This window comes from Chironomus tepperi, unplaced genomic scaffold, assembly GCF_022539635.2.
Source record: "Chironomus tepperi strain 1889 unplaced genomic scaffold, CSIRO-AGI_Ctep_v1 contig_8, whole genome shotgun sequence".
NCBI lineage: Eukaryota > Metazoa > Arthropoda > Insecta > Diptera > Chironomidae > Chironomus > Chironomus tepperi.
The window spans coordinates 1,549,417-1,692,608 of NW_027226130.1; the positions used below are offsets into that span (position 1 = coordinate 1,549,417).

General features: G+C 34.0%; 8 protein-coding genes across 13 annotated transcripts; 4 read left to right on the plus strand and 4 right to left on the minus strand.

The window, feature by feature from the left end:
- Nucleotides 1–21,116: 21,116 nt before the first annotated feature.
- Nucleotides 21,117–67,581, minus strand: sNPF-R (short neuropeptide F receptor). Of its 6 annotated transcripts, none has more exons than XM_070653857.1 (4): nucleotides 66,959–67,581; nucleotides 63,857–65,561; nucleotides 60,860–61,356; nucleotides 21,117–21,702 (listed from the first exon to the last, which is right to left on the minus strand). In XM_070653857.1, exons 2-3 carry the CDS (start codon nucleotides 64,882–64,884, stop codon nucleotides 60,945–60,947), a joined length of 1,440 nt encoding a protein of 479 aa, XP_070509958.1. In that variant the 5' UTR covers nucleotides 64,885–65,561; nucleotides 66,959–67,581; the 3' UTR covers nucleotides 21,117–21,702; nucleotides 60,860–60,944. The 6 variants fall into 6 exon arrangements, with proteins under 6 accessions (XP_070509958.1, XP_070509950.1, XP_070509940.1 ...); XM_070653849.1 differs by lacking the exon at nucleotides 21,117–21,702 and adding an exon at nucleotides 28,410–28,680 and having other exon boundaries at nucleotides 67,062–67,581; XM_070653839.1 differs by lacking the exon at nucleotides 21,117–21,702 and adding an exon at nucleotides 28,410–28,680 and having other exon boundaries at nucleotides 66,987–67,581.
- LOC139100362 (uncharacterized) lies at nucleotides 55,275–55,580 on the plus strand. The gene has a single exon (XM_070652982.1). The coding sequence runs from the start codon at nucleotides 55,275–55,277 to the stop codon at nucleotides 55,578–55,580; it is 306 nt and encodes a 101-aa protein (XP_070509083.1).
- Nucleotides 67,582–93,040: 25,459 nt separating the features above from the next.
- Nucleotides 93,041–95,440, minus strand: LOC139100785 (heat shock 70 kDa protein cognate 2-like). Its single transcript, XM_070653524.1, has one exon. It carries the CDS (start codon nucleotides 95,295–95,297, stop codon nucleotides 93,360–93,362), a length of 1,938 nt encoding a protein of 645 aa, XP_070509625.1. The 5' UTR covers nucleotides 95,298–95,440; the 3' UTR covers nucleotides 93,041–93,359.
- A 287-nt stretch (nucleotides 95,441–95,727) lies between these two features.
- On the minus strand, nucleotides 95,728–98,238 carry LOC139100924 (uncharacterized). Its single transcript, XM_070653707.1, has 5 exons — nucleotides 98,025–98,238; nucleotides 97,830–97,963; nucleotides 96,898–97,258; nucleotides 96,670–96,837; nucleotides 95,728–96,142 (listed from the first exon to the last, which is right to left on the minus strand). The coding sequence occupies exons 1-5, from the start codon at nucleotides 98,181–98,183 to the stop codon at nucleotides 95,744–95,746; spliced, it is 1,221 nt and encodes a 406-aa protein (XP_070509808.1). The 5' UTR covers nucleotides 98,184–98,238; the 3' UTR covers nucleotides 95,728–95,743.
- A 468-nt stretch (nucleotides 98,239–98,706) lies between these two features.
- LOC139100630 (heat shock 70 kDa protein cognate 2-like) lies at nucleotides 98,707–101,137 on the plus strand. Its single transcript, XM_070653317.1, has one exon. It carries the CDS (start codon nucleotides 98,887–98,889, stop codon nucleotides 100,822–100,824), a length of 1,938 nt encoding a protein of 645 aa, XP_070509418.1. The 5' UTR covers nucleotides 98,707–98,886; the 3' UTR covers nucleotides 100,825–101,137.
- Nucleotides 101,138–103,462: 2,325 nt separating this feature from the next.
- Nucleotides 103,463–107,744, minus strand: LOC139100384 (glutamate receptor ionotropic, NMDA 2B-like). Its single transcript, XM_070653003.1, has 8 exons — nucleotides 107,488–107,744; nucleotides 106,452–107,179; nucleotides 106,215–106,387; nucleotides 106,132–106,149; nucleotides 105,837–106,074; nucleotides 104,225–105,560; nucleotides 103,881–104,169; nucleotides 103,463–103,825 (listed from the first exon to the last, which is right to left on the minus strand). Exons 1-8 carry the CDS (start codon nucleotides 107,633–107,635, stop codon nucleotides 103,684–103,686), a joined length of 3,072 nt encoding a protein of 1,023 aa, XP_070509104.1. The 5' UTR covers nucleotides 107,636–107,744; the 3' UTR covers nucleotides 103,463–103,683.
- Nucleotides 107,745–108,910: 1,166 nt separating this feature from the next.
- On the plus strand, nucleotides 108,911–110,505 carry LOC139100949 (pachytene checkpoint protein 2 homolog). Its single transcript, XM_070653738.1, has 2 exons — nucleotides 108,911–109,267; nucleotides 109,320–110,505. Exons 1-2 carry the CDS (start codon nucleotides 108,963–108,965, stop codon nucleotides 110,269–110,271), a joined length of 1,257 nt encoding a protein of 418 aa, XP_070509839.1. The 5' UTR covers nucleotides 108,911–108,962; the 3' UTR covers nucleotides 110,272–110,505.
- Nucleotides 110,506–127,533: 17,028 nt separating this feature from the next.
- LOC139100373 (putative fatty acyl-CoA reductase CG5065) lies at nucleotides 127,534–130,650 on the plus strand. The gene is made up of 8 exons (XM_070652992.1): nucleotides 127,534–127,980; nucleotides 128,206–128,340; nucleotides 128,849–128,966; nucleotides 129,443–129,492; nucleotides 129,554–129,652; nucleotides 129,832–130,000; nucleotides 130,109–130,241; nucleotides 130,638–130,650. Exons 1-8 carry the CDS (start codon nucleotides 127,534–127,536, stop codon nucleotides 130,648–130,650), a joined length of 1,164 nt encoding a protein of 387 aa, XP_070509093.1.
- Nucleotides 130,651–143,192: the final 12,542 nt, after the last annotated feature.

Consider the following 143,192-nt stretch of genomic DNA (forward strand, 5'->3'; position numbering starts at 1 on the left):
ACAAATCAATTCACTTTAATACTCTAAAAATCAATATTTACACGACCTGATTCTTCATATTTCTGAGAATATTTTAATGCTTAAATCATCTTCTTCTTCTTATTTTAGAAAGTATGAAGAACTTTACTGACAATAATATCAATACCCTAAAGCAGTCACAATAAATGTTCAAAAAAAAAATTGTCAATAAATCATCAAAAGCTACGAGCCAAAAATTTATCAAAAATAGAATGAATGCCAAAAAGCCAATTGAAGAATGGCAAAAAGAATGGGAAAAAAGAAGGTGTCGTTCTGTTGTGATGTCCACTGTTTAGTGCTGATGTAGCTCTATTGTGAGTCTAGCAATTTATGTGTTCATGTGGACCTTTGGAAGCAATCACATTCTGTTGAAAACTGGAATTCCCGAATAGCACAAATTTGTTAATCGACCAAAAATCCATCAGGCTTGGCTCTGAATTTGTGTAGAATTCGGTTTAAATCCGGGATGTCGTCCTGATACTGGGACTTGTTTCGATTACCCGACTTGTGCTATTCAGGTCTTTATACAGTCAACTTTACAACCTTCGCTGATATGACAAGAAGAGTTAAAGTAAGCAGGTTCCGATGGGCTAGACATGTTATTAGAAGACTTGTAGAAGCTCCACTCAATAAGATCGATCTTTAAATCAGACTTTGTGGATGGCAAGAGAGCTCGTAGTAGACCGAAGAACTCCTGGAAGAAAGCTGTCGATAGAGACAGCATTGCATTTGGTATTGGCAATTGACAAGCGGAAGCCGGCGATATAACCAGCTTTAGGCGACATCTGAGGGAGGCAATGGATCACAGTTGATCTGTACGGCCAGCGAAGTAAGTAAGTATACAGTCAACTTCTGTCAGGTCAGCACGTCTCTGACTTGATGATTACTGGTCTGACAGTCCGGCCAGAATAAAATCGACATAGAGCCAACTTTTTGGGGATTTCTACGTTATGTACCGTCCGGGAATGTTCAGCACTTTTGAATCTATGTGAATCATACACCCAAAAGTCATAAGGCTTACAAAAAATGAAATAAACAGTGTTCCAGACTAGAGTGACTCTTTTATGAGACTGAATTTGACGTAGAGTCGGCAGAGACAGTTCCAAGTTGGCTTTGCAACAATTGTGGTTGTGCCTCTCAGGATATTTGCATCTTAAGATCTCTTTGAGATCTCCTATAAATTGACAATGACTGTCTACCTCAACTACACATAGACATCATTTACGAACGACACTAAAAACTGAAATGAAAATCATAAATTCTAATTTGATATTTTTTTCCACTTGTCAGGCTTAAATCCTGCACATTTATCTCAATAACAATAAATGCCCGTACGAATTACTTTAAGGACACATTATTATGATACGAAATTAAAGTGATGAGATAAATGACGCCTTTTTTTCCTTCCATTCACACCTAACAAAAAGAAATTGACATCATTAATTAATTACACGTTCTATTGTTGTCTAAGCTGCTGAGTATCATGCACCGTCACATTTTCTTTTATTTATTGTAATTATTTCCAATTTTTGCTTCTTTTTTTGTCATCTCTATTATTGTCAAATGACACACGATTTTCATCATTTTCTGGCTGAGTCATTAAATTATCAGAACCAATGATCCATAAGATGTACATGACTGTCATACAAATGTGCTGAATAAACTCAAATGCTCGTTAATAAAATATGCTTCAATTTACTTTAGATGATGATGATAGTTAACATCGTTAGTATGATTGTCATACATTTAGAATTAGACAGTTATTAAGATAGAGTTTATTGGATGGATATTGAGAAGGATTATTAGTGTAGACGAGGGATTAATTTTTGATCGTCTTGATGGAGTAAGTAATTGGTTTGATCATCAATGATGTATGGTGTGATATAGAAGATGAGTTAGTATCCATAATTAAGCTGTAGTACCGAACAGACACGGAGCATTCTCATTGTCTCTTAGGTACTCAAGCTAGAACTGATTATAGATTTCCATGGATTATAAGTCTTAAATTTAACGTATTCAAAGCTGGCTTTCTGGTATCAGAAATTGGCAATTGGAAGCTAGCGAATGAGCCAGCTTCTGGCGACTCCTGTGGGAGGTCATGGATCACAACTGATCTGTATGACCAGCAAAGTAAATTAGTAAGTATAAGTCTTAAATTGCCACGATTCTGAAAAAATGAGACTTCCTTACAACATAGCCTTAGTGGGACTCGAACCCACATCCATTAAATTTCAATTGCAGACTCTTCCTACTGAGCTATCGGAAAGCTATTAGACAGCATGGCACACAGCTCATTAAAACCTTCTTTCTATATCCAGTGCTCATTTAACAGCTCTTACCGTTGCATAGGACCACAGCATAAATTACTTACTTCTTTTGCTGATCGTACAGATCAGCTGTGCTCCATGACCACCTACAGGAGTAGCTTGAAGCTGACTCTACCGCTGGCTTCCACTTGCCAATTTCTAATATCAGAAAGTCAGTTTTGAAGACCTTAATTTTAAACCCGACAGTATTTCATAACTCCTGGCTGCACTTTTGCCCAAATTCCATCCAAGTCTGTCCAAATCTCCATGCAATCAAACATCACAATTGAACAAACCATCAAGACAACATCAAGAAAACCTTAAATGCTTGTAAGAAATAGAAGAAAAAATATTACGTAAAACAAAGGTCGAGACAATTTTCATGTACATTGAGATGCAGACATGAAATTTTATTAACTCTTGTATTATGAAACAAGCATAAACTTCATGAAAATTTAATTACTATGTAGACAGAGAAATTGCAGGTTTTTTATGCTTGAAGGTCTTCTTGATTTCATGATAAAGATTTGAAATTGAGACTTTTTTTGGGGGCTGTTGATGTTATAAAGATGTTAAAAATTCAAAGAGTTTGGCGCTAAGTTTTGAACCTTTTAATCTGACACCATGCTGGCGTGACTCAGACTTGACGCTTTGATTTAAAACTGGAACTATGCAGGTATCATGTCTGCTTGGTGCTGGATTTGATTTAAATCCGATATAATGTCAGAATCATGATAGCCTGATGCTGAATACGATTTATATTGAGAATTTAGTCATAGTCAAGCTTTTCTGGTGCTGGATTCGATGTAAATCCGGTACTTTATCAGAGTCAACTCTTCTTTGTCCTGGATTCAATGAAAATCCGGCACCAAGTCAAAGTCACGGCCTGGTATTGGATTCAATTTAAAATCAGCCCGTTGTCACATTTGTCAGTTTTATGACTCAATTTAAATCCGGTACTATATCAGAGTCACGGCTGTCTGGTGCTGGATTCGATTCAAAATCCAGCTTTTTGATTTAAAAACCGACACCACTTCAGAGTCCAACCTGCCAGATGCTGGGCTAGATTTTAATCCGGTACTATGTCAGATTCACGCATTTCTAGTGCTAGATTCGATTTAAATTTGACATTATGCAAGGGGCATGCCTGCCTGGTGCTGAATTCGATTTTAAATCCGGCACCGCGTCAGAATCACGTCTGTCTGGAGCTGGATTAAATTTAAATCTAGCATCAAGTCAGAGTTACGCCTGCTAAGTGCTGGATTCGATTTAAAATCAGACACTATGTCGAGAGTCACGCCAGCTTAGTGCTGGATTCGATTTAAATCCAGAACCATGTCAGAGTTGCTTTTGTCTGATTCTGGATTTTGAACCAATTAACCTGTACCATCCGTAAGCAATCACGTAAACATCACAATTTATGACTCATTACAACCTAATTACGCTAAAATTCTTATGCCAGACAATTAAATTTCATCCCAAATCCTGGTATTCACATCCTATAGATGAGAAATTTTCCAGCTTTTAATTTTTCTTGTTATTTTTACACCCAAATAATTACGGTATAAGGAAAACAGTCGTTAATGAAATCCTCAGTTAAATATCAAGTTAAACAAAACTTTTTTAAAAGCACGAAGCCTCGAAAAAAAAAAATTTTTCCCACGAAAAAAAGGAAAAGAAAAACAGACAAGAATTTTTTTTTTTGTGTGTGCATGCACAGAAACATCCAAAAATTTATTTTACGTCTGAAAGTTCCGCCATGGCTTTAAATGCGGGTATACAATTAATAACGTGGGTGAAAATTGCTGTAAATTATTAAATTTACTGAGGTTTAATGTCTACGAGAAATTTCTTATTTGTCAAGTGTTTTGAACAACATTTTTTTTTGTGTGCCTTATTTGTAAACGCACTTATATGGTATATTAAGTATCAAAACAATTGTCAGAATTTTCAGGTGTTATTCATTTTGTGTTGAAGGTTTGAAGCTTTTTCTTAGAATTTTATACAAAAGATAAGTAAACAAGAATGACTTTTTGACGATGTAAATCCTTTAGAATTTGAATTGAATTGTGTAAGACTTCATGATGCACGTGGAAATTTTAAAATACCTAAAATTAAATAATCGTGACTTTGAGACAAACATTAAGATGGAGAGGATTGTAAACAAAAATATCAATTTCTAGAACATGACTTCAAACAGATATCCCGAAAAGCACACAGACTAGAAAATGCTGAAAATCTGACTAACGTGACTCTGGAATCAGGCCAGATTGAATGAAAATTGACATAAGGTCAAAGTCAAGCCAGCTTTAAAAACTTAATTTTCCGGTAATTTTTCTTCCCGATATGATGATTTGTTTTTACTTCAAGCTCAAGAAAGTCCAAAATGGAGTTTAAACCCAGCAAGAATAAGTTTTGTGAAATCAATTATTCTGGCACTTTCTCAAAATTCAAATGAGATTCTTCGAGCGCATCGTAATTAAAATTTTTGATAAAAAGCTTTTAGCAATTGCTATTTGCATTCTTACATTAATCTTGTAAGGAGTCAGTTGATCGGTCCGTCGCTGACGTGATGTTAATTGAGTTATGACATCTCTGGATTCTGGATCTGCGACTAGAAAGAAGTCGCAAATCTGGAAGTCAAATGAAGGGTCCCAAAAAGAGTCAGCATGAGACTAGAAAACAGCATCGTTCCAAAATGGTGCCTAGTGCCTAGTGTTAGCCGAATCGGGTTTTACATGGACTTGAATTCTTCTTGATACCGGATATAATTGAACAATGTACTGAGGCCAAAATTCATCAAATTTTGATTGGAACCAGAAGGCTTTAGGCTGTTCTGGTACCAGATTTTTGGCAATTTTCACGTCGTGTGCTTTCTGAAAAGCACAATTGAAACAAATCCGCTGCCAGGTCGACTTCATCTCTTCGTAAAGCCAGATTTGACCAACACCAGGCAGTAGGCATCATTTTTTAGCGATGCTGTATCCTTTTCACTCTTTTCTAAGATCCGTCGTGCGATTTCCAGGCTTGTAGCTTCTTTTTTTGATTCCGAGAACTTAAGACTCAATTAATCAATCTGGGATGCTTATAGTGATGAGAATTTGATGTTAAAGCATCTCACCCACACAAAAATCAATTCCGGGAACCTTTCGATTTACCTTAATATGTCTATTAATACAGGTACTTTTAGTACGTCAAATGCTTTAGCTTTATAATTCAATTTAATATAACACCACAAACATATATCCACAAATTTCCAAGAATAAAAGCTTGAATATTCCTCGAAAATTCTTCAAAAGACCTCAAACGCTTCCGCATCATAATGACATTCATTATAACGTAATCTGATATCGTCATGCAGATTTGATTTTTATTTTTGTCTTAGTCAATTTCCTGTATTCCGAGACTGTAACAGTAATCCTTCGACATAAATTTACATCTTGCGAAAAAAAAATGATAAATTGATCACTTTATATCGTCATATCAGCTTGACGTATATTTTGTGTACATGAATAGCCTCGCGTTTATTAGAAAAAAAATTATTCATCACCAAGAAGACGTCGTCTATTGGAAAGTCATGTTACGTAACGAGAAATATGACACACTAATAAATTTTATGTAAATTTCATTTTATTCATCAAATTTATTTATAAAAAGTTCATCAAAAACAAAAGGAAAAACTTTTTCGTGCTGAAATTTTGCTCATTTTGGTGGAATTTGAAACTTCCTTCATATCATCTCATAATTTTATCACGAGATAAGTACTGTGAGGATGATAAAGTTTGTGGAAAATAATTTTCTTGATTCGACAAAAGTTTTGGAATTTTAAAAATTTTTGAATGAATAAAAAAATTGTTTGAAATTCCTTTGAAGCATAAGATCGAGTACAAAAGACTTTTTTGCAGTTCCTTTGTTGTCCAACACTCGAAATCGACCCAATTCTTGTATGGAGTTGAGTTGAATCTTCCATGCAAAAGTTGAGTCGACATCGAGCTTTACTCAATAAATTACCAAAAAATGGGAAGTTTTTTTCAATTTAAACTCCGGAGCCTCACCACAACCTTATCTTATTTTCTTGAAAAATCCTCAATGCTTCACGTTAGTGCTCATTTGATCAGCAATTGATATAAAAGTGCTCTCTTTGCTTAGAAGTATGTCATCAGTTTTCTTAACAAATAATTTATAAATCGCGGCCAGAATTTCACAATCAGTGATTAAAGTGTCGGCTAACCGATTCTAATGACTCTAGTTCAATTTTAAGGAATATCAATCAAATCGAAATTTGGTTGCTCTTTCGCTATTTTAACCATTTATACTCGATTTTTGTGATTTGCGATAAACAAATTTTGACTTCTTACATTACATTGGAGCTGACGAGCAATATCTAGTGATTCTAGTTAAATTTAGCTAGTTTCAGGATAAATTTATGTGAGATCATGAATCACAATTGTTTTTTAAGGTCAGGGATGCAAAATTAGTAAATAAACTGAATTCAGAAGAACCCAAGTCATTGCAAGGATGCAAAGTCGCATCATCCTTCATTTTTATAGCACATAAATGATAACTAATAATCTATTCCTGAACACCCGACAACCTCAACAATTACAATCCTCAAACATGTACAACAATTGAAAGTCAAACTAAAACCAATGAAAAAATATTTGATTTAAAAAGCATTTCCATTACACAAAAGTTTCACATCGCGGTAAAATGGTAGAAAAATCATAAAGTTACATGGAGTGGAATAAAAGTATTTTCTCCAACAGTTGTTGCTACAATGAAAGAGGTTTTTATTCAAAAGTGCATTCAATGCACTCATATTAATGTACATATTGTGGTAAAACAAATGTTGAGTATATTGAGGATGGGAATTCAATGATAAGTTCACAAGTTTTTGAATAGTTTTTGAATATGAATTTTTCAAAAGTCATGCTGTAAAATTGCAATTGTTTGTCGATGAAGTGGAATAACTTGCTGATGCACTGTCTTAATGGTTTTGAAATTTTAGAGAAAATTAAGCATGCAGCTCTAGAATGTAATGTAGATGGTTGTAATGTCATCAGCTGAGTTGTCAGCACTTTGGAAGTCCTGGAGGAGCTTCCACATTGGGATGCATCCATCCACGAGCATTAGTACATCGGTGACGACTACATACTTAGCAATTACTAAGGGTGATGTTGGGTTCGAAGAATAGGGTTCGAAGCAGAGCTCGAAATCGGTCGCTTCGGATTTCGGAATGACAAATTGACTTGAGTTGAGTTGATTCCATGTCCAATTCAAGACGGATTAGAGTCTCACTTGAGTATACATTTACTTCTTCACCTGCTCTTGGTGCATATACTAGGATTTGCTCTCGAAAGGAGCAAGCATAGGTGCAGGCCAAGTTAATTTATAGTTCGATCCAAACCACTTACAAGCTCTGCACATTGGAAAGATACGAGTACGCCATAAGACCTGATGTACCCTGTAATATACCTATTTACAATTCGTGTGCGCACGATTTCGTAAAGAAAGTCATGCAAATACTAGTATATCCTTGTATACCTAACAGTGGAGACACATAAGATGCCAAAAACCTCAAAACTCCACAAAAACGCGAAGCGAGCTTTATGATTACTTACTTACTTACTTCGCTGGCCGTACAGATCAAGTGTGATCCATGGCCTCCCTCAGTCGGTTCCTGAAGCTGGCTCTATCGCTGGCTACCGCTTGCCAATTTCCAATTCCAAGTGTGACACTATCTCTATCGACAGCTTCCTTCCAGGAGTTCTTTGGCCTGCCACGCGATCTCTTGCCTTCTAAAAAGTTGGATTTAAATACCTTTACCAATGGAGCATCAACAGGCCTTCTGATAACGTGTCCAGCCCACCTAAGTCTATTCACTTTAATGCGTCTCACAATATCAGCTTCATGGAAAAGCCGATACAATTCTTCATTGCTCCTGCTCCGGAAAAGGTCACCCACTCTTTTTGGTCCAAATATTGATCTAAGCACCTTTCTCTCAAAAACGCCTATTGCATTTTCGTCAGCTGTGGTCATGTTCCATGACTCAGCACCATACAGCGCTACAGGGCGGATAAGCGTCTTATAAATGGTCAATTTAGCGATTCTGGAGATTCTCTTCGATGTTAGTAGGCTTCTTAACGAGAAGTATGCACGTTGCGCTGCCAGTATCCTCCGTCTCACCTCGATGGAAATGTCGTGATTGTTGCTTATGATAGAGCCGAGGTATACAAATTCATTGACCACCTCAAAACTTTTATTACCAATCACAAGGTGCGTGCCGACATGACTCTTTGTCCTCTCTGATGCAGAAACCATGAGTAACTTTGTCTTGTCCTCATTCACCTGCAATCCGATCTTGTTTGCTTCTCTTTCCATCTTGGAGTATGCGTCCGTAATCGACCTGATGTTCCTTCCTATTATATCAATATCGTCTGCAAAACCGAGTAGCTGAATTGACTTGGTGAAGATTGTGCCACTTAACTCCAGATTTGCTCTTCTAAACACTCCTTCTAGTGCAATATTGAATAACTTCGTAGAGAGCTCATCACCTTGCCTCAAGCCAGTTTTACACTCAAAAAGTCCAGATGTATGTCCTTGTACTTTGACTCCACACATGACTTTCGACAGCGTTGCCTTAATAAGCCTTATCAGCTTATGAGGGAAGTTGAATTCCGCCATTATGTTCCAAAGTCCCTCTCTGTCGATGGTGTCATACGCTGAACGAAAGTCTATGAATAGGTGAAGAGTTTCCACATTCATCTCATAGCTTTTCTGCACTATTTGCCTAATACTGAATATCTGATCAGCTGTGGAGCGTTGTCTTCTAAATCCTGCCTGATATTGACTAAGGAAAGATTCCGCAAAAGGCTCCAATCGTTGGGATAGAATCTTCGAGAGCACCTTGTATGCCGATGGAAGAAGGGCAATTCCGCGGTAGTTGCTGCAAGTTATTTTGCATCCCTTTTTATGGATTGGGCAGATTATTCCAATCATCCATTCATTTGGTAGCCGCTCTTCTGCCCATACACGCCTAATCAGCTGGTGGAGTACAGAAATTAACTCCTCACATCCCGTTTTAAAAAGTTCAGCTGGTAAACCGTCCATGCCGGGAGCCTTGTTATTCTTAAGACCGCTGATGGCTGCTGCTACCTCATCTAATGAAGGGGGATCGAAAGCCTTACCATCCTCTGTTTCGTATGGTCGTCTAACTTGTCTCATACTGCCATCAACTCCAGCATTCAGAAGTTCACTGAAATGTTCTTTCCAGCGTTCTAATACTCCATTTCTGTCACACACCAGACTGCCATCTAGTCTTTTGCATACTGATACTCTTGCATGGAAAGATTTCTTAGTGTTGTTAATGGCCTTGTAGAACTTCCTAGATTCGTTCATGCTGTGTGCTTCTTGTACATCCGAGATCAGTTTTAAGTCATACGATCTCTTCTTCCTTTGCAGTAAACTCTTCTTCTCTCTCTGGAGCCTCCTAATCTCATCTGTCTTTGCTCTAGTGATTCTTTCTTTCCTCGCATCAATGACTCGTTGGACTGCCTCCTCACACTCTTTATCAAACCACGCATTCTTGACGAACTGTTTGTGTCCCAGACATTTCTCTGCACTAGCCTGCATGGCCGTACAGCATTGTTGCCATGTAATCTCCTCATGCTCATGCTCGTCAAGCCGTTCTCTCACGTCCTTGTTAAACGACTCTTTGCATTCCCTGCTACTGAGCTTAGCTACATCATAACGCTTGCACTTTACGCCTTTCTCCTTATTGATGTTACTGATCCGTGCCCTGATCCTAGCTCCCAGCAGCAGGTGGTCAGAATAATGATGCTCGATGTCTGACTCTAAACATCTATAGCTTCGGACGTCCATTATATTCGATGCGTGTCTCCTATCGATAACTACATGGTCAACTACATGGAGCTTTATGATTAGAACGGTGAAATAGAAAAAGAGTTTCGAAAAATGGATATGACCTTGGATTGAACCCAGGACCTTTGGCACGTAACGCTCCACCATTTTGGCCTCTGATGCCATTTCACCAATAATTAAAAACCAAACTAATTTCATCCAAATCAAGTCACAATGACAATTCTATGTAAGTAACTATCATAACACAAATCAATTAATCGATCAATAATCCATTCCAAGGCCAACATGTTAATTTGATCCCGAATCCGAAACCAAATTACAGTCAAGACAGTCTGGAGCCTGATTTTGGATCAATTGACTAATTTTTTCTATTCGGTTAAGAACTCAATAATGTACTTCCTCATTTATTCGTCTACTATCTTCTCTAGTTCTATCAAATGTCATCAACATGATACGTGACATGGAATATCTAATGAGTCAGTGCATATCAGCCATACATAACAAAGATTAAATAAAAATCTCTTTCTATTTTTCGATTAATAGTTTCTCATCCCTAACCAAGCTACATTTATTGAATGCAAAAAATATAATTGCGATATGAAGTTGAATAGCTTTTGATATATTCAGTACAAAACACAAAACTAAAGCACGAAAAGCTTCTCATTTCAATTGTAAATTGTATTTATTCGATATTCAACATCCAACCGTACCTTATGGAACAAAAAAAATGTTTTTCTTTCATGAAAAAGCACTTTTGTGTTGTCAATGGATATATCCTTGTGTCTTATATGTAAATAGATGCTTGTGTTGATCCACTTATGGATGAGCATGTGTGATAATATTCATTTTACCTCCGTTTATTAAGAAGAAAACTTCATTATGGATATGGAAAAAAATATTACTAGGAACTCCTTTACTTGAACTTACTTGCCACATGTCTTTGAGATAAACAACCTAAAATATCGTTAAAAACACAAGATTCTTTTTCTTATGCTTTACATGCTCTCAATACATATAATTAAAATATTTTTTCTCACTTCATTCAATTAATGATGTCATCCATAAATATATGAGATGTAAAGTGCTGTGATTGCTCGAGAAGATGTCATAAAATATTAATAAAAACTTTAATGATTATGCAGAAATTCATATTTGTTCATGTATGGATAATTATTTGCATAGACGCATAATTTGTTACAGGGGTGGAGTTTTCATGATGATTGTGACTTTAGGTTATGGACAAAGGACTTTGAATTCTAAAATTACTCTCCTGATCTCTTAAAGTTTCATCCTTACTTTCTTACGGTGGAAACCGTCATTTCAAGACTCTTAGTATGGCGGAGTCAAACGAAGCTCTGGTTAATACGCACCCTGTTGGAGTAGCACGCTGCAATCACTAAATACAAGCTAAGAAAACCAAGGATATAGCTGAATTGGAACATAACTCTCCTATTTTAACAATGTAACCTTTATCCATTCAGGTTATTGAGATCCAGAGGTGCGCTACGGGGTTTTGTGGCTAATGATTGTTTAGGGTTTGAGGGTGCATCTGACTTCCGCACTTAGTAGACCAAGAGTTTACATTAGCATCAAAACTCCTCCATTGATACCAGAATTGCCTGTAGCTTAAGAAGGAGGTTATTTGAAGCCTTTTCATTGGAGTATCACTGCGGAGTATCGAATCCAGAATCGCAGGGTTGCTGCAATAATTAGATATCAAAGTACTAAATCATGCCGGTCTCGAGCCACTTAGTATTGCTTGTATAGATGATCAAAATTCAAGTAAAGTACAAAATTCAAGGGTAAGTACCCTAAAATTCCAAAGGGATCTAGTTCGGATATAAGTTGATGAATTGTCAGCTATAGAATTCCAAAGATTGGGATCTAAATTCAGATGATTGTGAATTCGCGAATAATGAGTTTAAAAAGGACCAGAATATTTCAGATAGAATTTCTAAAAGTAGGGATGGGCAAATATTCGAATATATTTGCATATGAACAAAAAAATATTCGAATATATTCAAATACCATTCTGCCCGACCCTATCTAAGAGTCGATGATTTTATTACAATTGTTCAAGATTTTTACACAATCTAAACAAGAAATTCACGCATCTATGCTGCATTCTTAACAGTTCCATAACAAATTTCCCCATTCTAAAAATCAAAATCCTGCAATTTACTCACAAATCTCTTCTCTGCCGCATTCCAAGCATCTCATATGCAATCGCATAAGCATATAATCATTTTAAGGTTTCGTGTCAACAACACGATTATCATGACTTGTTTTCTAGCAATTCTTGATGACGATAAAATGCTGCTTACAAGCAATTCGATGTCATAGTACGACACATATTTCACTATAGAATGTACAACAATAATCATCACTTGATGCACCTGTATTTATGTTAATGAATTTTGTGATGTTGAATAATTTAAGAAAATTGTGAAGCAAAGTGAATAAATTGTGAATTTTGAGATTTAATTAGAGGTTATGAATTATGGAACATATGACATGGGTGGGGTTCTTGGGGTCGGGAACATGATTTGTCGGGGTTGGTCTCGGGATTCGGGATATGGGGGCTCTGGGTCGGTTTAGAACCTGCCTCCGAGATTTGGAGCAATCTTATTGGCAGCTGAGCATTCACTACATCCAGAATCAATGGAATATCAAGAGTTTATCATCCTACATCAAATGACACAATGCTGACTCCATCTGTCAGCTATCGGTGGCTTCCATCTGTCAATTACCGATACTAAATGCAATTCAATCCCTTCCAATAATTTCCAACAATTCACAAAAAAATCAATAAACTCAACCTGCTGTTACGATATGTAATAAATGAATGACACAAAGAAGTTATGACGTAAAATATCCGAAAAGGTTGATGAACATGAGCATCTATGTTACCAGGTTATGATATATGCATCCTCATATCTGCATTTTCTGTTGAAATAAAATTCATTAAAATTTCAAATGAAGTGATGAAATTAATATAAAAAAAAAATGTTATTCATCTTTTTTGAGTGAATGCTGATGACGTACAGCATGGAAATGGCAAAACTATCGTAGATATTGCTGCAATCATAATTTTTTATGTTAGATTTTCCATGTAAAAAATTCTGAATTTTAAAATAGTTCATTGTAGAGAATTTTAGAATTGAGATGATTAAGGACATGCCATGCTATAAATAGTTCGTGTTATAAATTTGTAATGCATTTAACAAACAATTTTGTGGATGTAATTTATAGAAAAAATTCTTGTCATGAAAATATGTATTTCTTTTTTCAAGTATCTTGCATATTTTTGAACTTTATTGCATGGATTTAGTTCCATATTTATATATTTATATGACCATGACTACGACAATGATGAATTTTTATAGGATTAAGTGGTTTTTGGGTGAATTATGTGGGAGATTTTTGAGGAAAATTCTTGAATTTTGTTTTGGGATTTTCATATTGTTTTATAGGAAAATGGACAGGATGACACAGGATGTGATTTAATACTATTGACAGGGTTACTTACTTACTTCGCTGGTTGTACAGATCAATTGTGATCCATGACCTCTTACAGGTGTAGCCAACGGTCAAAGAACTCTAGGTGAGAGGCTGCTCGAAAGAGACAGTGAACCATTTGGTATTGATGATTGGCTAAGAACAGCCAGCCATAGAGGCAGTTTAAGACACCAACTTAGAGAAACCATGATGATCACAAATGATCTGTTCGGCCATCGAATTAAGGAAGTAAGTTTGTCATGCTTCTTTCACAATTCCTTACAAAAATTAGTATTCTGCAAAGCATGCATCTCCGTACTAAGTCTTTATCATCACAAATCCACCAACTTCTTATATGTCTGTCAAGTCTATTCCTCCATAAGCGTCCACAAACAAAAGATTCTTACTCATTATAGTATTTCTACACCATCATGCTTACTAGCAACTCCATTGTATAACCGTCCATCAATAAGAGATATCGTAGCATTGTGCTTAATATACTGCAATGTCTTTATTCGGAAATAAATTTATGAATGGATATCAGACTAATGTAATAAAATGCCAAAGGTCGAAAAAAAAAATCCAATAAAAGAACAAAAAAAAAAGCAATGACGATTGTCTGTTGTATAAAAGGATTTCATTTCCGGGTAAACGGAAACTCGTGGATATGAAAAAAAAAATATTTCATTAGAATCTTTAATGTGAAGCATCATGAAAATGTTTTTTGTATATTAAATTCCATAAAAGCACGAGAGAAGCAAAAAGGAGAATTTGAAATGAAACAGGAAAGGATTTAGAAAGCAACATGAAACTGGTTATGATGCCACTTGCTATGAATTTTGCTGCCATGCTTCTGAATGAGAACGATTTGAATCTGGTATAGTGTTTGTAATAAAATGTAATGTACTTTACGTTATTTAGAATAAATTTTACTGCTTATTGCAGGGTTTGGTTAAGGACCGTATGCTTGCATATCCTGCATTTTGGATGCGTTGCACTGCAGTTTTGGGTTGTTTTTTATTGTTTGACCATGGCTTCAGACCTTGCATAAACGGAAAATTTTGTACAATCTTTGTGATAAGGACAGCAATAGAGTCAGATGGAAGGTCTTTTGGAGAAACCTAGGCTCCACATTGGAGCATGGTTCCAGTAAGGAGGTTAGTAAATAAGGCTTCAGATCTTATAGGTTTATCAAGACACTACACTTGCGATTTATGTCACGAACCCTAGTTTATTAAGCTCTAAAAGCACAGCAAGGTTAATCTATCCAAAATCTCGTACCAGGCTGTCGTGGCTCTGGTGTGGTGCTTTAGAATTCCCAATTTTATCCACAAATATCAACTGGAACTGGAAAAACTGTAAAAACAAATTGCCATTTATCAGCAACATCAGCATAATCCATCCTTCCTACATCACCTAATTTATCAACCACTCCAATGAAACTCTGAAACAAAATTAATCCACAATCCACACACAAAAAAGAAAAATTCCTAAATCATAGTTGATATAATAAATAATTCCATCCGAGTCACGATCGCAAAAATGTCTGCCATACTTGTTGACTTCTTCTTACTTCGACCATACACAAGTATAACCCACAAATATGTATAATACTAGGTATCTACATGATAATAACAAAAAGGAAGAGAGAATAAAGTAAGCAGAAGGGAAGGAGCTGAAAAAGACAGAATAAAAAGAAATTGATGACAATCTTCATATTTCATGACACATATCTCTTCTTCCTTCATGTCCTTGAGCATTTTGGCACTCATTTTTCATCCTGTAAAGTAAAACTTATCATGGAATATATAAGTAAGCATATGAGGGAACCAGAAGTATGTTTATCTGTGTCCGTTTTAATTTCAGCTCATTTTTATTTAATTTTTCAAAATTTCATGTCCATTGACATTGCGGAACCGGTCAGAACAGGTAAGTTCCTCTGTCATGGACAGGTTTATTAACAGAAAAAATATAATTTTTTATTAATTGTTTTAACATATTACAACAATTTTCCATAATTTTATTTAAGTCCTTAAAGCTATCGCATATCTTCTACTAATTAAGTATGGGCCTTAAAGTTAGTTCCTTAACAAAAAAATTACTTTTTTTCATTCGTTATTAATGTATTCATCTGCTCTTGATATTCTTACAGCAATAATAATGATGATGTTAATGATGTCGAGTATTTAAGGAGGTTGGAAGTAAAAAAATGTAAAAAAACAATTTTTGTCACGCCACCAAACACGAATAAGACCAAAAGAACATTGATGGAAGAAGCAAAATGTGACAAGAAAATTTACTTAATTTCATCTTTTGTGTGACGAAACAATTTATTTATTTATTTAAAAAAAGTTAATGAGATCCACAGCTATAATAAAAATTAAGGAATAAGAAAAAGTGAAATTTTTTGAAAGGATTTTTTTGATGAATGGAGCTGAATTAATTGATTGTAAAGCTTGTACGATGATGATAAGGAATTTTTTGGGAAAAAAAATTCTTCTTTTTGAGCTAATGGCTGTTTATTGAGCAGTTATGAAGGGAGTTTATTGTTGAATTAATTGAAAAGTTTTTTTGTAATTTGGAAAATGTTTAAATTTTTATTATAGAAAAAAGACGAAAAAATTAAAGTTCTATTTTTAAGCTTTCAACAGCTTGCCAGGGAAACTATAGAATATTTTGGCTAGATTCAATTTGTCAGTCGATATTATGAAAATCGTAAAAATTGTGAATTTTTATAACTTTTTTCAGGTTACCCGAGTTACCCAGTCTCAGAACCCGGAAAACAGACTGTGTAGAAATGGCTGAAAAGACTGAAAAACAAGCCCCAGACAGACTTGACTCTGAATATTCTGAGGTCAGAAGATGAGATGGTACTAAAAAGCAGTCTCTTTGCACTTAAGTTAGGGAATCTATTGAATTGGACCTAGGGGTAGACAAGTTATGTCACGGTACACATCAGCAGACTTATTTAATAAATGTGTACAATATTATATTTATTGTACAAAAACCTCAAAATCTAGCCCCATTTTAAAAATCTAACTCTAGACTTGACATTTTAGCGTTTATTTTGAAATCAAACTAAATATAAAAATTTGCAAAAAATCATCTATTTTTGGAGTATTTGAATTTTTTTGCAGTACACTTGAGAATTTTCTCGGTCCACAAGTGGTGAACTGCCGTGGAACAAGGGTTCCCTAAACTTGGCTTGAGTAACGATAGGCTGGTCCACGACTTTTGGCTATTTCTATGACATGCTATTTCTAGGCTAGCCGACAATACTTTTTATTGCATACCAATTAGGGGACTTTCACTTATTACGTTCGATTTTCAGATAGAAGTGGGAGATGGTCAGCTTAAAAAAAGAACTGCTTAAAGAACAGCTCAAAAATCAAACAAAATATTAGCGTATGGGGGAGGAGACGTCTAAAAATTCGTTTTTTTGCGTAACACAATAAGTGAACGGTCTAATTTTCATCAAGTTATTTGAAAATTTTAAAATATTTTTTATTACACAGCATAGCGTATTATGTCGCCGTATCAACGACTAGGTAAGACGTTAAGTTACCATAATTCCACCGTCATGACAAATTTCAATCAATTCTTACCGCAAAAATGATTAAAAACAATTCCGTTTATTCGTTTTTAGCAAATAATCTAACAATTTTGATTAATTTGCACAGAACATGTCACAAAAACCAAGAAGATAAAGAACATAAAAATCTACTTAAATCAAAGCCAGTCCACTTCATTAACAGAAAAATCCATTTCAACTTCCTTCAAACAATAAGTGTTCAAATTAATAAAGTCTCTCTTTTTTGTCCTGTGGTTCTCATTTACCTTTCCATTCAACTCCACCTCTTTCTTGTCCCATTGTCGCTTCCATTGCTTGCGGCTGCTACGTTAATAAAAGAACTTTTTTTTTTCATGGGGCTCTATAAAAAAATTTCCTTTTTTTTTGTCTAAGATTTTCCTTCTTATTTTTATGTATAATACAATTTTTTTTTATTATGTTCGTTTATAACTGCAATGTCAATCCTTTGAAATTATTTGATTGGTGGCGCAAGATGTTGTTCCGGGGAGGTTTAATGTAATTTCCTTTCTTTTTTGCTTTTTCAATGATGCGATGTGCCATAAACGACAGAAGGGCCATTTCATTATAGATCAGAGGTGGACAACATGTGTGCTGTGGCACAATAATGTGCTGTAATACAATTTTTTTGGGAAATGCCTTAAACCGTATGTCGTGTGCGATTTCAGTCGAGGCTATTCATCAGCATGTGCAACGTAAAATTAAAGGTTGCGCACCTCTGTTCTAGATAAAAAAAAATTTTTTTTTTCCTTAACATCAAAAAGGAAAGAAGGTGGAAAATTTATCAGTGATGGAAATCAGAAGGGTCGTGTATTTGATAAAGTTGTTGCTTAAAATTGACCTTTTTTCTTGCTTTAAAAAAATCTTGTTTTTGTTGCAGAAAATTTGTAATAAAATTCACTTATCTGCTTTCGGGTACGGTACTGCTTTCATTGAATACAAATTAAGGAGCTGGTAGATTTCTTCTGGACTATATTTATTGAATCAATGTTTTTCTCACTTAATTCTAGTACATACAGTGATTTGCCAATCTATTTAATTGAATTTTGATAAAAGAAATATAGAATTAAATTTAATTTTAATAAATTTGATCGGAAGGAATTTGGATCCTACTTTAGATCCTTAAATATTGAAGATTTTTAACATTTGAAATCAAGTTTATTGCCTTTGTTAAAGTTTTAGTATTTAACTTAATATAAATCGATGAGTTTCATATTGTGTTCATCTTTGTGAACTCAAAGTATTTTTGAATTTTTTTAAAATATTTTTTAAATTTGAATAAAAAGTTAAGTAACAAAAAAATTCAAAACAACTTTTGAAAATGAAATGTCATTAACTTTTGAAAAAATCTTAAGAACTCAGATTTTAACAAATATTATAATTTCAAAAATCGAAAAGTATCAAATTTTTACAATTTTCAGTCCTTGAAATCTTAAAAATTCAATTGATTTCAGTTTTAATGATCTTGAAAAAATTCCGAAAATTGAAGAAAAAAACTTAAACAAAACTTTCGATTAAGAGATTTTTAAAATATTTCATCAAAAATTTCAAAATTTCTGAATTCTTCAAATTTCAGCAAATTTTTCACTTAAACAAACTTCAAAATTCAAGTTTTTAAATCATTTACACTCACTTTTTTGAGATAAAAATCAACTTTTAAAATTGCAAAAACTCAAGTTTAATTCAAAATTAACAATTTTCAATAAATGGAATTTTAACAATTTTAAAATTTCCGAATTTGCCAAAAAACAAACTTTTCAATTTTGAAAATCATATAAACTCAAATTTTACAATTTTTAACTTTAGAAAAAAACTTAAAAATTTCTTTTTCAATTTAAAAATCTTAAAATTTCACATTTCATCCATTTTTTCATAAAACTTTAAATTTTGCAATTCATAATCGCAAAAATTATATTTTTTAAATTTCTAAGACCATTGCGATTATAACTTTTTTTTTTGAAATTTTGAGATTTTTCGACAGATTCTGGTCCTTGCTATGATATTGACAGGCAAAGCTTAAAGACAACTTAGATTTTGTATATAAAAGTCAACAAAAATCAACTCAATCTCACATTAAATTTGAATTTATAACAGAGTTTAAAAGTAAAAAAAAATCTTTTTAATAATTCTGTTAAATTTCATATAAAAATGTTTTTTATTAACCCGTTCTAACCGAACTCCTGAGCAATCATCTTGCTAGTGTGATCCTTATTATTTCGAAAATTTAGCAAAAAAGATTTATCAAAAATTTGAATTATCAACCAGAGTTGGCAGGACTTTGGAGTCCGGACTTTAAAAGTCCGAAAAGTCCCAAAAGTCCGGACTTTGAAAGTCCGGACTCCACTAAAGTCCGGACTTTGAAAGTCCGGACTCCACTAAAGTCCGGACTATGAAAGTCCGGACTTTTGGGACTTTGAGACTTTGACTTTGGGACTTTGGGAATTTTTGGACATTTTTTTTCGGTTACACTGCGTAACCCGAGCTAAAAAATTGAATTTTTTGACATTTTTTTCGGTTACACTGCGTAACCCGAGCTAAAAAATTGAATTTTTTGACATCTTTTTCGGTTACACTGCGTAACATGACTTGAAAAAGTGGTTTTTTGGACTTTGTTACGCGACGGGTTGGACTTTGGACTTTGGACTTTGGACTTTGGACTTTGGACTTTGGACTTTGGACTTTGGACTTTGGACTTTGGACTTTGGACTTTAGACTTTGGACTTTGGACTTTGGACTTTGGACTTTGGACTTTGGACTTTGGACTTTGGACTTTGGACTTTGGACTTTGGACTTTGGACTTTGGACTTTGGACTTTGGACTTTGGACTTTGGACTTTGGACTTTGGACTTTGGACTTTGGACTTTTTACTTTGGACTTTGGACTTTGGACTTTGGACTTTGGACTTTGGACTTTGGACTTTGGACTTTGGACTTTGGACTTTGGACTTTGGACTTTGGACTTTAGACTTTGGACTTTGGACTTTGGACTTTGGACTTTGGACTTTGGACTTTGGACTTTAGACTTTGGACTTTGGACTTTGGACTTTGGACTTTGGACTTTGGACTTTGGACTTTGGACTTTGGACTTTGGACTTTAGACTTTGGACTTTGGACTTTGGACTTTGGACTTTGGACTTTGGACTTTGGACTTTGGACTTTGGACTTTGGACTTTGGACTTTGGACTTTGGACTTTGGACTTTGGACTTTGGACTTTGGACTTTGGACTTTGGACTTTGGACTTTGGACTTTGGACTTTGGACTTTGTTGCGACGGGTTACGCAGTTTAACCGAAAAAATGTCAAAAAATTCACTTTTTTAGCTCGGGTTACGCAGTGTAACCGAAAAAAATGTCAAAAAATTCACTTTTTTAGCTCGGATTACGCAGTGTAACCGAAAAAAATGTCAAAAAATTCACTTTTTTAGCTCGGGTTACGCAGTGTAACCGAAAAAAATGTCAAAAAATTCACTTTTTTAGCTCGGGTTACGCAGTGTAACCGAAAAAAATGTCAAAAAATTCACTTTTTTAGCTCGGGTTACGCAGTGTAACCGAAAAAAATGTCAAAAAATTCAATTTTTTAGCTCGGGTTACGCAGTGTAATCGAAAAAAAAATATTAAAATACTTTAAAAAAAAAAAAAAAAAATTTGTATGGGACTTTTCGGACTCCCAAAGTCCCAAAGTCCGGACTTTCAAAGTCCGGACTATTCTAAAGTCCGGACTCCACTAAAGTCCGGACTTTGAAAGTCCGGACTCCACTTTTTTTTTTCAAAGTCCGGACTTTGAAAGTCCGGACTTTCAAAGTCCGGACTCCACTTTAAAGTCCTGCCAACTCTGTTATCAACATCAAGATTTTTCGGAATAAAAACAAATTTTTAAATTGATTCAAAATAATTTCCATCACTGACAAACTCACCCCAGCTTCATATTAATCTGTATCGATTCTCATTACATATATGGCCATGAGTCGGAAACTAACAAAAGTTTAGAGGACGAAAACAAAAAGGTCGTGGACAATATTGAATTTATCTTAGTGACATAATTTCTCATTACTTGTTCCTTCCAATAAAGCAGCTCCTATTATTTTATTACGGCTAAGAAATTGTCCACTTTCATATCCAATTGTGGTCGATGTTCACATTGAATTTGTGACAATAAGCTTCATTAAATTTGTGGATATTATTGAGCTTATGACTAAAATTAATTAATTTAAACACTTTTTTTACACCTAGATTCCATCATGGACAATATTTCTTGTTCCTACAATTTTTTTTGGTACTTAAATTAATTTTTATTACTAATTTTATTTTATTTTATTAACGTTGCAGATGTTTCTCGTTGAAATGATGAATCGGTTCCATTTTTATGATACTATAAAAAAAATCTTCAATTTTATGTTGCGCGTGCAGACACCCTAAATGATAAAGTTTAGAGACAATAACTCATCAGACTCTCTTTTTTTTTGGTTCAACCATTAAAATCATAAATTTTTCACGTAAATGAGTGTAATGCACAGTGAAATTAAATTAAAAATTAGCGAGAATGAGGACAAATATCGTTGTTGTTTTAATTATGAATCATAATTAGAATATAAGGTCAAAGTCATTTATGCTTATCATTTTAGTGATGCATTTGGATGTTGGGAGGTGACTGTTAAAGCTGTGTGTGGCTATTAAACTAATTAGTCGTATAATTATTCTTCGTATGGTCAATTTCACTAGAATCTGTTATTGGTGTCATAAAACTAGGGACTGAGCATATGTTATGCTACAGAATAAGGGGATGTTAACTACAAAGGAGCTGGGAATTAGAAACTGGCAGAATTTATCTAAAAAAAGATCCAATTCAGATCCAGAATAGGGATTTTTGGTCATTTTTGGTCATTTTGAATTATTTTGATCACTTCTGATCCATTGTTTTGTAATTTTTGGTCATTTTTATTCATTTCTGATAGATTTTTAATCATTTTTGACCACATTATGACGATTTATGAAGAGAATCACTTAGGGGTCACTTGGCATGATCAGGAGAGGTATGGAAGTGAGTTAAAGAGCTTATGCGGGTAAATGCGATCTAAACTATAGAAACAATGTGAAGAACTAAGTGAACTTTCCAAAATTCCTTCCATCTCGACTGTTTAAATCAGAAAAATAATTGTAATTGGCAAGCGGTAGCAAACGATAGAGCCAGCTTCAGACACCAACTGATGGTGGCCATGGATCACTCTTGGTCTATACTACCAGCAAAGTACAGTCAGAACTCGTAGTCGACTTAGATTTCATACAGAAAATCCAATTCTACTCGACTCGACTCACTTTTATTCAAGTAAATTCTACAAAAAAGAAGGAAGCCTTTACCATAAAGTCACATAAACAGTACACAAATGACCTCGAGTAATCCTCAAAGCATTAAAGCCACACAACAAACAAAAAAAACCGAGAGTAAAATCCTTATTTATGTAATCAATTTAAAGCAACTTTTCAAGCTTACGTAAACTTAATGGCATTGAACTAAAAGCATCCACAATCCTCAGCAACTTTAAAGACTACAGACATTTTAGTAAATATCCCTAAATTGGGACGTTCATATACCCGTAATAAATTCAAATTATGTGTCGCTTGCTCTGCTTTATAAAGACCAAAAGGCATCGCTTTCATGAACCATTGTTTCTCTGTCTTATGTCATGGAAATGTAAGAATGTTGGTAAACATCTATTGACAAATAAAAGCACACTAAGTGCTGTGCTCTATTCAAATTCATCATACTTAAATACACGATGAACATTCACACATTTAGGAACTAATAAAAGAAAATTTCATTTTCAACAATTTTTGTGGGAATTCAGCGATAAAAAAAAATGTATAACTGCTGGGTGAAAAACTGTTCAAAATTATTGCTTTATGATAGAGAGAGAAATAGTGAGAATAAGGAGGATAGAATGTTGCTTGAGAAGCGCATTTGGAACTTGACTTGATTATTAGCAATATCATGAATGTAATCTGTGATAATTATTAATTGTGATATTAAGATGCAATCAGATATATTAATAGGTAATAAGAGTGGAAATTTCAAGAAGATTGAGCAATTTAAGATGATTGCCGAATATTAGACGATTAATTGGAGTAATCGATCAAATATTCGACCTCAGGCTAGCGGAGATGTGACTTGTTGTCGGATTCGGTTTAAATTCAGCGGCATGTCAGATTCAACATGCTAGAGTCGAATCTTGGATCGATCAATTGTATGAATGACTATTTGAAAAAATGACACAGAACGCTTGAAGTGTGCCTTAAGACGGCCTCGTTTTGACTTTACGCCAATCTTACATTAAATCTGATCTTACATAGATCCGTTGCCGAATATTCCCAATCGTGACTTTTAAGATATTGACAGTGCCTTAGCGAGGTTTTTTCGCAAACTGCTAGTTTCTGTAACATACGATCCAAACCTCACCCCTCCTGCCTCTTTCTTCCTTTCTTTCGTTTAAAAGTAAGTTTTCAGCTAGCTTTAACTGTAAATATACTGAAAACTAGCACATTAATGAGCTAGTTACAAGCTCTTAGTCAGTGTGGCGTTGACATGGTTCGTATTCATAATGTATTTAGCACAAATCAATCTCTATGTATACAGTTCTCAAAATGTATTATTTGCTTGTTCAGTGCAATGTCCCTTACACAAGTGTGCGGTTTGACAAAGAGTTGATTCAACAGTTGTGACTTGACAGAGTTGATGAAACTTAGAGAGTCTGGACTACAGAAGTCCAAAAAGGCGCCTCCATTAGCGTTATTACTAATCCATGGCCCTGTCTTAGATGACGCTTAAAACTGGATCTTTTTTGGCTTCCTTCTGCAAATTACCAATTCCATGATGTCCCTTTGTACCATTGGGAGCCTTGACTTCAAAACACAGACTCTGAATCTCAACAAATTTCCCATCATTTCCTCAAAAAACCATCCCAAAACACCCAAACTGCTCACCAAAACAACTCCTCCCCAAAATAAAACAGCTCCAACTTTTACTAACTGTAAACTTGTGGTAAAGTAAACGATTATTTTTTTTACATATTAAGGAGGTTCTGAGATATCTCAATCGTTGCAATATATAATAAGATACTTACTAGAACATGAAACAGCTTCATGTTGCTTTAGTAAATATCTCTTTAATGCATAAATATGAAGAGCTTCTCCTTCACGTTTATTACTAGGTGTAGTTAGGAAGTGGTGTGTGATAGCTTGGAATTTTAGGGTGTTGTAGATGAAATTGGGGTTTGATAGGTGGGATTGGGGTCTGAAAGGTGGAATTGGGGGTCTGTTAGGTGAGATTGGGGTCTGATAGCTGTGATTAAGGTCTGATAGCTTGGATTGGGGTCTGATAGCTGGGATTGGGGTCTTGGAGCTGTCTTAAGTACCAGAGCTCGACTTGGATTTTGTATAGGAAAATCGACTCAAGTCTCCTCGACTTCATTCGCTCTGTTCGGAGTGCTAAGTACCATTAAGTGGGGGTAGGGACCAGAATGTAGATTCTAAATGTTACGTAAAATACGTACGTCCCCTTATTTCTATATCATGCTTCATGAATTTTGTTTATGCCAAAGTATATTCTCATTTAGTATTTATCATGAGAGTAAAATTACATGCAAAGCATTATGCTTTAGATCTTGTAGAAAATGAAAATGTTTACATACTTTTTTTTTGTTATCTTGAGTAAATTTAACGATATAAAAAAACACCAGAAGAGTTAATTTACTAAATTGAAAAGAAAAACTTCCGCATAAATAACATGAAAAATGAAGGAAGAAAGAAAATCTCGTTGGACTTATGTTTTAGACATTCTGACAAGGCTTGATGGATAATCAAATTATGCATCAAGGATAAATTGAATCAATTAATCATTATGGAAAGTTGAAAGGTATGATATTGATGATAATGGAAAATTAATGTCAGGTATTATACACTGGGGAGTGTTTATTGATTATTGTTGCTAATTTTTTTTATTCAGATCAATAGGTTTCATGACTGGATATTAATTTTTTAATGGTTTGATTTTTGATGACTTTAAATAGATTGTTTTGGATCAATGAGTGATTATTGGAGGTCAATTGGGGTAATATTTTTAAAATTGATGATTAAATGATGGATCGGGGTTGGATGATTTTTGGATTAAAATTAGTAGCATGCTTCTTAATGATCTTTGAGCTTTTTTGCTGTCGCAAATGTAACAGAATTCATGTTATTCTGTTTTGTACTTAAAAAATCATTTGTTATTAGTAGAATCAGACACTAGCGACATAAAAGGAAGAATAACAATCCATATACGGTGTCCCGAAGCAGAGTTGGTAGGAATGTTAGAGTCGGACTATAAAATGATGTTCTGTCTTGTCTTTCCCAAACTTTCAGTCTTGACGAATTCTCAAAACAGAGACCAGGAAGCCTTAGTCTCAGCATTGGGAGCCCTAATGTCAATATGGAGTCCATACCAAGTTCATACAGATTCTAAATATATTTAGAACAATATGTGTCTATCCTTGTACCACCTGGAAGCTGTTTTAGACACCTGGAGTCCATAACAAGTCTAATATGGTCTAAAGAAGTCCATACAAATTCTAAATGAATTTTAAACAAAATATGGCTAGCCTTGTTCCACCTGGAAGTTTTTTTTAGACATATGGAGTCCATACCAAGTCTAACCTAATCTAATGAAGTCCATACCAAGACCATACAGATTAGAAATTAATTCAGAGTACCATGTGACTAGCCTTGAGCAACCTAGAAGTTCTGTTGACATATGTAGTCAATGTAAAGTCCATACAAATTCTAAATGAACTCCGATTAACATGTGACTAATCTTGTGTCACCTGGAAGCTCTTTTCGACATGTAAAGCCCATACCAAGTCCATACATATTCGTAATAAATTACGATAAACATGTAGCTAGCCTTGTGCAACCTGGAAGTTCTTCTGACATCTCTTCTATTGAAGTTTGATCGAAAAATGTTCAATAAATTCTCCCTAGCCTAGCAACTTACACAAACCACACCAGAATCCCATCTCTCTAACCTCAGGGCTACCTTTGACTTGTTGAGAGTTAAATTTAGATTTTCATTCATAACTAGCAACAGATGCAATTCATTACTCTTTGATGAATTCATTCAGCATTAAAATCAGGTCAACATTTGTCTTACTTTCATCTATCAAACGATAAATGCAGCATGTTCCAATAATAAACAAAAATAATTTTTGACCCAGATAAAATCTGGTAAATTAAAATTCAGTCAATAAGTTCTAAGTAAGGAACGAAAAAGTTTCAAATTTCATCCGATATTTCGTAAAGGAAATAAATCTTATTTTCAAAGTAAATAAATTTTATGAAACCGTGCAAGATGTAAATCCTCTTTATCCTTAGGAGATAAAGGTATAGTCGACTGAAATGGAGGGAAATCACTGTATGCGATATCCCAAAATTGAATAACTGACTTTTGAAATTTTATTTATAAATGGAAAAAAAATCTTTAGGCTTTAAATTGTTTTTTTGAATTTTTTTTTAAGGATGGAGGTTTTAATGGGATGAAAATCTGTTGGGGATTTAAATTACATTTTTTGTGTATAATTTATTTTCTATAAGCAGTTAGCTTTTTGAAGGTGGAAACAGGAAAGGAGAATAATGAAGTTTTAGATCGATCTGGATTATGGAAGCAAATATGAAGTCGACGAAAAGTGCCTATGGCTAGGAGCATTTTAATATTTGACCTCAATAAAAATTGTGAAAAGAACGTTCATAATCTAGCATGAAGGCTCATTAAAGATTCTGAAGACCGATACCAAAAGACTGGGCTGTCTTCACATATCGAAACATCGAAGAAGTCCTTTACAATCTAGGGTTTTGGTTCCGATTTTAGTCTCTAGAACTCCTAAAAACCAAGACTTAGAGAAACCTTAGATCCACTCACATGCTGTACATTATCTGGGCTATCTTAATGTCATGCAACTCCCAAGCTAATTTTCCTAGTTTTTTTGTCATTCGAAGAAGCATTAACAACTACTTTTCAGGTATTTGCTACCCCTGTAATGTAGTTAGGCATTGTGTAAATTCATGTGATATCGACAACATTCAATTTAATGATTGAGAAATCCAATTCCTGATGGGAATCGAACCCATGGAAAGTGAGTAACAATTGAGTCTTGAGAATTATAGCTTGACAATCGAAATATATTGACGAATAAAGTCAATTTAAGTTTAGAAAGTAAAGCGTGTAACCTCAATGTATCCATGGAATGTGATTGAGAAACCAAGTCTGTTGCCTAAGCACTTAGTCATAGAGTCCTTATGTTTGAACTGGCATAATGGGTTATAAATGATTCGATGCCTCAGATTAGACATCACGTAGAATTCTCAATCTTTTAGCTATGCTCTTGCTTGATTTTACCTTATATCAACCAGATTATGTCCTAAAGCATGTTTAAAAATAGATATCGTCCTAAACTTCAGGTCTAAATGCAGAAAAACTGTATTTCTGCAGTTTAAGACGAGCTATAAGGTGTAGCCAAAATCTGCAGGCCTACAGCCTTGGACGAACGATAAGGTACCGTCAAAATATACAAGTCTGTGTAGCTAAAACTCAGGAGATTCAGCTTTGTGGTTCTTGGTCGACCTCTAATGAAAAAGTATCAATTTTTTATCAGTTAATTCCAATTTAATTCATCAACAACATTCTCATTCTCTCTTCAAAATCATTAAAGGAACTAAAGCTTTAAAATTCATAAAATAAAGTTGTTTGCACGCATATAAATTGAAGATTTTTTTTTTGCACGTCTTTCATCTTAAATCTGTTAATTCCCTTCATAAATTTTAGTAATTTTTCTTTCATTTTCTTCTTAAAATTTTTTTTTTTCACATCGTACAAAAGAGAAAAATTTTCTTTTAAGCTTCTACAGCACATGATACATTATAATTCGTTTTCTTTTTCTTAAAAATTATTAAAATAAGCAATTTTTTTTGTTGAAATATTCTACATTTTATGTAATCATTAAATTGTATTAATCTATCATTATTTAACTACATTTTACTTACAGACCTAACGAGGAGATTTATTTATTACTTATTAATTTATTTTTATCGCCCCACATCCAATCCAATCAGCTTAAATTATTTTTTTTAAATATTTTTATTTATTTTTGTTCAATTTTTAATTCAATTTGCATTGAAATTCAACGCATGCTGGAACCAATCTGCGTTTTATTTGATATATATTTTGTTGTTGTTGTTGCTTGCTGTCGCTGTAGTCATCGAGTACCATTCACAGATTTTATTTATTTATTTTTTTTTGTTGTGTGTAATTCAGTCTTCATTTTAACGATTTTTATTTTTACAAATTAAAGGAAAATGCATTTAACGATCTGGAATGAGAGCAGATAAGAAGAAATTAATATTGAATTATTGGTAAATTGTTATTTTAAGCTGAAATAATAAAATCAATTGATGAATGTTTGTTGGATTTAATTTGGGCATGGATGATGTAAAATGATAATAAAGCAGAGCTCGAAGCTAAATTGAGTCGACTTAAAACATGTTGACTTCCCTTGAATGCACCTGGTGGCGTGATGAATGTAGCATATTGACCACGTATCGTCCGAGAAACCCAAGTTGAATAGGGCACGAGTGGAACTGGCCCAATTCATTAATACGGTCCACTAGTCCAAACACGTCAGGAAGTGTGTGTATAAAAAAATTGAAACTCACTGTTCTAGACCAAATGAAACTTAAATTTAATTTTGATCAGACCAGCTTAATTGAGCTTAGTATTCATATTCATATCGTAAGTCACTTTTCATAAAATCCATAAAAATGACAGAAAATCCTTCCTTGATATGACTTTACAAGGGTTTCTGATTAACCGCGTTTTTTCATAACCGCTGTTATGCTGTTATGAAAAAACTCAAAACAGCTGTTAACGCGGTTAACAGCGGTTATTGTGAATTTTTAATAATATCACAATTTTACTATGTTAATGAGCTTTTCATTGATATATTTTCTTTTTATTTGCCTCGTATGGTCAAATTAGGTTGCTTAAACCTACAAAAGTAAAGAAATTAATCAAAATCAAAGAAAAAGAATAATTTTTAATGATTAAACTCCAAAATTATTTTTTTCTATTGAAAATCCATAAACATAAAGGCGTTTGATGATATATTTGAATGCAATGCTGTTAATTTTGTACAAAAATGTGCAAAACGTAAGAACACTCTTTTCGCCACAACTAGACCGAAATTTTCCTGAATTTTTCAAGGCAAGCTGGACAGAAGTTGCACGTAACTCTAAGACAATAGCAATATTTTGAAGAAAAAAAATTCCGAAATCTTTTAAGTTTTTTTAAAGGAATTCTAGCCTAAAATTTTCATCCAAAACTCGCATTTTCTTACAAAAGAAGAAAGATCTCAGAAGGAAATTAATTTTTTTTATTAAAAGTCTTCAAAATTTTCTTTTTTAAAGCCTTTCCATATAAAAGTGCTGTTAACTGCGGTTAATTTTCAATAACCGCTGTTTTGCGTTAACCGCATTTTCAGGTAAAAAATCGCTGTTATGCTGTTAACGGTTAACCGCTGTCAGAAACCCTAGACTTTACAAATGTTAGATTGACGCCCCTTTTGAATTAAATCCAAATCCTTTTCTTAAAAATTTAATTTTTTCATTTTTTGAGGATACCATCCGATAAAGACTTTCTAAAGCCTTCGCAAATAAATGAAAAATCAACATCCTGAGGAGCTTTTCAATTTTAAATCTGTAATAAAATGATGAATATTTTCTCGCATAAATCAAAATTCACTCTTTTATGTAAGAAAGTGGAGCCTTTGAATATCAAATTACGTAAGGCTATATTTTCAACCCCAATTTTTGAAACCAGATACATTTTTGCTCAACCACATCTAGGTCAATAAACCAAGAAGTATCTAAGATACAGAAATGTATATTTGAGGACCTGAGACATTTGACAATTCAGTCAAGAATTTGACATCAATAAAACTGAAGTATATCGAAAATCAGCAAGATTTAACCCTATCCCGGGTGCCAGTTTATGTATTGGATAAGAAATATGCTTTCATGGTGCAAGTAATACCACCACGGTACCTAAAAATGGCCTCTTTGCCGGTTAGGGTAACAAATTTCAAATGGTCTCTTGCGAGAATCGAACCCACTTCCTCTCAGATATCAGACCTGATGTCGAGTACCCCGGCTGGCTACTCGATAACACAAGTAGGCATAAGTCTTACTCGCACTGACAAATTCACCTATATAAAGCTCAATACCCAAAATTCCACCCTATTAAGACACAACATCACCCAAAAATCAAGTCATGCAATTACATTTCAATATTCTTCCTCACTTACTATCCATAAATAACCCACAAAAAAAGTGTGACATGTGTCTAACAAGCACAAAAAACTTAAAAAAATAATAATAAGGAAGGTTGTAAGGCAAAACGACCGAAGCTTCCCCTCATTTGTATCACTTTTTATGTGCACAGTAAATAACATTATACAACAACAAGCAAGCATTAACGTATCAACTTTCATAGAGAAGTAAATTTTCCTATATCGACAATAAATTGTGAAATGAAATGCAAATATTTTCCACAAATGACACTAAAAATAGCTTTTTTTTTTTGTTGGTGCTTGTTTGCTATGGATTTTGTTTCTATTCGAATAGATTCCTTATGCTGAATAAAATATTATTGGTTTCTACGGCAGTTGAACTTTTGATGGCAAATATGATTGTAATAAAATTTGACACGTGTTGAATAAGAAGCTTGCAGCATAAATGTCAAAACCATAAAAAAAATTTTAATCACATGGGTATTGTTTGTAGGAATTTCGGAAGCCATTTGATTTGATGAATTTCGCGAATTTGTACTGGAATGGTGGAAAAAATGTCAAAAGCGTGAGGAAATGTTCAGGCTCCACGTGATCTTAAGATACATAATTTCACGTTTATGAATTTTTTGTGAATTTATTGTTGCTTACGTAAGTCATCATGTGGCTATTTTGAGGTTGTAAGAAAGATTGTAGGAATTGTTATGACTGCATACAGATCTTGGGAATTGTGTCATATGAAAATGGGGTGATTAAGGGGAATTTTGAGGTGTGTTTAATCATAGAGTGGGATTTAAGCTATAGAATATAAAATATAATGTAAGGTGTGCGCAACCTTTTGTTTTTCGCGTTCCAACTAGTTTGAAAGACTCGACCGAAACCGCACACCCGAGTAGACAATAAATATGCTTAAGAAATTGAGCATGTCCAGTTATATTGATTCAGTATACTTATGAGCACGCTCTGGGAAAGTACGCTCATTTAAGTGAGTACGCTCATTGCTTGTTAGGTCCCTCCACACATAGATAACCAACCATTTCATTAGATATAACAATAATAATGCAAATAAAAATTAAAAACACCGCATAAAATTTAATTTAAAAATGCTATGTTACAGCGACTTACCACTCATGACAGATCGCAATGAATCAAGTCAACAAGAAATGAGAAATGTGAAAAGATGTCATAATGGTGCAGAAAATTTATTAAATAAATTAACTTTTTTTTCTCCTTTCATTCGCATTGCACTCATGAGAAATATATATATGGATACTGAGAGTAAGCTGTGAAGAAAGCTTTGATGAATATCTAGATTAATTGAAGTAGATTGTTGTGGACAGGGGTGTGTTTTTGGTTGAGGATGGTTGAGGATGTATGTACAGCTTCTTATATATCCAATGAGTGACACAACTAAGTGTCAGACAATCCAAAAGTACAGTAAGTACAGGACTGTGAAGATTTTGTATGAAAAGTACAGTAAGTACAGGTAGTGCAGTACTGTACAATGGAGTGTCTGACCCTTGGGTGCAACATAGTTGCTAGGATCTATCAATGATACTTTATTGAAGGAATAATAAGCTTGGCAACTCGGAAAAGGTTGTCAGAAAGGCAGAATATGAAATTTTCTGCAGTTTATCACTCTAGCTTGTCACTATAAAGTGTCAAAGCAGTAATTTAAGCCTATCATCTATCAAACTTCAATTAACATCCAATTTCAACATTTTGATGACTTTTGGAATCGTAAAAGGATTTAATCCGATATACCTCAATTCTATATACGCAAATAGCGCTAGACTGAACAGCATTGAATTCATCAAGGACATAGGCATTCTATAGAAGCTTTGGGATGGATTAACAGATCATTGATCACAGTGCCGAGTTGCTTTTAGCAATCCTAATACCTCAATACTAGCATACGCATCCCAACTCATTACATACAGCAACAACTGATGGAAATTCCATCAAATCCCATCAAATTCCATCAAAACTCTCATCACCCTTTGATGACATCCGCTCTGGATGACTTTTTAAAAGTAAAAAAGCTCATCGATGCGATTGAATGAGCACACAAATTAGTATCAGCCGTGAAGCACTAATCAGAACCAATTCATTGAGCAGAGATCATTAGTGAATGAGACTCAATCTCATAGAGCTCGAGAATATTAATCATAAAAATTGCTTTTTAACTCAACATCCAAGGAAGTAAAGTCACACATCAAATAGAACAAAATATCAAGTATTTTTTGATACGTGCCTGAATACATGACACAAATATCCTTTTTTACTCATTTCCTTTTGTCGACGGAAAATGTCATCACGCATTACACGTGTTAATATGCAGTCATAACAAAATATTTTATTCATTTTAACAACAAGAGCTTTTTATGTTGTTTCATAAGTGAACTCATACTAGAATTCAGGCATTTTTATTGTTGTTGATATTAATGGAAAATTTATGTTCACAAGCGCTTGCAATATGTTACTATATCTCTTGAGGAGTATATGTAATATGAGAATGTATATCCCATCCTATTTAGTTGAATCGATAAACATGCTTTCGTTTCTATGCTGGATGGATAAAATTCTCTTGTGTTGCAGGGTTGGCATTTGTAATGCATTTTTAAACATTGTGTCTTAATAAAGTGTATGGGGAGTTTTTGTATTGACTATTGACTAGAAGTTAAGAGGCGAGGATTGATACATTGATGCACTGAGCTAGAAATGTGAGTTACTATACATCTTCGATTTAGATATACCAAGGAATCCAATTGTCGATAGAAACAGTATTGCATTTGGTATTGGCAATTGGCAGCCAGAAGTCGGCAATAGAACCAGTTATAGAAAACATCTGAGGGAGGCCATGGATCACGGAAAGCGAAGTAAGTAAGTAAGTAAGAAGTCCAAGGACTTCGAAGAGACTAAAATGCCGTTGAACAAGGAAACTGGACATTCATTTGCCATCAACTTTAACTTGGGATAAGTTGACGATTCTACTGCTAAGGTAAAGACCTGATCTCGAAAGTCACAAACATGAAAATTGCCGAAAATCCGATCACAATGCAGTGTGACCCCAAACTCAAACCAGATTTGATGATATCCGGCTTCAGACGAGAGTCAAGCTGGCCATTTCCACTTTGTGTACCTTCCAGGGAAAAGCACAAGTAGGCTAATCGATCCAATATCCAAAACCACGATTGTGACTTTTGCACAGTGCCGGATGTATATCGAATCCAGCACCAAATCAGAGTCACTTCACCCTGAGCCCAAATTTTTGATCAATTAACCGACTCGAGCTGTTCAGGTAGAATAATTCCATCTGCAAACTCTCATTACTAGCTTCCTTATATAGACTCAATAATTGCTCCTGTAAATGATATCAAATTTCACAAATATACATCATTAAAATACATCTTCCAAATTATGAACCATATCTATAAGCAAAACTATGTTAAACAATAATTTTGCCAATTATCTTAAATCAACTCTGAATCTACAAACTCGATAATATTCATAAATTGAATAACATATTTACTGATGATTATTGCTATTGATTTTTAAGTGTTTGTTAATTTTTGAGATCAATGATATGGCACATTTTGAGGATAGTTGATGCAAATTTAGTTATGTATTGTAGTGATGCAGTGCTATTGCATTTGGTAATGGTGAATTGGTAAGCGGTGGCTAGGAGACGTTGAAAGAAGCTGTTAATATAGACAGTGTAGCTTTCGACGCTCTAACTACTTGACCATTGCCGCTTATTCGCTGCTTAGAGAGTGTAGCATTTGTTATTAGAATTTTAAAGCGGAAGCCAGCGATAGGGCTAGTTTCAGGCAGGATCTGAGGGAAGCTATGTTTCACAATTGATCTGTTTGGTTACTGAAGTAAGAAAGTCAGTAATCTAGTAATTTAGTCAGTTTAAAACGGAAATTATCGAAGATTATGGATTGCACGAAAAAGACCCAAGAACTGAAGGATAGAAGCTGTCGATAGAGAATGTATAGCAAATTGAATAGCCAGCGATAGAGCCAGCATTAGGAGACGTCTTATGAAGGTCAACAATGTCAGTTGATCTGTCCTACCAGCAAAGTAAGTAAGTAAATATGCATCGCAATTGATATTTCCAACCAGAAATAGTTTCGGTTGCATTCAAACTCTATTCAATCTTATTGCTCTTATCCGCTCTTATCCACTCTTATCGCAGATCTTAAAAAGCTCCATAAATACCATAAAATACTTTCCATATTTCCTCCTTTTCAATATTTCCTCAAAACCAGCAATCTGTCACCACATAATCAGCTTTCCTTTAATCTTATGCAATTTTCTCTTTAAATACATTCAACAACTTCCATTGCATCACAAGTTACATTGAATGAACTACGACCGAATAAATGTATTCACATGTTTAATTTCAACGTGAACAGCACCACTTGCCTTTTGCTCGTTTCATCATTTTTTCTGTTCAAGACATTTCAAAAAGCATTTAAGAAAAATCTGAGGATGAAGTGCTTAAATTCCCATACCTTAATACCTTTATCGCATACAAAAAAACCACAAATTTCCATTTAATTTACAGGCAAAAGAATCAGCAGCTTTACTGAGAAGAACAAGAAAATTTTTGACGGATGAGAAAATTAATTTCACACATAGCACATCCGTCTACAAAAATTTGTTGCCGTGCTTCCAACAAAAATAAAAAAAATTCGTGTACAAAATGCTGTTGAACTTCTTTCTCATTTCTCATCTTTATGCTGTGTTAAACAATGTTTCAGTCAATTTTCTTTCCGTTATTTTATGAGATTCAATCTAACGTTCACAACAATTGATTAAAATAGAAAGCTGAAGCTTTGAATTGGTTTGCAAAGTTGTGGAACAATAAAAAAGTTTTTAAGATCAAAATAGTTGATGGAATGATTCATTCTTGTTTAAGTTGTCCCTCAAGGGGAATCAAACTTTAAAGTGCTTTACAGAAAAGTTGTAATATGGGACTGTATAGCTGTTACGTGACATTCTCAGCCTTTTGAGCATCCTGAGCTCTCTGAGGGACGCACTTGAAACGATTCAAGGACTTTGATACGAATCACCCTGGTCAGTGCTCGAGGTGCTTCAATGGCCGTACAGATCAACTGTGATCTGTCGCTGGCTACCGCCTGACAATTGCCAATGCCAAATACAATACTGTCTCTATCGACAGCTTCCTTCCAGGAGGTCTTTGGTCTACTACGAATGGACGAGTCAATGGTCAAAAAATCAATTCCCCACGTTACCTAACAAGTGAACAGCCCACACACCAACTTTCCAACTTGTTGAGTTCTACGATTTGTTTAGAAGATTTATTGATATCTATAAAAAAAAGTAGGAAGAATATTTTAAGGAGATTGAATGGAAGAATTATAGTAAATATAACTTGTGGGATGGCATTTGATTGCTATGCAACTAAAGTTAATGATGCAGAAAATAAAGTCCATCCTTGAAATGTAAGAAGCAATCTTTGAAAGGATGAAGGATATTTCCCGAACAGTACAGAGAGTGTTCGGTAGGGAATCGCTAAATAAACATTTGGATATCCAGATCATCCCCTAAAAGACAGAGAGCATGATTTCATGGTACAGAGGGACCTCTACGGTGTCTAAAAGTGGTCTCTTTGCCTGTTAAGGATCTCAAGCTGCGCTTGGGCGTTTCGTGTCTAATGATTGATTGCTTAGCAAGTGGAGTGTGTCAGATTACTGCACTCAGCAGACATTCAGTTTATAGTGCGATTAGAACCTCTCCTTTGATGACACTTTTCTCAGCTTATTGTCTTTAGCTTACAAAAGGAGGCTGTGAGACGCGTTCCAACTGCTTTTGATTAAAAAACAGGTAAAAACTGTTTCTACTGCCGAGTCTCGATCACATGACTTCTTGGTCGGTATATTACAACAATTAGATACCGAAGTACAAAACCATTGCGCCACTGAGACACCTCGATCCACATTGTTATTGAGTATACTCACAAAATTGTGCATGCTCAACTATATTGATTGAGTATTCCTCATTAGCTTGCTCATTTTGGTCAATTTAGGTCAACTAAGTCAATTTAGGTCAACTTAGGTACGATAAGAATGTTAATGCAGCTTGCCCTACTGTGCAGCTCGGATTCAACTACAAAACCTTCTATCAGCTGTAAACAATCCACAGAAGTTCAATCAATTACTGTATAAAATTGCTAACAAGAAATGAAATCCGAGAGCTTTAAACAAAACTTTTGAAATTTAAGTCCTCGTCAAAGTCGCAACACTGTAGCTACATAAAAATAACAAAAGCGTGAAAAATTGCCATTTTCAACAAGATTCTTTGTGTCACAAAAAACAAAACCAGCACAAAACCATTATCAACAGTCATCTTAAATTTCATTCAATATAACAAGCACATGTGCTTAAAATAAAACCTGTCATTTCTGAATATAAAGCATGAAAATCTCGTCACGGCCAAAGAATCGATTGCTATCGAGCAATTTATTTATTTTCACAAGCCATACGTCATGGCTGGTAAATATATACACAAAAAATTAAACGAGCGTTCGTGGATCTTAATTTAAAAAATATTTAATCATCATCATATCGCGATATGTATAAAGACTTCACTTACATCATACCATACAGCCATTGACTGTTAACCACATCATCAACATCCAACATCAATTTAGAAAAGAAATCGATTTTGCATTAAATTTCGTCTCTCATCACTCATATGAACTAAACAAGTGTATGTATATGTGTGTTTACACTTTCATTCCATTATTTTTCAATCGATGTGCTTATTTATTGTTGCCTTTTTTTTGAAATAAATTAGATGTTTGGGTGGAGCATCGATGAGTGGGAAGTTGAAGAAGTGGAGGGAGATTGGTAAATGGTTTGGATGTTGGTTTAGGATTGGATACTGAGTTTGTTGTTGTAGCTTTAAGGTAATGATTGGAAAATGAGTCAAATTGAGTATGAAAGTGAGCTGAGGTAAGTCATCCTTACAGATAATGAGCATATTCTCGTAAATGAGGGTACTCATGAGTATACTCAATCAATACAGCTCAATATAAGCATTAAAGGTTCTCGATGTTGAAATTGAGACTGAGACGATCAAACTGACTATCCGGGAAGTCTCGGTCTCGTTCCTGGTTTCGGAAATATGTCGATACCAAGAATTCGGGAAACCCTACTAAGCATGCTCAATTTTGCGAGCATATTCATAAGAATACTCATTGTATGTTTGAGTCAGGATAGACTAGTGCTGCTCAACTGTTGTTACTACAGAGCTGGAAGTCTAGCAGCATATTATCAGCAGCTAAGTCGTCTGAAGTCCGATTTTCCGTCCAAAATCTGAGCTTACTTTGAGACTCAGGTTGTCAAATAGTGACAAAATAGCTAATCAAGGATTTGTGATCGAAGACCTTGATGAAATTGAAAACAGATCGCGAACTCAACTTGTATTTTCCATAGAAGAAGTCGACTTGACTCTACATTAAATTAAAATCGATTTCAAGCCAGAATGGGCAGGATTTTGATAGTTTAAACTCTAATCAATGCGCATCCACTTTAAAATCCAGCCAGCTATGTTCCAAACTCTATTTGACAACAATCTCATCCTCATCTCAACCTACATCATCCAACAAAGTTCCCAACCCTTGACATCGCCCACTTTTTTTGTTGATATAAAAGTAAATTTTTTTTCCATTAAATTGTTTAATATTTTTTTACTCATTATAAGGTAAACTTTTTCATTATGAGAATCAATGAACAATTTTTATGGTTTTGTTCCAGTTTTGTTCTTCTGAGTATGTGCTCATAAATAAAATCTGATACGTGAAAAATATATCATGAATGTAGGATGTATTTTTGAAAGAGTTGTTTTTAGTATATTTATGTACTTGAAGCCTTAAAATTCTGATGTTGTGTAATTTGAAGCAGCTCATTAAAGAATACTTTAAATACTGTTTAAGGAGTATTGTTGGAATTATTCCGAGTAAGGGAGGATCGAAGACGAGTTTTTGAGGAATTTCCTTGTAGACTCAATCTCGATCTTGAAATTACATGGAAGCTGTGACTCTGAGATGTCCTAAAATCGCTATTGATGATTACAAGATCGATATAGACTTCAACATAAATCCCAGAAGACACACGGCGCTCAAATGACTAAAAATCCAGGTCCAGTTCAACCAGATTCCGATTCCAAGCTAGATTCGATGAAGTCTGTCTTCAAACCTGGGTCCAGTTGGCTTTGAGATGGATTGTTGGTCACTTTTTCGACGTCTGCTATTCAGGATGTAACCTTAACCTTGCAATTCACCTAATACCCCTTATTAAACACCTCCTATTTTGAGACAACACCGAAAAGCTTCAATCAATTTAAATGCAAAAACCCCCAAAAGCAATTGCGTCAAAAATTTAATTCAAAACACATCCGGACCCTTCGAACAATATTTTTTAATCCCCAACAATCTGTTCAGATTCACATGGTGTCGATTAGATCCAAAAAAATATTGAGTATCATGGATATTTATAGACATCAGCACTGGTCCGAATATTTTGATAAGCTAAAAATAAAAGCTCGCCTCGAGATACTCGAGATTAAAATGCTTTTGTGTAAATGTAGATTTACAGCCAAAAAAAGGTTCAAAAGAATTTTCTGATCAAATTTTATTTGACACTGTGAGCTATTGAGTTTTTAAAGACATCTCTGATTTATTTTTTGTTTATCATGAGGATTATATTGGATATTGAAGATCAAGAAGTATGAAATCATTTTTCATTGAGACAGGAGGATTAAGTGGTTGACTGGAAGTGGTCGTTGGCTTTAGAGAAAAAGCAAAAATTGTGGAATTAATGAGAAAGTTCAGTGTAAATGACAAGCGATTGGTAAAAATAGTTAAATTTGGCAATTGACTGTAACTTAGTTTTGAGGATATTGCTCATTCGCTGTCGTGGTGGAAGCAGTTCAATGTGTACCGATTAGGAAACACAAGCTTGGGTCTAACAGATCTCTGATAGACAGGGCATGCTTTCATGTTATTGAACACTTGCCTGTTAGGACGGACTGTATATTGATAATTGGTGTCAAAACTATCCTACAAACCTAAAGTAGCGTTCAATGATACTCAGCAGCAGTCAGAGGCTGTTAGAATGCAAATTTGGTGAATGGAGATCATGTTAAGTAAACAAAATGTTAAAAATAATCTCAAGCAATACAATGTGGTCACTAAGGAACAGCTACGACCCTAAATTGACTCTTTGACATAATGTCTAATCAATAACTAGATCTACGGCCGTCTAATGACATTTTCTTAGGAATTACCTGTACAAAATGGAATTACTTGACGGAAAATCTAGTTATTGCCTTGATATTATGTCAAATTCCCTAACAGGCAAAGAGTATGCTTTCCTATTACAGATAGACCACGCCAATATTTGTTAGGGAACACTTGAGGATGGTGACAAGACGTGGAACAGCTATAAAGTCATCATGAAGGATGTTTTGATGCCCATTTTGACAGCCAAAAGAAAAATTTACCACAGCGTGCTTCTTAGAAATTCAATATAGTTGCACAATTAAAAGATCATTAACTAAATCGTCAGCTTAAATCAAGCCAGACTTCTTAACAACTTTCCGATTCCCATGCATCTATCCCACACTTGTCAATCCACATAAATCACTTACCATCAATTATTTCAACCAATATAATGCGCAATAACATCCTACATCATTTAATGTGATTGTGACTTTGTTCACTTGTCCTACATGCCATAAATCTTAGGGACTAAAAAATTGTATTTTCTTCAATTTTATTGCAAAATCGAAACAAAATTTCGTCGGCATCAAATACATTTACATTCACAAATGCCATATTTTATTCATATCAAAAAAGAGGAAAACCGCAAACCGAAACATCAATAAATGTAAAAATCAGCATTTATTTTCCTTTAATTTCGTGCATCATTGCTTTATGGACTTTATGTATATGCACGCGAAACATGTATGCGTGTGTAAAATATTTTTCTGAATGAGAAGCTTAAAATAGGCCACTCGACACTCATCATGATGATATGTTACGGGGAGTTTGTGTTTTGTAACAAGCATTAAAGCTTGTTGCTGTCTGCCTCAATTTTCATTCAACTTTTTACAACTTCAGATTGAATGGAAGCAAAAAAGGGACTATTTTATGCCACTTATGGATGAATGAAGGAATCAATAAATGGATGGCAAAATGAAAGCACAGCAACAGCAAATGGAAGAAGATGACTCTTGATATTTGAAGAGCCTTTTCCTGATTCTTCTCATGATGAGGCACGATGAACATAAAGTGAGATTTTTTATGAGTATCAATATTTTTGCTTGTGTGTCCTTTTTTGTTATTTTCTGGTTTGTTGGGTTTTTGAGAGGATTTTCTTGTGAGATTTGTGGATGTTTAAAGGAATTTGGGATGGATAATTTGGTGAGATTATTTAAATCTTTATTGGAAGATGAAGTCATGGTTTGAATCAGGGAAATTTGATTGCATTTATGTCTTGATTCTTGGGTAAACTCCTAGAATATTCGAAGCAGTGAAAAAGCTACTGAGGCTTAATTTTTAGAGTGATGTTGGGCAATATTTTATTGTTCGCGGAACAACTTTGTTGATAATCGCGACTGACACATAAAGGCTTCCTGCAAGTTTCCTGCCACTGGATTCTAGCTCCATTTTCCTGCTTTAACAATTCGGATTCATACTCTGTCAATGCTTAGTTAGATTCGGCTGCTTTTCGCTGTTTGAGCCATGCAGATAAATTTGTTTCACACATTTTGTAACTAGATATGCAAATAGCATTGATAAACCCATTCAAATCATATCAAATGGATGTTAACAGGATCCGACTTTAAATTGCATAACAAATCATCAACTGAATTTTAATATTAACCACAAAAAGTATCAAATACATGTCAGATAATGAGTATATACTCAAATGGTTGTGTAAATAGTGTGTCTAAATAGTTCAATAAAAAGCAATGTGTAACCCAAATTTCGGCAAATTTTGCCTCTTCTTTTGAAAAAATTCTTCATTTTCTTGTAAATGTTTCAACATGTGTAAAATGATCATCTGATTTTTATAAACTCTAACAGGGAAATAGCATTATCTCGAGAATTTTACTTCGCTGGTCGTACAAATTAAGTGTGTCTGGAGAATCTGCTAATCATAAATGCACTTGATGAGCATGCTCGTGAGTGTTGCTCTCAGCTTAATCTGCTCTTGAAAGCATGCTCTTTGCTTCCTTTGGATAGCATCGAGACACGTTTGTAAAAATTGAAAAATTCTCAATTTAGTCATTAAAGAAGTCTTTTTAAACACAATAGGATGAGAGAAAAGTAAAGTAGCTTCCCGGAGAAAACAGAACAGATGGCCACCCTAAGCATTTCATTCACTATCAAACTACCGCACACCTTCTTGTACATTTCAACAGAAAAAGGTTTAAAAGTGCCAAAAAAACCCAAAAGATCATAAAAATTATTTTAAGAAGGTTTAAAAGAGGCATAATAAAAATTCATATCCATCCAAAAAGAAAGGATTTACGAAACAATTTCTGTGTTCTTCATGCTTGCATCCCATTCAATTTTCAACCTAATTTACAGTTTGTCGTGATGACTGTTTTTGTACGTATGGACGTTTTACTTTCCCCAATTCTGCACGTTGCATGACCCAGAGGATATATCAATGCAACGTACCTAGCCACAAGTTGTATGTTGCGAATACACAAACCGAGTTAGTGTGACTAGAACAGTGAAAAACACGCGAATGCAACTAGACTTTCCCTGGGATCGAACTCGGGTCGTTTGAACGGTAGTCCGACGCTCTAACCACTTGATCATTCCCACTTTTTTGCTCCCAACCTATCCTTACAGATCAGCTACAATGAAAATGTTTCTGGTAATTTCCTGTCTATAAATCTCATCAACAAAACCAAATAAAAAAGTTTTTTTTCATCATAATGAGATAATTTTCTATTTTTTTTTCCAGTCTATGACTATGTCTGTAAAACAATCAAGTGCTCGTACAAGCGTTAAAAAAAATGCTCATTAGTGACTGTCACCACCATAAATGAACAATCAAATGAAATGCTCATTAAAAAGTTTAATTCATGTTATGTTCAGTTTGGCTTTTTTATGCTGTGTGCTTTTGAACATAATTAATGAGCTCATGCAAATTAATTCAAATGTAAAAAATGAAAAAGTTATCAATTTAATTTTCCAAAAAAAAATTGTAAATCTGATTATGCTTGTTAAATGGATTGGTCGGTGTCGAATAAAATATAAAAATAATGCAATTTAATTTTAGATGAGATAATATTGAAAATAAATGAGGTATCATTAGCGATAACCACAGCTTTATTGGAGCTTCAATTATTTATCATTCGGACTAAATGGATGAATAATCGGTTAGTGGAATTTACATATGCTGCATTTGGTTTTAATTAAATAGAATTGATATTGAACATATTTTCTGATTAATTAATCATGATTATGCATCAGTTGATTGGGATATTTAATATTTGGGACATTCGCGAGCCATTTGTCATTGTCATTTGTTTAAAAATAGAATTGTTGTAACTTTCAAGGGAGGGGTCGTGCACTTATTGCGTAACGCAAAATTGTCACTCGCTCCTTGAATTTTCAACAATCCCTTCTTTAAGAGCTTTACTTAATAATTGAACGACTTCTGAGGAATTCTCATAAAATTCTTCAGAAGCCATTAAAAACCGGATTAACTTGGGATTACCTGCCCCAACATACAAATGAGCATGCTCACAAAAGTGAATATACTCAGACTATGCTCTTAGTCTGTTAGGGTTGTATATCATGAAAACCCACAAAATATAGATCAGAAGCCATGACACACAAATTGTGGCTATGTACAATGCATTTATATATCCTGGGTCATGCAGCGAGCAAAGTTGACGAAAGCAAAGAAAGCAATGATTAGAAGCCATGATAATCAGCTTAATTCCATGAAAAAATTCCAATTTTCCTTAAAATCCTCAAAATATTTCATTCATTCATTCAATTTAACCCCAAATCTAATGCATAAGTTCCACATTCAATTACATAATATTCATAATTTACCACCCACTCCTAATCCTTCAATATAACAACGATCAGGTGGAATTAAATTTAATCTAACATGAAAAAATCTAAAAGTGTCAATTCATGGTCAAAATGATCTAATTAACTTCGGCAATTTTCAACCCTTTTTTATTCGTCGTACCTTTCCTGAATTATTTATGCAATTATTTGAATGAGTCAGCATGGAAAGTTTTTTACGATGGATAAAGAAAAACTTTTGCTGCTTTTTGAATGTAAAAAAGATAAGAAAATTGGGATTTTTTTTAGAATATTGCTGGTTGTTAAGTTTTGTATAACGAAATTCCTGAGAATATTGCTTAAAATAATCAGATTCAGGGAGCTTATTGTTGTAAATTATTGTGTCCAAGACAGAGTTGGCAAAAGCTTAGGTTTTTCTGTCAATGGAAGCCTGGAGAATGGGCCATTGGTGAAAGATGGCAGCTTGGTGAAGGAACCATCGGAGAAGCACGACAGCCTGCAGAAGGAACCATCGAAGCAGCCCACAGCCTGCAGAAGGAACCATCAAAGAAACACGACAGTCTGCAGAAAGGACCTTTAAAGGAACATGACTGACTTCAGAAAGGGCCATCGGAGGAAGGTTGCAGAAAGCACAAGGGGCCATTGAAGGAATCTGGCAGCCTGTGAAAGGGCCATTGGAGGAAGGTCGAAGCCTGCAGAAGGAATCATGGAAGAAAGATGGCAACCTGGAGAAGAAGCCATGTGATAAAGATGTCAGTCTGTAGAAGGGGTCATTGGCAGAAGGTGGAAACCTGCGAAAGGGGTCATCAGAGGAAGATGGCAGCCTAAAGATAGGACAATCACAGAAAGATGACAGTCTTCAGAGTAGGTCATCAGTGTAAGAGATCAGCATGTAGAAGGGGCCATCCGAGGAAGATGGCAACCTGCAGAAGAAGCTATTGGAGGAATATGACAGCCTGCTGAAGGAAACATTGGAGGAATATGACCGTTAAAGAGACCATCGGAGGAAGATGACAGCTTGTAGAAGTTACCATAGCGGGAACACGAAAGCATGCAGAAGGAACCATCCAAGGAAGATGACAGCCTGCACAAAGGTTCATCGGCGGGAGATGACAACCTGCAGAAGGGGCTATCAACATGCCAACTCTGTTCCAAATAATCGGAAATCTAACGTGCGGACACAAAATGTTGTAAAATTTTTATATGCCTACTTTCCCTAAAGCTTAACTAGCTATCTATGCAGATTTTCCTCCAAATATCCTCAACACAAACTATTCTCAGCACTAAAACTCTCCCGAACTCTCATATCCTCATCGTCCTCCGCCACACAAAATTCTTTATCGCTTTGTAACCAACAAAAGAGTGTCATAAATAAGAAGAATGTGCTGTAAATATCCGAAAGCATTATGTTATGTCTGAACAACAAAAAAATGTCATTTGAAATTTGTTGAATCGTAAATAATGTAGAGGCAAACTCAAATCATCTGATTATGTTTGAAATGCCGTCACGTAACAGCACAAACAATCTTTTGATCTGTTACATAAAAAGCTGTTTATGTCTTAAATAAATCATAATTATAATGCAGTTACGACGAAAAAGACAATTTTATAGTCAGCATGAGATGTCGCACAGCAATAAAATTTACACTTATGGCATGGCACATCCAACGCTGGTGGGGATTGCAGACGAATTTGCAGTCATGACAAAAAGGACTCAGTTTTGTGGACGAAAAGGCATAAGCTTTACTATCTTGTATATATAGTAAATTCTTTTGAGAATAAAATCGTAAAACGTGAAGATTTTTTGGAAATTAGCAGCTATAAATTCCTTTTTTGTTGTTGTGTTATCTTGAAAGGATATGTATAGGTATGGAAGGAAGGATCATAATGCTTCTTAGTTTTTTTTTGTGAATTTTTATGGCCTTCGACAGTGAAATTTATGGGTAGTATTGTAATTTTTTTTTTTCTGGTGATAAATGTAAGTATCGTGGGATATGAAGACAACGAATGAGAAATGTGTACAATTTTTTATGATTTGATGCTTGTTTGGTGTCCTTAGAATGGATGCGAAGTTGAATTTTTGATGATTTACCTGACTGAGGTTAATCCCTCACGTGGAATTGTACAGAACCCATTTGAATGCTCGATAAAGTGCCCTATGGTACCCATTTGGATGACCCACGTGGATGTCATATGACAACCATTAGGATACTCCGTGTGAATCCCATCTGATTCCCATTAGGACACCCCGTATAAGTGCCATATGACAGCCATTTGGATGCACCTTGTGAATGCCATATGACACCATATGGTGTTATTAATCTTCCATTTGGTGTTGATAATATAGTTGTAGTGGAACCTTAGAAGCTCTTAACCTTCATTTTGCCCCCACCACATCAATATATCCTCAAAATAATCATTTCCTAACCTTTCCATCCATTTTCTTAATCACAATCACACTAAACCCAAATTTACAGCCACTATAAAAACCAAAATTATTTCCTCTACAACCCCAAAAAAAGGCACATAAATTACCAATGATGATCAATAAAGTATTGACAAATTTACGGTTATACAATATGAAATTGCCAAATGACCTTTGAAAATTGTCGATTCTAGCGTGCAAAAAAAAAAGTTTTCTATTTAATTATCGTCATCATCATCTGGCTCATTTCATAAAAGCTCAAATTTTTGAAGCCTCATTTCATCTGAAAATTTTTTCATTTTTTTTGTTTGAGTGGTTCCTGTGTGGTGTAATTTGGAAGAATAGTGTGACTTTTTACGGAAATGTTATGGACAAATGGTGGTTTTTGGGAAGTATCGAGGGTTGTTTTTGAAAGGAAATTTCGAATTGGATCCGAGAGGCACAAGGTGGTCTTGGTGTGGTCACAGTTGAACTGCAAAATTACCTTGCCCAAGGGAAAAAGCCAGAACCAGCACCATGACAGCTCTTTTGATGACAAAAACTGAGAAAACTGTTGATATTAATTGACTTATTTGACAAGTACAGACCTAAAAATGGCTATCAAAATGACTTAGACGCAATAAATGTAACGTAGTCGCTAGAATATCACTATGACGACCTTTTCGAATGGGAAAAGCCAGAAACAATAACATAACAGCTAAAATGATGATAAAAACTGATTTAACTGTTGATTCTTAGTAGATCCTTGACATAACTGATTGGTACACACTTAAAAATGGCTGTCAATATGACCTAAACTTGATAGATACAGCATAGTTGCTAGGACATCGCAATAACGACATGTTCCAATGGTAAAAGTCAGTTACAGCAGCATAATAGATTTTTTGATAATAAAAACTTGGAACACTGAAGGTTCATAGTGGAATTTTGACTTATTTGACTTGGACAAACTTAAAAATGGTTGTCAGAATGACTGAGGCTCGATAAATCCAACGTGGTCACTAGGAAATCGCTATGACGACGTATTGACGGTAAATTGAACAGGAGTTACTCTGATGGCTATCTGTGTCCAATTTTGATGACAAAAATTGAAATTTATCTCAATTTACTTCATCATCCTCCTCAAAAAAGCTCCCAAACATCAAAATGCCACCAATTACAGCCACCCTAAGCCACAAAATCAATCAATTACGCCTCAAAATTTCAAATAATTTTGAATAATTTCACTCCAAGGACTCTATTTATAACCATATTGTGAGCAAAATTCATTCATCATTTTTGTTATCTGTCGACGAAAAAAAAAAAGAAAGAAAAAACCTTTTCAGTCCACGAAAATGAAAATCGACATGAAGAAAACTTAAATAAATAATAAAAAGAGAGAGCCTTCCTTTCATCATCATCATGATCATTTTAAGCCAACAACAAAAAAAACAAGCCCCAACAATTCAACCAGCCATATCATTAGACAGTGATAAATTTAAAGCACTCAAGTGTACGAATCGAGATGAAAACAAACTTCGCATGCAGCTATTGAATTGATGGTCGCTAAAGGCGCTTACTCTCGTGTACAGGCACTCAATCATTGAATAATAAATTGTATTTAGCCAGCATTGAAATGGGAGATGGATTCTGATGACCCGATCGGGATTCATTATGACTTCCTCATGACTTTAACAAATATTTTCATTTAGCCGTGCTGGAAAAGTGCTTTAATAATTCAAGTAACACACTTTGTTGACCTAAGCATTAATCATTTTACTTATTTCAGCTCACGACGTTGAACACAAAGAAAAAATAACGGAAATTTCTCTTCATCGAGTGCGGAAAACAATCAATTTTATCCATTCGACCGTTCCAATCAAAATCAATTTATAAACAAAAAAAAATCAAATAATCGATGGACTGTGTTGTTCTTACGGAATTATTATTAAATTATGTTTGGTAGCGTGACATTGCTTAAATATTGTATTTTTGTGAATGGGGTGTCAGTAAAAAGTATTGACAGATGTCAACTTCTCATGCAATTTGAGGTTTAATTGACTTTTTTTGTTGAATTATTATAAGTTGATTTTAATTATAAGTCATGATAAATATTTTTTATTTAATGAGGGTAGCTATTTGCTTAATTTATTTATATTTGTCGAATTGAGTTGAATTTGAATGAGACTTAATGAGTTGGGACTGATTTGACAAAAACACAACCGGTGTTGAATTGAGCTTGACATAAATATAAATAATAACTGAGCGAGACTCAATAAAGTCGAGCTGAGTGAGACTCAATCAAGTCGAGCTGAGCGAGACTCAATCAAGTCGAGCTGAGCGAGACTCAATCAAGTCGAGCTGAGCGAGACTCAATCAAGTCGAGCTGAGCGAGACTCAATCAAGTCGACCTGAGCGAGACTCAATCAAGTCGAGCTGAGTGAGATTCAATCAAGTCGAGCTGAGTCAGACTCAATCAAGTCGAGCTGAGTGAGACTCAAACAAGTCGAACTGAGTGAGTCTCAATCAAGTCGAGCTGAGCTAGATTCAATCAAGTCGAGCTGAGTCAGACTCAATCAAGTCGAGCTGAGTGAGACTCAATCAAGACGAGCTGAGCGAGACTCAATAAAGTCGAGTTAAGAGGCTCAATCAAATTGAGCTGAGCGAATCCATATCAAGTCGAGCTGAGCGAACTTCAGTCAAGTCGAGCTGAGCGAACTTCAGTCAAGTCGAGCTGAATGAAACTAAATCAAGTCTCAAAACACCTTTAAAGCTAATAAATAACACATAATGTCATCTGAATTCTAATCTGTCTTATTATACTCCTCAAAATCAATATATTTAATAAAAAAATTCCCTCTCACTCACTTTAAACGACATAAATGTTCCAAGAATATTTAATTTTCTAAATGAAATTTTTTATTACAACATCTTTATTATGGACATTTCCCTTCATAAACCTTAATTAAATTGAAGCAAAAAAAGAGAGCATCACGAATTTTCACATCATCTTCATCACGACTGTTAAGAATCTAGCAGAATTCCTCACGAAAATTCAAATTAATTCAAAATAGCCGAGAGCTGTCCAAAAAGTTTTTTAAGCCCAAAAAACACTCTAATAAATTACAAATTTTCTTATGGGACATTAAAGGCATCGCTTCGACTACTTATTTTGACAAAAAAAAAACTTCATTTGCCATATTTGCATAAAAATTTTCTGTAATTTTCCATTTTCCTAATTCATTCATAAATTTTCCGTCCGAAACTGACTTAAAGCTTTTTTTCCAGACATTAAAGCATTGAGAAAGTTTCTCAAAAAAAGACGATGAATTGTTAACGTCGTCGTTGAAGATTATCGAGCTTCCAAAAAAAGTATTCTTCTACTTCCATTTATCTTAATGCCTTCCTTTAAAATTCAACTGCCTGTTTTTCTTATTTTTAAATAAATTTATATCCTGAGAAATATATCTTGAAGGAAGGAAGTTAATTTTTAGAATTTCATTTGTCCATCTAGCAACATTTTTTGATAAATTTATCGCCTACGGAGGAATGACAACTCGACAGTTGCTAATGGTTGGGCGGATGGACATGTTAAAGCATTTGTGGGCTTGTTTTCATGATTTTACTGAAATTTTAGATTGATTCAGACAAGCTTTCTTTGTAGGCTACAGGATGTAATGCCAATCTTAGTCGTCAAATGTTGATTAGACGTAAATTGCCTTATTTCAGCTCTAAATTTTTATGATCTGAATAGTTTTAGGTTTGTTTAAGATGTGAATTATTAAGACTATGGATTTCTGCATCGTAGCTTTATTCCCATAGTGCACAAACTGGATAATCAATCAAAAATAAGATCCCATTCCTCTATGACTCTGAGTTTGTGTCGGAATCGGTTTATATCCGCACAACATGTCGAATTCAGTTTAAATTTGGCAACATGTCGAATTCACACAGGCCTGATGCCAAATTATGGATCGATTAACTGACTTATGCTATTCGGCATAGTATTGCAGATGTTTTTTAGAAATTGGCAAGTGGTGGCAGGCAATAAAACCAACTTCAAGTGTCATAAAAGGAAAGACAAGGCTCACAATTGATCTGATTGGAAAAGTGAATTAGGTAAGTAAGTACCGAAGCAGCAACTACGGCAAGGTTACTTCATTATAAATTTTGCAACAGATGTGTCTAAAATGACTATTTTATAAGATTGTGCTAAGAATCACAGTGCTGCATTTGATGCATTTTTTATGCACAGAATTGTATTTCCTGCATTTTACATGGAGCAAGAATCACGGAAAAATGACTATTCTGTAGCGTTCGTCCAAGAATCACGAACCAGCATTTGATGAATTTTAGATTCACAGGCTTGCATTTTCTGCATTTTACATGAAAAATCCTGCATTTCTTTCATTTTGGATGAACAGTCCTTTATTTCCTGAATTTTGGATACTCAAGCTTGTAGATTTCGACTGTATCTTATAGTTCGTCAAATACTCCAGGGCTGAACATGTTAATAGAAGACCTGAGAAGCTCCACTAAATAAGGATGTTTATTCATCACAGTTGATCTGTACGGCCATCGAAGTAAGTAAGTAAGACTCCAGGCTTACAACTTAGGATGAGCCCTCTATGTATTTTAACATTGTATAGTATCCAATTGAATGATCAATAATTAAAAATTCAATTCAATTCTACTCAAGCTCTAATCAATCTTTGTCAAATCTAATTAATTTAATAAAAAATCTCAATTAACAAAATTATCCAATTCAATTAAATGCTCTACAAATTGACCCCATTATTCTTCAGTGTCAAAGCAATTCCAATTCAAAAAGTGCCAAAGGAAATCCAAATCAAATAAGAATATAAAACATAAATCGAGCTTTTGAACCCCTTTATTACCCTTTTAAGTAAATTCCTCAAAAGCAACTCAATGAAATGCTATTCACATCAACATAAAAGCTTTTATACCGTTAAAGATAATGAAATAAATGGAATTATTCTGAAGAAAAGGAGCTTAACAAGCTTAAAAATTTTGATCATTTTAAATGATGCTGAGTAGCATGTGCTATTCATTTTTATTGAAGTATTGAGAAGCTTCGCAGTCGAAATTTAATGGACTTGTTATCGAAAGAAAAGGAAGTGAAGCTTTGAAGAGACATAAGTTATGAATTTTAAGTGCTATATTCATGCTGACCTGGGTCACTATTTTCTGCATTTTCTACGTCGTTTTGTCTTTTGGGGATGCAGCTAGATTGCATTTTAGACTTATGCTTACAGTCACTTTGAGATTCTAGAACTTGAAGTCAATTTGACTCAATTTGACTCAAATCATGATGACTTTGAACCGGCTTGAGTTGATTCGACTCTATTTTGAGCTATCTAGGTCCAAGTTCTTCTAATTTGATATTCTTTTGACTCTATTCCAGATAATTTGACCATTAGTCGTCCTAAATACACTTCTGAGTAGACCAGAATAGCTCAAGTCAGTTAATACATCCGAAATTCAAGTCAGAGTCAAGCCGGCCTCTGTTCGGATTCGATTTGCATCCAGCACGAAGCCAGAGTCATGCCTGTCTGGAGCTAGCTTCTGTCCGGATTCGATTTGTATCCACCATGAACCCAGACTCACGACGGTCTTGAGCCTGAAATTTGATCAACTTGTGCTAGTCGGGACTTACTCTAAGATTCATAATTTCAAAAATTCCCAAAAATTCATCAAAATCACTTTTCAATCATCACAAAAGTCTTTTTCAAGTCATTTTCCATCTAGCTGCTGTAAATCTATTTAAATTAAAACATCTACAGCACATAAATTAACAAAGCAACTTTAATTTAATTATCCGATTAGAGTAATTTCCTCATTGCTCCGAAAAGTATCATGAATGAATTCGTCTCGTATTTCTCAATTCTGTCTATATTTAGGTACGCAAGAAGAAGAAGAGAAACAACTTAATGTAATTTACGCAACTAAATTTAGACAATTTAATTTCGTGAATGAAAAAAATAAATTATAGGAACAAAATGTTAATTGATATGAAAATTGAAATGAGTAGATGCTACTTTATATTGGACGTGAAGGAATTGATGTTTTGATGCGATTCGATTTTTAAAGCATTTTGACTGTACCCGAAGAGCACAGCGCGATCGCTAAGGCTCAAGTATGTCGGTAATATGCAAAGTTGTTCTGTCGTCACCGTGATGGCTGATTTCGACCCTGCAGTAACTCAAATTGAACAAAACCAGCAAAAATCCAACATCAATCCACGTACCTCCGTTCCTCTCATAAATCCACTTCCATTCACAAATCACTAAGATATTCATCAAATACAACGTCTACCTCCTTTTTTTCATCAACTTTTTCCTAAGCAAATAAATAAAATATTCTTATGTGCAGCACGTGCTTGATTTTTATCCGTCCATATGCCAAATTTCCGAGAGGAAAGGTCAACTTTCACCATGAATGAATCGACACTCAAATATCAGAATGAAAATGGTTTGAAAAATTTCGGTCACGAGTCATAAGCTTCTTACTGCTGACAGATTCAAAAGTGAGAAGCACATGCCAGGTGGTAAGAAGTGAAGAGATGGAAATTTTTTAAGGTTGTGGGATATATTGATGGATATTTTGAATAAAGGCTTGGTATGTCTTGTTCGATTTTGCATCTTGATGTCGCCGTGTATTTTTGCCGGGACGCTGCTGTACTTTTCAGTCTTGCTGCTGTGTCCCGACAAGGCCTCAAAATGTCCCGATTTTTTAACAAGCCGAAAACTCCATTAAATTTTTGGAATTTTTGACAAATTTTGAACATTTTCGTTTTGGAGGTACGGGTTCAAGCCCAGGACTGAAGGAGTCGCCTTTTCTAACTTGATTCACTGAAAATTGAAAAAAAATTCTAGAAAACATCAGAAACTCTAATAACAGCCCTCAATAACTCATAATCCTCAAAAATACCCTTGAAATTAATTTCTTGTCATTTCCTTTAATGATAATGAAAATTATTAATAATTCCTATCGATTTTCAATAAAATTATCATCAACAATGAAAAGAGCACTTAAGACCATCCACGACAGCAATCAATAAAATCGAGCTAAAAAGTAATTCATTAATGACATCGCATCTTTAATCTTCATAAAACTTTCATGTGTCAAAATCTATCAGGAAGAAAAGGAAAAAGCAGCAGTAGTTGAGTCATGAATTACGACACTCATTCTCGACCTAACTCACAATTTTGATATTTTTTCTACAAGATTTGATATTTTTTGATGGCATCATAAAGAACGAAATTCATTACCGGATGATGATGATGCTGTGTTATTTATGTCGGGAGGGTAAAAAAAAATCCAAAGAAATAAAATTCATTCAATGTCTTTTTCGTGTTGCTTTTATATTCATGCTGGTAAAAATTTTGTGCTGTTTTTATTGTTCCTGTTAGTGGATATAAATGTGAATCTAAATTACGAATTTTGGTTGAAATTCAGAAAATTGCCAAATGCGATGGATTAGGAAAAGATCACGAATGTCTTCATTTTGGGGGAAGCTTTTGAAGGATGAGGAAGATAGTAAATCAATATTGAGGTTTAGAACAAGCTTAGAAAGAACAAAAGTGAGAAGTTTTGAGGATTTTAAGGTTGGAGTAATATGAATTTCAATTTAAAAGGTAAGCTTGGGAGTGACATTGTTAGTTTTCAAGACAGGATCAAGATTTTTTGGTGTTGTTTCGGTTTTGAGACTTTGTGGAAGTTACTGGAAATGGCAGTCACTTGTTATCCGTTTGAAACTTACTTAATTACTTTGCTGGCTGGACAGATAAAGCAGTAATCAATAGATTCCCTCAATTGACGTCTAAAAATGTCTCAATGCAGCCTGCCCTTTGCCAATTGCCAATACCAAGTGCTATGCTGTCTCTATTAACAATTTTCTTCCAAGAATATGCTTGAAAACGATAGCTAATTGAAAGATGCTTAGTATTAGTTAAACTGTCTTCTTGGCAGCATTTTACGTCATTTGGACAGAATTTCAATATGTCCCAATCGGGTTTTGCTTGAAAAATACATGAGTAAGCCATCAAATCAACCCGAGAGGCACACAGCTTAGAAATGGTTGAAAATCAGGGCCTAGATCAGTATGACACTGACTTGAAGTCGAACTCGATTTTAAATGACAGTTAGCTGAGGACAATTGGTGAAAACTCGGTTATTAAAATCTTTCAATGGCAACCAACTGCCGCCTGTTGAGAGTATCATTGACTGCCGATTAAAGAAGACCAAAAAATGGCCGAAGACAGCCAATTGCCAATCCAGACTCGATTAACTCCGGCCTCAGGTCAGAGTCAAGTCGCAATAGAATCAGATTCACTTCCATTTCTACTTCGTATGCTTTCCAGCCTATGTGACAATCCACCAAGTTAAGACATCATCACCCATTACTTCTTAAATTCAAACCCATTCAAATAAAACAGCACAAAAGTGTCAAAGTTTTAATCCCACACCAAGTTCAATAAAAAAACGAAGAAAACTTTTCAGCCTAGAATTACTTTTTATTCCTTCATTCCACAACAAATGAAAATGTTTTTGCATGTGATGGAAAGGTTGATGTCTTGGCATTTCTTACTCTTTAACAAAACTTATTTCCCCATTTTATTTCTCTCGGTTTCCCTTCTCTTAGCAAATGAAATTTGTGTGCCGCATTTCCTCTATAAATACATTAACGCTGAGAAGAGGGTTTCATTAAATGCCACATATTTTCATGCTTTAATGATTAGATTAAGTTTTAATAAAATTAAAGCTGGATTCGTTAGATTAGGATAGGGTGATGTGAATTTGGGGCGAAATTGGCTTGTAATGGATGATATTTATGAGGGTGTTAAGGGAGAGGGTCTGAAGCTGGATGATAATCTATAGAAAGTTAAAAAAAGTTAGAAAAGGTGATTCAAATATTGAAAATTTAAGTTTGGGGAGGAGGTTGTTGAGAATCAGTTGCTTGCGGATATCCATGAGGTTGTGACTGAACTGTTAGTCTATGAAGTTCTGGTGTTTGTATCAGGGGTTGCTTTAGTATTGATGAATCGATGAATCTTGATTGTTGGTGCTGCTGCTGGCTTAGCTACTGTGGTTGACTCAATGACTGCTGCTGCTGATCAAAAGACTGTTGTGGTTGAACTAGTGACTACAATTGACTCAATGACTTATACTGCTGACTCAGTGACTGTTGTATTTGATCGGGTGACTGCTGTTGTTGACCAAACGACTACGACTGACCCAGTTAGTGCTGTGGTTGACTCAATGACTGCTACTGCTGATCTAGAGACTGTAGTTGCTGATCAAGTGACTATGGTTGATCCAGTAACTGTTGTGAGTGACTCAATGACTCAAGCAACTGATCCAGAGACTTTTGTTGCTGATATTGTAACTACTGCTGACCAATGACTGCTGAGATTGACCTAGAGCTGCGGTTGACTCAATGACTGCTGCTGTTAATCTAGAGAATGTTGTTGCTGATCTAGTGACTTCTGCTGACACAGTGACTGCTGTGATTGACGTTGTGACTGTGTTTGATCCAGTGATTGCTGCTATTGATCTAAAGATTGCTGTTATTGACCTACTGATTGCTATTGCAGACTTTGAGGTTGATGTTGTTAATCAAGTGACTGTTGGTGAACGAGTGACTGCAGCATTTGTCTAGTACCAAGATTAACGTAGCCAGAATGTTGTTTACTTTGATTTCATGGATTCATTTGAATCTTAGGATACTCCAATTGTTGGTAGCATCATTTCTAAGAGGCTATGTCTCCAATTCAAATCTTGCAACCAAAACGAAGAACAGATCATAATTCCACACCTCACAAAGCATCAAAACACCCAACTTAACTTCAAAAGTCTTCAACAATGGATCAAATTCTCATCGAAATACTTTGGGCAGCCTCAAAGTTTCTAATTGCTTCCATTTAATTAAAATCAGGATCATCAAGTAGGCAAAAGAGGAAATTCGAAGCTCTACAAGCCACAAACATTCGAACATGATATGAAAGAAAACAAACTATGCTGAACAAAAAAGTTCTTTGTAACATTAAACCTTTAAGCAACCTTTAAGTTTGGAGACTGGAAAATTTGTATCTGAATAAATTTAATTCTTTTTTTTATTTGGATGCGGATGGGTTTATGGGGTTTAGTGCTGAAAACCATAAAAAATGGGCAGATTTCCTCCACGACCTAAGGCATTTTTCATGTGATTTTTCCTTGCTTTATGCTAATAATCATTTTATGCTTTATTGTGGATATACATGTATGAATAAATTGTTCGATTTCCAGTAGGAGTTCTGTGTATGTGCTCATACAAAGGGAATAAGCTTTTGTTGTGGTGGCATGGCAATATGCTGTGCTTTAAATTTGTAAATTGTTGAATTCAATGGATAAGTAAAGTGTGGAAAAAAATGGATTTAAATTTATTTGACAGAAGGATGTGTCGAAAGGAAATGGAACATTTTGCTTTTTTTTTGTTATGTTAAATGGTTTCACATACAATATTGTTGTTGTTGTTGTTACTATTCTTTAGAATTTCAGATTTAAGAGCAGTGGTGGGCAACCTTTTATGTGGGAAGGGACACTTTGGTGGCAAGGCACGATTGAAACCACACAAGGGATCCGACTAATGAATTTTCCAAATAGTTTTGACAGTTCACTAGTATGCCGTGACAAAAAGGTTGCTCACCACTGCTTTAGACCATAAATAACTCACTTTTATCATTTTTAGAATTTTTGGTGCTATTTATAGTGAATGCTTTGAAAAGGAATTAACAAATATTTTTTTTTGATCTGGAATTGAGGATAAAAGGAGCCATATACTTTTAGCACATATAAAGCTTTTCGAGAGACGCAAATAAAGAAGGATCCAGCATGAAGCGTTTAGAAGGCACACATACGTCGAAGACATGATCAAAAATCCAGAACCCTTGAAAGATTTCTGATCAAGGCCTGAGTAAAATTGACTGGAGGACAGATTTCGATTTCTGAGCCATTTCTGAGCTATGTATTCTCCGGGTATGGCTCCGCTAAAGCACATTGATTAGAATAGAATAGAATAATGTAGAATTCACTTATAGCAAAATTGTCACTGCAATCGATTATCTGTTGTACCATCCCAAAGACTCTACAGAATCCTTCGTCCTCAATATAACCAACAATCCCCAAATAGCGCTGTTTGTGTCTATCTTTAACAGCCACAAAGTCTCTTTTATTAACAGCAAAGTGGGATTCAGCCAAGAACCGCAGGCTTGAAGCTCCTGCATTTAAGTTGGACAAGCCTGCACATACTCTAAATAGAAGTCACCTCCATGCAGCATCCATAAGCCTACCATTTACCATGACACGAGACAACAGCCAACAATTATCAACTTCATTAATTTAAAAGCTTTTCTCTCCTCAAATATTGCAATTAAATATCATTTAATTTCGAAAATACCAACTTTCAATCATCCCTTAACTCATGACTCATGAACAAATATAAAACAATTTACTTTTCACATAAATCTCACGCCGAAAAAATAAATTAATTTTACATCCTTTTTACTCAATTTTGTTCACTGCATGATGTAATCGTAAATTATATTTTTAAAAATTAATAATGTAAAAATTTTACGGACATGTAATGAAGATAAAAAGGTTTTTTACTGAATTGAGTGATGGCTTTATTGTTGTGTGTAGCATGCTGCAAATGTAATAAGTTGCTCTTTACAGAGTCTAGACGTAGATTGTGTGTCAGTTAATGTCAAGAAAAATGTATAAAAAAATCCTCAAATTTAATTTCATTTATTCTGCCCGAAAAGCACAAATCGGAATGATTGATCAAAAATTCGGAACCAGTCCGGTGTGATGCTGACTTGGTGCCTAAATTCGAAACAGACCAGACTCCCTTACATGGTGTCGGATTCGGAACAGGCTAGGAACGTGAACGTGATGTCGAATTGGGAACAGGTCAAACACGCCAACAGGTCAGGCACACTGATATGTTGTCGGATTCGAAGCAGGTCAGACACACTGATGGGGTGCCGGATTCGAACAGGTCAGGTACACGGGTTTGGTGCCAAATTTGGAACAGGTCAGGTCAACAGAACAGAACAGGTCAACACACTGATTTGGTGTCGGATTCGGAACAGGTCAGACACACTGATCTGTTGCTTTATTCGGAACAGGTCAGACATACTGATCTGGTGCCAGATTCGGAGCAGATCAGACACACTGATCTGGTGCCAGATTTGTAATAGATCCGATACACTGATCTGGTGACGGATTTGGAACAGGTCACGTACACTGATCTGATGTTGAATACGCAACAGGTCAGACACGCTTAACTGGTACTGGATTCCGAACAGGTCATTCACACTAATCTGGTGCCAGATTTGGAACAGGTCAGGCCAACTGATCTGGTGCCGGATTTGGAACAAATCATGCAAACTGATCTAGTGCCGGTTTCGGAACAGACGCCTACCTATTGCCTGATTGCAGATCATGATCCCGACATGTGCTATTCGGGCCATGTAATGTAAAACTTGAATAAAACATTGATTGGTAAGGTTTTTCGATTGAAGATTACATGAATTACATCAAAAGAGATGTCAAAGAACCTGAACTGATAGAAATCTAACAACAAAATTAAATTGCTTTTTTTTTAAAGAAAATAATTCTGAATAAATTGAGATAAAATGTTCAATAAAAATTACTTTTCTGGTCTGTAGATTTTCAATGTCCAAAGTATTAAACGAAACTATCAAAATTCCAGCTGATTAGAGACCACATCTGTTTGTTCACACATTATCCATAACAAATTGAAGCTTTTATCCAAATGATTGCTTTTAGATAAATATGTTTTACTGCTATCATGGAAGCTGATCTTCCTTTTATTGGTAAAAATCTGTTTACAGATGAAAAAGCTTCGGAAATTTCATGACATAGCTTAATAAAATTTTATTTTGATTAAAAAAATAAAACGAAATATGGTTGGGATTATAGTGAATTTTGGGATGTTTTGTTCGATTGTAACACTTGTTCACAATGATAGGTTACATTATCTACCATAGCTGTAGCTATAATCTAGGCCAGTGGTGGGCATTCTGTGTGATGTGGCACATTATAGTGCCGTGACACCAAAATGATGATGATTGGTTCCTATTGATCCACTGTGAATCGTTGGGCGTTAATAAAACGATTGAACATGTCTCTGTTCCGGGCTATAACAGGTCTCTGTTCCGGGCTATAACTGTGACACCAAAGTGGTTGCCAATTATTGATCTAGGCTCAGAAATAGTTGTGAAAATTCTCAAAATGCAATTTTCATTCGAAAATTCATAGAAATTATGATTTTTGGACCAAAAAAAGGCGAAAATCCTTTAATTTCTGAAGATAGGAGCTGATTGACCCTCTAGACCTCTAACCTCATCCCTTCCTTCCCTTCCTGAATGCGCCCCAATCTGGCATCTCCCTAATGATGCTCTCAGACTCAACAAAAGCATCAAACTCCTAAAATTCACCATTATGAAGCTACATCCTGTTTATATTGCGCATCAAATTCAGTTTAATGACCTTTTGCCATTAACTGCTCCACAAATATACACTACGACATAATAACCATTTTTCAATTTTAATTACATATCAACTCCCCCTAAAAGTCATCAATATCAAAATTATTTATCACAATAAAATTAATTGATTTTTTATTCATCAAATCATTTATCTCCCACCATGCCATATATACTGTATATCAATATATTGTGTACGATACTTTTCAGCATTCATAAAAATTTTTGTTTTGACATCAAAAAAAAAGTGAAGCGAGAATATAAAAATATAAAGTAATAAAAAATAAAAGTTGATTGAAATAAAATTCATCATCCATGAAAAAAATACGCAATAAATAATTCTGGAGCCTGTTGACGCATCAACGGGCAACAATGAATTTATTAAATAGTTGAACAAAAAAAAATTGTTATGGAATTAAGGAATGATGCGGTAAACAAAAATAAAATTATGAGAAAAGTGTCAATAAAGTTTGGGAGTTGGGGTTGTTTTGGATGCTGCATTAAGCTGCTGATCAAGGCAGTTTATGAAGTGTCTCAGTGTCTCTGTGTCTCAGTGTCTCAGTGTCTCAGTGTCTCAGTGTCTCAGTGTCTCAGTGTCTCAGTGTCTCAGTGTCTCAGTGTCTCAGTGTCTCAGTGTTTCAGTGTCTTAGTGTCTCAGTGTCTCAGTGTCTCAGTGTCTCAATGTCTCAATGTCTCAATCTCAGTCTCAGTGTCTCTGTGTCTCTGTGTCTCAGTGTCTCAGTGTCGCAGTGTCTCAGAGTCTCAGTGCTTCAGTGTCTTAGTGTCTCAGTGTCACAGTGTCTTAGTGTCTCAGTGTTTCAGTGTCTTAGTGTCTCAGTGTCTCAGTGTCTCAGTGTCTCAATCTCAGTCTCAGTGTCTCAGTGTCTCTGTGTCTCAGGGTTTCAGTGCCTCAGTCTCAGTCTCAGTGTCTCAGTGTCTCAGTGTCAGTGTCTCACTTCAGTCTCAATTTTCATTTCGTTCTCAATCCCATTTCGGTCTCAAACTCAAACTCGGTCGTACCCGTCTCAATGGCCTCTCAGTGTCATAAATCTCAAAACCGCTTAAAACCATTCATCTAATGTAACATCCAACACATCCCCAAATCCCATAAAAAAGTCAATATTTCGTACTCACCACTCATTTCTGATTTCTGTGTTTTCTCTCCATCAGGAAGAAGAAAAGAATTTAATTTAATACATGATTATGTATATCTGTACATTTAACTAATTGACGTGTCGGCTGTACGCGATGACGTTGTCTTATCCGAACCCGATTGTTCACCAAATGATGTCGCAATCTCATCACAGCCCTTAATGATCATCAGATTATTATCAGTTTTACGTTTTTGTGAATTTCCATTTTGTGTTATATTACCATTCTCATTGTCATTTTTGTGATTTGTTGTATCAACATTATTCATGTCTGTCTCAATACTAATCATCACATTATCATTGTTTGGTTGTAAAAATGTCGTTTCCTGTAGCGTCTTCTCACCATTACGAATCAAATTTTCGTCATCTTTACGACGATTGAATGAATTAAGGAAGTTCTTTGGATGCTTTAAATCGCGATGTGTTGAAATTTTTACAAACAAAAAAGGCAGAATTTGCTTAAATTCCTTCTTGAAATTACTGTGAAAGATACAATGAGAAATATGAGATTTTTTACAGATTTCTACAGAATAAAAAATTTTGTTGGAATTTGAGACAAGCTTGCAAGAATTATTTTGCAACAAGCACGTTCCTTAGATGGCAAAAATGTTGCTAAGGATTAACATTTTTTTTTGTTGATGTGCGTGCTGTTTGCAATTTGGATATATTTTTTTGGATTAGTTGCTAAAAGGTCTTTACTGTCTGATTTGGTCAATTTAATCTTCAAGTTGAATTTATTGTTGTGGCTGGAGATTTGAGGTTGTTCACAATCAATTAAAGGAACATAAATTTTCCATGAAATCGGAAATGGTTTGGGCTAGCATGCTCATTTAGACTTGATCTTTGTATTCTGAATAGCACAAGCCGGTCATCGAGCTGAAATTCAGGTCCTGTTTAAAACTAGACCTGCATGAGTCTGACAAGAGTCTGGATTTAAACCTAATTCAGTACCAAGTCAGTGTCACGATGACATACTGTCTAATTTAGAATTAATGAACCTCCGGCGTTGTCACCAGACCAGCATGAATCTGATTTGGTAGCGAATTTGTATCCGGCTTTTCCTTTTAATATAGAATCGATGAACCTCAGGCATTGCCTTCAGATCAGCATGACTCTGACTTAATACCAAATTCGGCAACAAGTCCAGGCATTATCAGAGTTTAAACCGAATTTGGAACCAATTTAGAGTGACGCCGGCGAGGCAGCCACACCGGAAATTAACCAATTCAAAATTTGGAATTGATGACATTGACTTGATGCATGCTTGAGGCAGAATCCGGTTTAAATCCGTCGTGGTTAACATACTGATGTAACTCTGGCATGCTGGCGAATGTGGTCATAAAATCAAAGTTTTGCTGCCTTGGGGCCGAATATTTGTGCTATTAGACATGAGTATGTTAGGTCAAGCAGATATCCGGAAAACACACGGCGTAGAAATGACGAAATATCGAGTCCCAAATCCACTTGAGTCTGTCTTGAGGCCGGATTTCATAGAATCAAGCCTAAAACCAGAGTCATACTAGCCTTGGGACGGATTATTGTTCATTTCTACATCGCGTGCCTTCCAGAACAATCTTACAATCCAGAACTTAATCTTCAATCAATTTTCCCATCCGGAAGCAAAGCAAAATTGCCACAAACTTCAACAATATTTTCTATAAACCGTGCCACTTCCGTGCCAAGTATTTAAGTTCATTAACACACAATTAAGTTTCAAAAACAAAACACGAAAATTGCTTGAAGAAATAAATATCAACCTGCGACATTGTTACCTTAACCTACAATACCGGAACAAAGAAAAATTCCTTCAACTCTTCGCGTGCTACGTCTATTTTTAAAGGTGGAACTACTCAATTCAGAAGAGAAAATGAAAAATCATCATCAATTATGCCAAGTATGACGATCCATTCATAAATAAACATGGTAGCTTAATTGTTCGCAGACGTTGCTTCATTCACATTCTCCCTTGGTCATTATGCTAAGCATTTTTTGTTGTTGGGACAGTTTGAGTCATCAAATGGACAATGAGATTCATTTTATTTAAGCGAAAATGAGGAAGGAATTTTGTTTATATTGAAAATTATTTTCAGCATCTTAAATCTGGCTTTGCATTGCATTCCAATGAATTTAATGTCTGAAATGCGAGCAATCAAGAAGATTCTGGGAAAATTTGTACTATGGCTTAGGGAAATGATGAAAAATATTTGATGTCTGAGAATAATCTTATGGAAATTGGTACTGAGAAGGTCTTTTGGGATATTCTTCGTATTGGGAGATGTAAAGCTTAATTTTGGATGAATCATGATGTCAAAAACGATATTGCTGCCTTCTAGCTAGAAATTAAGTGTCTCGTCCTTTAAAAGTTGGCATATAAATATTGTTAGAAACTTGTGTGGGATGTCCCGAGAAGCAGACAGCGAAAAAGCAGCAGTAATTCATAATTCGAGTCCGATCATTTGATTGATTTTTCTAGTTGTTTGTATTCGCGAAGTTTGTTCGCTAGGCACATTAATTGATAGAACAGGAAATCTAAGATGAGAATTCAAGGGTATTGTAATGGATATAGAGCAAATCTCGAGCAATAGACAGCAGTGGCTTAGTGGTTAGAGTGCTGGTGATCTAACGATGGCTTAATAATTTCATTGTGCTGCTCAAGATAAGCAACATAACTTAATGATCCATCTTTTAAAACCAAAAATAGCAACATTATCCAAAATATCCACTTTATATGCTTTAATGCATCGCTCTACTTTCCATTGTATGACCAAAAATAATTCAGCATTGAGCATCAAATCTATGAACAAAAATAAATCTCAATGCCAATATTCAAGCTATGAAACTTTAAAACATGACATTGCAGCAATTCAATCAAATTCAACTGACAATATTTAATTCAATGCATTTCTTGCAAGCTATCCAAAAAAAACAAACAGATTTGAATGTCAAGGACAAAACAAAAAATAATATTCATGGTACTTACTCATTCAGCAATCCATACAGAATCGGATTATAAATGACAGACGACATAGCGACGAGATGTGATATGAAGAACAACAGATTATAATATGGAAATTCATTCATATTCACCGTAAAGTCATCGAGTATATTGATGAGATTGAGCGGTAGCCAACAAAATCCAAAAATAGTCACCATCAATACCAACATTTGATTCGTTGACGTTTTCTTTTTCAGCACCTTTTCACAATTATTTTTCTTTTTTGAATTTTTACTTTTTGATATTTTCTTCTTATTATTTTGTAATTTACAAAATATTGATATATAGCACACGAGTATGATGAGAAAAGGCAAAAAGAATTGTAACATTGATGTGACCGTACCAAATACTTTACGTATATCTTCCGTTGGCCATGCCTCTTCACACCACGTCACTTCAATACCATCAACTTCCTTTTCAACAATTTGCATATAATATCCATAAGGAAATGTCAATAGAAATGCTATAATCCATATAAGTAATAATATTGATAGGCATGTGCACACCTTCATACGTGGACGAAATGGAAATATGATGACAAAAAATCGATCAATTGCAATACTCGTGAGTGTTAATGTTGATAAATAAACGCACCAACATTGAAGGAATGCAACAAGATGACATAAAAATTTACCAAATATCCATTGTCCAATCATTGTATAAGCTGGTGTAAGTGTCACACAAAATAGACACAATAATATATCAGCAAATGCTAAATTTGTTATAAAAAAATTTGTCACCGTTTGCATGGTGCGTTGACGTGCAACAACAAAGCATACAAGAAAATTACCAAAAAGTCCTAATAAAAATGTCAAAATATAAAGGAGTGAGAAGATGACAAGTGTTAATGGCTTATGGAATAAGTCATCATATGGTGGAAAATCGTCAACTGTACTAGTAGCATTAATTGCTATACTTTTATTATCCAAGGACATGTTGCTTGATAAATAATCACCAACGATGGCATAATCTGTTGACAATGAAATTACATTTAACATGGTGCCAGTCGCCATTTATAGCAAAGTCCTCAGTTTTTTTTATATATATGTACGTAAGGTAATGATGATTATAGACACAAATACATTGACAATCGCTTCTAAATGGTCGCACTGAGTGTGGATTTTAATCTAAATAGAAAATTGATAGGAGAAGCTTAACGTTGAGGCTTGATATATATATTTTTCTATTTGCTGACCGACACTGCTGTCTGTTTGCATAAAGGCAATGTGAGACACATAAGATCCTTTCTGGTTTTGTTTACAGTCACACACTTTATATTGAATTGCTCAACGTCCCTGACAGATTATTCAGTCACTGGATGAAATGAGAAAAATTAAAGTTTTTTTTGGCACTGCTGCTATGTGCTATTTCCTCGCACTTTCACTATTGTTTGAATTTTAGGCCTCAATTCACTTACTTTTTATTGCCTTTTGGGATGTTTGAAATACACACTTATGTTATTACAATGTAATATTGTGCTGCTTAACTTCTGCTTCCTTATTTTTTTTCACTCACTTATTTTATTATTTATAACATCAAAAGACGACGACAATTTATATATTTTTTTTTACTCTCTGTTCTGTTATTTTATTCTTATTCCTTATTTTTCTCCCCTTCTGGCGAGAAAGCTTTACTTTTTCATGAACACTTCCTTACTGCTTACTGCTTTCTTTCAGTCACTGACGTTATTCTTTGAAATGAGAAAAAAAATAATAATAAGAAACATCAGAATTGGATACTCGGTAAATTGGAGCTGTTTTATGAGTATTATCTGGGGTGTTTGTGGATTGGGGTGGCTATGTGATTGGTTTTGAGGGGGATTTTGCTTTGTTTAGGTGACTGGTACTTGATATTGGCTGTTTTCGTTAATGTACGATTTGTCTATAATCGCAATTTTGATTCGGAACATTACCCAGAAGCAGAACTCGAAATCGATTCGAATTTTGTATGAAAAAGTCGGAATCAATCCCGAAAATCCAGAAAGCATGCACATGCTTTCATCTTTTCCATAACCCGAACGAATAGACATTGTGCTAAGCCGATATTTGGCAACAGTTCCTTTTTATATCGGAAGAGCCATTCAATAACAATTTTCCCATATGCTATGCATCAGCTATGCAGAGCAAATGCGGTAGCATTCAATATTGAAATCTGGGAGTTGTCCAAAGAAGCTGTTGCGGTCGAACTGATAATTAAATTAGATGATATAATATTGAATGCCATCCAACAGCAACATTTAATATTGCATTTAGAAGATTAAATCCTCTAAATTACAGTGAGAGTTGGCAGGAGTTCATTGCAGAGGCAACTTTTTAGGCTTTTGCAGTTCAGATTCCCAAAGTCCTGCACCCTCTGATTTCTTCTCACATTTCTTCTGCAAAACCTGTAAGCGACAAGGTTCCGCAAAATTTGCAAAGATCCGCAAAATTTCGTTCCGCAAAACTTGTAAGGTTCCGCAAAATCTATAAGGTTCCGCAAAATCTATAAGGTTCCGCAAAATCTATAAGGTTCCGCAAAATCTGTAAGGTTCTGCAAAATCTATAAGGTTCCGCAAAATCTACAAGGTTCCGCAAAATCTACAAGGTTCCGCAAAATCTATAAGGTTCCGCAAAATTTATAAGGTTCCGCAAAATCTGTAAGGTTCCGCAAAATTTATAAGGTTCCGCAAAATCTGTTGGGTTCCGCAAAATCTATAAGGTTCCGCAAAACCTGTGAGGTTCCGCAAAATCTATAAGGTTCCACAAAATCTATAAGGTTCCGCAAAACCTGTAAAGTTCCGCAAAACCTATAAGGTTCCGCAAAATCTATAAGGTTCCGCAAAATCTATAAAGTTCGGCAAAATCTGTTGGGTTCCGCAAAATCTATAAGGTTCCGCAAAACCTGTGAGGTTCCGCAAAATTTCTTTATTGACACCAAATGGAAGACGTCTATTTTTGGCAGCCATATGGACGACAAATGGAAGCTCCGTGAAAGCCATCTTCATTTGTGTCGCTCGGGTTTAGTGTTCAATCCTCCTACAAAACCAAATTTTCACCATCCATTCCCTAAACCCCACTCAGAAATCCCCAAAAGCACAACAATAATTACATAGTTTCCAAGTCTGAATATGAGTCACAATTGATGAAAATTTTATGTATTGAATTTTTTTCCTGTTTAGCTGTCGTTCATAAAGTGAAGAACATTCACTTACCATCACAAACATACACACGCAATTCTTAATACGTTATGAGATGAATATTATTATGACACTTCCTTTTATTATGTTATTATATCACACACATACTCAATGTATACATAAACATATCAGGGAATTTTCTTCCCTTTTTTTGCACTTAAAACTTGTTGTTCTTCGTCTTACTCAATTTTTTTCACTTTTTTGTGCTGTTTACTAAGTCTTAAACCACACATTCACGTTCTTTTTTTATAGTTCAACCTTCTTTGATCAACTTCACGTTTGCTATTTTTATAGTCACAACTGATGGCTTCTTCATAAACATTAAAGTTTTATTCCATTTTCATCCTTTCATCAAGTTTAATCCTCAACCTTCATTTTCTATATCTTCATTTTTTTGCTCCTTACACTTGCTTTTCTAATGTAAGAAAGATTTATCGTTGTTCATTCTTCTTGTTGATGTTGTAGTTTAATATCATATAGGATGATGGAAATTTTCTCTGCTCGGCTCTTCTTGGCTCTTTATCTTAATTATGAAAATCATCTGCAAAAGAGGAAAAAGAAAGAGATTGGTTTGTTATTTTGGTTATTTTCTGCTAAAATGATGAAAGTTTTTTTTTTTGTGTGAGTGGGGTAATATGTAAGTGGTACCGAGCGGTACAGTGCTTTAGTAATCTTTAACTCATTTAATGACAAAATACACGAAAATGCGGACTTGAATAGCACAAATTGATTCATCCATTAAAAATCAGGTTGCTAACTCACTTGGGGCCACATTTGGTTTAAATCCAGCTCCACGACTGAATCATGTCGTCATCGAGGTGAGTTTTGGATCGATCAACCGACTTGTGCTATTTTGAGTGATTAATCAATCACATTTTGATCATTTTTATTAATTTAAAACCCTTGAAGGTACCTAGAACCAAAACCCTTGAAAGTATCAAGTGCCAAAATGACCCAAAAGCATCTAAAATCGTTCAGATGTAGTTCAAAAATAATTTGAGAACGCGAACCCATGAACCATTTTTAAGTATGATTTTTTTCATTGCTTAGCCTGGGTTAGACACTTGCTAACTTCCTTTTTACATTTCCCAGTATAATAAAGTACCATTTAGTTATGTATCACTCGGCAAAAAATATCCTTTTAAGAGCCTTGATAAAGAATCAGCGTCAAAGCATTGAATTATGATTTTCGTAAGGCCATAAATAATTTTTGCTTTTGAACTTCTTAATCAAGAAAAATTCTGTTTTCAAAGGATGACAAATGTATTCATTAATGCTTATGAGAACCTTGGTAGCTCATTTAAGAATAACATTAAGGAAATTGAAAGACACAGTAATTATAGAAATTTACTTTCATTTATGATGCAAAATATTTTAATTAATATTCGTTGTAGCTGATTTTTAAGGAATTTCTTTTAATATTTTTAAGGTCAGAATCAAGTCAGAATTCTCAGAATAATATTAAATGATACCTTGATGTTCAGTTTTTGTGTTGTATATTCAAATTGATATTTGATTTTTTCTTTTGTTAAGGAATTTTTATTGAAGGATCCGAGCGACATTAATGAAGAAGGTTCTGTCTATGGAGCTTTTGAGGCTCCGCTAAACCTCTTTTATTAATACCAAATGGATACATTTTGACAATTTTGGCAATTTTGGCGATGTGCTTCCGAAAGTCAAGCCAAGATTAAGACGGGTTTGAAATACTCTCACCCGATCGGATATTTCAATGAGTGCCGATTGGATCAGATTTGATCGATATCATTTCGAGAAGATCATCAAAAATCATTACTGTTTTCACCATTCAATACCTCAAATATTTCAACTGTAAATGCCACAAAACCACAGTAAATTGTTGACACAACAAAGTGGCCCATCCGTTCATTCAGGCTATAATTTAATTGTTCCTATCACTAAATCATTTAGAAGTAAATTACATAGCTGAATACGTTCGAATTTCATCCACAATTATTCAATTTATTTTACACTCAAACCGCACAATTTGCATGATCGGATGTTGAATAAAATTGCAAACGATAAATTGAATTAAAAATTTTGGCAAAGGAAATTCCATTAATTAATTTTGAAATTTTCATTGCCATTGTTATTCACGTCTAGACTTCTTCCCATCTAAAAGTCATTCAAGGGCAATTATTTGACATTAATAAAGCCATAATTAATTAATCCACAAAAATATTCTTCAGATCTTTATGAATTAATCGCAAAAAAACTTTCATCCTCAAAAATTTATGCGTCTCGGTGAAACTTTCGATCTTAAATAATAAGAAATTATTTTAAATATTTTCACTTGAATATTTTTCATAGTGCAAAGTTTATGCGAGTATTTTTCCGTAATGTAAATAAACTTTGATCCGTAAATAGCGCTCGTAAGAGGTGTTAAAAATGTTTCCTTTTTATAAAAAAATGTAAATTTTCTTCTTCACAGTTTGTGGATGGAAATCAGTTTTTTTGCATAAATTAATTTATTTATTTAGTTTATTATTTTAGGATCAAAAATAACTTAGACGTATAGAATAGCTCAAAGGTCGTTCATTTATGACGTGGGGAGATGAATGTGGGGATTTACTAAATTTTATAGTTTTTTCGAACTAGTTTATGAATAGTTAAATATTTTTTAATGCTAATATTAATGAGATTAAGCTTTTGTTGCGTATCATATATAATAGGAGGTGAAATGCTTGAAAATTGATCATTTCCAGGATCACTATTTGCCTTAAAAATAATTGTATCTCTTAATTGAGACAAGATTCGACGAACTCTATCCTCAGACCCGAGTCAAGTTGTTCTGTAGCTAGATTTTCGGCCATATCGACCACGTTTGCTGTCCGGTTTTTAGTTCGAATGTACAAAGGAGCGACATACCAGAGAATAAATAAAATTGAACTCTAGCTAGAGTTGCAAGCTATTGGATGCACTAGAATCCAATTCCTTCCCAAAATTTTCAATATGTTCGGCTTTTTAAGAACAACAGTTATAAAATATTTGAGTTTCATACAAAAAACATCAAAATTTCCCTCTACAATTCTGCTGCCATAACTTGACATCCAATAAAAATTGACGCAAACAAGTTAAAGTTCAACAAACGCATTTCCTTTAATTATTTTCATTTATTTTTATTACATCTTAGCAAATATTCATAATCTGCATAATCTTTCGCCTATTTGGAATGTAAATTTTCACTAACTCCAATGTTTAGCCTCTGTGCAAAGAGCAATAATAATAAAATTCATGAAATCTTCCCTAAACTTACTCAACTTTCTGTGAAGGATATAGTTGAAACTTAAAACACACAAAAATGTATCATGTCTCAAAACTAATTTAATTTGTTTCCTTTTAATTTAATTAAAAACTAAGTTTGTCTGCTGTCTTTCGTGCCTCCTGCTCTAAATAATTTAATATTCCACGTATGTAAACATACGTAAGATAATTTTACTGTATCCTTGAACGTCTCATAGTATTTTGCATTAAAGTTGTCAAAAAAATGACTCGAGACATTTTCAGCAAAATTATTCATGTTTACATCCATCCATCCAATCATTTTGAGAGGTTCTCGAATATGAATACGAATATTTTCATTTGAGTGAAGGAGGCAAGTATTGATGACGAGTGTGATAGACGTTTTGACCTTCTGTCGGAAAAGGTTTCCGAACAGCACAACATGTTCAGTAGGATATCCCCGAGTATATCGGATTCGGATTCTAAAATTCGGACTCAGCGTGATTCTGACTTGGCGTCGGATTTGGTTCAAATCCAGCTCCATCCTAGAGTCACACTGACCTTGAGGCAACGCCTAGGTTCGTCGACATGAGACAGAACTATGAATCGATTTCATGTGCTCGGGCTTCATTTGTCGTATTAAGCTTAAGAAGCAAAATAGCCATGACGACAACTTGACGGCTCTTTTTTATCCATCTTTAATGAGAAAATTTGATTCACTACATTGTGTCACTCGGTTTTCATCAAAAATTATTGATTTTCACCTTCAGACATCCAAAACATTAGACTTCAATTTCAAACATTTCCTTCCTAAGATGTTTATAAACAGAAATTCGTATACCTAAGAATACCTTAAATTCTTGTTCGTGTCAAATATTCATTAAGTTTGATACATTTTCGTTTTCTGCATTGAATTCTTAAGCATTTCCATCTGAACGCTTCAGTTTTATGCTTCATTTGAGGTTGACCTACAAAATCAGTAATGTTTGATGCCTTTCAAGCAATCAATCTAAATGTATTGATTTTTGGTCTGTTTTGGTGGTCATTTGGGTTTATAACTAAGGGTTTTGGAGATCAAGACTAAGACGAAAGGCACACGACAGACTTCAGACCAGCGTGACTATGGGACCAGGCCAGGTTTGAAGAAATCAGCCCTCAGTCCAGAGTAAAGTCGCTCTCGGCCGGATTTTTGGTCATTTTCAAGTTATGTTCTTTCGGGATGAGACTTTCCAGTTGACAAATCACGAGAATAATTCCCTTATAGTTTCTGTCTCAGTTCCGGTCTCGGTCTGGGTCTCAAAATTCGAAATTTTGGGAATCCTATTATCAAACAGAATTGCTAGAGCAAGTGAACATTCAAGTCCATTGACATACCTTTCGTGCATCCTCAAACTCCAAAAATTCTCAAGAAACTCTCAATAAATCCCAAGAAAAATACCACAAAACATAAACTGCAAAGGTCAATGTAATTCTGTTCACGATAGATCCAATAATAATGACTGGTGACAAGCATGTCAAAATCAATTAATTGTGGATTAATAGAATTAATTATATCCTCAGCATGATGGAATGAATTTTTACGTGACTAAGAAATTGGCATGTAATGAAAAGTTTATTTTTTTACTTTCTTATTCTTTAGTAATTGCTACCTTCTGTTTTTGATAGTCCAGGTACAAAAATATGCCGAGATATTATTTTTACTTAGATTGGGTCAATTTTTTTGTATATTTTTCACGTGTTGTTGCTGGATTTAATATTAATTTATCAGGATTCATGTTGAGATGCAGGATGGAAGATTAATTTAATGATGGAAGTTTTGTTGAGATTAGATTTGTTTGTGAAACTATCCTGGTGATTTTTAGCTTTTTTTGGGTGTTTGAAAACTTTTGGGATGAAGAATTATTGATTTTTCTAATTAATATGTAGCTTTATACTTAATTTCAAGCAACATATCGTAGTGATGACTTTGAAAAAGCATTTGTTACGATGTGGAAACGACGTGGTTATGACGTGGTAACGATGTGGAAACGACGTGGTTATGACGTAGAGATGACGTAGTAACGACATGATGGCAGATGCTTTTACAAAGTCATCATCATGATGTGTCGCTCGAGATCGTTTACTGACTATGTTATTAAGGTCTGTGCAATAACTCACAAAGTACCATAGCAGAAACCTCAAACATCTCAAAAACGAAATTGAAACTGTTCTTCTTTCGTGACACACAACCGTCATATGACAATCAAATGACATGAAAATGTCCTCATTGTCATGATGTTTCGCTCTAAATCAGTGTTGGGTAACTGAGAGTCACCGATTTTTTACAAATGTCATGAATCATATGTCGTGTGGTGGTTCGTTCGCTGCTCACTACCAAGATGTGTCGAGGCACAAAAAAGGTTGCCGACCACTGTTCTGAATAGTCCAAAAAGGGGAGGGAAGGGGGGAATTTGACCAGCAACCTTCCACCTAAATACTCCCCTGCCTTGGTGTTAATCCACAATGACTCACTACGTGACATACAGTTCATGACATTTATTAAAGAATTTTGAGCGATTGTTAATGTGATGGCTCCATCAATGAGCAACATTTTTTAAGGCTGGTAAATGTGATTATAATCCATATAAAAATCCATAAAACAAAAGCACTTCCATCACCAATAAATCTTCCAAATCAAGTGCTAATGTATCAGAAAGCCTTCCAAATTTCCAAGAATCTTCCAAACAACTAAGCCAAGCCCAAAACAACAATCAAGATTTATCACGGCATATTCTCAGAACGACGATAAAGCACTTAACTATTAAGTGATTTCAACAATACTCCCCCATATTTCTTATTAAACTGAAGATCCTACACAGAAACTAAGCATAAATATTCAGAGATACTTGAGCTACCCGCACAAGACTTCATTTAATTGCTTCTTGGATTTTTAAAGCTCAAGTTTCCAAGACATAATAATTTATTTGATCCTTTAAACTGATTCATATTGCTATCATCTGGAAAAATGTTGCAAAAAGACTCATAAAATAACCACAAAAATTGCCATTTTCCGAGTAGTGTTGTGGATTTCCTTATTTTCACCATAAAAAAAAGTTGGAAAACTTTTACATTACGTGATGCAATGAAAGATGAATCATAAACTTTATGATTTAATTCACATAAAATTATAAACTTTTTACTGTGCGATTTTAAATTTGTTGGAAATGAAATTTCAAGTGACAATTTTATGTAGTTTGTGGAAAGACGATGATGATGATCTTTTATGAGTAATTTGAAGAAGTTGCATTGAAATTGTTTTCAGATTGATGGAAAGTTCAGTGGATTTTTATTGCAATATTTTCATAGAAATTCATAAAAGTGTTGTAGAACTGCAGCGAGGTATGGCAGAAAAGGTTGAATAAACCAAAGTTGAATAGACTAGCGCAATAGATGGATTTGTCGATGAAAATAAGTTCATGTGTCGCGAAACTGTTGAGTTGACAATGATTTAATGTCACAAAAGATATATGCATATGTCGTGCAATTGATTTATTTGACATCATTTTATCGTTGTGTTGACAATCATTTTGTGTTCGCAACTGTTGTTTTTATTTTCCATAATCTCAACGCAACTATCGCCGTCGCACAACCGTTGTATTGACAATAATTTTTATGTCGCGCAACTATTGACAGAAAATAATTTTGTGTTTCGCTAAACCGTTGATTCTACCATAATCTTATTAATGTGCAGCCATTGTACGGAAAACATTTTTATGTGTCACACAACTGTTGTGTAGGCAATAATTTTAAGCTCCATGGAATCGTTGTGTTGACAAAAAATTTATGCACAACAGTTGCTTTTGCCACTATCTTATATGCAACGCAATTGTTGTGTGGACAAGAATTTTAGATATCGAGCATCCGATTAGAGAAAATAATTGTATGCGGCGCACCACTGTTGCTTTTACCACATTGTTTTGTCATACGCAGTTGTGAGAAAAATAACTTTATGTGTCCCACAACCGTTGTGATGGCACTAATATTATGTGTCGCGCCACCATGACCATGAATCAAAAAATAATTTTAAATGTCGTGCAATCTTTGCATTTGCCATAATTTGATATGTCATTCAAAAGTTTTGCAACAAAAAATAATGTCACGCAATCGATATGCAACACAAATGTTATATGACATACAACTATAATTTAGCCATGATTTAATTGTTGCTCTATAGTTTAATAAACAATAATTGTATATGTTGTGCAACCGTTGTATTATATGTTGCACAACACAACTTTGTTCATGAACAACTGTTGCAAAATCAATATTTATACAATCTTGACCTTTGAAGCCTAGCAACTTCTTAAGTAGTCCAAAAATATCCCTTCAATCATTTTCTGTCATAATTTCACTCATTTCCTCTTCCTCCTCATTAAATAAGTCATCAACCTACCGAAAAATTCTACAATGCCACGTCCATTTCCTCTCACTTCAATCACAAGACATCTCAAACAATTGAAAAAGTCCCTATCAATTTTAAAAGACATTAAAGTTCCATTTTAAAAAGATACGAATGCCTTAAGGGGCCTTCTCAAACTCAATTCAATGACATCAATACATTTTCACGTTCAAGCAAAAATCGAATTAAAGAAAATGAAAATTAAATTTTATTTATTTTTTGTCACATTTATTCAACAATTTCAAAATTGTGTGTGTTTTCAAGTAATTTTTCACAGACGAAATGTGAGTAAAATTGTCAACACTAAAAAGAAGAACTCAAAATGGCATTGAAATTGTGAGTGAACGATTCATTGTTTTATCGAGAATAAAGGAACGTGGGGGGAGGGAAATAATGATGCTGAATGAAAATGATTGTGAAGAGGCAAAAAAAATACATTCGTAATGAGTTTCAGAGTGATTGTTGATGCTTTAAAAGATGTGAAAATGTGGGTTTGAAAATGATTATTTTGGAGATGAAGAAAAAGTTTTCGTTTTTTGAAGATTCAGTAAGAATATTGACGTTGCTGTAATAAATCGATATAAATTCAATAATCGATTCGGTTCAGCATGACTGTTTGACTATTACCTTTAATATAAGGTGAAGTTTGAGTCAAATTTCAGGTTCATCATGGAGAAATTGATGAAATTTTAAGAGAATTTGGCAAATTTTGAAGTCGATTAGGATTTTTTAAGAAAAAGTCGACTCATATCGACTAGACTAGGAAGTCGACTAGGATTTTGTATGGAAAAGTCGATGCAAATGAACTTGACTCCATACAAAATCCGAGTCGACTTCCAGCTCAAGAATTTTGTAATGTCGCATTCCATTCTATGCTCTTTAAATCTCACTTAAATTCAATAATATCCCCTAATACTCTCTAAACACAATATTAATCAAATGAAGTAAGAACAACATCCACTCAATTGACTCTACATATCTCTATATTAAGATCTGCATACTCTTATCCCCATGCATTCTAAAATCAGCATTTAATAATCATTAAAATTCATTTAAAAAAAATTCCAACAAAAGTCACATTATTTTCAACAAGAATCATCCGCGTGCTGTTAAAATCTCATAAAACGTGTCCCCTCATTTCAGCTTGTAATCTTCGCTCTAAATATGCAAAATCATAGAAATTTGAATTGCGAACGCCAAAATTCAAGTGGAAAAGCTTTTAAAAATTCCATAAAATCTGCAAGATCTTCCCCTAATCTTAAAAAAGCCAATTTCATCGAATAATGTTGAATTTCTCATGAAACTGAAAAAAACTTCTTCAATTTTGGTGAATTTAAGATTCTATAAAAGTTTTTTTTGTTCTGTATTAGATGCACGACTTTACTATGGAAAATTGAACAGATAATGTAAATTTATGGGTCAATAAATTCTCATTATATTGAATGTTTACAAAAATTGTTCTCAATTTAATATAATTTAATGTAATAAATGATGACACTGATTGGTTTTTTGCTTAATATTCAAGCTGAGGGTCCTTCGTAAATGAACGCAACTTGAATTTCACATTTAATCGACTAAATTCGACTCAATTTGACTCAATTTGACTCAATTCGACTCAATTTGACTCAATTTGACTCAATTCGACTCAATTTGACTCAATTCGACTCAATTCGACTAAATTCGACTAAATTTGACTAAATTCGACTCAATTTGACTCAATTCGACTCAATTCGACCTCAATTTGACTAAATTTGACTCAATTCGACTCAATTCGACTCAATTTGACTCAATTCGACTCAATTCGACCTCAATTTGACTCAATTTGACTCAATTCGACTCAATTCGACCTCAATTTGACTAAATTTGACTCAATTCGACTCAATTTGACTCAATTCGACTAAATTTGACTCAATTCGACTCTAATCGACTATAATTGACTTAATATTCATTTAAATGCAAGTAATCATCATCTTCTAATCAACTTAAATTCAATTCATCTTGCATTTTATCACCCAATATCATTAACTATTAAATAAATTGAATCTTTATTATTAAAATGAACAATTCTAATTCAAAATGAGAAACTTTTAATAAAATTTAACACAAATATGTTTAAATTCAATTAAAATTTACTTTTATTATACAATTTATCCTGAATGGAAGTTCCTCTCATAAGCAACAAAGTCATTTCATGGGAAATGAGCATGAAAAGTCGAGCAATAACACATTTATTGTCTCTTCTATTTTAAATAACAAAGCAAAAAAAAAAAAACATTCGGTGCGTACAGCAGTAATTATTGTGTGAGAATCGCACGTCTTGTTTAATATCAGTGAGCAAAAAAGTCGTACAATAAAAGGCAGTTCAGCATCCTCAAAAACCGTTTCATCTATTATTTATGGACGTTAGTCGAGGGCTTCATAAACTTCACATTGCAATTAAAAACAAATTAATTAAAATGGGAAAATTTTCCTTTCAATTTAGAATAACATTTATTTTTTGAAAATTAATTTATAGATGAAAATTTTGCTTACTTTAAATGGGAAAATTTTTGCTTAGCTTAATGAGATAATTTTGTCGGTGATGATGGCGATGAAATTTTGATTTTATGCACGTTTTTTGCAATTGATTAAAATAAATTAAATTAGTGATTATAGACGTGATTGTAATTTTTTATATAATTGGTTGCTTTTTTGGATATTTTTGATGTTCAACTTAGTAGGGGTTCACGAAGTGTTGGTTTTGACGACTTATTGAGATCGAGACCGTGTAATGGACCAATACCAAGGTTCAGGAATCGAATTCGAGACTCAAATTAAATTCTTATACTCGTCTTGACTCGAACTCTTAGTATAGCAGCTTGCTATACATGCTATGGATTTTTAGTTACCGAAGGTAAAGTTTTTCAAACTATGTTTACCCAACAATGTTTGCCCGATCGATACATATATTGAAATATTGACACCACGGCGATGAATTTTGAATTCTCAGGTTAAATGTAATTTTGTATTTAAGTTTACTATCGAATCATCGTCATGGTGACAAAATTTCAATGGGTTTCGATTAGGTTCATATGTTGTGATCTAAAAAGGTTTGAAAAGCAGTAAATCATTGCTTAGATATTCTGCAGACCCACAAACGTAACCATAAAATGTATGTTTCATTGGGTCAATAGATCAAAGATTGGTTTTTCGGAAATACATCAACCACTCCGTAAAAATGATCAAAAATTAGGACCTAGGATGTCTCTGGGTTAAATGTGGATTCTTTCAAATGTGACCTAAAGCTAGAGTCACACTGGTCTGGTGCTTGATTTTCGGTTATTCTGCCCTGTGTGTCTTCCGGGACTATTCATAATAAGGCATTAATATAACCGAGAAATTAACCAATAGCCCGAATCCAAATAGGTAAAGTAGCATCGGAGTTAGTATCCAAACATGGATAAAATTTTGAATTTTGGATGGTTAGTTCCACTCAAAAATCATTGTAAAAATTGCTTAAACAGACACTTTATATGAAAATCTAAAATCACAGTATCCAACTAAGACTCTCACTTTAATCAACTAATTTAATTCAATAACAAACTCATTATTAAGCATGACTCATTGACTACGGAATAAATATTTACAAAAATTAACTGAAATAATCAAAACTTTCCAGCAAAATGAATATTCAAGTTTAATCAACACAAAATCAATTGTATTTTCCACTTTTACTTTATTTATTGAGTATCAAAAGTTATCAAAACTTTTACGTTTGCAAAAATAATGAATAATAATCAATTTTCTATGGATTTCCAATTTGAAAGAATTTAAACTTTACAAAAAGTAAGAAAAACTTTGTAATGAAATATTGGATGGAAATCTACAGCACAAGGGCGAGTCAAATGTAAATTAATTTATCAAAGTCAGTCACAAACAAACAAGACACCAGAGAGAATCGTGCACTAAAAGCTAATTGTCAATCTACGAGAAACTAAATGTTAATCCATATGGGAGCTTTTTGTCGCAAATTCCTTTTTTTTTTCTAAAAACAATGACGATAAATTTAATCTAATGTAAGTTACAAGCTCGTAACATTACATGCAAATAAATTATGCTTCATGAAACTCTTTTTTTTTTGACTTTTTGATGTGACAAAGATTGATTAAAGGAAACGTGCGAGATTAAGTTGAAGCAACGGGAGGTATTTAAAATTTATTTTCATTAAAATTCATTGCTGCGTTCAATTTTGTTTGTTTTTTTTTTTTTGAATGATATGTGAGATGTGTGAGCGCAGGAAGTCGTTTATAAATGATGAGCAGCTCTAAGGTGTATTTTAAGAGATTTCGCAGTTTTTAAAAATAGAATAGAGAACATTTTTTGCGGTATGGTCCTTGGTAGGGTCATAGATCTTTAATTCTTTATGCTAGATGTTACAAAGCAGTGGTGGGCAAGAACTCTTGTGTCGCGGCACATTAACTTCTACAATATTTCTCGCGGCACACCTGAGATAGTGTGACACAACAGTGTGCCACGGCACACAAGTTGCCCATCACTGCTATAAAGTGGTTTATAGAGCTTAAAACAATGATTTGGTATTGATCAAAATGAAAAAATTGATAAGAAAATCCCAATTAGTCAGTTTAGCGGCCTTGACTCAAAGTCAAATCGATTTAGCTTCTTTTCCGGAAGTTAAAACGTTGAGAGTGGTCGAAAATCTTTACACAAACCAGTATTATTCTGACATAGACTCTGGATCCATGTCAGATTGGATTAAATCCAGTCTCGGGATCAAGTTGGCTTGTGCGGATTTTTGCCAATTTCTACACTGTGTGCTTTCCGGAACTTATTCACTTTACAAGGAATTTTACGTTACAAGCAAATGATCCCTAAACAAAATCAAAACCATGCCCAAAAAAGCCAATAATTCATTTTCTACTCCCGTGGTCTTTTAACCTCCCAAACTCCATCAAATACACCTCTCGCTGAATGATTTTTCAATAAAAATTCACTCAAATATTCAAAATTTAATCTCAAACCTTCAAAACTTTGAAATTTATGACTGAAATTATCCAACTGCTTAATATCATGAAAACAATCTTATCAAGTTTGATTTAATTAAATTTCATGCTCGGTAAGTAATTGTTAATGTGGATTTTAGGAGTTTCTAAATGAACACTTAAGGAAGCATGCTGTAGATAGAAGCAGTGTTGCATTTAGAAGGGAATAAGATGGTGGGAGAAAGAAGCATGCGATAGAGACAGCTTAAGGCATCATCTAAGGAAGTTCATGGATTATAATTGATATTAATGCAATGAAGGATTCAGCATGAGATTTTGGGGGTCCACACCCCTCCCCTACCCACACTCCTTGTTTAAAACAATTTTGTGCAATTACTTAACATCCACTCGTGTACCTCCTGCTTTGATCTAAATAAATGCAAATTACATTTTTTTACAACACGTGATGCACGTTTCTTGTCGGATAATGAAGTTAACAGGACATTGTGTATTGTTAGAAAAAAATACAATTGAAAAAGAAAAACGTTACAATGAATGGAAATAAGATGCATTAACGTCACGCTGACCTACCTTACAATTATGAATTATTTGTTAGAATTGCTAGCCATGTGGCACTCAATTCTCGCATTATGATCTCATTTAAAGCTGTGACAATTTAACGACTTGAATGCTTTGTTTTATGAAATAGGAGAATTTATGGTAGTGAGACACGGATTGATAAACATTTAGAGCATCTATCACGTGCTGTAGATATAAATTACAGACTTGACAGCTTTATTATCTAAATACGCATTTAAATGTTGCATTGAATTCAATTTGTAGTTCAGGTACACATACTTAAGTGGAATAGACTCTGATTAGTCGATCTTATGTCTCTCTATTTTGCCGAGGACGACTCGAAGCAACAGTTAAGCTGACTTGAAGACACTGTTTTTTCAGGGAGGTTCAAGAAGGTTCAAGGGGGTTCAAGGAGGTTTAAAGAGGTTTAAGGAGGTTCTAGGAGGTTCACAGACTTTTTTACGCCATTTGCCTTTAATTTCCTTTCTGAATCGTCTAAAGTCCAATAAAACAATCGACAGGTCGACCTGGCATCAGTCATGTCCATATTTGGCACTATTCTGGATTCTTCGCTATTTTTAACTTCAATTTGTGCCTTTATCCTTCAATTTCTATTAATATCCAACCTTCAAAACTCAATCCTATTTCCTCCCAATCAATTAGTGACTTCAACTGAACATTTAAAGCTCTTTATTTCCAACAAATATGAATGTCAAGCAGCACAGCAGTCATTAGTACAAATCTACATTCCTAATGATTTCCATTAAACATTTCAAGCACCTTATGTGTCGTGTTCAATATTCAAGAATATTTTTTCTCTCAGCTCAAGGTTAATGAGGAAATTCACGATCTAGTCACGTAACAGTGCCACTGGGGAGAAAGCCTTTAAAAGACGCACACTCAATTAATATGAATGAAAAAATTAATGAACAAGTTAGTTTGTGTTAAACAATGGAGTGCAGGGGTGGGTGACCTGGGTGTGAAGGTAAAGGAAAACTTTGTGGATGGCAATGGATCGAGAGGAAGACCGAAAAGTTCTTGGATTGGATGTGTTGATAAGGAGGATCAGAGTTGGCAGAACTTTAAAGTGTAGTCCGGACTTTGAAAGTCGGGTTGAAAAAGGGAATTTTTGGACATTTTTAAAGTCCGGACTCCAAAGTCCTGCCAACTCTGTTCTCAATATACCAAAATGGGCCTTCGTTCGCCTTAGCCAAGGAAGTCAGTGAGTTGCCTTAGACAAGCTTATCTAACACATAACGTAGACACCAAAATTCAAGAATAAATCAATAAAATTCACAAAATTTAAAGAAAATTATCAAAATCAGTCTGTTCCAGGTCATAACCTCGACTGATTATTCCTTATTTAATTGAATAAAGTATAAAGCAAACAAAAACACCGTCTGAATGAAATCACTGATAAGTGCAATGTGCCATATATATTCACACATAAGCAAGCAAAGCGTAGAGCGTTAATCTTCTCAGAAATAAATCTGTCAACGTTCAATGAAATAACAGAAGCTAGAATTAAAGCTACAAATTTCAATTAAAAAACTAAAGTCAATTAATTGTGATGGGAAAGTCATTTTAATTAAAGTGGTTTTAATCCATAAAATCACATAAAGAAAAAAAATCAATTAAATAACAAAGTTGTGTATCTGCATTTGATTGAAGGCTTTAATCTCATCAAGTCAATTTCAAATCCAGAAAATTTTAATTTATTTTATTTACAAACTTAATTGAACTTAAGGAAAAAGTAAGTTTTTTGCAAATTAATGAAGATTTTACGATGAAATGGCAAAAAAATCCTGTTTTTTCGATCGTAAATAAATAAAGGCAAGCCTATTTATTTTGTCTATAAAACTTTTGCTGCGTCTGGATTTTTAAGTTTTGAAAAATCAGCTGCTGATGCTGTATTGCAGTGATGAGCGACCATTTTTTTGGCAGCACACCTTGGTGATAAACCTCGACCAAAACCTTACAATATCATACGGTTTATGACATTGTCCAAAGTGTGCCGCGGCACTTACTTGCTTACTTCTTTGGTACAGGGGCCTATTGCCGCATCCTATTGGGGGCCCATAGTTGAGTATGCTCATTTATATTGATTGATTATACTCATGAGTCACCTAATTTAGGTGAGTATGCTCATAGTCTGTTAGGATAGTTCAACCAAAATGTTAAGGAACATCCATTTTTTCCTTAATCTTGCCTAACTTTTGATTTAAAAATAATTTTTCTAATTAAAACTTTTTGTCTTAATTCTTAATTTTGTTCTTAATTCATGTCGTATTTGAATGAGTATTTAATCAATAATGCCAGATTGTGAGGCACTCTCTTTTTAATTTTTTAATTTTGTTCTTCCTTTCTTTGTGAAGTTTTTTCTAGCATAAAATATTGCGGGTTGATAACGAGTTAGAAAAAAAGTGTAATTTTGAGATGTAATGACGGATTTGAGAATTTTTTATTTGGTTTATTTTGAAATTCTGTTTGAAAAATTGTTAAAATTTTGTTTCAATTTTTTTTTAAATTTTGTTTCAAATTTTATTTCAATTTTTTTTTGAAATTTCATTTCAATTTTTTTTAAAATTTTATTTCAATTTTTTTTTGAAATTTTATTTCAAATGTTTTTGAAATTTTAATTCAAATTTTTTTGAAATTTTATTTCAAATTATTTGAAATTTTCTTTCAAATTTTTTTGAAATTTTATTTCAAATTTTTTAAAATTTTATTTCAAAATTTTTTTTGAAATTTTGATTTTTATTCCTTGATTTGCAGAATTTATTAAATTTCCAAGATTTTAAACCTTAAAATTTCAAAAATATTTCAATTTTTTTTCTTCAAAGAATCTTTAAAATCCATTAAAAATTTACTCATTTACATTTCCCAGAATTAAATTATTTTCTGTGTGTAGTTCAAAAATTTCCGCATAAACACACGTGCGGCTATCCGTATATACAAACGAAAACTGCAATAAAATACAGAAAAAAAGTATCAAAAATCGTAAATGAATTAAATAAAAAATTCTCACAAAGTTGTTGGCTTCAAAATGAATATTGATAGATTTAATGCGTTGGTGATATGTATGGGTTACACATCGCAAAAAAACTAATAAATTTTTTTAAATATTTCGATTTCGGAGCTGCGAGCGAGGAAAAATTTTCTGAATTTATCACTTCACAATTTATTTTTTTGCGTATTTTTTTAAACTCTCGTGAGAGCTTAATGTGTTATAAAACATGAAAAGTTAATAAAATTTATGTGATATGACGTGCATTATTGGACATTTCTGGTTAACAAAATTAAAATGTTTTTTGAATATTTATGCGAAATTTATTTTTGATGAAACATTTAAAATATTTATTTATTCGACAAAATTTTGCATTTGAATTTCAAATCTTAAATATTTTAAATTTTAGAACTTTTCAATTTTAAATTTTGAATTTTAAATTTTGGAAATATTAAACTTCAAATTTTGAATTTTAAGTCCTAAATTTTGGAAATTTTAAGTTTGAAAATATTTTAAGTCTCAAATTTTAAACTTTAAGTTTTAAAAATTTTAAGTTTGAAATGTCAAATCTTCAGAATCTTAAATTTTAAATTTCAAATTTCAGTTTTCAATTTCATAAAATTTTCAATTTTTAAAATTTTCAATTTTTTAAAATTTTTAATTTTTAGTTTTTCATTTTTAACAATACAAATTTGTTTGGGAATTTTACAAAAAAAGAAAATTCAAATTGAAATCCATATAAAAGTCCCCAGATTGACTTTTCCTCACAAAATTTAATTAAAAACAATTTTCTTACAATAAGAAAAACTTTTTATTTTTAAAACATGAAACTTAATTTCAATCCTCATTGGAATCAATGCAATAAGACAACTTTCTTTAAAAATTAAAATGGAATAAAAGGCAAAAAAAACTAACAGAAAAGAAAAGAAAAAGTTTTTCATTAAAGGAAAAATTTTCTTTTATTTTTTCTCTCTTTTTCTCAACTTCCGCAAACTAATGATTCACAGTCACAGAAGAAGCAGAAAAATTAATCTCCCGTGTAAAATTAAATTATTGCACAAAAGCTTTAATCGAAATGGCAAAAAAAGGAAGAAAAAAATTGTTTTATTTAAGCTGAAGGAAATGGACAAAAAGTTTGAGAATCTTTGGAGCATTTAAATGAAAATTCAAAACAGCTGAAAATTCACACAAAATGTAATAAACATTATTAAGCACCCCATATGGACACATGTTTGCATTTTATGTGATGTAATGTTTGAGCTTGATAGCAAGTTCACACGAGGAACAGTTCTTGACTTTGTGATTGACATTGATTTAATATGGAAAAATGTGAACTTGAATTTTTGTGATTTTTATGGGTTTTTTGGATAAAAAATTGGGAAAAAATTGAAATTTTTGTGATTTTTATGTTGGAAAAAAATGAGGAAAATCATAATTTGAGGCAGAAATTGTGGCTGAAACCGAAACTACAAGGCATAACTCGAAGTTGACTCGAATTTTGTATGGAATTAAATTGATAAAAATTAGAAAAAATTTAAATTTTTTGGTTTTTAATTTGGAAAAAATTGTTAAAATCACAATTTAAAGCTGAAATTGGGGCTGAAACCGAAACTACAAGGCAGAGCTTGATGTCGACTCGGATTTTGTATGAAAAACTCGATTAAAGTTGAATTCAAGCTCTGCAACAAGAAAATCTTTCAAAGTTTCTGTCTCGACAATTCTTGATCAGATTGTGTCACTAAATTTGAGTCTTGTCCACTTTGGAACTCAACCGTAGAAAAGAATTCAGAAAAACAACTCAAAAAACTTGCAAAAGTAAGCATTCTGGCCAAGAATAGTGCGGATTCACAGTGAATCAATCGGAATAAATCATCAACTCTGTCAATAAAGGCAACTAAACACAAAAACCTCGTTATTCTTATTTCCCACGAAAAAATTAATCTCTTCCACATTTCCATAACTTTTTCACAAAAACTAAAAAATTATTAAATTCTCACACAATTTTTTAATAAATTTTTTTAACACATGACACCAAAGTATTTACACTCAAACTAAATTACTCGATATATTCTCACATTTCATAACACTAAATAATTTTCAACAATATGATACCGATAACACATTTAGCTTTTTCAGCAATTGAAAAAGTGCAAGGTATAGTCATAAATTCACCAATTCAATTTTCATATCATAAAGTTGCAATTTTATTAGATTTTTTATGAAAGTTTAAAAGTGATAAAATGAACAATTTTGAAAAAAAAAACTATTTTTTTGTCACATTCCTAAGTGAAATGAAAATGAACAATCCTAAGTGAAAATGTGCAAAATGTACGAAATGGACTGTTGCATTTAATCAGATTAATAGACTGTATTTTGAGGGAAGTTAACTTCCGAGGAGACAGAAAAATGTTAGAAAAAGTCATCAAATGGACATTAACTTGTCATCAACTAAGACGGCCCACTGCTGTGTTTTTGCCGGGACGCTGCTGTAATTTTCAGCCTTGCTGCTGTGTTCCGACAAAGCCTCAAAATGGAAATTTTGGAATTTTTGCCAAATTTTAAACATTTTCGTTTTGAAGGTCTGGGTTGATCCTGGCTTGAATTCCAGGACTGAAAATATTTTTTAGGAATCTCAATTATTTTTTGCACTTTTTTGCAAGCTTCGTACGTAATTTAACTAGTTCTTTGAATATTAAGACTCAAAATAGTCCAAAAGAAACCCAATAGTGCCAAACTTAGAAGTGTCCCGATTTTTTCCAAAAGTGTCCCGATATTTTGCGAAATCAATTAGTTATAAAGTATTTTTGTCCACCTTGTTTGAGTCCTTTAAAACTTTTTTTTACCAACATTTATTGTCAATCTGTATTAATAAATCAATCCCTGACTGTATCCTAAAAGAACAACTGGAGAAATCTTATTCATCTGTGTCGCTTAAATTTATGCTTTGCTTTCTCGAAATCCCAAATTTTCAAGATCAGGATCAAGATTGAAATAGAGTTAGAAGTCATTTCGGATTATATATCAAGTCAATTCGACTCTTCTCCAAAAATTCAGTTCCCAATAGCCAAAAAACACAATTTGAGGACAATTTAAAATTAAACACAAATCTGGAAGTCGACTAGAATTTTGAATGAAAAAGTCGACTCGATTCAATACAAAATTCAAAATTTTTGTATGGAGTCGAGTCGATTTTTTCATACAAAATTCAAGCCGACTTTGAGTTCTAATTTCGCTAAAGTCAACTAAGCACTAAAATCAACATTCTGAAGACGATCTAAAGCAGTATTGTGCAAAGTATGTTCAGCGGCACAGTAAAATGCAGTCAAAACCTCTCGAAAATGCCATGAACAACATCTTGTTTGTGGATTCTGTCCTAGATTACCACTAAGATCTTCCGTGGCACAAAAAAATTAAGACAGCACTAATCTAAAGTGTATTTTTTAATTTACCACAAAAAAAGCACTTCCCATCACCCAAAAAACCTTTATTTTTGGCACACAATTTTATCGCAAAAAATAGAAAAAAAAAATAATTTTCAGCTCATAAGAATCCCATCATCATAAAAAGCACTCAAAACTGTCAGGTGTACAAAAAAAAAATAATAATAAATTCTCAACAGCCTGACTCTTCATTATTGTTTATTTAGACAACTTTTTTGGAAGTGAAAAAATGTTAAATAAATAAAAAATTAACTCACAAATTCACAAAATTCAATTTTAATTCCTTTTTGGCATTTTTTTGAATATTTTTTTCACAATTTATAATTTTTTCTTTTTTTTCTAATTTTACATCACATCCACAAATTTAATAATTTATATCCATACGCAATGAAATAAAAAAAAAGTCCACAATTCACTTAGTACCTTTTAGTTTACATTATAGTCATAATTACACGTTACTCATATGAAACTTTAATCTATCAAACAAGATCAATAAAAAAAAATCTTTTTTTTCCTATCCTCATAAATCACTTTAATGTGTTGAACTGAGTAGCACATAAAAAAAATTGTTGTCCCGATTAATTTTTCATATATAAAAAAATTTTACAAATTATTTTTCCATTTGATCATGCTAGATTGAAAGATCGACGTAAACTGAGGAAATTTCTGATGATACAATGAGTGTTATAGTGCTATACATTGGAATCTAGAAGATATTAAGGCTCTCTGTGAGAGTCGACGACTGGAAATGTTTCAAACTCTCTCAATTCCTTATGGCAAAAATTCAACCTGTTGCATGTCTGAAATGTTTACGTATATATCATATACTGATTGTTATCGCTCACTTATGATGTGCTTGTCATATTTTTTGATTACATGATACACTGAATTAGAATTTTTTCTTTTATTTTTTTTTGGAGAATGCTTGATTAAAATTCATTGATAACAGGGAGTGGAAATAAATTATTAACATGAATAGAATTGAGCATGTAGTGAGTCTAGTGCTGTTTGGGTGTAGGTGTGAATACTGCATTTAGCGGAATGTGTGTTGTATTGAAGCTTGAAATATGTTTTGAGCTTATTTGGAACTGAAATAAGCTTTCGATGCAGGAAAATATTGCAGATGGATTTATTGGAATTTGAATTTTGAATTAATTTGCTGAATATTTTAGGAACGTTGTTTTTGGATGAATAAAATTTTAATTCTCTTGATTTTTGTTTTTTGAATGTTTTGCTTAAAAATCTCCATTTTTAACAATTAAAACCAACGATTGAAGAACGGTTGACTGCAAAATTTCCACTAAGTTGAGCTTTCGCGAAGACACGGTCCCGGAAGATTTTTGAAACTCAAAATGGGACCGGCTCGGAACTTTCGCAGACCATTCCCTCTCCTTTCATCAAGAAAGCATAAAATTGATTAAAAAGAGACCCAAATTTGTTCCTGCACACATTGAAATATTGCCACAACGGCGTTTTCTTATCAGTTCTAACAATTCGGATGAATATAAATATTTTGGTATCTGAGTAACATCTACTTACTTACTTACTTGAACCATGCTCCGACTTGGAGCCTTGGTTATTACACGAGGCCTTCCATCTAACTCTGTTGCTGGCCACATCACAAAGCTTGTACAGATTCTCTGTTTTGACATTTAATTTTCTGATTAATGTCTTCGTGACCTGCTCTTTGTAGCATTACTTGGTTTGGCGACCAATCAGCTGGATCACCAGTCAACCACATTCTGAGGATCCGTCTATAGCATGAGTAACATCTAGACTAAATTGTGACAAAAATGATTAAATTTGTCGTCTTAATTATCCGCCCAAATGCATCCATTCAAATTTAAAATCGAAGCAATTTTTTGCAATTATTAGCAATAAAATCCAGATCTAACATTTCCACTTTAAATCATTCGCAGACATTTTTCACAAAAAAATGATCAAATTCCAATTTTTTACTCAACACGTCTGAGTTCTCAAGTATTTGTCAGTAAGAACTCGTGTAATTTTTAATTTAATTTTTCAAATCTTATTCAAATATCAAGCATTCTTCGAAATCATAAAGGTTGAAGTATGCAAAAAAATACTCCACGACGTCGTTTTTATGAAAATAAATGCGAGATGTGTAGCTTAATTACAAATCTGTCGAATTCAAAAAGTGTAAAACAAAAAAGAACACTTTTTTGTTTAAATCCAAGGCAACGTCTTGTGCTGGTTGCTTAAGAACTTCTTTAAAGTTGATTTAAATTTGGCAGGTAGCATGGCAACAGCTTGCAAGTAATTTATTTTGATTTGAAGAGGTCATGAAGGTGCAAAAATAAAAATAAAAACCTTTTAAATTTGTAATGCTCTTGTCGTCTTCTTCATGATGTAACAGCAAGGCAAGGGTGTAAGTTGGATGCAGATTCTAGTAAGAGGCTTTCAAATGTATTTATATACCTTTATGAGATGTTGCTGTTTTAGAATTCTATAAATCTACAACTCTTGAATTTTAAAAATTATTGACCTTAATTTAGGTAGGTGTTTCAGAAATTATCAAAATAGACAGTAAATCAAAGAGAGGAAGTACGTCTTTCGAATATCAAGTAGTATCCACTTGATAATGCTTGATTCACCACTGGCAACCGAGTTTTGTGCCGGAATACGTCAGTTAACAGATAGAATACCTAGCAGACAAGAAGCAAGTTCACAAAATTCAGCATGCTCAATTGTATTAATTGATTATACTTATAAGTACGCTCAATTAGGTGATGCTCATTTCCAGTTAGGAACAACAGGCTTTCCAAAATATCTCATATGATGGGTTGCAGCCTCACAATCAGGCTACAGACACTTAATTATTTACGGCGAAAATGTTGGAGCTTAGTTTACAACAAAAGGTTTTCCATCTAATTATGTTGCTGACTCTGTCATCTAATTTGTATAAATTCTCAGACCTCACATTGAACTGACATTATTTCACTGTTCTGCTCCAAATAGATTTTGAATCTCCTTTTTTGGATCAAACTAGAGATTGTAATAGTTATCTTTTAATGGCACATAGTGGAGCTGAATCAAACGATACACTGATTATAACAGGGCTCACTGGCCTAGAAAGCTGTCATCCTTAAGTACAAGCTAAGAAACCAAACGGAAAAGCCGGACTGAAAATATCTACTACAGTCAAAGCTATACGCAACAGGAATATCGACATGAGGTTCAACAATTAGAATGTGTAGACACTCTCAAGACCAGTGATATGGCGAGTAATAGAGCATTTTGTAGAAACCTAGGTTCAAGTCCAAGTCATGGTTCCAGTAAGTAAGTACTCTCGAGACCAGGAGCATTGTCGGAATTAGCACTTGAGTTTTGGAAATCGTCAAAAGATCAACCTACTGATGGGAATCGAACTCATTTCCATACAAAAACGAGAATGACAGCTGTCAAGCCACTTGGCAACAGCAGCTTTACTCCTGAACTAACAAAAGTTCAAAATTGTTCATCAATATCTATCAAAAAGACCTTCAAAGCTCATAAAACAGTCATAAAACATCCTTATCAACTCTATTTATTTACTCCAATATTCTTTACATAATCCGTACGATCGCATGACGCATCCGCTAAAGATTCATAAACATTTTATTCAAAATTTGAATGAAGGACAAATGAGTATATGTGGATATTCATAAATCCATCATTATGACTACATTCTTTCTTCAAAAAAATTAACTCAACAAGTTCATTTTTGTCTTCTTTTGGCTTTTCCGTTGGAAATTTAAGTACAGGAAATTCTCAATAAACAAAATTGAGAGCCTGGAAAATTCCGCTCACCAAGAATTTTCACTCTCATTTTTCATGAAATACAAGAAAAATTTATGAAATGTTTATTGCTGAATTTTGGCCATGAAAAGAAAGATCCGTGGAAAGAGTATAAAAATACCAGAGCAATAGAATGTCAAGTGATAGATAAAAATCAAAAATTAATGCAGACTGCTTATTGGTGCCGGTAGACGTAATAAACAATTGATGATAATCAATATTCATGATATAATATTAAATATGATGGAAATTTTGTGGTTTTACATGACCTTGTGGAGGTTTGGGGTTGAAAAATTTGAAATTTGATCGAGAAATTTGGAACTTGTAACTAATTTGGTCTTGGATCACAATTGATCTTTGCGACCAGCTAAGAAAACGAGAAGTAAGTAATGTTTGAGTGGAACAAAGTTTCAGAGGGGAAATAATGGATGGGACAATAATCAGTAAGGAATTGCACTAGTAGACCATCATGCCAGTCAGCAAAAACCAGTCAGGAAATGCCAGTGGGTAAAGAATAAGTGTTCAAAAGTCTAGTGGGGCAATCGAGCCAAACTCGTCGTAGAACTGAAGAACCAAATCAGAGTTGCAAAACAAGCACCTATGACAGACAAAAACTATACAATTTCTTGATAATTTAAATAGTTTTGAAATAAAAACCACACAAATTACCATTTTGTACAGATTATGCCTGTCACAGGTGCCTTTTTTGCAACTGCGGGAACGAACGCATATGGCTAAGGAAAAATCTCATTTTTGACTCTCTCATCAGTAACAAGATCTCCATTGATTGTTTGAGGTGTAACAAAATCTCGAATCCACCCTCTCCCCATTTAAGAGCGTTATGTAATAAGTAAACGACATCTAATCAGCATTTGCAATTTTACTTCCCCGAGCAGCATAATATGATAATCCGCCATAAAAATGAGTTGAAATCAATCATTATGGTGTCGTCAGGGCAGCTTCGCGTTTAATTATTCGAACGGCTATGCTGCGGTACCCTAGCGAACACAAAGTGCTGTTCGGGATACCCTGTCCGGGATACTTAATTCAAATGATTTAAGAAAAGCCAATCCAAAATATGTTTCTTGAAGGGAAGCAGCTTTACAATTAGACTATGGATGGGTAAGGGTTTTCCTTCAATGTCATACAGTGAGACGGATTCAAACAAAGCTTTGGTTATCATAGAATGTGCTGGTGTAGCATCAGCGAGTAGTGACGAAGTGATGTCCTAGCGTACCAATTGTGCTTTTCGGGCAACCCTGTCCTTGAATTGATCACCATACACAATCCTACATTTCTATCCATTTCTAAATATATCCAAAATATTCATATTCATAATCACATGTATTAGTTGACTACATATCCATGCAAATAAGATAGCAACCTAATATAACAGCCGAAATGAACTGATAAGATAAACTTGATAGGGTTGTCGAACACAATAGATTGTCGTTACGTAAATATACATCACATAGATTAAACAACATGCAATATCTGACATAAAAAATGGAAATGCAATAACTTTATGATTGAATTCTGAATTTATTATCATTTTTTTCAGATTAACACTGAAGATCAAAAATAGAATGGATTATTTATTTATTATAGCTGAAAAAAAGTGAGATTTATTTATTTTAACGAGCTACAAGGTAGCACATCGATATGCGGAAAAAATTTATCATTTTATAAAATTGCTTCCAATTTGTTTCATGTAAATTAATTCATTGGAATTTCAACAAATTTTTATATAAATTGAATATATTTTATTTTATTTTTCTTGGTAAAAGTTTGCGATGGACGTGTAAAAATGAATGAACTTTTGAATGCGTTCGGTGAAGTGGCAAGGGCAATGATATTATGGAAATGTATGTATGGGATTCTTGGAAGAGTTGGAGCTTTTTCCCACATGAATATATTTGGTGAAAATGAAGACTTATCAACTTTTGAATGCAGATTGATGAAAGTTGTTGAAAATAACATTTAAACTAGTGATGGACAACCTGTGGGTCTTGTGCACAATAATCAAGTGATTAGGATTTTTCCAAAAATCCTAAAAAAAGTTTTTAAATCAGACTTCAATGTTTAAGCGCATCCATTGGAGTACAGACTCCATTTGAGACGACTACAACTTTTCTTGGGTGTCAACTGCATAGTGGAGATACCATTTTCCTCCTTTTTGGGGTCCGGACTTCCAAAATCCTGCCAACTCTGCTTTAAAGATCACAGATTTGGAAAACTTTTAATAAAATTGCTAAAATTTCAGTTCTTTCTTCAATCTTCAATATTTATGAGGTTTGAAAGCTGGTGTAGCCATAGCACAATTGAAATATGTGCTTGAACACCCTATTTGCATATGTCTTTTGCGATTGTCTATGCTACACTAGGTTTGGCTTGCTCAAAATTGATGTAGATTCAAGAAAACTTTAGCTCATAACATCTGGAAAGCTTAGACACTTTAATTGGATTACTAATTGTTTTATGAATCTAAAAGTTCAAATAAGAAGCAAAGACAAATCTTTAGGGTTCTTTAAAGCTAAAAATAATTTATTATTCTACTTAATAATTAGTGCTGTACATTAAATAATTGCGCTTCTAATTAATTTAATTTAGATCTCAAATAATCACAAATTTACAAACATAACAAAAAGGAACAATAATTTACAGATTAGTCTCATTAGTCTCATGATTCCTGAACTTAAAGCTATGACTATTCTCTCCTACAACCAAGGAAGCAATAAGTTATGTGACAATGAATAATTTCTAGCATAAATGCTTAAACATCCAATATGATTAATGAATTGAGTATCTTTGAAGCTTAACATATTAACTGCTGATTTAATCAACTTCTTCAACTGTTGGACCAGCATATGCTCCTTGTCCACTTTGTGGTCCACAACCTCCAGCTGCTTTTGGTCCTCCAGCACCTCCATGCATTTTTGCCATGATTGGACTACAAACTCGTTGCATTTCTTTCAAATGATGTTCAAATTCATCCTTTTCAGCAAGTGTATTGGAATCAAGCCATGACAATTCAGATGTGCACTTGTCACGGACGATCTTTTTGTCTTCTTCAGTCAATTTACCTGCTGGAGCATCTTCAACTGCTTGTTTGCATCCAAAGATGTAACTTTCAAGTTGATTTCTTGCTTGAATTCTTTGTTGATGCTTTTCATCTTCATCACGATACTTTTCAGCCTCAGAAAGCATTCGATCAATTTCAGCCTTTGACAAACGTCCTTTGTCATTCTTAATTGTAATTGTTTCTTGTTTTCCAGTTGAACTATCTTTAGCTGATACATTCAAGATTCCATTGGCATCAAGATCAAATGTGACTTCAATTTGTGGAACTCCTCTTGGTGCTGGTGGAATTCCAGTCAAATTAAATGTTCCCAATAAATTGTTATCTTTTGTCATAGCTCTTTCACCTTCAAATACTTGAATAGTAACTGCTGGCTGATTATCTGAGTATGTTGTGAATGTCTTCTGCTGCTTGCATGGAATTCGAGCATTTCTTTCAATGAGTTTAGTCATGACACCACCAGCTGTTTCAATACCCAATGATAATGGTGTAACATCAACAAGTAAGACATCTTGGATTGTTGAGCTGCTATCACCAGTGAGAATTGCTGCTTGAACTGCAGCACCATATGCAACTGCTTCATCTGGATTGATTGAGAAATTCAAGCTCTTGCCAGAGAAGAAATCTTGAAGCATTTTTTGAACTTTTGGAATTCGAGTAGATCCACCAACAAGAACAACATCATGAATTTGACTCTTGTCCATTTTTGCATCTCTTAATGCACGCTCAACTGGTTCAAGTGTTGATCTGAATAAATCCATATTCATTTCCTCAAAACGTGCTCGTGTGATCTTTGAATAGAAATCAATTCCTTCATGTAAAGCATCAATTTCAATTGTTGCTTCTGTGGATGATGATAATGTTCTCTTGGCTCGTTCACATGCTGTTCTTAATCGTCTCAATGCACGAATATTCTTACTCAAATCTGATCGATGTTTACGTTTGAATTCTTCAATGAAATGATTGACTAATCTGTTGTCAAAGTCTTCACCACCCAAATGTGTATCACCAGCTGTTGATCTGACTTCAAACAATGAACCTTCATCAATTGTTAAGATTGAGACATCAAAAGTTCCACCACCAAGATCAAAAATCAAAACATTTCGTTCTCCTTTAAGATTCTTATCAAGACCATAAGCAAGTGCTGCTGCAGTTGGTTCATTGATGATTCTCAAGACATTCAAACCAGCAATGGCACCAGCATCTTTAGTTGCTTGACGTTGTGAATCATTGAAATAAGCTGGAACTGTAATAACTGCATCTGTGACTTTCTGTCCTAAATATGCTTCTGCTGTCTCTTTCATCTTTGTCAAGACCATGGAACTGATTTCTTCAGGTGCAAATCTCTTCTGTTCTCCTTTAAATTCAACTTGGATCTTTGGCTTACCACAATCATTATAGACTTTAAATGGCCAGTGCTTCATATCAGCTTGAATCTTCTCATCATCAAATCGTCGTCCAATCAATCGTTTTGCATCAAATACTGTATTTTGTGGATTCATTGCAACTTGATTTTTAGCTGCATCACCAATTAATCGTTCTGAGTCTGTGAATGCGACATAACTTGGTGTTGTTCTGTTTCCCATCTCATTGGCAATGATCTCGACTTTTCCATGTTGAAAGACACCAACACACGAGTATGTTGTGCCAAGATCAATACCAATTGCTGTTCCTGTTTTCTGTTTTGATGGCATTTTAGTTCCTTTTATTTTTCACTTTACTTGACTTTTAAATTCACAAAAATTAGTTTTTTTAGTCAATTTTTTCACTTTTTTAGTTTTGATTCGATTTGAATTTTCTTTTACTTTTTCACTTCTGTGAGCTCTTTCTTGTTCAGTTATCTTTTTTGAAATGATTGCTTTTCGCTACGTTTACGTCCGCTTTATATATGAAAACGTAGAGAAATGGAACAATCTACGGATGTCGAGAAAATTCGCTGTGTCAAAACCTCGCACTTTCTAGAAAACATTTGAGAGGTTCTGGAACATTTTAGAGCAGTTTGCTTACTGTTACAAAGAGAAATGCTGGAAATTTCTTTTTTGATGGAAATTTCACCTTAAGATTTTTCTGCAATTTTCTAGAATTCTCATATTTAAATTATTGCGCATATTGAAAAATCAATGATTTTGATAAACTGTTCTTACTTTATTTTGTACCCAAAAAATGTACTTATTCCTCTATATATAACATCTCTGTCTTTTCCATTAGATCCAACTCTTAGAAAATTCGAAACAGTTTTATTTACATTATATGGGAAAAATAATCTATTGTGCATTAATGTCGGTACCGAAAGTATAATCAATAAGTAATAAATCGGTAACTTGTTGATTCCCTTAAGAATTATTGGCATTTCCTTTTTCTCCTTTTCATAACAGTTGACTAGGGCTTGGTAGAATGTAGCAATTGCATTTGATATTGCTAATGTGAATATCTCATAGCGTGGAAAGAATGCATATGTAAGACCTCCCAGGAATGATGATATTCCACAATTTGTTAATGGACTGAATGATGTCTTCTGATTGAGTAAGCAAAATATTGTCTAAAATGATAAATATTATGCAGTATGAGTTAAAGGCTATTGAAGTATTGGTTTTTTACACGTTCTTGAGACCTGGACCGAGACCGGGACATAGACAATTAGGAGATTTCTCGATATCGGCAAATCTCTAGACCGAGATCGAGAAACCTTTGTCTTTGTATTGAGAATCCTGAGTCGGAGAATGTGAGGATTCAATATGGAACTTGGGATAGCATTTTAAAGTTCCGGAGTCGACTTCTCCGGTGGAGATACAGAGCATTACTAGATGGTCTATATCATACCATCGTACTACTATGGCATACCATCAGTGCAATATTGGTACGGGACATGTATACCACTTTGCCATACCAAGTGTGCCACTGTCCTGTACCATTAGTGTACGCACTGTACTGTTTCATGTAGTGCCGTACCGTACCGTGTTGTGCCATACTGTAGCGTGTCATGCCTTACCGTAGCACCACAAAACTAATCGGTCCCTGATTAATGGCTGAACCCCCTGTTTTGGTTGTCTGTCTCTTAACTCTTACCTTAAATACTCCATCAATCCCAGCAATAAACGAAAACAACTTAAAGTCGAAACTCTTGAAGAAAATCTTCAAAACCCCCATTGGTCCATTATTAAGCTTTCCAAGACATGTTAAGATAGATTTTATGATGCAAAATCCCAATGCAAATGTCGATGCTTCTTTAATTTCCTGGTTAAATAACGGAATTAAAAATTTGAATAATTTTTTTTGGAAAAGCACAATACTAACCTTGATTAAATAATTAGTACAGGTCAAGTTTGAATGAATTTTTTGACAAATGTTTGTTGCTTCTTTGTCTTTAGAATATTTAAATTTTGAAAACCAAAAATTTGGACATCTAGCCTTGAGCATTCCGCACATGACAAGAGCATTAAATGCAGCAAATACTACCGTTCCAGACAGTAATGATCGTTTGAGTTTTTGTACAGCTTCACTATTTGAGCTTTTTATGATATATTCTATATAAAAATTAAACATTGCAAGTGACTCTGCCTTCATAATTGCAGGAGGTAGTATGATTGATGCGAATGTTCCGACGAATGTTGGTAGCCATATTATTAGGTGATAGTGGAACTTCTTTAGGATTTTACTGGAATGATAAATTCAAAATTAATTTTAACATATCCCGAGTGACACAAATGAAGAAGGCTCAGCCACGGCAGCCTCAGGAAACCAAAAGGAGGCTTTTACCAGAGCCAAGGTTTAACAGAGCAAGGTTTACCAGAGCCTTAAAAGCTCTGTGGAAGAGCCTTCTTCATTTGTGCAGATCGGGTATCTTATGAATCTTGCGTAAATCAGTGCAATTTTGAATGTTTCCATTATGATGGATTGTTGGCTTTATAAATTGAATTAATCTACATTAGGGGTCGGATTAGAACCGTAGACCTCAATTTCTTGTGTTTTAAATGCGCGGACATGAATTTACTGCAATCCCTTATTGTTCGTTTAAGGCTGCATGCGTGCAATTCAAGATGAAAATCAATCTAAATATATCTGTCAATACTAAGATGCAGATATCAAGTTCTATTAAAAATTCTATATCTTTGAATATGATCGAGTAAGAAGCATGAAACTCAATCCAATAAAAGACCCTTTAAGCATTCTAAATCCTCAACACAAACCACATTGTAGTCACAACATTAACCTGTTAAAAAACTTACTATTCAAGACAAAGTCCACCAAAAATGGATATACTAAAGATTGCAGCAAAGACGAAACATTTTGTCAGTAATTTCAAGAAGTCTGTCCATGTTTTTGGCTGATTCCATCGTTTAACGTTGACTAGTAAGGAAGTCTGTAAATTCAGAACAAAAATGTGATTCAAATCCAGTTTTTTTAATTGATTATCACCGTACTAAGCACACAGGAAAGTAAAACTTCAAAGAACCGATTATCAAGTCAGTCGTAATATACTTTAATATAAATTGAGAACATGATTGTCCAGGATGTACGATATCAGTACATGTTATACCAACAAAATTATCACTAAATAATTTACTGTAACTTGATGGCATGGATGCGAATAATATGTTACAAAAACTAAGCTACTAAGCTGTTCAGGTAGACACAACAAATTAAACTAAGGTGATATATTATTGATGGTGGCAAACTCGTTCCATTGCTCGTTAAATTATCTATGATAATTTATGCGCCTTAAAACGATTTGCTGGAATTTGACAATGACCCAAGACATGTGACGTAGATTTTTTATTTTTGAATCGTGCGTGGGAATTACTTATCAAAACATGGATGTAAACAGCTCATAATTTCTCTTAATTCATACAGGTAATTTGCATCATCCATTCTATAATTAGATTCATGCTCATTTTCTTGAATATTCTAGAATATTCGTTACACTAACAATTACTGTGTAATATATACGTTTCTAGCACTTTCAATACAAAACTGCTGTGAAATGTTCCAGAACCTCTCAAATGTTTTCTAGAAAGTGCGAGGTTTTGACCAGCGAATTTTCTCGACATCCGTAGATTGTTCCATTTCTCTACGTTTTCATATATAAAGCGGACGTAAACGTAGCGAAAAGCAATCATTTCAAAAAAGATAACTGAACAAGAAAGAGCTCACAGAAGTGAAAAAGTAAAAGAAAATTCAAAGCGAATCAAAACTTAAAAAAGTGAAAAAATTGTGAAATTGAATAAAAAAAAATAATTTTTGTGAATTTAAAAGTAAAGAAAGTGAAAAATAAAAGGAACTAAAATGCCATCAAAACAGAAAACAGGAACAGCAATTGGTATTGATCTTGGCACAACATACTCGTGTGTTGGTGTCTTTCAACATGGAAAAGTCGAGATCATTGCCAATGAGATGGGAAACAGAACAACACCAAGTTATGTGGCATTCACAGACTCAGAACGATTAATTGGTGATGCAGCTAAAAATCAAGTTGCAATGAATCCACAAAATACAGTATTTGATGCAAAACGATTGATTGGACGACGATTTGATGATGAGAAGATTCAAGCTGATATGAAGCACTGGCCATTTAAAGTCTATAATGATTGTGGTAAGCCAAAGATCCAAGTTGAATTTAAAGGAGAACAGAAGAGATTTGCACCTGAAGAAATCAGTTCCATGGTCTTGACAAAGATGAAAGAGACAGCAGAAGCATATTTAGGACAGAAAGTCACAGATGCAGTTATTACAGTTCCAGCTTATTTCAATGATTCACAACGTCAAGCAACAAAAGATGCTGGTGCCATTGCTGGTTTGAATGTCTTGAGAATCATCAATGAACCAACTGCAGCAGCACTTGCTTATGGTCTTGATAAGAATCTTAAAGGAGAACGAAATGTTTTGATTTTTGATCTTGGTGGTGGAACTTTTGATGTCTCAATCTTAACAATTGATGAAGGTTCATTGTTTGAAGTCAGATCAACAGCTGGTGATACACATTTGGGTGGTGAAGACTTTGACAACAGATTAGTCAATCATTTCATTGAAGAATTCAAACGTAAACATCGATCAGATTTGAGTAAGAATATTCGTGCATTGAGACGTTTAAGAACAGCATGTGAACGAGCCAAGAGAACATTATCATCATCCACTGAGGCAACAATTGAAATTGATGCTTTACATGAAGGAATTGATTTCTATTCAAAGATCACACGAGCACGTTTTGAGGAAATGAATATGGATTTATTCAGATCAACACTTGAACCAGTTGAGCGTGCATTAAGAGATGCAAAAATGGACAAGAGTCAAATTCATGATGTTGTTCTTGTTGGTGGATCTACTCGAATTCCAAAAGTTCAGAAAATGCTTCAAGATTTCTTCTCTGGCAAGAGCTTGAATTTCTCAATCAATCCAGATGAAGCAGTTGCATATGGTGCTGCAGTTCAAGCAGCAATTCTCACTGGTGATAGCAGCTCAACAATCCAAGATGTCTTACTTGTTGATGTTACACCATTATCATTGGGTATTGAAACAGCTGGTGGTGTCATGACTAAACTCATTGAAAGAAATGCTCGAATTCCATGCAAGCAACAGAAGACATTCACAACATATTCAGATAATCAGCCAGCAGTTACTATTCAAGTATTTGAAGGTGAAAGAGCTATGACAAAAGATAACAATTTATTGGGAACATTTAATTTGACTGGAATTCCACCAGCACCAAGAGGAGTTCCACAAATTGAAGTCACATTTGATCTTGATGCCAATGGCATCTTGAATGTCTCAGCTAAAGATAGTTCAACTGGAAAACAAGAAACAATTACAATCAAGAATGACAAAGGACGTTTGTCAAAGGCTGAAATTGATCGAATGCTTTCTGAGGCTGAAAAGTATCGTGATGAAGATGAAAAGCATCAACAAAGAATTCAAGCAAGAAATCAACTTGAAAGTTACATCTTTGGATGCAAACAAGCAGTTGAAGATGCTCCAGCAGGTAAATTGACTGAAGAAGACAAAAAGATCGTCCGTGACAAGTGCACATCTGAATTGTCATGGCTTGATTCCAATACACTTGCTGAAAAGGATGAATTTGAACATCATTTGAAAGAAATGCAACGAGTTTGTAGTCCAATAATGGCAAAAATGCATGGAGGTGCTGGAGGACCAAAAGCAGCTGGAGGTTGTGGACCACAAAGTGGACAAGGAGCATACGCTGGTCCAACAGTTGAGGAAGTTGATTAAATCAGCAGTTGATAGAATTAAGATATAAAGCTTCAAAGATACTCAATTCATTAATCATATTGGATGTTTAGGCATTTATGCTAGAAATTATTTTTTGTCACATAACTTATTGCTTCCTTGGTTGTAGGAGAGAATAGTCATAACTTTAAGTTCAGGAATCATGAGACTAATTTGTAAATTATTGTTCCTTATGTTATGTTTGTAAATTTGTGATTATTTGAGATCTAAATTAATTAATTAGGAGCGCAATTATTTAATGTACAGCAATAATTATTAAGTAGAATAATAAATTATTTTTAGCTTTAAAGAACCCTAAAGATTTGTCTTTGCTTCTTATTCAAACTTTAAAATTCATAATAGAATTAGTAATCCAATTAAAATCTCGAGTTGACACTTAGCTTTCCAGGTGTTATAAGCCAAATTTTTCTTGTGTCTACACCAATGGTGAGCATTATTATGATCGTTTAGGTCACAATTTTCCTTGTTTTTTCTTAGCTTTAGCAAATTTTTCTTTCGATTTTCCAGAAGTCGGATGAAGAAATGTCAATTTTATTTCATGCAACTTAAAATTGACTTAAAATTCAAACGGTTTCAAGTCAACTTGAGTGAATTTGTAAGAAGTTGTCGAAAAAAGGATCACAAATTTTGAACATAACAGAAAGACAGAAGGACAAACAGAACAAGTCATATAAAACCGTGTATTAAAAACTGCTATAATCAAGTCACTTCAACTCCGTCTGTAAACATATTGGTTTATCACATTTTTACATAACATTCATAAAATATTGTCCATTATAAGCCTGTACCGGCAAATAAGCCTAGAAAATAATTGAAAATCGGATTTTTCGTTATTTTTGAGTGTGAATTAATATGAACATTATGTGATGTAAATCCTTACTTACTTAGTTGCTTCGCTGGCCTTACAGATCAGGTGTGATTCATGGCCTCCCTCAGTCGGATCTGAAGTTGGCTCTATCGCTGGCTACCGCTTGCCAATTACCAATTCCAAGTGTGACACTATCTCTATGGACAGCTTCTTTCCATGAGTTCTTTGGCCTACCGCTAGACGGAAATACTTCATAATTTAATTTGGCATGTCAATGTCTAATTGATGACTAATTTTTACGTATTTTCGTCCATTATCATATTACTTACTGGAACCATGCTCTGTGTTGGAACTCAGGTTATTACATTTGACTCTATTGCTGGCCACATCACAAAGCTTGTACAAATTCTCTGTTTTGACATCTAATTGACATTCCTGCAATTCCACACTCCTTTCTCATAAGAGATCCAGAAATGAAAATCAAAGCGCTATTTTAAATATTATCCAATAAACAATTTTATGCCTTTTAATAAAGTTTGAATAACATACACTCAATAATAATAATATTTTTCATTATAATGGTACAGAACATGAATTGTTAACATTATACTTTTCAATATTTCGTTTCATTTCTTTTGTCATATTTAGTTATAAGACTTTTTTGTGGCAATTCTCATCCTTCCTTCAACTGATAGTAAACCTTTAAAGTTAGGTGGGTACATTTATTTATCTATGGTCGCTATTGTTTTGCTATTTTTTATTACTTTATGGTATGTAGAAATAAATATTCATTGCCACTTAATTCTCATCGTTAAAGCTTAGTTCTTTTAATTTTTTAAAAATGTTTCACGTCAATTAATTACTGTGAAGATCATTTTTAGTCACTAGAGATTCTCATTATGATTAAACATAAATTCATAGGTTATTTAAAGGGATCCATTTAAGGATATACACTTAGGGTTACATAAATAAGAATTATTATCAACAGTAGTTAATTCAATAGTTAATTCAGCTTATACTTTAACAACGTAACAAAACATCTTAGAATCATTCAATAATTGATTTATTTAGGGTTCGGCCGTAAACCGCAGGTCTGCAGTGTGTGCTATTCAGTTATGCAAACTTGCAGTTTTTGGCTGTATTTTACAGATCGTCTCAATCAGAGTTGCAACACAGATATCTGTCACAGGCAAAAACTGTACAATTTCTTGATAATTTGTATGGTTTTGTAAGAAAATTGTATGAATTTCGCTTGTAGCAGGTGCCTGTTTTGCAGTTCTGGGCCCAAGCTGCAAATTGCACTTTTTGTCTGCAAACCTGCAGTTTTAACCGAATCCTAAGTTTATTACTATCAAGGTTAAGGATGTGGACTTAGGGGTAATATTGAATCACTAGGATATCCAAGGATACGAGGAGCTGTCCTGTCTAAACTGTCTAAAAATGTTATTTTCATTTCTCATAGTTCCTGTCTTGCAAAAATTAGTTCAAATGGCGTTATAAAAAATTGTCTGTAAAATACCAAAAAAGTGCTCATTTATGTCTTCATTCCGTGCGACACACGATTCCCATGTGACAGCTATTGTTATTTTTTAGGGTTCGTCCAGGGTTGAAGGTCTGCATTTCCTGTATTTTAGCTGCGATGGCTTCAGTTTTTGTCTGTGTCTGATAGTTTGTCCAAGGCTGAAGCCTGCATTGTATGTAATTTGGATGCGGTTGTATCTTACAGTTCATCCACGGCTGCAGGCCGAATTTCCTACATTTCTGATGACCAGGTCTGCAGTTTTCGGTTCTACCTTATAGCTCGTTCGTAGTTGCAGACCTACAATTCTGGACGAACCCCAATAATCTTCAAATTATGCATCAACTTATTGATTCTGTTGCTATGGATGTGGTTATTAAATTATTCCTTTATACACCACACTGAGTTAATTTTGATTCACTTTTTTTAAATTACACCAAATTTTAAGAATACTTTTTAAATCTATTTGAGCATCCGCACAATCAGCACGAATTGTATATCATTTTGAGCATATTTAAAGGACCGTTTCCATTTCAGCAATTTCCGTCTTGTATGTCCATCGATATAAATCTTGAGCACTTCCACCTAAACTTAAATTGCCGAGAATGTGTGGCTTATCATGTCGATCGCTTATTAAGTTTGACATTGAAGTTATTCTGTAAAGAAATTTTGATATTAATGAGCATAAACAGCATATAGCACAATACTTACTTGATTTGAGGTGGCTTCAATCCATTTGCATCCATAGTCTTCTCAAGTTGCTTAACACGCAATCTAGACATGTCCAATTCATGCTTTACCTTCCATAAATGTGTATCGCATAATGGATCTTTGCATCTGTGATTTCTGATAAGTTCTGTGGCTTCAAATACAGCTCCTCTGAATGTTAGCGATTTACCCATCGATAATGATATTAATGCACAACATCCACCACGATCGGATTTGGCCAAACGTGCTCTGAAGTATTTAAAGTACAAATATTCCAAAAGAAGTAGCAGTGCTGCATAAAGGAAAGATATTAGATGCATATTTTGAATAAATCGTTAATACCTTACCAGCTAGCAAAATTCCAGCCATAAGCAACAAGAAAGCAGACAAGAACTGCTCCAGAGCCAAAGGATCTGATGACTTATGTTCCTGTTTATTAAGCCGGCATGTTCCAGTCATCCAATATCGTCTCAATCTTTCTAAATCACCATTTGCTCTAAATTCCAATAAGCGCTTATTAAACATATTGACATATTTTGAATTTCTTGAAAATGCCAGTCCATATCCAGTCATTGCATACCATTGACCAACTGTCAGCAATCGACAATCCTCATCTTGTTGGACTAAATAATCTAAAACTGTACCATCATAGATAAAAGCATCAAGCGATCCACTAAGAATAGATGAAACGCCTTCCGAGACTGATGTCTTGTTGAACTTCCGCATATACCAATGCATTTCCTTAAAATACTTAGCAATTGTTGAATCTGTGTGACTGTATGGAATTGTGCCAAATTTGATCGGAGGTTTAATTGAGAATGGTCTTGACAGTCGAGTATCATCCAAGCCTGAGAACTCATGAAATTCTTCACGAGTAATCATAAAGGCTGCCAAATTGGCAGTGTAAATAGCAAGAAATACGACAGCAAACATAGCCCACACATTTGTCATAAATCTAGCTGTGAAACCCCTCGGTGAATCAACATGTACGGCAGCTTGAAACAGTACAGCCCAAACAAGCCAATAAGTACGAAAGAGTGAGAATCTGTAAGGCAATACGCCATTCTTTCCTTGTGCTGCTTGAGGAACTGCCATTTTCATATCAAAACCACTCGGCGATAAAAATTCAAATAAGAAGATCATAAATGTAGCTGCTTGAATTGCGACAATTCCAACAAGCATCCATGATGCTGTATCAAATGGTTCTAAGAAAGCTGTTGGTGAAATAATTCCAGTTCTTTTAGCGACTACAATGGCAATGCCTGTTTCCATAAATGGCTCACTAAAGTCAACGACTGCTTCTCGTTCAGCATTAATCATTAAGGATGTCAGCACCATGTCTGTTTTTCTATTTACTAATTCTGCAATTAACCCATTCCATTTTCCATTATCAAGAACACCCCAACGTCCATCCTCAACTCTGACAAGTTCATATGTGAAGCCTAGCTCTTCTGCAAATTTCTCCAATAAATCAATACAGAATCCACTGCAGCATTGGAAGTAAGATCCATTCTTATGTGCTTGATCAATATCCACAACATCAGCATCAGGTGCTACACGACAAATCACTCCTCTATCCATTAAGCATTTTCCGGAGACTGGATCGGGTGGGGATAGATTGATGTATGGCGCTTCCTCTAGGAATGTAATCTTAAGATGGAACTTCTCTGGTACACCTTGTGGCTGTAATTTAAATGAATTGTTGATCAATTGATGATGGCAAATTTAAAACCTTACAAATGTAAAGTTGAAAACCATACAAATTCTGAATGATGTAAACAACATTTGTAAGGTTCTACACAGTTGCAAAACAAGCACCTGTGATAGGCAAAAACAGTACAAATTCTTGATAATTTGTATGGTTTTTCTTATAAAACCATACAAATTATCAAGAATTTGTATGGTTTTTGCCTATCACAGACACCTGTTTTACATGTCTGGTTCTACAATATCACTTACAGGCGCATGAGAATTTCCAGGCCAATAAATATCCCTGATGTCAAGCTGCTGCTGTGCATTCGTTTGCCATGACTTCCAAACACCAATTTCCTCCCAAACAATTCCTTTTGACGTTACACTAGGTCTTAAATTCATTATTTTTAATTCTGTTGACCGCAAGTCACCGTCTGTATTAAATTCAACATTTGGCTTGTTGATGTCTCCTTCAATTGACACGTTGCGAAGGTATCGGAAGAACCTGGAAGATTGTTACTGTAAATAGCATTGAATGCTAAGAATGGAAGCCTATACTTACACTTCCCCCATGTCCCATCTATACAGAAAAAACCAGCAATAAATTAATCAAGCAATTAATCTTGCCAAAATGAAGTAATTTACCGTCCACGACCCTCATCTTCGCATGATAATCCGTGCGTGTTCAACTTCCTTCCTTTGTTATGGATATCATTCAAATAAGATTCGACTCCAGATGCATAAACTTTAATTCCAGTTGCGATTTCATTAACGAGACTTCCTGATGATGTATCAAAATGTACGCCCAACATTCCAACCTTTTTATACAGCATAAAGGATATAAATTACTGAGTATAAATTACATCAAGTAACTGATCTTACCGGAAAACTCGAATGTGGTTGTGTATTTTCAATAACTGATTGCGTCACAACCCACACATAATTTTCACCAGTTAAATGATGTGTTTCAGCTGCCTTTAATATATCAATTGCCTCACTTTTTGTACAATAAAGCAGCATGACACGAGCTTCACTGTTTATCAAATCCGTTAAATCACTTGGACGCGTAACAATAATTGAATTTAGAATTGTGAATTTAAATCGATCTTGCATTTCAGCAACATGCTCTCTAATTGCTTGCACAAAATCATCATGACCGGCAATTTGAGATGTGACAATTGAAAATTGATGCCATTTGTATCGTTCAAGAATGCTCAGCATGGCTTTAGTTTGATGCTCAATTGTTGGTGCTAATTGAAGTTGAAGTGTTGATTGTGAGGCTCTACGTTCAAGACCTGAATTGTCAGCATTCCAACTAATCACTGGTATACCTAAATAGCCTGCCAATTGTAGAAAATATTGTGCACTTGCTGTTGATCGACCATACTGCTCGTAATTCATCAAATATAAAATTGCTGATACATTTGCATGTAAAAATTGTTTACATAAAATTGTCAAAATAGCTGTTGGACTTGGATTTAATGTTAATGACTCGAAATGGATGTTGGATGGCGTAAATTCATAGTCTTTAAGGAATGATAATTTCTGGCCACGTGACTTGGATAGACCGGTGACAGCCAAGTTTATTGCACGGAGATACTCACGTTTACCTGTGGAATTGGAACAAATTATATAATTAGAGTCTGGAAGCTACTAAGCAACAATTTCTATAAATGCATAGCAGTGATGACAAACAGAAGAGTTTGTTTTGGATATAAGACAATTGAATTGGTTTGAAGGGGAAATGAAAGGAAAAGTGAGGGGAAATATCAACTGATAACAAATAAAAAAGGAACACAAAGGGATAGTGGTGTGAGGCATTCTCACATCCATGGATAATTGTTACATAATTAAATTTGTAAGTGAAAAAAATCAGAATTACTTAACATTTTTATGGATTTTTGGAACCTGAACTTACCAAAATTGGTGTGTGGAGCAATTAGACCAATATTCAATTGATTCGATGACTGACTGGTGCTTCCAGAGGAACTTGCTCGATTGGAATTCCCACGAAATGCAACAGCACTAACGAAGAAGCTTAGGAAAATAATGTAATATCTCTTCATGGCTAGTTCCTTTACTCAATAAAGGACTTAATTGTTGATTCTGTTAATTATTTAGCTATGAAAATTAATAATTTTAACTTTTATCCGACATTGAATGGGCGTGAATTTTCATTCCTTTAATTTCACAAATGAATTCAACAATTTTCAACTATATTCCAACAAATTCAAGTCACTTTGATGCTTATTAACTAATTTATTTAGGAATTATTACAATTTTCTTTAAAAAATTAATAAATTTTATAAAATGAAAAAATTTTCACAATGGCTAAGTCCACAAGATGAAAATTTTTCTTACATCTGAAAATTTTCCCCTATTTTTCAACATACTTTTGGTCCATTATCACAACATCCCCACCCTTAATGCCACATGGATTTAATGTAAACATTAATGGTACGCATGTACAAAAAGTGTCTAGAAAAACATTTTCTTCTTATTTGTACCGGAATATTTGTAAAGCAACACGTGCTATTTCAGATGATTTACTATCAAAATGTTGTTGTAAAATCAGGTGGTTTTTATTGCTATTTCAGAATTTGTGTTGGCTGTTATTGATCAAATATTGTTGTTGGCATTGATCCGTTTATGCATTATGTAGAAGAATATCCAACAGAGCATCTGATTGTCAGTTCTTCTAGAAATTATCGGAATTGATTGAAATTGTTAACATTTTACAGTCGCTTGCTTTTTTCATCATTTTCAATGATTTTTCTTTCATTCCGGTGGCTTCTTGCAATTTTTGCACATATCCTGACTATTAAAATGCTGTTGTAGATTAATAGAACTCCCAGAAATCTCTAAAATTGTCTTAAATTAACAGATACTCAAAATAAAGCCTTGTTTACTGTGATGAACATAAATTTTAAAAGTAAAAATACCGTTTAAATTCTTATTTAAAATCTGTGGAACTAGTTGATTGCTTTATAATAAGTAAATAGGTATCATAGAAATTGAATCCTTGCAATGCGTTTAATCTATTTGTATAAAAGCTACAAGGTCAGATAGTATCTAATAAAAAATATAACGAATTTTCCAATTTCAAATATCTTTCGTCTAATCCATTGTCAATCATCTGTAATTTTTCCGTAATCTTCTTTTAATTTAATTTCGTTTTAATCTTATGTAACCACAATCCTAAAGAACAATTCACAACATTCTTATGTTTCTCCACATGATTCTCCACGCGCATGATTTACAAATCCTCAAGCATTTACATCACACCAAACATTGCATAACGTATTTTTAAAATTTAAATCCATATATTTTTACCGGCAAATTTTTGTTGTTTTGTTTTTCAATAAAATATAATTTTAAAGTGTTAATTAAATAATGATTACGTCAATTGAAGTTGGATTACTTAAAGATGACTTTTGTCGAAAGCAGGAACTCGAAGACATCATATTTAAATCAATAGAATCAAAGTTATTAAACAAAAATTCAATTATTTACATTCCGTCCAAGAAATTTACATTCCTGAATGAATTTGAAGGATCAATAAATTGTATCTCTATTGATGATATTGCTGACAAAATTGACAGAGAGCATGTCGAATTCTATTACTACGAGTTTTCAGAGCACATTGATCCGGAATTGGAAGTCATGGAAGCTCACGATGAGCAAATTACAAGTTCAATGTAAGTTTTTATTGAAATTTTGTACTGGATCTTAATTTTCCTGTATTTTTAGGCACTGGATCTTACCAAACAGAACAGACTTGAATGGTTTATGGGAATCTCTAGTCTATGACAACAATCTGAAGGAAAATTTATTAAATTTTGCAAAAACAATTTTATTATTCTCTGAAATGGCTGTGGATCAAAACATTATATCCTGTAACCGTCTAATTCTCCTTCATGGCAAGCCTGGAACTGGTAAAACATCTCTAGCCAAAGCATTGGCACAGAAATTATCAATCAGAATGAATAACAAGTATCAATTCAGTCATTTATTTGAAATTAATTCACATTCATTATTTTCGAGGTATTTTTCGGAAAGTGGCAAGCTAGTCATGAAGTTATTCCAACAGATCCAAGATGTCATTGAAATGGAATCAAATCTCGTTATTGTACTTATCGATGAAGTCGAGTCAATTGCATTTGCACGTGAAAACATATCAAATAATGAACCAAGTGATTCAGTCAGAGTTGTCAACTCCGTACTTACACAATTGGACAAGATTAAGAGATATCCAAATGTCCTGATCATAGCAACAAGTAATTTAACTAAGAGCATTGATTTAGCATTTTTGGATCGTGCTGATATTGTCATGATGATTGAGCAGCCTTCATTTGATGCAATTTTGAAGATCATTTCTTCAGCTATAAATGAATTAGCTGACAAAGGAATGATCGTTCCTGACAGCATAGATGATGGACGTGATGACTTCAACATTGATACCATCAATAATTACGAAACATTCCTGGAATTGCAGCATTTTTCACCATTTTCAACAGCTAATATAATGTGCCATGTCTGTAAAGAAGCTGCAGGTATTAGTGGACGTAGTTTAAGAAAATTGCCGTTCCTGGCTCATGCCTTGTTTTTAAAGAAGAGTACAGCAACGTTACGTGAGTTTCTTATTGCTATGAGATCAGCTGTTGATTACACAAAACGGAATAAGGATGTGATCCAAGAATGATTTGGGGATTTAATGTCAAATACAATTGGGACAACTATTTTACTGGTAGAATTGTCATATTAGTGATTAATCCTTTTCTGTGGTGATCTAAAGAATCAGCAGATATACTTTAATTAAATCAAACTCTGTAAGATTAAAAATCTGAAACAAAAAGTTTAGTTTAAGTTTAAGTTCAATTTTGTATAAATTAAAACAGATTTTCTTATTTTATTAAAACTTTTATTCAAATTTCCATTTTTTAAAACACAGTTCAATAAAATATTTGTATCGAATAATCATATGTCTAAGACGTAGTCTAAGACTGTCGTTTAATATTCAAATTGTATTTGCAACTTTTAGTTTATTTAATTAAACTTTTATTAGTTGAATTCGTCTGGTTCTGATCACTGAAGAATAGACATCGTTGTTATCAAATTAAATCCGTAAGGAGTCTTTAATTAAACTTATTAATAAATATGCATTGTATCCATCAATTCCATCAGTTTAGACAGCTAGAATTCTTTGGTTCAACTGTTTATTAACACAAAATGAAGAGTTACTCAGTGAGAAAACGATCATCTAACTCGAACCAAAATGGCAACTCTTAAACGTAGATTTGATAGAGGTACATATTTATGGAAGAACCTCTCTAAATCGAATGAATTTGCTTATAATGTAATTTGTTTCTACTCGAAATTTTCGATCCCTGAATACGCGAATGTTATATCCGAGTTATATTCCTTACATTTTTTAACGAAAATTAAATTTTTCCAATTAAATGTTCATCCCCTCGGAAGAATTGGCATGAATAAATCATTTCGTCAGTAAATTAAGGTAACTACATTTCTTTAAAGACTTTTAACTTAATAAATAAATAGAAACATGCATTGTTATTGTGTGAACAACTGTTTAATCTGAATTTTCATTGTCGAAATAAGAATCTAATTAGAAATGGTAAAAAGAAAATTAATCAGTCATTTATTATGACTTTTAAACCTTTGACGAGCTTCTAACAGGAAGCTAATAAGAAATTTTCATAAAGTACTGGATCAGACATATTATGAAGTAGAATTAATTTGTTAAATCATCTTGAATATGCTCAAATAATTTTTTATTTACTGACAACAATAATTATTTTCAAGTTCAGGGGTAGACAAACTTATTTTGGCTTTAATTTGGTTTAAACAAATCATGTTTCTAATGTTTCTTTTGAAAAATACTTAAAAAAAGTAATAATTTAGGAAATCTAGATATAAAAATGGACACTTTGAAATTATATATCGTTAAAGATAAGTCTCCATATATTGGATTTGTAAATAAAAATGAATCTGATATACGCAAATTTTTGGACTATCAAAAGAATAATGTACAAGACTTGCAAAAGCCAAAAGTATTGTACGTACGAAACGAAACGGGTGTTATAGTAATAGCAGTAGGAAATGAATATTCATTGCACTGGACTGCAAAAGAGTTGATGCAACCTTACTTCAAGCAGCGAGTTGACATTGGTGATTTCACGGTGTATAGAGTTCCTCCCAAATTTACCATATCTCTAAGCTCTCCAAGCTTCCTGAATCCTGAATTTTGCACAGAAGTCATGCGGAACATTATTCAAAGAAACAATCGATCAAATCTCAATAGTATCGACCGTTGTGCATTTGTTCGTAATGGAGAGGCAAACCATTATCAACGTTTCTATATATCTGCAGATATAAGAACCCTTTTTCAGCTTATGAAAAGGAAGTATATTATCTCTTTGGGTTCTATTGAAACTAAATTGGAACTTATTGGAATCGGATTCAGTGGAGTAATATATGGAGTATCTGACGGCTTTCAAGGTAAGTTAGATAGTGTTAAATAAAAAAATTAGTTATTAATTTTATAATTTCAGCAATATTTTCAAGCTTCAACTATCCATATGCATTGCTTTACCAAGATGATGTTCAAAAGCTTGCTTATCACATCCACGACAAAAAGCAAATGATTGGGCAAAAGGACCGTTTGCCAGTTGTTAATTCAATCATTCTTAAAAATGGGCGCATTGTTCTCGAGTGCCCAAATCAATTTTCATTGAATTGGGTTATAGAAATTCATTTAGAATTGGAAATGGAATCTGATGCATCCAGATTTGGACTTGAATCTATCAAATTGGATTTTGAAGCTAGTGAAGTTGACCAATAAGACCATCAGGAACTTCATCTAAATTGCTATGGTTATAATCGTCCATGGCATTAAACATAAACATTATTTTAATCAATTGAATTTTAAGAATAGAAAGAATATCTCAAATTAATCGAATGAGCGAATGATTTAGCTTATTATCAATTTAACAATTACCATAAATTTGTAATCAGACAAAGATTTGAAGTAAGAACTGAATATTCAAAATTTAAAGTGAAAGTTTATCGCAACCAGAAAATCTATGGAATTAAAAAGATTTTCAAAAAAAATTTATAAATATAAAAAAAAATTCTTCCAATAAAGTGCCCTTATGTAAAGATTCTAAACTTCTTATTTTCACTTTTCATCACTTACCAGAATTTTAAAATTCTTTAAGATTTCTTTTTAAATTATAAATTTAATTCATTTTTAACCCGAATAGCACAGCGTTGCCGTCACGTTGACGCTACGTCGAAAAAAGTGCGGCGCGACGTGCATTTGACGTAGCGGCGCCATGAAGTCTACCTAAAGACGGATTTTGTTCACTTTTTGTTTTAACTATATAATCCACTATTTTTAATATTTTTATATTCTTTGAATGATTTTTTTAATTTTAATTTTAAACACTTTTTATTTTTTTTTTATTGTAGAATAGAACAATCCAATCTATCTGTTAATCAAATATCTTAAATCGTTTAATCGATCAAAAATCAAGCACCAGACAAACGTGACTCTCCGGTTTTAATCTAGGACCATGTCTGACCTGCCTGGTGCCGCATTTTAGATTGATTAAGTGACTTCAGTTATTCGGGCCAATCAAATTTATAAAAACTTGTGTTTTTACAATTTTTGTGAACATTTTTGCAACTCTTTGAAAATTTGACTATTTTTACTTGTACTTGAAATATTTTGAACATCCCGAAATATCTCAGAATTTACTTGAGATTTAAAGTTTGAATTTAAAATCAAGTTTTTCGATTTTGAAAATCACGAGCTTCTAAGTTTTGAGGTTTTCATAATCAAAGCTCAAATGCTATATATGTATATGTTCAAACTTATCAGTCAAACGAATTGATTGTTACTCGGAGAGACTTTTATATTGATATAATATTCTCTCTTTTTTTTAATCAGAAAAAGTTATAAATGCTCAAGTATTTAACTTGTGATGATTATTAAATGTGTAAATATCTTCACAATACAAATTATGACGTCATTTAATGTATCAAGTTCAGAAAAATTTATAAATCTGATTGGAAAAAAATATTTAATTTCATTTTGCAGATAGACTGGATTTTTAAACTTATCTAAAATAAAAAAATTTAAAATTAATAAAAATTTTTTAACTTGTTCTAATTACTCTTTTCGTGTCCGACGTAACCTGGCCCACTGATGATTTCGCCATTTTTATTCAACTACACATTTCATTAACTTTTCGACTATATTATTGATATCACCAATCTTATTTTTTGTAAAATACCGTAGTATGTGACAATAGTATGTGGCTTTTTTCTTATCTATTTAATAGAATAAGTATTTGACTGAAACGTATTGCAACTGATGATATTTATACATTTCAAATATAACACGATTTCTTTATTCTGAGCAGGGCGGCCAGCCATCTACCGAACTTTTGCCGGGACGCTGCTGTAATTTTGACTTGCTGCTGTGTCCCGGAATTTCAATTATTTTCTTCACTTTTTTGCAAATTTCTAACCAAATTTAAATATTTTTTTACACTCAAAATTGTTAAAAAGAATCTCAATAAAGCTAAACTTAGAAGTATCCCGATTTTTTCCAAAAGAGTCACAGTGGAATATGAAACAAAAAAAAAGGAATAGATTATGTGAATGCAGACTGTGGAAATGTCGAAGTTTGTCGTTATTTCTATTTTCAAAAAAAATAAATGACCATTAATTTTTGAATTTTGAAAGACCGTTATAAAACTTCAAGGATTTTTATTATTAAGAAAACCAAAAAATTATTACGAAATTCACTATTTCTTAATCTTTGAGTCATATTTAGGTTGTTTAACAACAAATCAAGCATCATGTGACAGTTTTAGTCGAAAATTAACAGATGTTAACATAAATTTTTATAACGGTCAAAATTAATTTGAAATTTCGACTGCCTTCGACGTTCAGTGTCTAAGACATTCAGTGTCTAAGGATTTCGACACTCAGATTTCCGAAGTCTGGTATTGGTAAATACTACAAAAAGTGACACAACTCTCAAAATCAGAAGTTCTGGAATTTTTGAACCGGTTTAAAATTTTGTATTTTTATAGAAATTTCGACTCAAAAACAGGATACAGCGGAGAAAAATTTTAATAATAAACCAATGACAATCAATATTTTAAAAACATACGTAGTATTAGATAGAAAATAGCAGAAATATAAAAATTCTACAAAGAAAACCGTTGGAGACATTTTTAAAAAAACAGTCACGAAGAGAAAATGATGCAAAAAATTACAAACTGCTATAATATTCGAGAACAGTACAAAGGCATTCTGATTTCAAAAAATTTGAAGTTTTTAACTGTAAAATTCTTCAGTATAGATTTGTTCAGACGAAATAAGCAGGCAAATTGGATGATTATAACAAAAAGATCGTCCGTGACAAGTGCACATCTGAATTGTCATGGCTTGATTCCAATACACTTGCTGAAAAGGATGAATTTGAACATCATTTGAAAGAAATGCAACGAGTTTGTAGTCCAATCATGGCAAAAATGCATGGAGGTGCTGGAGGACCAAAAACAGCTGGAGGTTGTGGAACCACAAAGTGGACAGGGAGCATACGCTGGTCCAACAGTTGAGGAAGTTGATTAAATCAGTTGTTGAAATAATTAAGATATAAAGCTTTGGTTGAATTGAAGCTCGATTATGACGTGGCTTGGTTTTATAATATCTCCAAAATGTGCGACAAGTTGACGCTCAACTTGAAAATATTTCGACCATTAAACTACGATACTCATATAAACATAGAATATGCACTCGTGCATACATATATCTCATGTGTCTCATCAACAGTAATTCTTTTACTGCTGCGGATTTTCCGTGACTTGAGTCAAAAATGTTTATTTTTTTTTTGTTCCTTTTTCTTTCCATTTTCTGACAATTTATTTAAATTTTTTCTTCATTTTCCATCCACAAAATGCACATATAGGAGAGAAATAAAAAAAATTGATTATCAGTATGAGTGAGTAACATGTAACTTCAACTCACGTAAACTGTTTATCTAAACAAAGCGCATGATATACATCGACATTGCACAATTTCATGCATTGCATTAAATAAATTGAATTTGAGACTGAGATTTTTTTCTCAGTGTTGCTTTCACTCTTTATTCTCCTTTTAAATGGTGGAATTGGATGAAAAATTGCTGGAAAATTTATGGAATGAATATTAAATTCGGAATTGATGGATAAGATGATTGAAATTTAAGATTTTTATGGAAAATTGGTTACAAAACAGTTATTTTGTTCATAAAATCACAGAAAAACCCTATCCAGGAGGTATCTTATCTGTGAAATAGCAACCGAAGCCTAAGAGCCAAAGGGTTTCATATAATTATGAGCACGGAAATCACATGTCCAAAAATCCAGCACCATACCACCGTGACTCAGGTTACAGTCCAGATTCGATGGAAACCGGCATCATGTCAGAACAAAGGCAGTATGGGATTGGATTAATGACCATTTCTACATCGTGTGCCTTCGTCGAGTAAGGAACTTAAATAAACATGAATTTATCGTACTTTATTGAATAATTGCAACGAAAGCAGATATGAAAACGGATATTAAGATTCAAACACGGTTTACAATTGACTGTTGGACACACAACTGATTTGTGAGGATAAGGCGCTGTGTATACATTATTTATTGTTGCTGATCAAATTTTTGCGCTTCTATAAATATTGTCTTTCAATAAAGTTGAGCATCCTCAATTTTTTGAGTATTCTTGTTTCTCTTGAGTTCTGAATACAAAAGACTAAGATTCTATCCCAGATCATGCATAATTGGAAGCTCGTGTTAATTACTTACTTACTTACTTCATTGGCCTTAGCACGCTGGGACTATTGCTGCGTTTAAAAAATCTTGTAACGTTTTGTGGCTTAAGGTTGTTTAACGAGGATGGGCTTGCCAAGCCTCATACTCAAACTTAACCTGTCCCGTTAGTTTTGCACCGCTTGTGCGCATTAGAATAGCCAGGAATGAACCACGGGGAGGTGTTAGTAAGTACTTGGGTAGGATATGCTGAAGGTCGTTGAACACCTGTTTTGCGCGTGATGATTGCAGTACTATATTCATGAATCTAGGCTTCGGTTGTTGGATATTATAGTTATTGACACAAAATTTTTCTACTTTGGACTAGGATAATGCCTCATTCACACTCCAATATCTCTCCTTTATGTCACACTGCATCAAATATCAACCCCCAAACCAAACCACGATAAGAGAAATTTTTCAATCCAACTGCACATAAATTTCCATTCAAATTTGTTCTGCATTTGCAAGTACTCAAAAAAAGGAGTATAATATAAATATAATAAATATGAAAAAACCCGGATATTAAAAGAATTATGTCGCTTTAGCGCAACAACAAAAGCCAAAAAAAAAAAATCTTTCTTTTATGTTTTTATTATTAACATGAATTGCATTTGATATATAAATTTCAATTTCCGTCTCGACATTCTTTCCTGCTTTATATTGATTTTTATTATATTTTTTTGTATACTTCTCAATAGATTACGACAATAAATTCCACTGTTATTGCTGCCTACTCAATTCAATTTCATATCCTCTATCGCTGCATATGTGCTGTATATAATTCACATCTAGTATTAAGAAATATAAAGATTTAACGGTGGATAGAAAAAATTATATAGCGGTGGATAGAAGCAGTGGGAAGTGAGAACAAAAATATCAAAATAAATATAGAATAACACTCGACTGTGGCTTTCGATATATAATAGTGATTTGTACGCCTGCAAATAGCAAATATTTGTTTTGAGGATTCAAAAGCGTACAACATATGCATGCTTATAAATATAGACTTTATTCCTTAGTATATTTTGATCAGAGTGTTGTTGTTGCATTGATTTGTGGAGATTATGTCGATGGATGCATTCCGATTAATGCAAAATGAGGATCTTACTTAATTCACTAGCCGTACCGGACAATTGTGATCCATGGCCTCTCCCATATGTCTCTTGAATCTAGTCCGTTCGCTGGCAACCACTTGCCAATTTCCAAAGCTCAAGTGACTCCGGATCATGCATCTTATATGTATCTAATTAATCGAATCCCAAACAGCACAACGTATTCGTCACAGAGCCGCTATATCGCCGTCTAAATGGCAGCTGATCATCGGATGATCAGTTTGACTCCCTTAATCAAAGTTTATATGACAAAGCCAGAACCGTTCAAATGCTCCTTGGGTTCAACCGATGAAGCACATCATTCTACAGGATCGAAGCCTGAAATTCGACCAAAATCCCCAGCAAATTGAGAAATTTCTTTCAAAAAGCCCCCTATCCCCCCTAACTACACCCCCTGCTCCTCAATCAATATCAAATCTGTTCAATTTGTTTGATTGCAAACCCTAAAGTATGTATATAATCCATATAAAAAAGGATAACATGACGATTTTTTCCAAGAAGGCAATCCACATGGTTTTATGAGTTGTATAGCATATAATTCAATTTAATCTGAAATAGATTTCTGGGTTAATCAAAAATACGATCATTTTATATCTGAAATTAATCTTTATACAATTCAATCTTCATTCATTGTACAATAGGTTGTTTGTGGGCAGTTACATGGAAGGATTGATTTTTTTTTGCAGCATTAGCTGTTTAGGAGTTAGTTTTAGATTTGAGGTGAATTTTTAGGAGATTGTTAAAGATATAGCACAGTGGTGGGCAGCTTATGTGTCATGGCACACAATAATCTCATGCCGTTGACTGTGCCGGTCGTGGGTGATCATCAAGGTGTGCCGTAGAACGATCTAGCATATTTGTGGACAATTTGTGTGCTGCGGCACACTAGAATGACATGTCGTGTGTGTGCCGGTCGAGACTTACTATCAAGTTGTGCTGTGAGAGGACAGTGATGGACAACTTGTGTGACTCGGCACTAGAACTGCATGTTGTATTCGATGTCGGGTGTGGCTTTCCACCAAGGTGCGCCGTGTCTAGCACAGTGGTATTGATATCGTGTGTGTCGCGCCACATTTAAACCGCATGTCGCATGTGCCGGACAAGACTTACCATAAAGATGTGTCGTGACACAATAAAGGTTGCCTATCACTGATTTAGCACCTCCTTCAGTAAAGTCATACAAAATTTCACTAAATTCTGAAAACTATCATCCTAAAGACACACGAAAAACAGAAGCAGAATGACTGAAAAAAAAAAAAAATACTAAACAAACAATGGTTTTAGTGGTGGCAAAGTGATATTTGGTGGATTCGCAAGAAAAAGCGAAATTAAATGAATCGTGTATGTGCATATATGTGAGACTGTCTATTTATTTTTGTGGCGATTGCAAGTGACATTTTCGGTTAACATTGAAACATTTTAATTTTTATCATGCTGTGAATTTCTAGAATATTAGTTTTAGAATTAAATTAACTTTTTTTTTTGTTGTGTACACGCGAAGCTCACTCATTCACTACTAATTGAATTTTTTTGGGGATTTATAAAATATTTATTTTGAGATAAATTTTAAAAATAGATAGTTGAACTGAAGGTTTGGGATTGTGAAAGAGAAGTGAATTTAATGGAAAAGCTTTTAAAAATTTGTAAATGTCAAGCGGGGATTTAATTGAAATTTTTAAAATATGTATATCGGATTTTTAATCAATTGTAAACCATGACCTCTTTAGATGCCGTCTGAAACTGGCCCTATCGTTGACTTTTGCTTGCTAGTTTCTAAACTATTGCTTTAGGAATCTAAATGTAACTTATACTTCGTATAAAAAGACAAAATATGCAGTTTTGGAGCCTTGGATGAAGTATAAGGTAGGTACAGACCTGCACAAATAAATTGCAGGAAATGCTAAGCAATTTGTTCCAGCGATCAGCTAATGCTTCAAACTAGAGCTTTCTACCATGTTCTGTTGTCATGATCTCACCTTTTACCCAGCCGACCATTTTTTTTATTCATAAATGCGCTTAAATGCTTAAATGCCAAAATTTCTAACAAAATCCATCTAGATTATCCACCAACATCATCAAAATCCATCCATTTACAAACATTTATGTAACTTCATAAAGTCTAAATTACCGAGAAATATATTAAAAATTATGCACACATAACCAAAAAAAAACTGAAGTACGGGATCATAATCGTTTACTGCATAATATTAAAATTCGTATGTGTAAACATTTTATGTCTTATCTGCATGTTAAAATAAATAGAACAACCTCATTTTCTACAGGAACAAAAAAAAAAAGAACTGGAAAAATGTTTACAAACATTTATGAATTTGGAAATTAGTTGCAAGCTCCAGAATGAGAGCAAACAAATAAACATGACTAAAATATCCGTTTCATTCTCTTACGAGTTAGGGCAGGGGTGGGCAACCTGTGTGATGCGGCACAATACATAGTGGACCAAAATACGTTATAGCTAGTTGACAGTTGTTGTGGATATACCAAAACAGCGCTACTTGGACATTGTTGATTTTATCAAGGATATAGGCATTTTATAGAGAATTTGGCAGTGCCGTGGCTACAAACTAACCCTGCATTATATTCTGTTCTAGTTGATAGCAAGTTATTGTCCAGTTGATGACTAGTTCTAACGTATTTTTGTCCACTCGGGAACAATAATTTCTTGGATATGCCATGAACCACCATGCCATGCTCAGCTTCGGTCACCGCTTACCACCAAGTGTGCCATAACAAACCAAAGCTTCCTCACCACTGCCTTAAACTGAAACAAAAAAAAAATGTTGCTATTAAAATCATGAAGAAGTCATTCCAATTTTTCATTCTGTCTAAAAAGATGGGGTAGCACAAAAAAAAATTTTTGTTTTCTTCTTCGACTTTTTTGCAGTGCATGTGAAATGTTCTACACACAAAAAATTATATCCATAAAAAAAATGTTATGAGAGCTTTCTATTTGCTGTACATACACTTTTTTTTTGGTTGTTGTTGTTGTCAGTGGATATTGTTGTTGGTTCTATTGTATGGATTTTTTTTTGTGGCTGTTAGAAACTCATTAAAGATGAGAAGTTTTAAATGGATTTTTGATGCTGATTTTTGTTAAAACGCTTGAGTTTTATAGATTTTATTGGGTTATATATTCAGAATAGGCTTTTTTGGGGGATTAGGGCGTCTTACTTAACGTACTCTGTTCCTTGTAAAACATTTCAAAAAATCTGACGGTTGGCCTATGTAATGCTGACCTGGTAGCCCCAGATTAGGTGAAATTAAGCCTCAATCCACACAAGAGTTTTTCAATCCCGGGATTAAAATGTACTGAATCCAGGGATTTAGTCCAATCCGTAGAATAAACAAAGAATCAGCATGATAAACAGTATTATTGAGTTCTTAAAGCTATTTGAGGTGATAAAGCAGTGATGAATGAATGTCAACTTAACATGCAGATAGAGAATTTAAACAAACTAGTTGACTAACACAAGACAAGCACGAGGACGGTCAAACAAATCTTATAGAGAAACTATACGATCTACATATCTCTACTGATATGTAGAGACAGTGAAGCATTTGGTATTGGTAATTAGCAAAGGGCAACCAGTGATAGAGTCAGTTTTAGATGCCAATTGAGTAAGGTCATGGATCACAGATGATCAGTATAGCCATTGAAGTAAGTATGTAAGAAATGATTAGCAACAGAGTCACATGGAATGTCTTTTGCTGTGATTTAAGATCCAGATAAGACAAGAGGTGGTGGATCCATAGAGACAGGAGGCTCAGTAAGAGAATATGCAGACAATTGGATGATGAAAGACTGTTGATAAAAGCAGTATGGTACAGAAAATTGACAAGCAATTGCCAGCAACAGAGCCAACTTCAAGCATATGCAGGCATCGTCTGTGGAAGCAAAACAATAGATCTGACAGAACAACAAAGCAATGCAAGCAAGTACACTGAATTTCCAATACAAATACTAACCAGACAGACATAATGACCAAACCACTCCAGCATGTACCCAAAAATTCCATCACAGCACACACAAAAAAAGAGAATTTGAAAGAAAATGAATAGAAGTTTGAAAGCATGCACATAAAATTTAATATTAAGAAGAAAATTATTATTTGTATACTTCATGATATAATTTCTTCTTCATCTAGCAAACAGAAGCACATGAACAACATCAACAGCAACAAAAAAAAATTAAACTTTTCATTTTTCCTCATAATTTTCCCTTTTTTTTGTGTGTGTTTCTGCATGTTTTTGAAGATAACAGATAAAAAAGTATTTTAGTGAAAATCGATAGACATAATGCTGTCTGGAAGTATAAACAACGAATTTTTCGTTTTTTTTTTATCGTCAATGCTTTTTGAGCTTTCTTTCATGACTGCTTTCTTTTTTATCTCAATCGTTTTCTGATTAAATGAAAAGATTTTCTTTTGACGAGCTGCTTTTGAGAGAAATAAGTGGATTGTTTAAGGTGTTTTGGATTAGTTGGATTGATTCTTTTGGAATTTTTTGTTGGGTTATTTTGATGTTGTGAGAAATTTAGTTGATTTTCTTTTATTTTTTCAGGAAAAAATTGGAATTACAAATTGGATTGAGGTGATTTGGTATCAGTGCCTCCTCTCCTCTCCTCTCCCTCCTCTCCCCGCCTCTCCCCCTCTCTCCCGCCTCTCCCTCCTCTCTCCCTCCTCTCTCCCTCCTATCCATCCTCTCTCTCTCCTCTCCATCCTCTCTCCCTCCTCTCCATCCTCTCTCCCTCCTCTCCCTCCTCTCTCCCGCCTCTCCCCTCTCTCCCTCCTCTCCCTCCTCTCTCCCTCCTCTCTCCCTCCTATCCATCCTCTCTCCCTCCTCTCCCTCCTCTCCCTCCTCTCCCTCCTCTCCCTCCTCTCCCTCCTCTCCCTCCTCTCCCTCCTCTCCCTCCTCTCCCTCCTCTCCCTCCTCTCCCTCCTCTCCCTCCTCTCCCTCCTCTCCCTCCTCTCCCTCCTCTCCCTCCTCTCCCTCTTCTCTCCATCCTCTCTACATCCTCTCTCCTCCTCTCCATCCTCTCTCCGTCCTCTCCATCCTCTCTCCCTCCTCTCTCCGTCCTTATTCCATCCTCTCTCCGTCCTTATTCCATCCTCTCTCCATCCTCTTTCCATCCTCTCCCTCTACTAAAAGCGCATAATGTCCCCAATTTTCATACTCAACATTCCATGTTCCAATTTACATTCAAATGTTCTGTACATTCTTATCCAAAAAGCATGTAATCGGCACAGCTTAAAAAAGAAAGCCTGATACCATAATGTAAGATTGAAATTTGATAAGAGTGGAATTTAATAGTCGACTGTAACAATAAAACTGACTGTGGTACTCATTCAATATAACATCTTACTTTTATGCGATGATATTTGTTATTGCTACTTATATTCAGCAGCTATAAGATACTCTTTTATTGACAATGTAATTGGAAATTAATTTTTATAATCTTATAAGGTGCAGCAAGTACTCAATGAATGAAAAATTTTATGATACGAAATAAAGCTATAAGGCTTTTCCCAAAATTGCGGAAAATTAAATTTCCTTCATTTCCTTCTTATTCTGTGTCTTTTTTTTTCTTGTGAAACATTTCAAATCTTTCAGAATTCGATTTAAAGTTTTATGGAGACACATAAAACTTTCCTTTACGGAAGGAAGACTTCAATCTAACTTTTTTAAAACCACAGTTTATTGCTTAAATGCTTACACTTGTAATGCAGTGTTGGAAGCACTTATAAGCTGAATATTGAGCTCAATTTTAATCAAAATTGTTCAGTTTTGCTTAATTCTGGCCAAATCTTGTTGAATGTTGCCCAATTTCAATCAAAAATGCTCAATTTTGCTCAAATCTTATCAAAAATGTCCAATACTTGCTCAATTTCAATCAAAAAGTGTTCAAATTTGCTCAATTCTCGACCAAATCTTGCTGAATGTTGCTCAATTCTGATTCAAAAATGTTCAATTTGCTCAATTCTAGCTCAAATCTTGCTGAATGTCAAACTTTGACCAATTTTGATTCAAAAATTCTCAAATTTGCTGACTTCTACTCAAAATTTGCTCAGTTTTTTTGAAAATTGACAAAAGTTGCTCCGTGTTGCTCAGTTTTGCTCAGTTTTAATTTGAATTTGCTCAGTTTTATTCATGAATTCAGCTCAACAATTGCTCAATTCTGAACAAAATCAACTCCACTTTACTAAAAATTCATTCAGTTCCATTCAATTCCTTCAAACTCCAATTCCAACCCCGATTCCTTATGACAAAATTTTCATCTCAATGATGACTTTTGAATTTCCTTCCTTCTTACACAGTATAAATATTTTTCCCATATCTTAAAGCCTCAAAAAACTTTCTAATCCTCTTCCTCCATCTCCGCTCATGTCTCTATAGTCAGTGTGCATTGCATCTTCATAGAGAAAATTCCAAGCAACACAAAAGAAAAAGGCAAGAAAATTATGAGAAAAAGCAAAGTTTTCCAATAATTAAAGTGATAAAAGAGGCAATAAATCTTTTGCGGAGGAGAAAACCTTTTTAATGCTGATTTATTGAAACGAGTAAGAACAAAGATGTCTTTCTAACATGCCATCGTCTTTCATCGACCGAAGGCTTGTGTAAAGTGCTTGCATAACAACTTAATAATACCAGAGTTGCAAAACAGGTGGCTGTGACAGGTAAAAACCGTACAAATTCTTGATAATTTGTATGGTTTTGCAGGAAAACCGTACAAATTTTTGATAATTTGTATGGTTTTGCAGGAAAACCGTACAAATTCCAGGAAACATGATTCCAAATTTTCCAGGAAAAACCATATAAATTATCAAGAATTTATACGGTTTTTGCCTGTCACAAAACCATACAAATTATCAAGAATTTGTACGGTTTTTGCCTGTTACAGGCACCTGTTTTGCAACTCTGATTTATACTATAGTATTTATGAGTGTCTAGCACATGAAAAAAACTTTCATGGATGTCTATGACATTCAAGTTGATTTTGAATACAAAAAACTTTCTTTTATTGTTGTTCAAGGTCAAGATCATGTTTCAGTCTTGAGACCGAGAGGAAAAAAACAGCACATTCTTGAACTTTTTTTTTCAATTGAATCTTAAGGGTTTTTTGAGATTGGAATTTCCCAAAGGGCTGTAAACATTGAGTTTTTTTGCTTCTTTTCATGCCTGCATGTGGGATGAATAAAGAAATTTTTTTGAGAGTAAAACGGGATGTTTATTTGAAGTATATCATGAATATTATTTGATATGTTGCGTAGATATTGAGATGTAGATTTGGGATTTTTACAAGAATTTTTAACAAAATTATCAGGAGAATCGGCGTCTATTTTCCTGTTGATGCTTGATGCTGGAAAGCACATGGAGATATTGAGAATTTAGGAGGAATGGGTGTGTTTGGGGTGGATGGAGAGTTTGGGAAGAAAGGGTTGTTGGGGTTAATGGGGATGATGTTTTTAATGGGGTTTGGTAGATATTGGAAAAGTGTTGGAGCTTGTGGAGCTGGTGGAGAGACTCAGGCTTAACTTAAGTTTGCTATACTGCCTTTTACTGGAATTCACAAGGGTAAAGGCTCCATTTTCTAGTATTTTTCGTGAAAAAGTCCAAATAAATCCAAACCTTTCTTTTCTTCTCTTTTTCTGGCTATTCTCTTAGCAGATATAATAAAAATTCTAGCGTCAGATGGGCATGATTCCTGCCTTGTGCCAGATGCTCAGCTTTTTCTCAGCAATATGCCTTCCAGAGATATGATTGATAAGCCTTAAAGATACACACAAAAAATTTATTTCCATCCTTCATTGAAATTAACCCATCCAGAAATAATCCTCATCGTAATACCAAATCTTGTCATTCAAATATCAAAATCATCCAGAGAAAAGTTCCACGAAGCATAACAAAAAATTCAGCATCAAAACATATTTATAACATCCATCAACCAACATGTGGAAGAAAATAATCTTCAAAAATGAAGGTTCTTCTGGAATTGGATAAATCAATTTAATAAAGCACGACAACATGAGTTAAATTCCCAACAGAAATCACGATTTCCGTTTCAATTCGTGCAATAAGCTTCCTTTAATTTCACAAAAAGTCATATTATACCGAAAAAAAAGGGTCTGATTTCCTTCATGAATTCTTTACGATTCAATGATGCCTGCTCACATGGGAAATGGCGAAAATTGCCCTAGCAATCATAAATAATTTATTCTAAAAATGGAACTTGAACATTCATACGTACATTTACCATTAACCGTTTGCCTTTACCCCAATTGAGCTTTTTTTTTTCTCTCTTTTTGGAACTTTCTTGTGTTGCTTGTAATTTTTGTAAAGACAATATTTAACTTTGTGTGCTCAAGGAATTTTTCGCATGCATGCTGTTCAGTTGGTGGACTACATTTTAGGCGAAATATTCAGTAATAAAAGTCTAGCTTCATTTATTCCATTTTTGACAGAACAAATAACTTATTCACTTCCTTGGTTATGGTGCTCGTAGGTTCATTCTCGCATTTAGGGTTTTGGAGGAAGCTGGATTTGTCTTTAGATAAGATCCAGTTTCAAATTTCCAGCAATTTTGTATCATTGTTCACATAAAAATCCCATGGGCTTTCTCTTCAGACAGAGTTGGCAGGACTATGGGAGTCCAAACTTTAATGGAGGCGACTCCACTTTTTTTTCGGAGGCGCCTCCAGTGGAGTCCGGACTCAACATCGGAGTACTCTACATGAAAGTCCTGCAAACTCTACATCCAAAAAGTCACCAGTTGTTAATTAAAGCATCATCTTTAGGCAATATTGAGGCATCATCTGGTCTTCTGTTGACATGACCAGTTCATTATAATCGTTTTATTCGCAGAACTTTCACTTTCTCAGCATCCTGAAAAAACTCATAAAGTTTTTTTTTTATTATAACTGCTTCTAAAATCCTTGTCATCTTTAATGGGACCATGAATCGTTATCAATTCACATCTCTAGAAGACACCAAGCTCCTATTTATCTGTTCTAAATTTTCTCTGATCACTTTCTTATAAATATTATTTTGGTCACAACAAAATCTCTTTAACGTTCCCTAAAGGAAGTCAGTGGATACTCGTCTCCATGGAGGCCGGCCTCTAATTTTTTTTAAACCTTAGTTCATAATCTAATTCTAAAAAGTTATACCCTTGTGTGTTGATGCACTATGCATGATAAAAATCGAATTTTCGAGAATTTTTCACCATCATATGAGAAAACCTTTGCGGAATTTGGATTTTCTGGGGATATTTTACACCTTAATCAGAAAATTCAAATACAGTGGAGAACGACCTTCATGGAGGCTCCATCGAGACCTGCCAACTCTGTATGTTCCATATCCGGGACAATTTTATAAGAGGTTATGAAATCTTTGTGTATTGATTCCTAAAATGTAGAAATGAGGTGAGATTTTGAGACTTTTTTTTAGAAAACCCCTAGAAAATTGAAAAAGTTTTACACCCAAACCTACCGCAACATCATTTGAGTACGGCTCAGATAACTAATTCTCAAAATTTTTAAGTCGACAGAGCTTCACAGCTTAACGCGTAACAAAAAAACCCATTATCAAAAAAGCTGAAATTAGCAACTATTTTTTTAAAAATAAAGATCCAAAAATACAAAAAAAAAATTATCTGCCTTGTTTGACGCATAACTTTAAAAAAAAACCCGTTATCAGCTCTGATCTTTTTTTAAAAAAAAGTACAAAAAACCAAAAATAAGAAAATTTTTAATCAATTTTTTTTTTAAATATAGCTTTAAAGATAACGGCCTGTTTTAAAAAAAAGTAAGGATTAAGCTCATAGATAAAGAATGTGAAAATAATTAAAAAATGTTCAGTTTAAAAGCTCATGCTTGAAAATAAAAATTTTCAGTTATTTTTGGAAATTGTTACTTGATAGTTATATCCAAAATTTTTGTGAATAAAGTAATGGCCGCAAATATTTCAATTCCAGAATTCTACAATGGACAAAGCATTTTCCTGACGGGCGGAACTGGCTTCATTGGTAAAGTTCTAGTCGAGAAGCTACTTCGCTCATGTCCCGGAATTGAAAATGTCTATATGCTGTGTCGATCTAAGAAAGGCAAAAATATTAATGAACGATTTGAGGAAATTACATCATCGCCCGTCTTCAATTTGCTGCGTGAGCAAAATCCACAGGCATTGAATAAAATTATATTAATTGAAGGCGATATTGCGATGCTTGAAATGGGAATTTCTAAGACAGATCAAGAAATTTTGAAGGATAAAGTGACAATTGTGATGCATTCGGCTGCGACTGTGAGTTTTACAGAACCTTTAAAAGTTGCTGTCAATACAAATTTGAGGAGTGTACGGGAGCTGATTTGTTTAGCAAAAGATATGAAGAATTTACAGGTAAGTGTCGAATTTAGTCTTAAGATGGCTGGCTGGACTCACCTAACAGACGAAGAGCTTGCTTTCATGGTACAGAAAGTTCGACTTTGATACCTAAAAGTGGTCTCTTTGCTTGTTAGGATCACGTGCGAGATCTCAGCAACTTGACATCTGTACAGCTCACGATGGTCGACTGAATCAATATTCAAAAACACCATTTTTTAATATTTTTAATTCATATTCCAGTCATTTGTACATATTTCAACGGCCTTCGCGAACTGGTTTGAACTTAACGTCAAGGAGGAAGTTTATCCATCAATATATGATCCTGATGACATAATTGAATTGGCTAATAGATTACCAGATGAAACATTGAACAAGGTAATTGGCATAGGGATATTTTAAACATTATTGCCTTACCGTAACCCCTAGCAGGCAAAGAAAATGCTTTTATGGTGCTGAACTAGCACTACAGCATCTAAAAGCGGCCTCTATGCCTGTTAGGGAACGTTTTGTAGCAAAATCATGAATTAAATACGATTTAAAAGCAGTGAAATGACATCAGTGACCTAAATAGTAGAGCATTGGTCTATTGTGCCAACGATTCTGGGTTCATTCCCAGGTCATGTCTAATTTTCGAAGCTCTTTTTCCATTTCACCATTCTAGTTAAGCAACTGGTACATTGCAGAGTACATCAGGTCTTATGACGTACTCGTGTCTTTGCAATATGCAGACCTTGCAAGTGGTTCAGATCTAACTACAAACTGTGTTTCTAAAGAATGTGGTACAATTGTTTGTTAATTCCCCAGTGTCTCCAGCTCATAAGGCTGTACCCTTCAAGCATTGTATAAACGATTTAAAATATTTAATCCATTTTTTAATTTACAGATAACCCCAATTTTCTTAGGCAAACACGTCAACACGTATACATTCACAAAAAGTCTAGCTGAAAATTTAGTTAAACGAGAGAAAAATTTACCAACAATTATCATTAAGCCATCTATGGGTAAGTGATGTTTATAAGTAGTAAAATGTATTTGGGGGAGTTGGTTGCCAAACGTATCAACAACATTGAGTTATATCAAAAAAGCAGATGTTCTGGTATTTTGGCTCATTTTCCCGCATTATATTTATCAAAATTCTTATCAATTTATCAAAAATTCTTGGGATTTTTTAAAATCAATTTTCGAAATTGACTTGACAACTCATTTTACAATGTGGGTGTATCCAAGGACATAATAATATTGAACCAATATTCTTTAATTCCTCAAGGCTTTTAGTAACCCCTAACAGGCAAAAAGACCGCTTTTAGGAACATTGTGGTCTTTCTGTAACATGAAAGCATGCTCTTTGTCTGTTAGGGAATGTTGCCAAATCTTTCTGTTTTTACTTACTTTCTTGGCTGTGGCGCACGGGAACCCCATTGCCACTGTTAGAGAACATCTAATCTGTTCCATTAACCTAATTCCTTTATTATTCCAGTTGGCGCCAGTGTTTCTGAGCCACACGTTGGATGGATTGACAGTTTGATGGTTTGTAGATTTTTAATTTATCTTAATGCCAATCTTAATATCTGAGTATTCTAATTAACAGGGACCTGCAAGATACATTTATTATACAACCCAAGGAATATTTCGATCAGTTTATTTACCAAACAGATCAGCAGCTATTGATTTTGTGCCTGTTGACTTTGTAAGTTGAATTTTTGAAATTAGAGCTGGAATGTTGATGGTCTTAAACTTGGGTTTGCCGGAACATTGCAGAATTACAGTTTTTTGCATCTAATTTAGACAAACCCTAATTTAAAGCTGATTTTGAGCTCTTTCAAATTATTTTTTGTATTTTAATTGAATCTGTACATATCATTTAAGACAACAAACTTGACAATTGCTGCACCCTGGAAATGTGAAATTGACAAAAGAACCAATTCGTCGATGACATATCCATATATTTACTTCAGCGCAACGGGATCAGTTAATCAGCTCCTCTGGAAAGACTATTTTAAAAATTCACGAGATTTTGGAAGGACCATTCCACCCAGTAAGTATAATCTTTATACCAGGGTTCGCCAAGATGCGCAGGTCTGCAGCAGGCAAACCCTACATTTTACTCATAAGAAAAAAAATTTAAATTTTAAAATTTCTTTAGAAAATGCAATTTGGTATCCACAAATAAGACTGCATAAGACAAAGATTGGTCATCACATTGATGTTGCATTAACTCATTTCATCCCAGCATACTTGAATGATTTGGTCGCTAAAATAAAAGGACAGAAAGCTATGTATGTAGTCGATAAATGGCAATTTTATAAGATTTTATGGTTTTGGGTTCATGGCAAGGGCCTTCTAGGGGCCTTTTAGGGTGCCTTCTAGAGGAACTTCTAGGGGGCCTTCAAGGGGGCCTTTAAGGGGGCCTTCAAGGGGGCCTTTAAGGGGACCTTTTAGGGAGACTTTTAGGGAGGCTTTTAGGAAGCATTTTAGGGGAAGGGGAGTTGAATGATATCCAACCCCAGCTCATTAGGCTACCCCCTTCAAGCACTATCCATAATCTAATCATGTAAATATCCTTTCCAGATCATTCAAAAGACAAAAGCAAGTCGAAGACGGTTATCAAGAGTCAATATTTGCAACAGCATATCCATATAAATTTCAAGCTAAAAACTTCAATAATGTTTTAGATTCGATGAGTGAAACTGATAAAAAAGAATTTTATTTTGATCCAAAACATATCAATTGGAAGCAATACATGCACAACTACTATTTGGGTATGAGAAAGTACATCACAAAGGAAACAGACATTAAAGCACCAGCATTGATGAGGAGGATGAATAAGTAAGTTGAGTTTTGCAATGAGAGTGGTTTTAAGGTACTGTAGCAACGAGACCGCTTTTGGGTATCGTAGTGATCTGTACTATGGCACCATACTCATTGCCTATTAGGGTATTATTGGAAATTTTTGATTTTTTTATTAATTTTGGAATTTTTTGTTCACAGCCTCAAATATACAAACTATATTGCAAAATTGTCAGCAGGTGGGGCAGGACTGTACTTAATTTGGAAGAATTCAGGCATTCAAGAGTGATTTTAGATACAATTTTAAGCCTATAGTGCATTAAGAGATTAGCAATAACCCATTATACTCAAATAAATTCTGGCAACGCCCGTGCCTGTCACATTATATAATTCTACTGTTCCATATTCTATTCCATGTATCATCCTCGAATTCTAGATTCACATCTGATCAATATTCTATGTCATAACTCATATTTTTCTTATTCTACTCAAACAATAAAATAATGTCAGCTACGTTGACTTTAAAGGAATGAAGAAATTTTTTGTGGAACTCATCTTCATTCAGCATCGATAAATTTAAATATTTGAATGTGTAACATTATATTTATGTGTGTATTATTATGAATTTTTATTGACATGTGTCACAAATAAAATGATATGTTGAGTAAGGAAAATTTAGTCTATTTTTATGAAAATTGATGTAATCAAATTTTGAAAATTGTAGGTTTTAAATATTTGATGTGAATAATTTTGTCGGATGTGAGTTATAATTTCAATGATGATGGTTAAGGTGGAAATTGATTTTGAATTATAGAGCAATTTTACAGAAGTAAAGACAAAGATTATAGAATAAAATTAATATATAAAGGTTAATAGATAGCTAAGGTCAGAGTTGGTGTGATTTTTCGATGTCGAGACGAGGACCTAGACTCGGAAATTCTGAAATTGTGTAGTTCCAGTCCCGACACGAGTCCTGTAAATCTTCTGGGTCCAGAATTTTGCGAAAAGCATAAGAATTGACAGGTCTTTAGTATGAAGCGAATTCGAAGTCAACACGAATTTTCAATGGAGTCCAGTCGACTTGCGTTGACATTTCCAATCAAAACCCGAGTCGACTTTGAGTTCTGGTATGAAGGCGTCCCTACCAGTTTCCAGGTTCCATTTTTCTTGAAATTTGCAAACCAAGAAGAAGGTTCTTTTGAATTATAAATTATGGACTTCCAAAAAACTGTCATCTTAGCCGAAGGTTACATCATGACTCAGGCATTCATCTCTAAAGTTTCTAAGTATCTAAGATTGATATCTCGAGTACAATAGACTGAGATTAGTCGAAAAACAGTGAGTCTAGGGTGATCCCAAATATTGTAGGCCTGGAGACAGTTGTGCCGTGGCGCATAAATGGTTAACTACCTTTGATGTGGATGATATTGTAATAATATTTCAATTCTACAAGTCATATGGATGACAAATCCATTCGGACTAGAACTGTATTTAAAATACACTTAAATTGCATATTGAAGATTAAAAAGACAGATTTGTCCACAAACAATTGCTTGAATTCAAGTTACTTCGAGTTTTGAATAGAAAAGGAGTATTAAGCTTAACTTTAGAAGTTCATTAGTTCAACAATAGCTCAACTTACTTGCATAGATTCTATTCTAATTGTATGTTATATACAAACACTAATGAACAGCTTCTACCTCAAAATTCAAACAAAAAGTCTGAATCTAAGCAAAATACGTCAAAATACATTAGAAAAATCCATTCCAACAATCCAACAAAACTATCAAAATTGTCCATTCGAACTGCTCAAAACAATTTTCAAGTCAAAAGAAGCTTCTTTTTCAACACAAGTCTCATCAGAGAACATTTCCTTCAAGAAATAAAAAACTAAGCATTACTATTTGAATGACGTACAGAAGAACATCCTTTTATTTGCTCTACTAGCATTCATTCACTTCTTTACAATCTGACACTAATGTGAATTCATTCAACCATTCCATTTATCTAGAATTTTTTTTTCTTATATATTTTTTTTGGAACTTGCTTCTTTTTCTCTTCATTTCCTTCCTGTTGCATGTCAAGAGTCCATATTTATGTTCCATTCTCTAACTAAATAAAGGAACTAAGATATGCTCAATGTAAATACATGTGATGAATGTGTGACTGACAAAAGGACAAGACCAGGAAAAATTGAGCAGCAGCAGCATAGGAAAAATGAAATGAATGGGGAGGAAGGAAATGAATGTAGGGAAATTTATGCATCATTATATAAGACATGAATTGTAAGTAGTCCTGTTATTAAGGAGGATTTTTGGACTATGAAAATTATGGCTTGATATTTTATTATGATGTCAACAGCAAAAGTCTTTTGGGATTGACCTAAAATTGAATGGTTTTGTAGGGTGCTGGATGCATCGTTTTGATGGTTATTTTGGATTTTTCATAGATGTCATTTCAGAGTCATTGATGCAGCTTCTACTCGAATAGCAATTACTTACTTCCTTTTTTCGTTGGCTGAGGTGTTCTTGGGTTCATTGCCAAGCAGAGAAAACGTCTAAAGTCTGCTCTTTCCTTCGATTACTTCTGCTAATTCAGAATGTTAGAGACTTTACCCTCCTTTCCTTCCAACATATCCAATCCAGGAATTCTTCGCTTTTTCTCAAATAGCGTTGAAATTCGCTTGCAATTTTCCGACGAAGTCCTCAATGGAGGATATTTTTGCTCCTGCATACACACCTGAAATTTCAATTAATCGATCCAAAATCCAGCACCATGTCGGTTGACATGGCAGCACCATGACTGTGATATGGTGCCAATCTGGTATAACCGGATATAAATCGTTTTGTGCTAGCTATCAGCCTATTTCGGAGCTTATATTTAGCCTGGCTTTCAAAACCAGTAAACTGGTCAGTCAGTCAGCCAGCCAGACAGCCAGCCAGACAGCCAGCCAGACATTCAGACAGCCAACCTACCAGTCAGAGAGCCAACCAACCAGTCAACAAGCCAGCAAGTCAATTAAACACTAAATCAAGTGAATATACCATATTTATGCCCATACGGGCTACACCCTGCTTATTGCTTCGAATTACTGAATTTATACCAAATTTATCTGACTTACATAACTAATTCTTTCCAACATTGCCTCCAATTCTCCATTATTCAAGCTGTCATTCCCCCTATAATACCCATAGCATTCAGAAACATAACAATAATTGTCACAAATTACATAAAATTGAAAGGGAGGTCTACCGTCGAGAAAAAGGTCTGATAGGTAACTCAACATTATCGGAATAGTCATATCCTATCGTCTGACAAATTCAGCATTTGCCTGTGCTAAATTTTCCCTTACATTCCACACGATTTATTTAAGTTTAAGTAGAATGTCAAAGTTATTTCGATTTAGCAATAACACCGCTAAAATCCACCACATAAATGTGTATTATATCTACTTACTTACAATATTCAGGAAAGAATGATGATATCAGATCATGTTAAATCGTTGACGTCGAATAATTCCATTTCCTTATGTTTCAAGCACACAGAGTGTCAAAATAATCCTTTTTGAATCTCCAACATTCATCCTTTGCATGTTTTAAATCTACCGTAGATGCGGAATCCTTGGAAAAAATGTGTCGCATATATTTTAATACACAAAAAGGAACAGAAAAAAAATCCAATTCTATTGTTTGACTTGCATCATAAATTTACGTTTGAAGTGGAAATATTGCTGAAAATAAAAATAAAGAAAAGGATTATGGCGGTGGTGGCGGTATGGAAAAAGGAGACATGCAGGGTTGGCTATTTGGATGCATATCTGGATCAGTCAGCGTTATTCAGCGTCAGTCAGCGTCATTGAGCGTCAGTCAGCGTAAGTCAGCGTCAGTCAACGTCAGTCAACGTCAGTCAGCGTCAGTCAGCGTCAGTCAGCGTCAGTCAACGTCAGTCAGCGTCAGTTAGCGTCAGTCAGCGTCAGTCAGCATCAGTCAGCGTCAGACAGCGTAAGTCAGCGTCAGACAGCGTAAGTCAGCGTCAGTAAACGTCAGTCAGCTTCCATCAGAGTCAGTCAGCTTCCATCAGAGTCAGTCAGCGTCAGTCAGCGTCAATCCACGTCAGTCAACATCAGTCAGCGTCAGTCAACATCAGTCAGCGTCAGTCAACATCAGTCAGCGTCAGTCAACATCAGTCAGCGTCAGTCAGCGTTAGTCAGCGTCAGTCAGCGTCAGTCAGCGTCAGTCAGCGTCAGTCAGCGTTAGTCAGCGTCAGTCAGCGTCTGGAGCTCAATGTATCTCAATATCACGACACCAAGGCGTCCATGACAGCAACACTGCCAAAATGTACGAATAAGAAGAACAAAAAATCCAAATCACAGCTTGAATGTTATTTTATACTGTGTAATCCTATCAAAAGCACACCAACTGTGTGCTTTTTTTCTCATCTGATCCTTTTTCGTCTCTTTCTTTTTCTTCCTCCATTGCCAGTTGTGTCAACGTGTAGTTTCCTTTTGCTTTTTGCATAATTCCTTTTGCTTCTCTCTTTTTCAGCTGTTTTAATGTATTTTATGCTCCTTTTCCTTAAGATGACCTCCTCAACGCAATGGTAAGTGCTTGGTGTACAATATGCTATAAACTATTGCATAAGTAAATCTTGAATTTAAAATGAAGATGGAAAATTAAATTTTTTTGTGTTAAGAAAGGTAGGACGAGAAGTATTTTCATTTTAAAAGGTTTTTCTGTTTCATTTAAGACGATTTTCCTGTGATGATAACCGGATTATTATTGTACATTTTATCAACATTTTCTTTAAAAAATAGGTAACCCTTAAGGCAGTGGTGGGCAACTTGTGTATCGCGGCATGCTAGAGTGTCGATAAGAATTCTTGGAAATGCTATGAGCCGTATGTCGTGTGCGGTTTTGGTCGAGGTTTACAATCAAAGTGTACCGCGGAAAAAATAAGGTTGTACAACACTGCTTTAAGGTATAAGGAGCTGAGGTGGTTGAGCAGAGTAGAATCAAGGGTATCGAGCCATAAATAGGCGAATCTGCCAATGCGAGAATAAGAACTCTGAGGTCAAGGGACAATGCAACTGAACAGAAATCTGGTTTTACTCTATTGTGAGTTTGTGGGTTCGATTCCCACTAGAGACCGATCCGTCAATCATTATATAGAGGGTTATCGACACGACAAGGATTCACACAATGCTCACGAAATTACAAGGGGTTACTATCTATTTTTAAGGTCTGTTATGTAAGGGAAGTGTAGGAGTTGAGACCATTAGTTAAGAGAGCTATGGATACTGAATTACACGCTGAAGCATTACAAATACAGAATTTAAGGAACCAAAATTGTCCAAATTTCTCCAAACTTTTTGCTGTTAAGCCTCGATCTAAACCGCACGGTTAATGACTTTTCCATAAATTTTTGTCGGCCCACAGGTCGCCCTTAACTAGTCCTCACGTAGGCATAGCATACAATAACACATAAATTCTCACAATCCAGCTAAGCCACCATTTAAAATTCACCTATCTGCCTATTCTACCTTGACTAAACGCCCAAAACAACAAATTAATAATCCTTTTAAAATATTCTTTAATCAAAATTTTTGTCAACACAAAAAAAAAAAGATCTTAAGCATATCAAATTTTAAGAAAAAATTTTAATGTGCTCTTTTTATTCGCATTTAAAAAAAAAAAACGACAGAAAATGAAGCAATAAAATTCAAGAGAAATCTTTCAAGACATTTTATTGCTTCATCATAAATAACAACATTAAAAGGAAAATGATGTAGATAAAGATGATGAAATGTCATCTTCATTTAAGGAAAGGAAGAAAATCTTTTCAGGAAAGAATGTTTCTTATTTTTTTGTTGATGATAAGGATGATTCCAAGGGATGGAAACATTAAAGTGATGATGATAAGGTTTTATTACTATATCTTGAAGATTAAGACATTTAAGAATCATTTGAATAGTATAAGATCTTAGCAGCCGGAGTGACATGATAGATCGGAGTCAGACGTCAAGTTCTCAGCTACCCTTCGCTTCAGAATTGCACACAGTGAAGAATCACGACTTTTGTAGATGACCTCATTGGCAGGTTTCCACTTTGCATCGATTCTCCTTCCACAGGTTGCCATCTTCAGACGATGACCCCTTCTGCAGGTTGACATCTCCCATTTATGACTCTTTCCGCAGGTTGTCTACCGAATGGTAGACAAATATGCTATTGGGGAAGTCCAATTTAGTGTCTCGTTCCGAATCGCTCATAGCCCTTCTAAGTTGGTGTTCGAGAGAAAAAGTACTCGAAAGGCACTGTACGGCAAATTTTGTTTTTCGTTGTCAAAATAGACACAATATCAAAATGCCATTGAAAGGTACGTGACACAGAAAAGAAGATAAATATTGTCCAAAGTAGGAGTGATTCTGAAGTGGAACGGAGTTTATAGAATTCTACTTCCAGCTTGAGTCAACGTCGTGAGCCTTTTTTGATCTTGTCATTGAGACGGCTATGGAGTGGTAGCACAGACAACTATGTTATGCCGCTCTATGTGTAGAAACAGAAATTGTCACAATAAAAAGCTTCGATTTGAGTCCATGCTTCCAATGACAGAACCACAGCTCTAAATCAAGCTAAATCTATTCTATTTTAAAACAGGGTGGCACATCATGGCACCGGCAGAGCAACTTATTGTCTCATCGTTAGAAGAGGATGTAGCGATACCCTTAGAAAACACATTGTGCTGTTCTGCAAAGTGACCAACTCACCTAACATCACTACAACCATTTTAACCTCAATTAACTTAAAAATCCTCAACACCTTTTAACATATCTCAAGTGCATTACCCTCTTTTTGATCCACACACAAGTAAATCATAAAAGTGTGGAAATGACGATGAAAAAAGGAAAAAAAAAGAAAAAGAAAAACAAATTTTAAGTCATCATAAAGCATCATTTCCATGCTTGATGGTTTTCCATCATATTTATCTGAGGGAGCATTATTATTATCATTATTAGATGTATGGTAAATGAATATATGTATGAATAGATACAAAACATGAAAATATACTTCGGATGTGATGACGATAAAACATAGATAATAATGTTTACTTAATGGATCATCAAACCATTATTGTCATTGTCATTAAAAGATGTATAATGTTGTGTACGTATTAAGAATGTTGTTGCAGACATAAAAAAGTATTTTTTTTCCCTTTAACCCGTTAATTACGGAGTTTTTTTAGGACTTTGGAGTGTATTTAATTGAAAAATTATAGTAAATAAGTAAGGTTTATGAAGAAATTGGAGCGATTAAGTGTACCAATTTCGTATAATTAACAAAATTTAGTGTAACATATATGTTACGCTAGTATTTGACCGACACTTTTTTTCCTGCATAGAAAATTTTAATTCACCAATTTTGTCATTTCCTTAGCATTTAAAGTGAAATATGCATATACACTGTTATCTTTATGCCATTTACTGCTGTATTAGTTAGATTTTAACGTTTCATTATGCATAGAAATATAAAATCCTGAAAAAAATTCACTGTCACATTGCACGTCATAATTTTTGAATTACGCATTGACGCACTTTCAAACCTTAATTAACAAGTATTTTTTACTTCAATTCATCACATGAAACATTATGAGAAGTCAACAATTCTTTTAAAATGGCTTAAATCAGCTTCCAAATTTTCTCCTCATATTTTTACACCAAAAAATTTCTTTCATTAAAAATTCCACAAAAAACTGCTAATATATCTTGATTATATTTTTAAAACTTCTATTTCATTATATTTAGCTATCCATAAAAAAACTACAGCTTAAATCACAGCTGAATCACTTTAAATTATTAATTAAATATTTTCAAAAGTTTTCACAAAAGAGTCTTCAAAATACTAGCGTAACATATATGTAACAGGCAAATTGTCGCTAAAATCCTGGCGTAACATATATGTTACAATTTTTAACGGGCTTTCGTTAATGTATTTAATTAAGGTTTTTGTATGTTAACTCATTGAATTTGATAACATATAATGATGAACTTTAAATAACTTTCGATTTCATGTTTGAAATATGGCTTGAAACAAAAAAATTTTGAGTTTAAAAATCACTCATTTTACGACTCAAAACTTAAACTTAATTAACTTCACTAATTTACATAATTGCAAATTGTAAGTTAGTAAATATGCAAGTTTAGTCATTAATGAATGATAACATTTGATAAAATAGCCAATTAAATCAATATTTAAAGAGAATTCAGAGAAAATATTAGCGTTACATATAAGTTACGCTAGTAAAGAACGGGTTAATAATCATAAAGTTCATGCTTTTATGTCAACTGTTTTTCATAATTCTGATGTTAATCTTTCCTTTATCCTCCGTTAAAAGATGAAAATTGAGATTTTGATTGAAATTTTTTTTTTTTTGCTCTAGTTTTACTTGCTTGATAGCGTACAGCACTTGTGACTGAAGATTATCCTTCAATATTATGTTGATAATGTGAATAGTTTTGCATATCCTTGAGTTATTTTTTTCATTAGATTTAAATTTTATTTTGAGTGAATGAAGCAGCAACTAAATTGTGAAGGTAGTTTCTGAGTTGGAAGTTTTAGGACCTCAAATTGCGGACGGATTAGCAATTAATTTACTAAAATGGGCAATATGCGCTGTTATTGCTAAGCCATAAGCGGCAAACAGAACACTTACTTACTTACTGGAACCATGCTTTGACTTGGAGCCTAGCTTATTACAAAAGGCCTTCCATCTGACTCTGTAACTGGCTAAAAGAACACTTTGGGGTACCATAATGATTAATAAATAATATTCTTGAAGTCGACACTAAGACTTCTCTCGTGATTTGTCAAAACCGATACTTCAAAGAAAACTCTTACAGTCTCAATATTTCTACTCAAATAACTCTTGATAGAGACTTTTGATAGATACAGTGTGGCTTAAGCATCTTTCCTTATTGATTCAACTTATGTGGGATCTAGCTCTTCCTCCAATTAACAATTGATCCGTGAAATGATGATAAATATCTGTCTCTAAGCATCTGCAGCTATGAACGTCATCATATCAAATGTCTGTGTTTAAGAATTGACAGAAAGTGACTAGGAATATAATTAAGTTACTTAATATTTGCTTTCTGGAACCAAAGCTCGAAGTCGATATTGTTGAAGTCGACTCTAATCGAAGTCGAATCGTTTTTTCTGGTCCACTCGACTCGACTTCGAGCTCTAACTGGAACAATGCTCCGATGAGGAACCTAGAATTCTTCAAAAGGCCTTCTATCTGAATCTTTTGCTAACCTTATCACAAAGTTTGTATAAATTATCAGTTTTTGCATCTAAGAATGTCAGTCTTATAAAACCGTCCTATGCCAAGTTGCTTAGGGTCAAGTCAGTCAGACCGTAACTAAAGGGTACGGTAACTAAGAAGTCTGACTACTAAGGAAAAGTCTTGTGAGTCTTATTTCACAGTTGATTTGTATGGTCAGCAAAATAAGCAAACTAAGTAGATGTGGATAAATTGCTACTCCATGTGTATCCAGGTTTGTAGAGTATAAAGAGGTTCTTTTCACAATTTACTAAAATAATGCCATAAAGACAAAATTTACACAAATTTAAATAAATGCACTTAATACGATAAATCCAATATTCCCATCCGATCCACAAAAATATGAAATTATTACAATTCGAATTCAAAATTTCGATCAGTTTAAGGCTATAAATTTTACATATATTCCCAATGTTCATAATTTTAATGCAAAACTTCTTTTTTTTCAATATCTGGAAGCAAAATTTTCTATCGAAAAAGGACTTAAATCAAATATTTCCAATTCAAATCATATTACACAATATCCATAAAACTTCTTACTTCCACTTATTTGCATCTACATGCAACAGAACAAAAAAAGGAAAGGAATAAGAAAGTTAAAATTTATTCCACAATAAATGCATAAATTGTGTACCAAGAAAGCATAAAAATCCTTTTTAAAAAAAAACTTTATAACTTATATGTTGAATAATATTGCAAGAAAATTGTTAAGTGGAATAAACGAGAGTGAACTTTTTTTCTGCTTTTCTCCTTTCCATGCTTGCATGCAAGATTTATGTTGACGTACTGTTATTGCTATTAAATATAAGCATATATACACCTACATCCGTATCATATCCAACTGTCTGTGTATATAAATGTGTATTGTATCAAAAAAGGAAAAAAAAAAAACTTTTACGTTTCGCTTCTTGCTGTTATTTGTGAAATTTTGGGTGGATGTGTGGAAATGAGGAACATTTTCGACTAGACTCGACTCGGTTCTAATTGACTTCAAATTGACTCTACTTGGCTTTAATTGGCCCTACTTTACTCTGCTCAAATCTACTTGACTCTATTCAGCTCTACTTGACTCAACTCGACTCGACTCGACTCTACTTGACTCTACTTGACTCTATTTGACTCTAATCGGCTCTACTTGACTTTATTCGACTCTATTTGACTACACTTGAATCTATTTGACTCTACTTGGCTCTAATTGACTTTACTCGACTCTACTCGACTCTAGTCGACTCTCCTCGGCTCTAATCGACTCTACTCGACTTTACTCGACTCTAATCACTTCTAATCGGCTCTACTCAGCTCTATTCGGCTCTAATCGACTCAAATCGGCTTTAATCGACTTTATTCGGCTCTACTTGACTTTATTCGACTCTAATTGACTCTCCTTGGCTCTCCTCCACTCTATTTGACTCTTTTTGACTCTATTTTACTCTACTCGACTTCACTTGACTCTACTTGGCTTGATTTGACTTTACTCTACTCCATACAAATCACAAGTCAACTTCAATCTCTATTGAATAGCTCCCAACAATTCCACAACCAACCCAACACAATATCTGATATCAATGTTGAAAATATGACAAATGTTTCCTTCTGCTTTTCTTCTATCACTTCACCAACACAAGACGATAGGATCATATAAGACGCATAACCCCTCCTCCCCCGCCCACCATCTTCACTGAACTTACTTCCTTGTCTGTTTTCATATTTATAGAAAACTTTTCCTTTTATCGCATTATGTAATCGAGCTTCTCTTCTTTTTATTCTTTTTTTGCTTCTTCCTCATTATTCACTTAAGATGTGAGAGAACTTATCACATTGAGTTTGTGATGTAAATCTAATTATGTTGTTATTTACTCTTTTTCATCTTTGAACACATTTATGCTCACTTATTCTTGCCTTTTTGAAATGTCTTCATGCATGTTTTATCTTGTCATTGACTATGATAGTTGAAATATTGTGATGCGAAAGTGGAGGAAAAATCGAGTTATAATTTATGGGGTAAAAATTTTGTGGCTTGAAGATAATCTGAATGGGGGGTGATGGGGTGAATTTTGGTTTTAAGGAGCAGGAAGGCCAGCCAAGCTTTAAGCTTGGCCGACAGAGTGGTGACTTAACGTTCCTAGCATGTGCGTATTCAGAGGAAGAAGGGGGTTAGGAGTCAGTACCCTCTCAAAAGTCGCTGGTTCGGACTAGAACAGAGTGCTACGCAGCTTCTTGCTCGAAGCTTATTCGGATATCCTTTGCAAAAATCGACTCAATTTCGAATGAAATTCAACTCAATTTAGAGATCCGGTATTAAGTTTAGGAGTATTTGATGGCATTCCGCTTGTCTTGCAGTACTCTCCAAAATTAGGAGTTCTAACTCCAATGGAGGGCCAAACTCTGAGTTTGACTCGAAGTCGATTCGAATTTCGTTTGGAAACGTCTAATCGACTCCGTGTGCAATTCATACTCAACTTCGAGTTTCAGGTTGGAGTTTGTGAGTATTTGATACATTCATTCGCTTGATTTCTAAGTCAGGATTTGAACCTGATGGTCATGTAAGGAGTCAGTACCCTCTCCAAAGTTGGGATATCATTTGGAAAAGTCGACGTAATTCCGTGTTAAATTCAAGTCAATTTCGAGTTCTAGTTTAGAGTTTGGTCAGGATTCGAACCTTCTACCTCTATAAATACCCACAAGCTCTAACCAATGAGCTATTGATCTCCTAACTTCTCTCTATAAATAATTCGCAGAACTTATATTTCACTTCATAATCCAATCCACCATTATAGCCTCCACTCAATAAACCACTTCCTAGTATCCATTTAAACTCAAAAATTCATGATGCTCATATCATCAAACACAGCTTATGAGATTTTTTTTGTTTGATTCCTTTCAATTCCTTTCATGAAAAAGCTCATGTGTCTATTTGTTGAAGCGTTGAATGAAGCATTTTACAGACTGTAAAAAAACGTGGCTTATCCATTGTTATCCAATGCCTCTTTTCAGATGCAACATGTTTACAATGTACTTGTGGCAGTTTTAGTTGCAACAAAAATGATGTATAGAATGTGATTGAGTGATGGTTTTTGTTCCTTTTGTTGCTTTCATCTCGTTTG

Excerpts from the sequence above, each read along its gene's own strand:
- sNPF-R (XM_070653857.1), bottom strand. The coding sequence starts at position 64,884 with ATGGCGACTGGCACCATGTTAAATGTAATTTCATTGTCAACAGATTAT. Across the intron at positions 61,357-63,856 it reads CTGTATGGATTGCTGAATGA|TAATTTCAAGAAGGAATTTA; the intron begins GTAAGTACCATG and ends TATCTTTCACAG.
- LOC139100785 (XM_070653524.1), bottom strand. The coding sequence starts at position 95,297 with ATGCCATCAAAACAGAAAACAGGAACAGCAATTGGTATTGATCTTGGC.
- LOC139100373 (XM_070652992.1), top strand. The coding sequence starts at position 127,534 with ATGGCCGCAAATATTTCAATTCCAGAATTCTACAATGGACAAAGCATT. Across the intron at positions 127,981-128,205 it reads AAGATATGAAGAATTTACAG|TCATTTGTACATATTTCAAC; the intron begins GTAAGTGTCGAA and ends TTCATATTCCAG. Across the intron at positions 130,001-130,108 it reads TGGAAGGACCATTCCACCCA|AAAATGCAATTTGGTATCCA; the intron begins GTAAGTATAATC and ends AAATTTCTTTAG.
- LOC139100924 (XM_070653707.1), bottom strand. The coding sequence starts at position 98,183 with ATGCCATCAAGTTACAGTAAATTATTTAGTGATAATTTTGTTGGTATA. Across the intron at positions 97,964-98,024 it reads TTTACTTTCCTGTGTGCTTA|ACTTCCTTACTAGTCAACGT; the intron begins GTACGGTGATAA and ends CTGAATTTACAG. Across the intron at positions 97,259-97,829 it reads GGTGGACTTTGTCTTGAATA|TAAAATCCTAAAGAAGTTCC; the intron begins GTAAGTTTTTTA and ends TTATCATTCCAG.
- LOC139100362 (XM_070652982.1), top strand. The coding sequence starts at position 55,275 with ATGACTGCTGCTGCTGATCAAAAGACTGTTGTGGTTGAACTAGTGACT.
- LOC139100630 (XM_070653317.1), top strand. The coding sequence starts at position 98,887 with ATGCCATCAAAACAGAAAACAGGAACAGCAATTGGTATTGATCTTGGC.
- LOC139100949 (XM_070653738.1), top strand. The coding sequence starts at position 108,963 with ATGATTACGTCAATTGAAGTTGGATTACTTAAAGATGACTTTTGTCGA. Across the intron at positions 109,268-109,319 it reads GAGCAAATTACAAGTTCAAT|GCACTGGATCTTACCAAACA; the intron begins GTAAGTTTTTAT and ends CTGTATTTTTAG.
- LOC139100384 (XM_070653003.1), bottom strand. The coding sequence starts at position 107,635 with ATGAAGAGATATTACATTATTTTCCTAAGCTTCTTCGTTAGTGCTGTT. Across the intron at positions 106,388-106,451 it reads AACCACATTCGAGTTTTCCG|GTTGGAATGTTGGGCGTACA; the intron begins GTAAGATCAGTT and ends CTGTATAAAAAG. Across the intron at positions 104,170-104,224 it reads GGCTGGAATTTTGCTAGCTG|CACTGCTACTTCTTTTGGAA; the intron begins GTAAGGTATTAA and ends TCCTTTATGCAG.